Source organism: Tauraco erythrolophus, chromosome 24, assembly GCF_009769465.1.
Source record: "Tauraco erythrolophus isolate bTauEry1 chromosome 24, bTauEry1.pri, whole genome shotgun sequence".
Classification (NCBI taxonomy): domain Eukaryota; kingdom Metazoa; phylum Chordata; class Aves; order Musophagiformes; family Musophagidae; genus Tauraco; species Tauraco erythrolophus.
The window spans coordinates 3,462,965-3,565,617 of NC_141488.1; the positions used below are offsets into that span (position 1 = coordinate 3,462,965).

The following is a 102,653-nucleotide window of genomic DNA, read 5'->3' on the forward strand; positions in this document are numbered from 1 at the left end:
CCTGTCTCCATAGCAGAGGTGCTCCAGCCCTTGCATCATCTCCGTGGCCTCCTCTGGACCTGCTCCAACAGCTCCATATCCTCCTTATCTGTCTTTGCAATTCCATTGGAAATGCTTTCCAAGCTTTGCAAAATCTGTTCAGATTTTTGGGGTGGAGGAAGGCCAGAGAAAAAGCTCTCAAAAATATCTGGTTTCAACACCCAAATAGTGTTGTGTTATTCCCCTTTCGATGCTACTTCTTATTTTGATTGAAAAATATTTTGCAGTTTGACACAAACCTCACTCTTGCCTGAAAAGCCAATGTCAACATGAAGTTTCATGAGCTCCTCAAAGGGAAACGTTTGAAATTACAGAATGAAAAAAAAATAAAAAGCAGCAGCCTTCTCTTTTCCTAGCTTTACCTCCTCCTTCCCAGGGACTTTCACATTTTCACCATTTTATTTTGCTCTCTTTTTCCTGCAAAATGAAGTCACCTTCTGGGCTCTCAAGTTTCTTGCCACATCACTCACAGCTTAAGAAGAGCCCAGCTCCCAAGATGCAGAGCAATGCCCAAACCTGCTCTGCTCCCACTCCAGGACATCATCCCAGGGAGAAGACCCTGGCAGGCTTTTCTGTGCCAAATCATTTCTCCCGCAGCCAAGCCAAACACCTTCCCCTCTGGCCGGGCATGCAGAGGCCATCCAGGCTGTTGATAATTATTTAGTTAACACTGGGAAAACCTTGGATTAGGAGAAAAACCAACATTTTCCCACAGAAAAATGTAGCCCCCCAACCCCTTCCTTTAGTCAATTAAGGCAACGCAGCTAATTAGGCTTCCACCTACCCATCCCCCACCCTTTCCTTGGCCAGCAGTTTTCTGCCCACCCTCGTGGAGTCATTAGCCAGCCTTTCACTAAACAAAAAAGCCTGTGAAAGCCATGAAATTAGGGAAGGGCAGGCTTGCAAACAACTTCAGCTTCTGCATCTTGGCAACATGTTTAATTTCAGCCCGAGAAACTCAAACCAAGAGAGGCTTTGGCCAAACAGTCAATCTACAGGGCAGCACACACGTGGGTGCTTAAGGCGTTCGTGCCCTGCCTTTGCGTTTGCTCTTGCTGTAGCAGCGTGGAAGGGGAAAATCCATACGTGCACGTGCGTTTTTGGGTATCTGCACGTCTCCATATAGGTTTGCTAAAGCATCTGCCTGTGCGAGTGTGTGTCGGGCTTGGTGGGGGGTGTGAGGCTGTTTGTTTGTGTCTGTTTGTGTATCCGCGCTCTGGCTGTTTGTTGGTGCGGGCTGCGTTTCCCTCCGCATATGTTTCTGTGGCTACGTGCCTGATTGCGTAGGAGAGCTTCCCCGTGGCTTTTTGGTGCCATTCCCAGGCAGCTCCAACAGCAAAAGGCACAGTCTGGAATCGGAAATTATTAGACAACAAGGGAAGAAGAGGAGAAGCACTGAGAAATGGTTAATTTGCAGAGAAAAGCCAAGTGGGGAGACAAGGACCCTGGAGGGTCTCTTTGATGGCTTCTCCCAGACACGCAGAGCAGATGAGATGTTTGGGAGGGGATGCTGGGGTTGCACAAGAGACATCTGTGGCCAAGTAGGGTGAAAAGAAGAACCCACAGGGAGGGAAAACTACTGCAGGTGCCCCACCGGATGGTTTTCAACATGCATCTCATTCCTTCAGGGTTTTAAAAAGGGATGTTTCCCACTCACCCTTTTCTCGCAGCTAAACCAAGAAGCATCTGGAGCAGCAAACCTGTCTGCCAGCACCTGTATGGCTCGAAGGAGCACTATGGCTATGCCGCTGGTGTCCCAACAGAAGGGTCCTCCAATTCCTCCCACAGTGACTCCAAGCACAGCAGACTCCAAGATAACCAGGTGGAACAGCCAGCTCCACAGTCCAGACACTGAAACAAGACTAGGACACATCATACATTGAGCTGTGATGGCCCCAGGAGGCAAGTCCTTGGTTCATCTCCACTTCAGGAGCAGCTTTCTCCCAGTCTAACAACAGACACAGAACCACCATCCTGCAGGCATCTCACAACATCTCACCAGGCAATTCCTCAAGCACCTTAGGATGACAGCCACCAGGCTCCACCAAACTAAAAGCTCCTTACTTCCCAGGGGTACATGAATCCTCCCCTGGCCCTGGGGTCCTGCTCTCCTTCATTGCTATCACCTGTGAGACAGGCCTGCCCTCACTAACGAAGGTTAATGACTTAACAATTCATCCATCCTTCAGCCCCCTTAGGAGCGTCCCTCTCCCTGCACTGGCAGGCTGGGCAGATCTTCCCTGCTCTGATGGACCTACAAGAGGATTTCTGGTTGCTTTGGGTGCCTAATGCCAGTCTCATACGGGCCCTCCATGCTGTATTCTGGACTTGTCCACCACTCATGACCAAATTTCCCTTTCCTGGGTGCCTCATTGCACGCGAGTGTGCAAAGCATGCCCTCCTACCTGCCTGCTCACCCCACCAAAGGTAGTAGGAACCACTGACACCCCCCACGTGATGGCTCAGCCCCATAGCACAGAGCAGATTCCTCTTTCACGAAGGGATTTGGCCCTTCTGATCCCAGAAGGTGCTTAGTGGCCAGACTTTTACCTTCCAAATTCTTTACAAAGCTAGTGGGATAACAAAGAACAGCATTTGAGGACGCTGCCCTTGGAGGACCATGGGGTACAGGTGGAAATAAGCCCCCAGAGCAGTTCAGAGGGACTGAGAGATGTTGTCTCCCAGTGTCTTTCCCCAGCCAGACCCACATTTTAAGACCCATGGTGGACCACCCCAGCTCTGCCCCATTGATCTGCCTCCTTTGCATGGACACCAGCCCGTGGCACAGTGGGGGTGCTGGGCAGGGGCTGCTCCATCAGCACAGACCCCCCCAAACACCAGCTGTTCATCTTCTCTATTTCCAAATAGACATTTAGGTTCAAGCCTTCCTCAAACCGCATGAGGTTTCCCTCCCATCCACAGCACCAAGGAACCCACACAGGCCTCTACATAGAAGCATCGCTTGGGTTATCTCCATGACGAAGGTCTCTGGAGGGTCCCAACTATTACACTCGTATCAGCACCCCTCTTTGGTTCATTTCTTTAACAAATCTTCCCTGTGCATCTTGGTGGAAACAGCCCAGAGATAATAACAGCAGATATGCGTTGACCTATGGGATTCCTGGAGTGATCAAACTGTCAGATAACGGAATAAATCTTTCTCGTGGGCTGGGGATTAAATCAGAGAGTGTTAGCTGCTGCAGCTTCTTATTTATTTCTGTTCTCTTAAATTGCATTTCCCTTCCCCCCATGAAGAGCACTTGCTGCCTACAGCTGTAAATTACTGCAAACCTTTATGGTAAGTTTAGACACTGAGTCTCTTAACCTTGCAAACACCTCTTGTTTCTCTTAATGGTCTCTGAAAGCTCTCGGGAAAGGGAAAGCAGAAAAAAGGGGACTATGATTTGATGGTAAGCACATACCTTGGCATGGCACAGCGGCGTGACCCACTCTGAAGGTCACCTAAAGCGCACGGGCTCAGGGTGTAACTCTTGGCTGTTTCATTGACCAGTTCCATGACCTTGGATGCAGGATTTCATCTCTGCTTCGCCCAACCCTTCATCTGTCTCTGTTCTCTGCAGCTTTTTGGGGCTGAGGATGGGCTGCACCCCGCAAGCGGGGCTGCAGGGAACCAGGGTCACTGCTCTCGTACATAAGCACATATCCTTCCCTCAAAATGGAGAGTTTCCTCATTTTCTTTGGCAGGAGCTGCACCTGGATATCTGGGCATCAGGCAGCACCTCTGGGGTTTGGGTAGAAAACCACCATGACAGCTATAGAGCACAGGACTGCCGGGTTAGCTCCAAAAGAGTGGATGGAAAAATATTCAGAGGGGGAATATTTTTCTGGTGTCTATTCAGCAGAAACTTTTGACGTGGTGAAAGATGTTCTCCAAAAAGAAAAAGAAAAAGAAAAAGAAAAAGAAAAAGAAAAAGAAAAAGAAAAAGAAAAAAAGAAAAAGGAATCTAAAAAAAACCCAAAACCGCATAAGTGTGAAATTTGCTGTGAAATGATTATTCCTCTGAAAAAGTTTTTACATTTCAATGTTCAAGTCCCAGCTCCAGAGGAGGCTTCTGCCCAACCACCCAATGCTCCACCACCTCCCCAGGGTGAGCTGCTCCCGGGTCCCTATGAATTAGCAAACCAGCTGCCTGCAGCACGATGTGTCTGGATGCTGCCAAAGACACTGGATGGGAAGTACGGCTGTAGGACCCTGCTCTGCCTCCGGCAGGACCCGACCTCTCCTGCCCACCTTCCCACAGCCCATCAGCCTGGCTGCTGCTGGTGCCCACCCTGCTGGATGGGACTGGGAGCCAGGATCCTGAGAGCGCTGTGCAAGTCACACCAGACACCACAAATCTGACAAAACGAGTTCGATAGATGCTGCTACTCAGGTGCAAAAAGATTCGCAGTAATGCATGTCCTGCAAGGGGAAAAATCTCATCGGAGCTGACATGGCACAGCCTTCATGCCACCGCATCCCGCTGCAGCCTGCGCCAGGGCGCCGGACGCCAGACCCAGGCTCCACAGTCCGGGTTAGGCTGGCGGCCGTGTATCGGTGTTGAGATGGGCAGGCTGATATCACGTCCAAATGTGGCACATTAGCTCGAAAACACCTTTGCTCCGGGCTGGGGGAAAGCAATCAGAGGCGAGCGGCTCACGGCCCGCTCCTGCGACGCCGGCTCTCCTCTCCCTCCCCTCGGCAATTTTCACCCGAGGAAACTTTGTTTGCGTACGAAGCAACGTTTCTTGAGTCTCCTCCAATCCCCTTTGCACCGGCCGGCGGTGCCCAGGGGCAGCTCTTCTTCCTCCCTGCGCAAGACGCGCTCAAAGCCCGTGTCATGGTTTGAAGTGGGGGGGGAGGTCCGGGTGGCAGAAGCTGCCCATCACACCGGACTCCCATCCCCCTCGGGGCTTGAGCCAATCGGCGCCTCTGCGAATTGCCCTATTGACGTCGGACAAAGGAATCGGAAAGGTGCCTGTGCCCAGGGGCGAGGAGAAGGGAGGGGGGCACGGCCCCGCTCCCGGCTGGTGCCCGCTCCGTGCCGGTGCCCGCCCCGTCGAGGATGGCGGCGGCGGAGCCGCGTGGGGAACTCGGGGAGAGCCCCGCTGCCGGGGTGCCCACCGGGCCGAGTTCACCCAGAAAGGACCGAGATCTGAGAGAAACGGCCACACGGATCAGAGGTCAGTGAAGATGGGACGGAACAACGTGTGCCGCGGCTGAGTCCCCCTTGCCAGCAGCCCCTTGCAGCCAGCCCTCGGTGGGGCAAGCAGAGACCCACTCGCAGCCCGTGGAGGACCCACGTCGAGCAGAGATGCCAGAGCCTGGGCACGGTGCATCTCGAGTCCGTGGGATGCCCCCGCCGATGGGGAGGGGTTTGGTTAAAGGAGATGCCCGAGCCGGAGCCTGTTGTGACTCCCGGGCACAGGGCGAGGCCATTTGCGCATCTCAGTCCGTGCGGAGCCGTTTCAGGTCGCTGTGCCGCCCCACGCCGGAGGCATTTACAGTCTGTGTGATGGCCCACGGCAGGGCGAGTGGCCACAGCTCCTTAAAGGTCCAGGACTGGTAAAGCCTGCACTTGGGCAAATCCGATGGGGTAAGGATTTGCCCCCCAGCGGGCAGGATTCACGCTTTCGCCGTGAGTAGGGGACACACTGGAGCAAGGGACAATGGTGTAAGGACTCCTGCTCCTTTAAGGGAAGCGGCAGTAACAGCTTGGAATGAACTGACCTGCACCCCCCCATTCCCTGCCCCCTGCGCTGCTGGGGGGAGGAGGTAGAGCCGGGAAGAAGAGGCAAAAGGGGAGGGAGTGGTGTTGTTTTTAAGACCTGGCCTTGTTTTCTTGTTATCCTCTTAAGTAACCGTTTTTGTTTGCTTTTCTCTTTCTAGGTAGCTGTTAATAAATAGTTTTGCTTTAAGAAAACAGCCTCTTTTGCCCGGGACCGTGGTTGGTGGGTGCTCCTCTGTTCCTGTCTCGACCCTCAGCTCTTTTATTACATTTTTCTCCTCTCCATTTTACTGGGGTGGGAGAGCTGCGTGGGGTTTAGTTGCCGGATCGGCCTAACCCACCACAGCCCAACGCGACTGCATGAAAGAGGGGCAGAAAGGGAGAGGGAGGGAGGCAGGGACGGGCACATGGGTGGGTGACCGTACAGGTTTACGCAGACAAAAAGCTCCTGCGACTTTCTAATCCTTCCTTGGAACAAGAACTTTCTGAATCCCGCCTCATCCACGCACTCACCAGGACCTCAGTGCATTCCCAGGGACCTGAGGAGCCCCTGGCATCCTCGGGCCGAGCTCGGGGACAGTCATCCCCGTTCCACCCCTTCCCAGCCCATCCTGCAGCCACTCCAGCCTCCCTGCCGTGATCTAGACACTTCTTGCTGTAAAACTAGTCCTAGCAAAATAAAAAACAGGGCTATGAGACCCAGTCCTCAGCCAGACATTTGTAATGAATTTTGAATTTATAAAACCAAAAATCCCACAGATGCTGAGTCGACCGATCTGTCTTCAAACCGCATTAAGTGTCTCACAGAGCAGGGAGAGACAAGCTGCTCCATAGTCCCTTTTTTTAAAAAAAAAAAAAACAAAACACCATCCATTTAAGGATGGTGAAAGCTTGATCAACAGGCAGCACCAGCGTGGGCTGCCCGAGGTGCTCACGTGCTGTTTCATCAGAGGCTGATTGCTCCGCCACCACGAGCCCACGCTGCGACCCGCGGGGGACGAGCAGCCAAGTTCAAAGCCAGGACTCGGAACCCACCCGTGGCTGCGCCAGCGGGGCTCCAGCCGGGGCGGGGGGACGGGTTCGAGGTCTACGGAGCAAAGTACGTGGCCCATCAGGTGCCGGGGAGATGGAGCATCTTTTCATGTCCCAAATTAGAAAACAAAACAGCGCTGGCACCCCGGGGCAGCAGCGGGAAGTTTCCACCCGAGTGGCGGTGAAAAAGTTTCGGGGCTCAGCGAGTGGAAGAGGAAAATCCGTGCGAACGGCAGCTGAGCGGCAGGGGGATGGCAGCGGGGGGCTGGCACCGAGGTGGGGACGTGGGCTCGACTGGCTGATGGATGGGGTGTTATTCTGTGCCTCGCACCCCGCCACGGGGCAGAAACGTGCCTGAGCCCCCCCGGCACTCAGCCGAAATCCCGCTGCTGCAGGCAAAACCTCCGGAAAGTCACCTAAGTATGGAATTGCCACGGGCACCGCTCCTTCGCGCTGCATTCATTTCGGCTACAGCCCCCAGGCTCCCAGCAGGCCACTTCCTGGAGTCCCAGGGACGGATCCACCCAGCGCTGACCTGGCTGCAGCCCCCACGCATCCCTGCGGGGATGCTTCAGGCCCTCGTTATCCAACGTCCTCGGTAATTTTGGGTGCGTTCATCTCTGACTGCCCCCAAGAGAGGCTCGAAGCTCAGCCACAGCTGAGAGCCTCCTCTTTAGAAATCTGGCAGCTTTACCAACCAGCTGAGCCCTTTTTAATGGGCAGCAACAGCATCGCAGGCGCCCTGAGCCAGTCCTGCTCCGCTAAGCACTGTGCTGTCCTTGGCCAAGAGCTCTGTCAGAGCAGGGGAGGGCAGGAGCACAGCAGGATCCTTGTCCCAGGGTGACAGCGAGTGATGGGACATGCTCTGCTGGGTACAGGGGGCTGCCCTGAGCCCTTCCCCAGTGATGCCATGCACAGCGGAGCTGCCCATCGACTTAGATTAAATATAAGGAAGACATTCTTCCCTCTGAGGGTGCTGAGGCACTGGAGCAGGTTGCCCGGAGAAGTTGTGGCTGCCCCATCCCTGGAAGTGTTCAAGGCCAGGTTGGATGAGGCTTTGAGCAACCTGGTGTATTGGAAGGTGTCCCTGCCCATGGCAGGGGGGTTGGAACTAGGTGATTTTGAAGGTTCCTTCCAACCCAAACCATTCTAGGATTCTCTGACTCCAGCTCAGGCAAGGTCATCCCAGTTTTAGGAAGGGGAGATGAAACGCTGAGAGATCTTGTCCTGAAAGTCTCCCAACCAACCACCAACAAAACCAAGCAGCCAACCCAGATCCCCTCTTGCCTTACTCAAGGGACCACCATCCAGCCCACCAGCAAACGGGCAATTTTTCAATCCAAGGGCACCACCAATGCTGTCTCTTTGAGATCAAAAGTCCTTCTGTGACCTTCTTCACCTCCTGGAACTGGATAGAAAAATGTCACTTGGCCATTGACTCAGAAGCACAGAGGGTCTGGCACATGGAGATGTGGATCTAGCACATGGAGATGTGGGTCCAGCATTTGGAGATGTGCTTCCAGCAACCATTAACGTGGAAGGGCAGACTGAGCACCCATTGTTGGCCAGCAAAGATTTCCTGTTGACTCAAAGGGCTTCAGGCTGCTCAGGGAGGCGAAGATCAATTATCCGCTGCTGTTGATCTGCGGAGACTTCTAAGACCACAGGTAAATCAGAGATAAAAGCTGTTCTAATTCTTCCAGCAGGAACACCTTCCCTGTCCTGTAGACTTCAAAGACACAACACTAAGAGGAAAGTTAAATGATTAATTTGTTCTTCAAAACCACGTCCTGAGAAAAATATCAAATTTTCTAGCCGGAGGAAAATTCTTTTGGCAGCTCGAGCCCCCATAAGCTGTTTGAGAGTCCATTTTAGTTGACTGAGTGTGCTTACACATCTGCAATTAGACACTTACTCTACAGATTTTTTTGTTAACGTCCCTATTTGAAATTCTCCCCAAACTTCCCGAGCAGGATTTTCTTGTCCGACCATTTGTATTTTATATCCGCACTGAAATACTGCTTTATAAATAGCAGGAGCTTTATCTTGACTTTAACCAGCAACCTCAACTTAAAGCTAAATGCATAATTTACTGCAAATTAAACTTAATGGGACTGGAATAATTATGTTGACTTTTGGAAGTACTTAAGGATAAATACATGATTAGATATTTTGCACACCGTGAGGAAATATTTATTTCGAAATACAAATTCTTCCCATTGAGCCTTTTGATGGAACATTTAGAGGTGACACTATCAGCATTCAGATTACAGTACCATGAAGGCTACTTAAGTAGATTACTCCGCTGCATTTGCAGCACTGGAGAGATGGGAAGTCTCCGGCAAAGCGTGGTGTCTGTGCCGCCGGTTCGGCGCATGGGCATGGGGAGCTCGGCACAGCCCTGGACGGGGCTCTTCAGCCTCTGCTCCCCGTGCCCATCGTGGAAGAAGTGTCGTGGGCATCCCTGCAGAGCCGGGTTGTGCGTGGGAACAAGGTCATCCCACAAGGTAATCCCACTCAGGAACCCTCCAGACACTTCCTTCCCAAAAATGAACCAAGCAACATTGATACTAACTCGTATTTTCCTCCTCAAGGGATTTGGTTTTTATGGAGATGGCTCAATTTTAGAGCTGATTTTCTTTTTTTGAGCAGGAGGAGAATTTGCAAGATCCTTATCAGCAGCTCATGCTATAAAATCGGTCATGACCACAAACTGCTCCTGCTTTTTGTGTGTGCTTCAAAGAGGTGAGCAAAGCATCTCCAGCAAAGCACTTTTCCAATGGGAAATCCCAGCTCCCGGCTGTGCGGGGCTAAGGCAGCCCTAAGTTACCAACCAAAACAGCGGGTAGGGGAAAACATCACGGAAAAATGTCTCACCCTCCTCTTCCTCCTCCTCCTCCAGGCTCCGGTTCCCACAGCTGCTGCTCGGCAAAGACATAAATCTCCAGCCCGGACCAGGTTGCTGCCAGCACCGCACCCCGCTGGCACGAGACATCAGGCACCACCCTGGGCTCAAAACAGAAATTACAGGATCTGGGGCTCTTTTTGCTTTCAATGTTAGCGGAAGGGACCTTTCCATTCACTTTTGCCCTCATCCATGACCCAAGATGACTTTAAAATGCCATGTAAAAAGGAACAAACCAAAATCTGAGAGAGTGAACTGCCATGAGCTGCTGAAAGGGACAGGGGTGGGGAGCCCCAGGTAGGACCTCCATGCCGGGAAGGGACCCACTGCACCTGAAGCACTGGAGGAGAAGAGGGAAAAGGAAGCCCTTGCTCTGCCCACAATTCCTTTGGCTACTTTGGTTGTGTCCCTTGATAACGGGGTGGCTCCAGCTACTGAGATGGGTGGATGAGATCTGGGCACCATCTTGACAACACTTGCCGTGTCCTAAAAATGTCCCTGGGTTGAAGTCTCTCCAGGGGCTCTACTTCACGACCCAAAGATTCACCAATAGGATCTTAAGCTCATCTTTCCTGCAGTCTTCGACACATGGGTATGTGACACCAGTGGTGCCACCACCATCTTGAGCCCTGAGGACAGGAGCACTGGTGCAGCAAACAACCTCCCTGCACGACCCAGCACTTGCTGCCCCAGAGAGGAGGAAGGAGGTGGACTTGGGTTGCTCCTGCCCCAGGAAGACCAGAGCCTTTCTCCATCCCATGACTTTGTCAGACACCACATGCTCCAGCTGGGTCTTTGCACACAAGTAGCTGCTGTGGGAAACAGGGCCGTATCCAGAAATCCTGCACGGGGAACGCCAATGGGCACTGGTACATGGCGGGATGGTCTTGGTGGAGTTGTCAAGGACAGAGCTGAGCATCCACCAGCGCCTTCAGGCAGGACAGGGGTTGATGGGGACAGAGGTCCCCACATGCCACCTCTGCAGCTACTGCTGGACACTAGCCAGGGGCCGGAGCTGGACTCCCCCAGAACATCCATGGCTGTCAGCCTGGATTAGGGAACGAGCCCAGGAACGGAACAAGAATATCCAGGTCACCTCCAACAATACCATGACATTGGCTTCGGGAAATTATGACCAGCTCTACCAGGGCATGTGCGCTGCAGATAACAGCACAAAGGGGAGGCGTTGAGTTGGCCAATAATCCCCAAGGGCGGAGAGTTGGGCATTGGACGGCACATTTGGATCAGTTATTGAAATGCAAAGTGCTGCTTCTAAGTGGCTCCAGTCAATCCAGGCCTGGCAGAGCGGCAGCCAGACCCGGGTGCCTGCGGCCCTGCCAAGGCACTCCTGGCTCTGCAGACCAGGGAAAGGGAGTTTTGCTCCATCCCGTCCCCATCCCTGGGCTGCCCTCCAACACGTCACTCACCGGCACACGCTGATGAACCTGAACTGGGACAGAAAGGACACCTCCATGAGACATCTCCCCTGGGTGCCAGTTACCCGTTGGCTCTCCTGTGCTGTCCATAACTCTTCGAGATGTTGCAGGGATGAAGCAAGGAAGGAAAGTGATGCCACATACCTCCCCAAGCTTCCGGGGCCTCAGAGAGCCACCAAACCCGATGGCTACCAAACCCAATGGCTACCAAACCCGATGGCCACCACTCTTGTCCTCACAGAAACAGCTCCTTTTTTCACCTTAATGGGACATAGCAGAGAAGGAGCAATTCATCATCCCTGGTGGGAGATGGGCCCCAGGGAGCAGCTGCTGTTTCTCTCTTCATTACAGACCAGCCGATGGAATGATGGCTTTCATAAAACCAGGAGGAAAGGTTTTTTCATCATTAGCAGCCACTGACAGTGAGTGCCCAACGAGCTGTGGCTGAAATACAGCTTGGGAAGATCAAGACTCCAGCTCCGGCAGGGAGGGGACCACAGGGACGAGGGTGACCAGGCACCAAAGAACTCGAAAGCAGCTCTGGATGGATGGGTCACCAAGCTGATGGCCAGCCCAGCCGTGCACCCTGGGGCCGGGCTGTCTGCTGCAGCGGAGCCAGGGAAGCCGGGCACTGGGAGCCGCACAGGAATACCTTTGCAGAAGGCTATCTGTCCCTTATTTTTCAGAGACACAAATTCATCAATCAGATGCTTTCCAGGTCGGCTTGGTTTCAGGATTGTTTTTTTGGCACAAAGTCACTGCCATGGACAGCAAGTAGGAAGGGAAGGGGACAGGTGGCAGTGGGATATTGCTGATGGCTGGCGGGGGCTACAGCTTTCCTGGGAAGCTGCTCTGGTGTGGACCCCTCCCCAGGCAGGGGCCAATGTCCCCAAAGAGCCTCAAACCCCCCATACTCTTGCCCAGAGAAGTTGTGGCTGCCCCATCCCTGGAAGTGTTCAAGGCCAGGTTGGATGGGGCTTTGAGCAACCTGGTGTAGTGGAAGGTGTCCCTGCCCATGGCAGGGGAGTTGGAACTAGATCTTCTTGAAGGTCCCTTCCAACCCAAACCATTCTGTGATTCTATGATTCTATACCTGGGAACAGGGCACTGGGAGTTGAGGGGCTGCAGGGACCAGCCCAGTTCGTGTCCCCTGGCACCTGGGGTGCTGCTGCTGCTGGAGCCCACCCTGCCCTCCAGGAGAGCACCAAGGGCTTGAGGACAACATGCTCACCCCCAGGAGCACCCCTTCCCAAGTGCAGTTCTTGATTTTAATTTGCGTTATCCCCCTTTCTATTATTTATTGGTAAAATGTAATTACCGCATCCTTGACGAACCTTAATTAAAGATGAAAAACAGTCCTGACGAGTCAATTAATTTTTTTTTTTCCCCCTTGGTCTCTGTTAAATTAAGACTCAAGTGTTACTGGAAGCGTTTAATATCCCAACATATTAAACTGAAGGCTGCTTTGTAATAAACAAATCACTGAAGACAATGCAGGAACTTTCTTCTCCAGGCACCTTTTCTTACAATAGTTTTATTTTCCAGCTCGGAAACGCACTGAAAGTTTCTTCTTCCTCTGTACGCCTTTTCCAGCAATGGAAAAACTTCCAGCAGAAGCGTCGCATGAAGTCGTGGATGTCCAACCTCCACATGTTGCCTGGCAGGTCTTGCCCACTCCAAGGTCTCGCCGTGATGTTATTAGGAGGAAACTCACAGCAAAGCTCAAGGCAACCCCGTCTCTTCTGCATGGTGCTGGGCAAAGGCAGCTCCTCCGTGCCACGAAGGGTTTGCAGTCCCGGAATTCAGCCCTGCAAACGTGCTCCCCCCAAAATACCCTCGAAAAGCAAAACACGGCCGGTAACGGAGGTCTTTTCTACGAGCTGCCTGGTGGGTATCGCATCACGGCTCCCTACGTCACAGCTCCCAGCCCAGCGCCAGCGAAAGAAATCCAGAGGCCATCACAAATTTGGAACATTTATTTACGCAACTGATTTTCTTAAAAGGAAAGAAAGCCAAAAAATAATAATTAATAATAATAATAATAAAAAACCAGTTCACAACAGCTGGATGTGCGTGGTACAATCCACACCGACGTGCCCCTCCTTCGCCATCCCTCCCTCAGTCCCACCACACCATCCCCCTCCATGGAGCAGCCCCGTTATGGTACCAGTCCCTTTGGCAGCAGCTCTTGGATGCTGCCAGCTTTCGGGGTCACTTTTTTCTGCATGTAGACAAAATCGTTCCAATTTGGTGGTTTTTCTCGGGTTTATTTTTTTTTCTTTTTTTTTTGTGTGTTTTGGTTTTATTAAAAAGAAAAAAAAAGCACCACTCCAATCTGTAATACCAATAAACATTATCATCTTAAGAACAGTATTTATATTTTTATATATATATTTCTATATATATTTCTATGTACAGGACATCCTTGCCTCATGTTACATGAGCATCTCAGAAGGAGATCGGTTGGGTTTTGAAGCACTTTGATTTCAGTTCCTCAGAAGAGATGCCCTAAAAACCCAGAGACATCCAGCAAGGACATATCAAAAAAAAAAAAAAAAATCTCACTTTTAAAACATATATACAACTCCTCCAGTCTCTGTGGTCTCATTTGGACTAAATGGGGTTTCAATTTTCCTTTTTTTTTTTTTTCTTTCTGGTGAAACACTGGGGGATGCTCCCTCCCTCTGGACCAGAGTGGGGATGAAGGTGGCCCAGGCTCCTGGCAGGTCTGGGATGAAGCAGCATCATCCCTCCGGGCCCCAGACACTGGGGCTGAATGATGCCACTGACATCCCAACCCCTGGGAATTTCAGAGGTTCACCTCAAGTCATTTTCATCCAAAACCAAACCATTTCTGCACCCTGGGACCTCTGTGCACCCACCATGCAGCACCTTCCCTGCAGCACCCCAGGACAGCACGGCCACGTCTACAGAGAGATAGGGACTGGGAACAGGACACTCATTTATTCCCATGTGAGCACCGGTGTTCCCGGGTACTGGTGTAACTGGACTGTTTTGTAGGATCTGGTGGGGTTAAAAAGATTATTTGGTCATGAGACAGCACGGGCACACAGCAGGGATGGAAAGAAGGGGAATAACCTTGTATAGCCCTTGGAATAAGTTATTGTCAGGCTGTGCGAATTATTCGGCGAGCACGAGGGAGCGCCGAGTGTCCGGGCAAAACCTCGCGATGAAATCCCATCGCCACCCCCGGGTGTTCGCAAGGCAGCGGGTGGGACATCCTCCACGGTGGAGAGAGGGCAGAAGATTTATCTCGTTGCTCTCCTCCACCCTTGGAAGGTGGATGGAAATAGCTCCCGGGTTTGCTCAGCCAGAGCGCAGCCGTTCCGGCCCTGTGGCCTTCGTGCTGCAGGTCGGTCCGGAGAAACGGCATCTTCCAGAGCTGCGAGTCGTGGTACGGATCCGAGTGCAACTCCCCGGGCAGAGGGATCCCCAACCTCCAGGCAGGCAGGGAGGGGAAGCTTCCCCTGCCCTGGGGAGATGAGGCTGAAGGATGAGGGGGATGAAGGCTGGAGAGGGATAAAGGCTGGGGGGGATGAAGGGTGGGGGAGAATGAAGGATGGGGGAGAGCAAAGGATGGGGGAGAACGAAGGACGGGGGGGATGAAGGATGGGTTTGCCCACATGCAACCTCCAGTTTATGGAGGACTGTTTCTCATCTGTTCTGCTCCATCCCCCAAAACTACGACCGTGAAGGGTTCTACCTGGGCCTCAAGACAGAAGCAACCTCCTCTCGGTTCCTTGAGCCTCTGAGGCATATCCCAGATCTGCATCCCTCTGGTTGCACCTTCCTGAGGCCATTTGCAAGGAGAGCACAGCTCGATTACAACCAGGCTCTCCGCTGTAATTATCACAATATCAGACAGAAAAAGTGACGCCTGACACCTGCCTGCAGCAGGATGAAGACAAAAAAGCATCAGGTATCTTCAATCACCTGGCCCGTATGCTCGTCCCCAGGTGGCAGTGGGGACACGGGGACCTCCCTGTGCCCAGCCCCGAAGCACTGCCACGGCTCAGGGCTTCAGCACAGCCCACCCCACGCCAACGCCACCACCAAAACCGACCGTGCTGTTGTGCCAACCCCAGCGAAAGCCAAGCAGCATCGATGGGTGACTCATCCAGGAGGCATATGGGAAGGACCCGAATTTTGAGGATTTTGTTTCTGGGTGCCAAAGGTGTCTCACGTGCAGTGATTCCCAAAGGAAGGGTTAAAAACGGATCGGTGGGCTGGGGCCTTTGGGTCAGCGCAGGAGGAATTAATTGCTACGGATGGAGAAGACGGTGTGGAGATGCAGAGGAACTGTCGCTTGAAAAGCTTCACAAAGGTGCCAGGAGGGGTCCGGGTCGGTCCCTGCAGAGGGACATCACGTGCCCAGTGCCCTCCATGGCCCACCACAGTCCCACATCCCCACTCTGGCCAAGGCTGGATACACAAAGGGTCGCAACTCGCAGAACTGAAAAAAAGCGAAGATCAAACTCATGGTGCAAAGGGGCAGAAACTCAAGAGCTCCTCTCAGGGTCTTCGCTCTGGCTCAGAGCGTGTCCCCACCAAGGGCGAAATCCACCGGCGGCCGTCTGGGCTCCTCGGAAGAGCAGCTACGATTCCACGCACAACGGAAAAAAACAACGTCTCTCCTCCAAATATCCATCCTTCCCTGCTGGGGAACGGCCTCAGCTCCTTCTGTCCTCTTCCTCCCCTCTCTGGCCTCCTCCAGCTGCTTTAGAGATGCCCAGGCAGTGCCATGGGGCCGCATCCTGCACGCACCAACCCCACGACCGTGACTCAAAGCGACGCAGGGACGGGACGAGTCACGGTATCCGACCCGCGACCGCCCGGACGCGCTCAGGGCGAGAAGGGAAGACGGAGAGCGGAGGATGAAGATGGGAAGCAGCCGATACGACCCCACGACCTTTTGTTCTTCTTGATCTGATGGGTTTTTCCTCATTGGGTCTTCTGCTGTTTCCCTCCTCGCCTTCAGCTCTAATGCAACGTCCGAGCGTGAAACACACGGTTGGCACGACCTTTGTGCAAGCCCTTGCTGCCGCCCTCCTGGCAAGGTGCTATCTGGTCTCCAGAGACTCCAGATATTCCAGTGCTATGTCGTAGCAGAAATGATACTGCTCCTGTTCAGAGAGAGAAAAGGGGATGTTATGATCTCAAGTAAACTATTTCCCAAAGCTATCCCTTTTCAAGGCTAAAGAATCATAGAATTATAGAATCATAGAATGGTTGGGGTTGGAAGGGACCTTAAAGATCATCCAGTTCCAAACCCCCTGCCATGGGCAGGGACACCTTCCACTACACCAGGTTGCTCAAAGCCCCATCCAACCTGGCCTTGAACACTTTCAGGGATGGGCCAGCCACAACTTCTCTGGGCAACCTGTGCCAGTGCCTCACCACCCTCAGAGGGAAAAACTTCTTCCTTAGATCTAATCTAAATCTCCCCTCTTTCAGTTTAAATCCATTGCCCCTTGTCCTATCCCTCCATGCCCTTGTAAAAAGTCTCTCTCCAGCTTTCCTGTAGGTCTCCTTTAGGTACTGCAAGGCTGCTGGAAGGTCTCCCCACAGCCTTCTCTTCTCCAGGCTCAACAGCCCCAACTCTCCCAGCCTGTCTCCACAGCAGAGGTGCTCCAGCCCTCGGATCATCTTCGTGGCCTCCTCTGGACCCGCTCCAACAGCTCCATGTCCTTCTGATGTTGGGGACACCAGAGCTGAATGCAGCACTGCAGGGGAGGGGTCTCACGAGAGATTTCCTGCATTTCGGGGTTGACACGGCACCTTCGTCTCCCCCAAAGGATGGACAAGGACTGCAACGTCCCATTACTGCGAAAATATGGTTTATTCACTACCCCAGGGTACAAACCAGGCAGCACCAGTATGGGGCTCCACCAACCAGCCTCACCCCTGTCTGACACCCTCCCTCTCCCACCGCAGTGATTGACATGTGTCAATCAGATGGTAGTAGAGCCATGGGAACGATGGGGTCTGGGCCTAGAGGTGTCCAAAATAAATCATGGGCATGAAATCGAGGAGTGGTTTTAGTTTTGAGTCCAGCAGAGGCTGTGAACAAGGAGCGTGCCCAGGTGAGCATCCCTGGTCCAGGTGCGGGATTACCAGAGATGCCATGCCCCGGCTGCCAGGATGCTTCTCATCACAAATTCTCCTTCTGTGAATTACAAAAAAATGCCCTTTGTCCATCCCTGGCAGGGATTTGGTCTGGGCGTTTGCTTTGCGTGGGAGAAGAGGCGTGAAGAGAAGTCCCAGCAGCTTTCACTTCCCAAAATCCAAATTTTCCAAGGGAAATGCCAAAAACCAATGAGCGTTTTGGTGCTCAGGTCAAAGTTTGACCCACCTTGAGCCAAGGGGTGCGGGTGAGGATCTCCCTGAGCCTGCAGCAGGACCGGGCTCACCCTCCCATCCCTTCCCTTTCCCAACACAGCTACGGATGGTGTCAGCACCCTCCCACCCTTTGCTCCCCCACCCTGGCTGGCTCCCCAGCTGGATACCCGGTTGGCTCCTGGTTTTATGGCAAAAGTCACTGGAATTGGGCTCGCGAAGGCAATCTCATCCATCCTCGTTCCCCTTTACGTGACACATCCTTGCACTCTCCTGTCCTCGTACAACTCATGGCACAGAACGCTACTGGCGAGCTCAGCCCTTGGAAGCGCCCATCCCCTGGAGATGTTCCTCCTTCAAGCATCCAACAAGCAAAACCAGCCAGAGTGGGGAAAAAAAACCCAAATAAATAAAGTTTCTGATGCTGCTGTGAGGGCTGCGACACGGTGGGAGCGTTCCAGGTGGGATAGGAGGGAGGGAAAGGGAAAGCTCATCTCCCGAAATCCTCGGCAGCAGCACAGGGATCGCAGCTGGAGCACCAGTACGAAAATCCCGTTATCCCGCGGCACGGGCGGGCGGCTGCTCGGAGACGCCGGGTGGGAGCAGGCGGCAGGAGAGACGGGCTTCAAAGCGAGGAGGCTGCGACGGCGCCGATTAAAAGCACATCCTGCTCTTCGGATTAGGAAGAGGGATTGCTTCCATTTCTCAGCGGATAAAAATAAACCCCACGGGCAAACAGAGGGGGAAGACGCTCCGCGCCAGCTGCTCTCCACGGGGCTGCGGCTCTTTACGCCGGGCGAGGATCCCGCCTCCCAGTGACTCCAGTAGATTGGGTTTCCCAGAATAGACAGTTCAGGTTCTTCTGAGGCCGGAGGACGCTCGTGTCCTGATGTGAAACGTTGCCTCTTTTTAATACCTTTGCAATTCAGCCCGATGGGTCTGGTGGCTTCATTCCTGTCACATCATCTTTCCATCATCCACGTCCCTCCCTCTGGTCCCCGTCCCCTCCCTCACCTTCTCCTCCACTTCAATTCCTAATGCAAATCACATCCCCTCCTCGAAAAAACCATTTAATTTTGCAACTTAGGGATTTTACCATCTAAACAGGGTAAACATTTCCAGCTGACTCGCTTTTAAAACATCACGAAGCCCCTGGATTCCTCCACCGCGGGACGGACACGTGCCTGCTGCATCCCCTGTCCCGTTATCGAGGGTCTGGAATAGGGCATGGACTTTTCACCCTGACCCACTGCCACCTCCAGCCTCCTCGTCACAAAACATGGCTCCAGTACCCTCATCCACCAATTAATTTCACTCAAAACCACAGTTCCCTTTTTTATTTCCAACTGGAATTTCTCCTGACTCCACCTCGGAGCTGTTCCCGGTGTCACGAACCCTCCGAAGAGCTGCAATTATGTAATGAATGAATCAATGCAAACCTGCCTTATTGCTCCTGGGAAGGGTTTCCAACAAGTCCAACGCCGATGCCAAGGGCACGTTGGCACCGCGGGATGAAGGCTAACCCAAGGTGGCTTTCAAGAGCTGCCTCACCTCCCTGTCCGCCCCGGCCCATGGCCCAGCACTGGCACGCTCTCTGCATGAGGATGCCTGTAATGCTCATCAAGATTTGGGATGGAAAAGGAGGTTTTTTTGGAGGTGAGCATCTCCCAGCACCACTGCTCTCTGCCGGAGGGATGCCCAGGGACCAGCGGTCAGGCTGGATGCCGGCGGTGCCCGGTGCTTACCAAGGTCTCTACCATATTTGGCTTGTAGTTGCGGAGGGTCTTTGCAGCATAGAAAACATCTGCCATGTTGTGACACTTCAGCATCTCCAGGATCATGGTGGAGGCACAGAAGGTGCCACTCCGGCCACCTCCATTCCTGGTGGGAGAAAAACACGTGTTGGTGGTGAGAAGATGGCATCAGGGCATCTCCCCGCTCCCTTTAATTCCCCCCTTCCTCTATCCATCCCTGCATCCCAGGAGGTGTCCCAGAGCAAGGGGCTCATACCCCAAAGTTCTCCTGGACTGGGGGACCTGAACCAGACCCACATGGTGGCAGGAGCTGTGATCCTGCCCTCCAGTCCTCACAAGAGCCACAACAGAGCATAAAAACACCTTTTTGGATCATCAGAGCGCGATCTTGGACACCTGGGCTCAGTTTCCAGCCCTGCCATGGAGTGATTCCTCATGTGACCTTTGGGAAGCCACCGTGTCCCTCTACCACCCTCTGCCCATCCGTGGGGTGACCCTGGACTGGTGACCAGTTGGGTAGCACTGGTGGAGGAGCACAGATCGCTGGGTACCTCCCCCCATCCTGGGCTGAACCCACCCACACCACCGCGTTCGATCCCCAGCAGTGAAGAAGACCAGGCAGAGGAAGCAAGAACGCGATGCCAGTGGTTTATAAAGCATGTTCTCGAATTATCCTTTGGCTAATGAAGACGGACGAGGCTGTAATTAATTTTTGATTAAAGGCTCGCCTGCTGTCTCTACCAATCTGCGAAGGTGCTAGGTCCCATCCAAGGGTGTTTGTGTTAGTCCAACCCAGCTGGGAGGAGGGGGATGGAGAGCATGTCCACCTCGATGAGAAGTGAGTGGTGGGAGTTGCACAGCTCCTGCCACATCCCTTTGGAGCCTGTGACGCATTTGGGACATGGTGACAGGGCTGTGAGCTCTGCTGAGCCCTGCTGCAAGGCAGGGGACTGGTGTGAGCGGCAGGGTTGCTTCTAGCGGGTGTCACTCCCACTGAGCACCCATCTCACAGAGGAGGTTTGACATGGTGACCACGAGGTGCCTCACCCAAAACTTGTGTTGTGGGAGAGATAGCACCATCTGGGCACAAAGTCACGGAATCATGGAATGGGCTGGGTTGGAAGGGACCTTCAAGAAGATCTAGTCCCAACCCCCCTGCCATGGGCAGGGACACCTTCCACTACACCTGAGGTTGCTCAAAGCCTCATCCAACCTGGCCTTGAACACTTCCAGGGATGGGGCAGCCACAACTTCCCTGGGCAACCTGGTCCAGTGCCTCACTACCCTCTGTCACGCTTCGTGTTTCAGTCACGCCGGTGAGGGCTTTTTAGAGGATTTCCAGGTAGAACTGTGGACAGTTGACACTCACAGGCAGTGCACCACGGTCCTGCCATCGCCACTCTCCTTCTGCCACCTCTCCACTCGGGCCAGGAGGTGCAGAAAGGATTTCTTGGAATCTGGGGTGTCTCGATACGCCGACCACCGCAGGTACTGGAAATGTCGGACCATCAGGTGCCCTTCCTGCAACTAGAAGAGCAAAACTCATCAGCTTGAACTCATGAGCCACTCTCATTTGCCTCCACTGGAGGTCTGATGGAGGGCAAGTGGGGTTGGCCACGCATTAATAGTAGAGGAAGAGAGGGTAAACTCTTTACAGGTACTTTAAGAAGCGTGGTTCAGCTTTCTCCTCCACAGCTCACACTGACCCACTGGTCCCATCACCCCGTCCCACCCAAGGTAGCTCCACAGATACGGTTTATCTTAACTCCCAGCACCTTGGACTGTCTGTGTATCTCACAAAACCTGTTACCAGACCCCTGAGCCCCCCCGAGGCTTCTCCATCACGTCCTTGTTTTGCATGCAGAAGATCCCAGGGGATGCGTTTCGTTGTGCTCGCTGTAAACCAGGAGGCTACTGAGAAGCTGCCACCCGTGGAGGTGGGGACGGTGGCAGTGTGCCGTCACACCCCGGTAATCCGGTTAGTTTTGAAACCTAATCTGGTTAGCAGGCTCCAGGAGGAAGATTAGATCCACAAAGCCAAAGGGCACCAGGCTTTAGCCGGGCAGATGTGGGGCTCTTGCTCAGACGTCCTTGGCACATCAGGAGCCCCTGATGGGATGAAACCATGGCTCGCACGCTCCAGCCACATCTCGGGGCTCGGTGGCACACGTGTGGGGAGTATACATTGGGGGAGAAAGGGGGAGGTCAGATGCAGATGGAGATCCCCAGCTTTGGAGGGCTCCCTCCACCCGATTCCAGATGCCTGATGAGCGGGTTGAGCACCAGACCATCTCCAGCCAGTGGGACCGGGTGTTCCTACGGGTCTGCAGGGACCCCCCAGATGAGGGTGGGTGTTGAGGGCCTTCAGTGCCTGCCCCAACCAGCAAACCCAAACACACAGGGGCTCTTCTGAACCTTTTCGAGAGCTCTGATGTGGGTCGGTGACGTGGCTGGGACAGGCTGACCTCCTCAGGCTCCAGCTGTTGCTTCCAGTTGGAAACCAGGAAGGCAGAGGGCGAAGAAGAAACAAAGAAGTGGAGTTAAACCAGAAGAAAACTCCTCTGATGGCCCAGGAAGGAAAGCTTGGGGATCCCTCTTGAAGCTCTGTCTGGTTCTGGAGGACTTGTGACACCCCCAACGCCCGGCTCTCCAGCAGCTCCTACATTTGCCAGCGCTCCTCCAGCAACCTGCTCCCTGGGGAAATCTCTTCTTAGACCCAGAGATTTCAATCATGCTGCATTTTAATTATTATGGGGTATATTCTACCACCTGAAAGTGAAGCACATTCGGTGATGGATTTTGTGCTGACACCCAGGAAATGCCAGATGCTGCCACAGGAAGCACAAACGAAAACACTCTTTGTGTTAAGAGTTCAGATAATCAGGATTTATCTCCTTCGACCCAGCACCCACACCAAACCACGTTCCCAGCCTGGTCACCAGCCAAGCCACATGCTCTCTCCCAAGCTCCCTAATTCTCATCTGCCTGATGACCTCCACTGGAGCATTGGCCTCAGCCTTGGGAGATTTCAAGACCTCAGCGGTGCCACCTCTTCATGGTTGGCTTTTGTAGTTAAATCAGCTTTTTTTTCCCCACGTACGGTTCTGCACCCATGTGGGCTGTTCATCGCAGCCCCTGTCCCTTCCCAAGTTCACGGAGTTTCTCTTCATTTCAAGGCAAGCTGACCCAGCCAAATGTCAATGGAACAAGGACAACAGGTGAAAACCAGTGCAGGTCTTCTCACCCTGTGGGTCCCAGGGGAGCTGCCAGGCCCACACGGGGAGTCTCCATCCTGTGATAGACGTGTGGCAGGGCAGAGATGGACCTTCAGGTAGGATGAGAAAGGTCTTCTTACAGACTTATCTAAAATCTTGCAAGGAGCTATGAACTCCAGAAAGGTTGGATGGAGCCAATGGCACTTTGAGAGGTTCTTCTCTGCCAGAAGGATAGCTAGGTCTGCATCCTCTGGAGGAGCTGGACTAGGTTGAAGGAGGCACCAGCATCTACAGCAGCACTCAGTTTATACGGAGAATGACCTGGCCAGGCAATGCCAAGCTCTAGGGCTACACGGCCTCACTAGATACATCATCCTTCTGCTTTTTGAGGGAAGTCTTCGCTCATATAAAGAAGCTCTTGATGATGCCCCAGCCCTTCCCCAAGGCAGCAGCTAACAAAAGTGATCCAGCCCTTGTACACAAGCTCACCCAACCCAGACCCCTGCACTGGGAGATGCCTGGGGGCACGCAGGCATACCCACAGTGTGAAGCCCCCCGTGACCACCCTTCGCTGGCATGGAGCCAGAGGAGAGAGCCTCACCCGTGTGACGTTCTGGACTCGGAAAAGACGGGACACGATGTCCTCATCCGCCGCTCCGGAAACGTACTCCACCTCCATGGGGCCGTACTGCTGGAGCCCCGGCTCAGGCCAGTACTGCAAACAGGGCTGTGGAGAGAAGAAGTACCACTCACCATGACCAGGGACATGCACTGGGACACGGGGAAAGGGCATCGTGCATCACAGGCAATGTCGGGCGAATGAAGTGGTTGGCGCTGGTCAGGGGTGCCAGAGGGGCTGCTGGCACAGGGGGTGGCCCCAAGATGGACCCACGATGCTGTTACTCATGCAGGGCCCACAGCACATTGCTGGATGGAGGATCCCTCAGCTTGTTGAGAGATCAAAGCTGAAAGGTCAGGTCCACCCCTTGACATCCACATAGCCCTCTTCCCACTGCACGAATGCCAACAGCTGATGCTCCTGGAGGTGGACTTTGCTGGTCCAGGAGGATGCAGGATGGGCCCTACCTCCACCCAAGCAAGCACCAGCCTGATCCTGCCCAACGATGGAGCAGGGTTTGGCCGCTCCAAGTCTGCTCTCAGACCTCATCAGCTTTAGAAGCTGCTGTGCCATCAGCAGCAACAGCACCATGGGATGACAGTCCCCCTTGCCCCACGGCCAGCACATCCCACCAAGCCAAAGCGATCCCAGTTTGCAGCCCAGGAAAGGGCTGGGGAGCGACTCCTGCTCCCTCCCCACGTGTCCAGCATGGCACTGATGGATGACTCGGTCCAAGGGTCACGGATGTGAATGTTTTCCCACTGCGACAGCTGGGAAACCAGCATCGACACAAAATATACGATGTTTGTCACCGCGCTTCAACAGGGCATTTAGCATTTCAGGCCAGTTAACGGCTCGGGCCTGACTGCATGGCAAATGGGTTTGAGAAATAATTGGTTATTAATAGGGGCTATAAATCTCCAAGATCTCTAAGCCTTCTGGGCTCAGAGCTATAATTTGGATATTAAAACTTCCTTCGGCAAGACATAGTCCAAGTGAGGGATATACCCTCTAAGTCACCTTTCGGAGCTGCCTGCTGTAAAGGTTGATTTATTACCTGTTGGTCCTAAACTGGTAAACATTTAAGATCCAGCTAAATATTGTAACACCAGCATCTCTGAAGAACAGATGTCCAGAGAGAGAGGCAGGGCTGAATAATGAATAAAAATGACAGTCCCCGTTGGACGGTGCCAGGGGACGGGGACCTGGAGGAGGACAGCACAGGAGAGGGCAGCCCTGCAAGGCTGAAGGGTGTTTCTGGACTGTGGAATGAAAGAACAGGTTAAGAGAGAGAAATAAAATGGGTTTTGTTGAGGCACTCAGCAACACCCAGCTAAAGGCCAACCTGGGGCTACTCCAGGAGCTGCACCAGCACCCAGGGCCGCTCCAACCAAACCAACCCTCAGAGCTCTTGGGGCCTCCGTGCCCTTTCCTCCCCCAGCTCAGACCAGGGGCCAGGGGCAGCAGTTTGGGCTTCTCCTGCCCATCCTACAGCACATCTGGGGAGAACTACAGCCTGGCAGCTGCCAAAGCCAGAAATGTCTCCTACAGGAGTCACACATCGGACTTACTGGAGGAAAAACATCTCCCATCAGCATTTACTAAGGCTTCCTCTAGAGAAGGGGCTTTAGCCAAAGCATTTAAACGAGATGCTGCTTCACCATCCCCTTCCTTTCCACAGAAGAGGGAATTTCAGGTTTTGGTGGGAACAGACCTGTAACACCGGCTGTGGGGATGCCCCACACTGCACAGCCATTGACACAAAAAAATAGAGTACTCATGAGAAATTCCATCAGCGGTTCACAGGTTTGCAGCAAACACACAAGGCTACACAGCACAGTCCGATCGCGGAAGATTCCCCGGGCAGCCTGTTCCAAGGCTTGGCAACCCTTTTGGTGAAGACATTTTTCCTAATATCCAATCTAAACCTCCCCTGGTGCAACTCGAGCTGTTTCCTCTTGTCCATCCCTTGTTACTTGGGAGAAGAGACCGACCCCCACCTCGCTACAACCTCCTTTCAGGTAGTTGTAGAGAGCGAGAAGGTCTCCCCTCAGCCTCCTTTTCTCCAGGTTGAACAGCCCCAGTTCCCTCAGCTGCTCCTCACAGGACTTGTGCTCCCGACCCTTCACCATCTCCGTTGCTCTTCTTTGGACACGATTCAGCTCTGTAGAGCCTTTCTACCCTCGAGCAGATCAACATTCCCACCCAGCCTGGTGTTGTCTGCAAACTTACTGAGGGTGCACTTGATCTCCTCGTCCAGACCATTGATGGTCATCAGCCAGTTTTTTACTCGGCAAAGCATATGCCCTTCCAAGCCATGAGCAGCCAGTTTCTCCAGGAGAATGCTGTGGGAAATGGTGTCAAAGGCTTTACTAAAGTCCAGGTAAACAACATCCACAGCCTTTCCCTCATCCACTAAGTGGGTCACCTTGTCATACAAGGAGATAAGGTCAGTCAAGCAGGACTACACCTTTTGTAAATCCATGATGAGTGGGCTCAATCACCTGGTTGTCCTGCACTGTGTTTGCCCTCACATCCAATAAAGGATGGAGATTCTCTGTAGCCCTCCTTTCGTTGCTAAAGTATTTTTTACTGCAGCAGTGAGATTAAGTTCTAGTTGGGCTTTGGCCCTTCTAATTTTCTCCTCACATAACCTCATGACATTTTTGTAGTCCTCCTGAGTGTCCTGCCTCTTCTTCCAAAGGTCATAAACTCTCCTTTCTACCCTGAGTTCCACTCAAAGCTCTCTGTTCAACCAGGACGGTCTTCTTCCCCACCGGTTCATCTTTTGGCACACGGGAACAGCCTGCAACCGCGCCTTGAAGACTTCCTACTTGAAGAATGTCCAGTCTTTCTGGACTCCTTTTCCCTCCAGGACTGGCTCCCAAGGGACTCTGTCAACCAGGCACCTCAACAGGTCTAAGACTGACCTCCGGAAACCCATGGGAGCAATTCTGCTGAACCCCCTCCTTACTTCTGCAAGAATCAGAAACTCTGTCATTTCCTGATCGCTGTGCCCAAGATGGTCTCCAACCATCACATCACCCACAAGTCCTTCTCTGTTCGCAAACAACAGGGCCAGGAGGTCGCCTTCCCTAGTTGGCTCATTTACCAACGGCCTTTCCCTTGATTCTTATCCATAAATACTCGAATCTTTCACCGCCATGGTCAAGCTCTAGACAGCCAAACAGTCCATGGTCACACAAATCTGCTCATTTCAACGTGTCCATGGGCAGATTGTGTCGTTACACACGAACCTGATCTAAGAACAACTCCTCTGAGTGACGATACGAGCTGGGAAACTCTTTGGGGCCACCTCTGCCTCCTTGGCCAGCAAACCTCCACAAGACAAGAGGCCCTCCCAGGACATCCCTCTGCTTAACATCACTCCACACAAAGGTCCTTTGGAGCACGTGGCATTAGGACACAGCTCTGCATGTGTCCAGTACATTGATACATACAGAAATAAATACCAGTGTTATTTACACACCAGTCGGTACCGGTGCCACATCCATCTGCATCCTCCTGAGGAATGGTACAACTGTTGTTTTGGGTCATTTACATCGAGTAGCTGATCTCAACTCATAAAATAAGCCTGCAAATGAAGTCTGCTCCGGATAGCCATTAAGAGTAATGCTAATTTTATGTAAAAATCCAACAAGTTCCCTCATTGAATTAACATTACAGACCCGGAGCAGACTTTTACTGTCGGCTCCAGTGGTGGCAGAAGCACTCCAGGCATTCCCCCAGCGAGCACCAGGAAAGCAAAGCAAGACAAGGCTGAGCATGGCCCCGCTCCACAGCTTCTGTCCCCTCTGCCCCTAGGTGACAGAGGACACGTCCCCACTGGTTCGGCAGATCTGCACAACTTATCGCACCGTAAAACCCACAGGACAGTTGCTTTGCAGCAGGTTGATTTATAAAGCAGCGTTCACAAGCCACCAGTGCCCTTGGCAGATGAAAGCGGGAAATCCCCCGTGCCTCAGTTTCCCCTTTATAAAAGGAGGATAAAAATCAGTTCTTTATAACAACAAGGTCATACTTGTCTTTAACCTTGTATCTCCCTGGGGCATCCATGAAGATTATGGTACAGTAAAGCAACGCCAACGCAACGCCAACACAACGCCAACGCAACGCCAACGCAACGCCAACGCAACGCCAACGCAACGCCAACGCAACGCCAACTGTCTTGGTTTAACCCAGCCAGTAACTAAATACCACACAGCCACTCGCTCACCCTCCTCACCCCCTGGGAAACAGGAAAGAGAATTAAAGGGGAAAAGAGAAGGAGACTCATGGGTTGAGATAAGAACATTTTAACAATAATAATATAAAAATGAAGATAATGATGATATAATAATAACAACAATGACGACGAAGAATAATATATATACAATAATAACAATATATACAAACAAATGATGCACAGCATAATTGCTCACCACCCACTGACCAACACCTGTCCCATCCCGGTAAGCAATCCCAAAACAGTTAAGTCCTGACACCACAATCCTGGATGGGTGAGAGGCCCGAAAAGAGAGTGAGCGAGAGACAGAACTCCGAGAGATCAAGAGAGAGTCTTTGGAAGAGAATTCCAAACCTCCTCGTCAGCTCTCCTCTATATACTGGGCATGACGCTGCATGATATGGAATACTCCATTGGCCAATTTGGCCCTCAATCCTAAATCTACGTTCAAATCATAAGGAGAGTTGTGAACCCTTTGTCCTGGCCACGCTTCCCCCCAGCCTGTTGTGCTCCTGCACATCGGCAAAAACGTGGGAAGATGAAAAGTCTGTGAGGTCTCAGCACCAACTGTAAACATGAGTGCACTATCAACATTCTTCTCACGACAAATCCCAGACTAAACCCAAAAGGCAGAGCTCTTCCAGCTGCTAAAAAGAAAACCTTACCCTGTCCAAGACAAAACCAGTACACCAACACAACGCAAACGCGATGCCAATCCAACACCAACCCAACGCCAACCCAACGCCAACCCAACAAAGCCAGGCTGGTTTGCTGCTGAACACATCTTTGGCTCCAGCTGGCCAACCCTGTGCTTACAGGAGATGAACCCTGGGTGCTGCAGCCAGTCCTGTCTCTCCTTGCACAGGAGAAGGAGCTGAGTGAGCAAGGCTGGGGCTGCAGCACCACCAAGGCGGTGGGGATGGAGCAGGACGGGGCCACCATCCCCTGGACGGCAGCACTCACCCAGGCAGAGTTGGACTGGTTGAGCTGGTTGAGCATGACGATGGAGGTGCAGCCGTAGTCATACACCAACCGCCAGAAGTCGGTGGTGGTGTTCTGCAGCGGGTGCAGGGTGACGATGAAGGCAGCGCTCTTGGTGTAGCTCTGTGGAGAGGAAAGACAAGCACCATTAAGGACATGGTGGTAGCACCAGTCACTGACGTCACACCCCAAAAAAACAGCGCAACACGAAGATGAGTGGCACCAAAGCCATCTTCTCCATGCTCGAGCAGAGCTGGCCTCCCTGGCACGGCCTCGGTCTCCCCGTGCCCAGGTGATGTAAGAACAGGTCTAAGTGACCCCTGCCCTTGGTCAGGATGAAAGCACCCGCTTTCTGCTCTCGCAGGAAGGGGTGTTTTGCACAAATAACTAGGGAAAAGATGTCACCTTTGAGCCAAGAACAAGCAAAAGCCATGACTGCCAGATGGCACCTGCCCTCAGCTCTGCACCCTGGTCCTCAATGAAAGCGTCATCCATGGCATCACCCCCACCCACAGTGCCCCAACACTGCTGGGCACCGAGAGCAGCAAAGGGACAACCATTGACCTGGGCTCAACGGGGTTTTGTTGGAGAGGAAAGGAAACCCCCAAACAAAAGACCTCTAGAGACTGCAAGAAGGAAGGTGGGGAAAAACTTAAATTTACCGTAATTCTCGTGCTTCGAACGAGATTTGTCCCCTCGGTCATCCTGATGCTGGTTTGCCACAGGACTGCGAGTGTGCAGCCGAGCTCGATGCTGCACCAGACTTTTAAACTAACTGACTTTAGCTCAAGTCTCTTCAGATACAGGAATGGAGAAGAACATGTTCCATGCCCACGAATTAGCACAGCTCTCCACTAACGGGAAGTCCTCTGGCTGCTGCAAAACCTCCTCATTTAGCTGATGGAAATGCCTTTATTGAACCTTTCCTCCTGCCCTGTCCATGGGGCCACAGTGAGATCCCCATCTCTCAGTGAGAGCTTTCTGCCCTCGAGGAGGGCAAGGAGAGCAGCAGGGTGAGGGAAGTTTCATCAGGTGTTGACCAGGCTGGGCCTGACACCCACAGTCACAGAATCACGGAATGGTTTAGGTTGGAAGGGACCTTCAAGATCATTGAGTTCCAACCCCCCTGCCATGGGCAGGGACACCTTCCAGTGCACCAGGTTGCTCAAAGCCTCATCCAACCTGGCCTTGAACACTGCCAGGGATGGGGCAGCCACAGCTTCTCTGGGCAACCTGGTCCAGTGTCTCAGCACCCTCAGAGGGAAGAATTTCTTCCTTAGATCTCATCGAAATCTCCCCTCTTTCAGTTTAAAGCCATTGCCCTGTGTCCTGTCACGCCATGCCCTTGTCCAAAGTCCCTCTCCAGCTTTCTTGTAGCCCCTTCAGGTACTGGAAGGTGCTGGAAGGTCTCCCCGGAGCCTTCTCTTCTCCAGGCTCAACAACCCCAAGTCCTTTGGCACCAGCACAGCGCTCAGCACCAGTGATGGGCAGCGCAGACTGACCGAGCAAACCACTTCGGCACTTAAAGAAAACAAGACCTTTCCCCCCACCCTCCAAAAAGGGAAAAGGGTTTTATTCCTTCAGCGAGAATTTCATCCAAAGGGCTTTTTCTGTCTAGAAAAAAATATTCCATTCTCTGACCCTGCAGCAGAGATTAAGGGAGGCTCAGCGGTTTAGAAAAATAAACCGGATACGCAGACACCAACGAGGTGACACCAAAGCTCCCAGCCCAGCAGCCACCTCCGCTTTCCGAACCGCGTTTCGCTGCGAGGGCGGGTGTGGGGAGATGAGATGAGCACAAAGACGCGGCGTCAGACATCACCCACGGGGTGAAAACGGAGGGTTCAGCCCGGGGCCGGTGCCAGGAGGGTTCGGGGACGGTGCCCGGGGCTGCGGCAGGGCTCAGCGCTGCCCGTGCAAAGCACCCCGGCTCCATTTGAGGAGAGGAAAGAGGTTTTGGTAATAAATGACCCATCGCTCGGAGCCTGCAGTGGCCTCCCTGCTCCACTTCGCCGTCGGCTGCAGGTAGGAAACAGCTTTGCCATCATGGGCATCGGTTCTGGCCGCGCCGGGGTTGGTGCTTCCAACCCTTCCCGGAGCTTTCCCTTCCTCCCGTGCTCCGCTCTGCTACGAAATAAACGGGGACCCTTTGTGCACGGCGTGCAAGAGCCCCCAAAGAAGGGGTGAAGGACCCCGCTACGCCGATCCCAGTCCCTCCTCGCCCCACGTGCCTTCGTGCCCTCATGCCAAACGAGGCCATAAATTCCAACCGAGCGAGGTTTTGCCACGAAAAGCCACCCGAGACAACCCGAACCGGCGCCCCTCTCCCTCCCCGCCGCACGCTCACGTCGGTTAAGGCCGCGTTGATGTAGTTGTTGCTGTCTCCGTCCACGGAGATGAGGAAGGGAAGGCATCGGTCGGGCGGCAGGACGTCCATGCTGCGGTTCCTCTCCCGGTTGCGGGGCAGGAGGGCGATGCTGCACTCCTCCACGTCCAAGTGGGGAGTCACCGAGTTCAGGGTCTGTGGGTACATGTGTTCCCCTGAACTCTCCTTCCTGCCTGCACCGGGGCCAAAAGCCCTGCCCGGTGCTCAGCAGAGCTGCCTGGTCCCAGCCGCGGTGGGCACCGGGAGGGCGAGGAGTGACGGGGGTGTCGCAGGGGGGAAGACACGGAGGTTTTGGGGCCGCTCACCTGGAACTCCTCCCGGAGCTGCGAGGAGTTGCTCTGCGGCTCTATCCTCACCATCTCCTTGTAGGTGGGCTTGAACTCGCTGGCGGGGATGCTGGTCTCCCCGCACAAGCAGGCTTCCAGGATGGCATCGTGGATGAAGACGTACTGCTCCTTTTTTGGGGGGAGGAAAGAGGGGGAGAGGGCTGAGTCTTCCCACCTCGCTGGTGGAATCAGCCCCCGGCTCTCCCCGCTGCCTGCTCACCTCCGTCTGTATCATGTTGATCCTCCGCGAGCACAGGGTCTTCACGCAGTTGTAGATGTCCACGACGCCCTCGCACTCGGCCATGTCCAACATCACATCCAGGACGATGTAGCAGCCGGTTCTCCCTGTGCCGGCGCTGGGAGTGGAGGAGGAAAACACAGCGAACACGTTCCCAATCCACACGGCATCCACACGCAGCCCAGCACACCGACGGGCACAGACTGAGGTCTGGGTGGGTGAGGGCTCGACGTACGGTCCCTGCCCGTGGATGTGGGGGCAGTCGGGGTCCAGGCAGGGCTGCCAACCTCACACATCTCCATAACCACAGCCCAGGTTTGCTTTAAATCACCCTCCCCACCACCCAACCAAACACACCACTGCAGCCGTCTGGGGGCTGCATGATGGTCAGGAGGTGGGTAGGAGGGTGAGCATCCACAGCAAAGGTTCATTTCTACTTTAAGGCAGCTAAACACACACTTTTTGCAACAAAACGAGCAGATAAACCATCTGGGTGCCAACTGTCCTTTGGGATCTCATCCCAAAAGGGCTGAGGAGAATGCTCAGCACTGAGCCCTGAGAGCACATGGAGGTACCCCCAGTACAGAGAGGGGGCTGAATTCCCCCAGGAAGACTCTTGGGTCAAGGCTGAGCCCAGCAGGATGCCCGGAGCCAGATGACCCAGCAGCAGAGGTCTCCCAAATCCTGGCATGGTTGGACTCAGCCAAAGACCTACTGATCACAGAATCACAGAATGATTTGGGTTGCAAGGGACCTTCAAAACGATATATCTAGTTCCAACCCCCATGCCATGGGCAGGGACACTTTCCACTACACCAGGTTGCTCAAAGCCTCATCCAACCTGGCCTTGAACACTTCTAGGGATGGGGCAGCCACAACTTCTCTGGGAAACCTGTGCCAGTGCCTCACCACCCTCAGAGGGAAGAATTTCTTCCTCAGATCTCATCGAAATCTCCCCTCTTTCAGTTTAAAGCCATTGCCCCATGTCCTGTCACTCCACGCCCTTGTCCAAAGCCCCTCTCCAGCTTTCTTGTAGCCCCTTTAGGTACTGGAAGGCTGCTGGAAGGTCTCTCTGGAGCCTTCTCTTCTCCACGCTCAACAACCTCAACTCTCTCAGCCTATCTCCATAGCAGAGGTGCTCCAGCCCTCGCATCATCTCCGTGGCCTCCTCTGGACCCGCTCTGCTCCAGCAGCTCCATGTCCTTCTTGAGTTGAGGACCCCAGAGCTGAAGGCAGCACTGCAGGGGGGTCTCAGGAGAGCAGAGCAGAGGGGCAGAATCCCCTCCCTCAACCTGCTGCCCACGCTGCTTTGGATGCAGCCCAGGACACGGTTGCCTTTCTGGGCTGCCAGAGCACATTGCCAGCTCATGTTGAGCTTCTCATCAACCAACACCCCAAGTCCTTCTCCTCAGGGCTGCTCTCCATCCATTCTCTGCCCAGCCTGCACTTGTGCTTGGGATTGCCTCAACCCATGTGCAGGACCTTGCACTTGGCCTGGTAGAACTTGATGAGGTTCTCACAGTCCCACCTCTCCAGCCTGTCCCGGTCCCTCTGGATGGCATCTCTTCCCTCTAGCACATCAACCATGCTGATGCTGCAACCCAGCGTCCCCACCACCACGCATGAGGAACAGAACCACTCCCCCTGCTCCTTTCCTACAAAGCCTTTTCCAGTGAAATACTAATTTCTGGGGCTGATGAATCACTCGTCGTGATTATCAGTGATTACAGGCTACGGGCACTAATCACACTCGCTGTTGCCGGTGAATGAATACTGATGAGGCGATCAACAGGGAGAAACCAAATAAAAAAAAAAAAAAAACCTTAAAATGACTCTGGCTCATCAGCTCCTCCTTGTTTGCCCAGCGGAGGAAGAGCCATTAACCCATCGCGTGGGGATGCCTGCTCAGGGCACACGGAAAGCCACCGCTCCCGCTCAGACGTGCCACCCAGCCTTCCCTTGCTACCAACTTAATTTATATATTTTATGTTTCCCTGCTGAATATTTTAGCATCATCCAGAGCTTTCAGCATCATTCAGAGCCAGTGGCTGAGAACCCACCTAAGACACAGCCTGCTCCCCCCAGAGTCATCCATACCCCTCTAAACCCCGTCCCAGAGGGGAATATTCCCCACTCCCCAGAGCCAGCTCTGCCCCATGGCCACGCACATACCTGCAGTGGATGACGATGGGGCCGGCGTCGGGCGGCGTGGATGCCTTCACCCTGCGGATGAAGGCCAGCAGCCCTGTGGCATGGTAGGGGACACCGTGCTCGGGCCACGAGGTGAAGTGGAACTGCTTGACCTCGTGCCGGGCTGAGTAGCCTCGCTGCAAAGAAAGGTTGAGATGGGGTGAGGGTGTACAGGGAGGGCAAAGCCACCCAAAATATCTAATTTTCTTGGGAATCATGGAATCACAGAATAGTTTGGGTTGGAAGGGACCTTCAAGATCACCCAGTTCCAACCTCTCTGCCATGAGCAGGGACACCTTCCACTACACCAGGTTGCTCAAAGCCTCATCCAACCTGGCCTTGAACACTGCCAGGGATGGGGCAGCCACAGCTTCTCTGGGCAACCTGGTCCAGTGCCTCAGCACCCTCAGAGGGAAGAATTTCTTCCTTAGATCTCATTGAAATCTCCCCTCTTTCAGTTCAAAGCCATTGCCCCATGTCCTGTCACTCCACACCCTCATCCAAAGCCATGTTGCCAGGTCCTGTTGAGCTTCTCATCAACCAACACCCCCAAGTCCTTTTCCTCCAGGCTGCTCTCCATTCATTCTCCACCCAGCCTGTACTTGTGCTTGGGATTGCCCCAACTCAGGTGCAGGACCTTGCACTTGGCCTTGTTGAATTTCACAAGGTTCACATGGGGCCCAATCCATGATTTTACCAGCTCAGCACTCAGCCAGATGGACCATACAGCTTCAGCAGCCCTGCAACTCCCTCCTGTTTGGCTGCAAGAGGGTTAAAAACCAGCCGAGGGGGAAGAGGAGGAGGAGGCAGCAGCCACGGGTCTCATTCCATTAGCATCTTTGCTACCTGCCCTATAAGTAGGCGGTAATTTCTCAGTCCTGTAGACTAAGGGGTAAATCCCACCAGCTCCAGCCCCAGGTACCGCGCCGGAGAGTAATGGCCACATAACCCGCGCTCCATCCTTCACCCCCGTCATCCTTACACGGCACCCCCACGGAAATTAAACACTCCCTCACTGCCGAAATCAAAGTGGGGCTGAGCCGCTCGCCCCGTCCGAGGGCACGGAGCCAGGGAAAAGGCAAAGGGAGAAGCTACCAGCACCCCCAGGGCTCAGAGGCTGCACCTCAGCCGGGGTGGAACGGAGGGTAAATAAACAAAGTATTGGTTGATGCCCATCTGAACACGGTTAGAGATGCCCAAGGGCACGGCCGGGCAGGTCGTGGCTGGCAGGAGCAGGTCCGTACCCTCTCGAGAGCGAAGGTGCGGACGGCGTACTCGGCCAACGTCTCCGACTTCACCAGGGTGATCTTGATGTCCCCGTACATCTCGGAGTCATCCGGCCAGTATTTGGAGCACTTCACCTGCAAGGAGAGGACAGGACGGGGTTTCGGCTTCACACAGGAGGCTCCTGGTAGAGCTGGAGCCCGGAGAGATTGGGCTGGGATGAGGTCCTTACCCGGCCCACCTCCACCAGCTTGGTTATCATCACGATGCTGGAACAGTGCTCCTGCCACACCATGCGCCAGAAGTCGTAGACCATCTCCTGCTTGGGCCCTGCGGGATGGAGGAAAGGCCACCGGGGATGGACGGGCACCACCGGCTTCACCCAGTCACGGCAGCGCCGCGATGCCCATGTGTCTCTCCTCCTGCCTCTGCGGCACAAACAGCCTCGCAGCATTTTAAGCCAAAAAGAAAGGGGGCAGGAGGAGGAGGTGACTCACCTTGGGTGGCTATGAAGTGGTTGGACCTGTGGTAGCCCTGCAAGGGAAGAAGAGATGTCGGTCCCGAGCTGGGGGGGACACAGTGAGGCACAGCCCCGTAAAACATTTCCCAGTTACCCAACTGGTGGTGACTCTCACGGCCCACGGGGTGGTACACCGTGGTGGTCCTGGCTACCAGCACGGTGCCAACCACTGCTGGAGGAGGAGGAGGAGGAAGTTCAGCAGCCACCCTGTACCTGGTGCACCCCGTCCTGGGAGGGGACACGTCCCACATCCCACAAAAAGTTCATGTAACCCCCCAACCCTCATCCCTGCTCTGCACCAAAATTCCCGGCAGCACCTCATGGGCATCCCGGGGTCCAGCAGCTCGACCCCGGCTCCTGCTGCCACCGGCATCGTTGCCGAGTGCGGCGATTAATGATATCCCGTCCCACCACAGCCACATGACGCTGGGCGATGGCTCCACTCCCCTCCTCCATCCCAGCCGCTTACTGGGGCTGTTCCCAACTCTTCACAGGGATGCATCAGCCCAAAGAGCAGAGCACATCCCAGCAAGGCCACAGCCAAAGGGACCGAGGACCTGGTGTTCCGCCCCTTGGCCACGGGTCCAGCAGAGCTCAACTACGTCGCATGTGCAGAGGTGACGGCAGCTTCTTCATCCACCCTGGGTCCTTCCATGGGGGATTAACGTGACTTGAATCCGACCCCTCATCCAAGAGCATGGTCCCCATCACCCTGAGGACATGCCATGGAGACCTCACTTTCCCTTTCCCTGGACCATACCCAAGTTTATCCACGCATTTTCCCAGCCTGCCTCTCCCAGATGCTATTTAACACTACGCTGCCCGGTACGATGCCTGGGAGAAGACAGGAGCAGAGAGAAGGGAGGAGAGAGGAACCGTCTACTTACTTCTCGGTTAATCCGAATCTTAACGATCCCGTTGGGACACAGGTTTGAGAGAAAAAGATCAGAGACAAGAGACATTAGTGAGGCAAAGACCAAGAGACAGGTTAGAGCACCAGGCCTGGAGCTGGTCATGGAGAGCCACAGGGGAGAGAAGACACATGGGGACAGGGATGGGGATGCTGCTCAGGCACAGGGAACCCATCATGGTGGCACCAGGCCACCATTGCCAGATGACATCCTCTGGAAAGGAGGGAAGAGTGGGGCTTGCTGCTGCTTCCAGATGCTTGAGCCCTGAGCCCAACGGAGCCTTCCTGCACCTCCCGTGGTCTCAGCATCGCTGGAGGTGATGGAAGGACATCACTCCTGAGGGACACCAGGGCCAAGCTCTGCCCAGAATCACTGACCCTGTAACACGCACCCCCCCCCCCCACCCTTTGCATCCTCCACCCAGGGAGGACGGAGATCACTGGGGCAGGCAAGGGGAGGAGAGAGGATGGAAAAGGGGAGGAGAGAGGGAAGGAGAAAGGAGGGACAGAGCAGAGCAGAGGAGGGAGAGACACAGCTGCAGGGGACAGTGATGACAGAGCAAGGAGAAATTGCTAGTAAACATAAATAAACCAGGTGGGCTCTTCATGGCACATCCCAGGGACGCCCGGCTCAGCCCATCCTGGGCTGCCGCAGCTCCTCCAAACGCCACTGGTTTTTCGGGAACAGCTCCTGACAGTCCATAAAGTCCCCGGAAACTCCTGTTCCAGTCCAGACCTCCCCAGAGAGAGGCACCGTCCCCACTTACGTCGATGTAGTTGGCGTTGATGTAGTCCGAGTTGGGATCGCCCAGCAGCGGGTGCAGCTTCACTCGGTGACGGTCGTCTGGAGAGCAAGGGGAGAAGGGACCATCAGCACCCGGGGGGACGAGCACGGGGACGGCGTGGCGCCCCGCCAGGTCCCAGGGCTCCCAGACACCCTTTGCAATCGTTTGGCACCAGGAATCTTCAAACCGCAGGTGGGTGGGATGCATCCAGGAGCAATAAATAGAAGCTGGTGGAGGTCCTTCCAGAGATGGTGGCTTAGACGGAGGTCCATGGGGGAGCAGCTTTCAGCATGGTATCTCCCTGAGCTTTGCCTGGTCCTGTCAAAGCCACAGAGCACCCACCCTCCAGCACCCTGCTGCCCACTCCAGCACCAGAGCCCAGATGGGTGAGTGGAGAGCTCTCCCCAACCTCTGGTGTCCACCTGGGGCCCCGGACAGTGCTGGAGTGGAAGGGATGAAGCTGTGGATAAAGCTCCTCCATCTCCACATGGGAGGTGGAGAACCGCTAGAGGATCAGGTTTGGTGTCTCCATCCCTGCAGGAATATCACCAGAGATGTAGCAGTGAGCAAGTGACGAGCATCCTCTAAACGGTGGAGTCAAGCCTTTCCCCAATCTTCTGTCCTAAAACCTCATCATTTAACCCCTTTGTCTCACGCTGCACATCCACACCAGAAGGTCACTAGGACAAGGTTCCAGTTTCTCATAAGTCCACGCAAGAAAACATACTCCAGGTTATCTGGGGCTTTCCAGCACCACCCAGAAGACCATGGTGACCTTATCAATAATTTTCAAGCACCTCAAGATCTTCAAGAAAGAGTTCTCCAGCTCCAGAGGTCAACGCTTGGCCCAGCTCCATCCCTCCAACCTGCTCAAGTGGCCAATGCCCACAGGCTGGGACCCTCGCACTTTCCACTGCCTTTGACCACCCCAACCCCACCAGTTTATTCTTTGCCACAGACCATGCATCTACCAAAACAAAAAGTCCCAAAGCCCTTGAGAAGGTTTTTGAAGGTGTTCGGGGTGTCTAAGCCTTCGCTAAAGGCACTCACATGTCGACACATGATCCTGTCTCCCTTTGGTCTTGTCTTTCTTCTTCGAAGCATCCCAGCCTTCGAAGAAACTCTGTAAGGAAGGGACAGCTGTCACCACCCGAGGCCAGGACAGTGGGAGACCCCAGGGTGCGGGAGGCAGACACCCCACTGGTCCACCCACCCCACCCCGGCAGCCCCAGCTCCATCGCACGCTCTGCCAGCGACACGCTTCTGCTGCGTCCACAAAATGCCCCATTTTCCAGCAAATTATAGACCGTTGTTTGGGTTTTTTTTCCAAGGTTGGCTGTTTTTTTCTCTCTCTCCAAACCTCCCCAGTCCCTTTCTCTCCCCAGCACAGAACAGGTTTGCGTGTAATAACAGCAACATCCATAGATTGGCATAAAAGGAGGAAAGTGGAAGGAAATTACACGTTTTCTCCCCTCCCATAATATCTGAGTGCTTTCAAATGACTAGTTCCAAGAACACACGGCAGCTTTTCAAGGAGCACTAACGATTATGGCAAACCCCACTTTGGCCAATATGGAAAAGAGATGGGGGGAGAAGAGAAAAAAAAAAAAAGGCTCCTGCACTTGAAACAACTAAGCATTAAACAGTAATTTCACCAGGAAATTTCAATCGCCTGGACCTGAGGGACACCGAGGAGTTGGGAAATCAACCCTGTCGGGTGCACTGCGGCAGACACATGTGGTCCATTGAGGTGGGATGGGCACATCATGGCCAACGACCCATGGGGGTCCCCCCTCCCCTTGGGATCACCCTCTCTCAAGGGTCTCCACAGTCTTGGGAGGTGCTAGATTGTAGAGGATTTGCTCGTCCTTAGGCTATGGCCAAGCTCGCCACAGGACAAGCATGTTGGAGAGCAGAAGAACATGACGTCATGGTGCCCAGGAGGACCTGAGAAAGGGAGAAGCATCCCCAGCCCTTGCAGGAAAGATGGGATGATGCAGTGCAGGCAGGAGAGGTGTGGGCTGGCAGGGCTGCTTTGGCTCATCTCAGGGACCTTTTCAAGCTGACGATTAAATCCTGAGCTGCCAGGACCAGAGATTCAAGCCAGCCCCAAGGACACCCCACGTGCAGGCAATGCCTGCCCAGAGAGATGTGAGCTCTGGCTCCTGCTGTCCAGACCACCACAGCTCCAGGTCTGGAGTGTCTTCTCCTTGCACACGGGTCCTACCACCTTGTCCATCCTACCTCCCACCTTCCCAAAACACCAGCACAAGGTGCTCTCACCTCGTACTCCTGCTTGAAGCCGTAACCTTCTGCCGTCTTCATCTGGTTGATATGCTGGAGGAGATCGGCCACCCGCACAGCAGGATGGAGCTGCCCGGTGTGGTATGGGGACCCTTTGCGGCCGCACTGGCGGCGGGGGGAGCCCCCCAACAAGCTGCTGGACTCGTTGACCACACTGCTGCGCTGGTCACCTATAGAAGCGGAGAGAGAACCAGGGACTGTCACGGGAGCAAAGCTTTGGATGGTGTCCCCATCACCTTCTCATGCCCACAGAGGGACGAGAGGGCACCTGGAAACATCCCCAGAAGATGCTGGTACTGCAGCCAGTCTCGCTCTGGGGGCTGCAAGTGGTCCAGACCCCTCCATGCTCTCTGCAGCTATTCCTACACCACAAAGCTGAAAATACCCGTTACGGCTTCTTAGGACCACAGCAGATCTCTTAGAAATCAGTGGGCAAAACCTTAAGGGGGTTAATAAGCTTATTTCCCATCAATTGGAGCAATTCACTCCCATCCTGACCAGTCAGAGCTCCGTGCCCCGATATACACACAAAGTCCCGACTTGAAAAATCACGTTGCCAAAGTCTCCAGCCCAGCTCAACAGTTAATTTTGCTCACCGTTAGATACTGGCACCTTACTCCCAGCGCTGGCACGAATGGAGCTCACTGCTGGTTAACGGGGGACTTTACGCAGTGTTTACGCGCTCTGTGCCTCCGCCGTGTAATTACCAGCAGGATCAGACTAAGATCTCGCCTGGTTTTGTCAGGGCCAGGTCCCACACCGGGTCCCGAAACCTGGGTTTGCACAAAACCCGACGCTCTCCGCTGCTGCCAAGAGATGCGGCAGGCACGGATCCTGCAGCACCCAGCCTGGAACGTTGCCGGGAAGGAGCTTTGCAAGGCGGTGCATCCTGGACGTAGTTACTCCTAACAACACTTTAAAAAAAACGCCCTTGCTGGCTGGCTTGCAAAGCTCCCAGGCTTCTTTTCTTTCTTTCTTTCTTTCACTTGGGTCAGGGCAGTCCCAAGCACAAGTACAGGCTGGGTGAAGAATGGATGGAGAGCCTGGAGAAGAGAAGACTCTGGGGAGACCTTCCAGCAGCCTTCCAGTACCTAAAGGGGCTACAAGAAAGCTGGAGAGGGACTTTGGACAAGGGTGTGGAGTGACAGGACACGGGGCAATGGCTTTAAACTGAAAGAGGGGAGATTTCGATGAGATCTAAGGAAGAAATTCTTCACTCAGAGGGTGCTGAGACACTGGACCAGGTTTCCCAGAGAAGTTGTGGTTGCCCCATCCCTGAAGTGTTCAAGGTCAGGTTGGATGGGGCTTTGAGCAACCTGGTGTAGTGGAGGGTGGCCCTGCCCATGGCAGGGGGGTTGGAACTGGATTATCTTGAAGGTCCCTTCCAACTCAGACCATTCTGTGATTCTCTGGCCTGCTCAAACACAAGGGGCAGCCCCTCACCCCCTGCCTGCACCTCCTGGCTGCCCATGCAACACGCGTGCAGCAGAGGCACAGAGCACAGTCTCCACCAGGTATCTCAAGCCCCAAGTAGCCAATGCTCCAACCTTTACAACCAGAAAACATCTCCCTTCGAGGCTGCCAACACGTGACTGAACCAACAGGACAACCCAGGATGCCAAGCTGCGCCCCATGCCACAGCTGACGGGCACACCAGCCGCCAGGTTTAACGAGGAATTAATTGCAGGCGTTTGCGAGGTGCCGACAGCTCCGCACAGCCACACGTTGAAGACCCACTCAGCCTCCCATGAGAAGGATCAACAACTTTGTTTAAATTCGAGGGAAACTGAGGCACGGTGGGGAACAGCCCCAGCCGGTCACCGAGCAGCCCGTTCATTTATCTTTGTTAATCAATGATGCTTATAGGCAGGGGGTGGCCGCAGCAGATGTCCCCAGCTGCGGCAGAGACCCTGAACTCCCCATATCTCCTCCTCTACCCGAGCAGAGGGATGAGGAGTCGCCAGCAGCGGAGCGAGGGAGCGGGTGGGCGCAGGATCCGGCCCCACAGCCCTTTCCCTACGGAAACGGAGGACCAGCAGCCCCAGCTCAGCCCGCTCCCACACCCACCAGCCCATGAGCGTTTCGAGGACAGTAAGTGAAAAAATAATACATCGAGCGAGACGTATGAAGAGGAGGAAAAATTTGCCCTCTGGGCTTCTATTATCCGCGAGACAATGCCAGGGAGCGTAGGAATCCCGCAGCCGCGGAGAAGAGCCGTGGGTAAGCGGCATCGCGGCGTTCCTGTAACAGATGTTATTAGCATATGGTTGAAACTGGGGCATCCCACGAGTTATTTTACATGGAGATGCATACTCCGGTGGGTGTTAAATTATCAGGCTGCCTCGGATGGGACGCGGTGGCTCTTTAACCCTTCGAAGCCCAGGGCTGCGCAGAGCACGGGGGAGCAAAGGTGTGCCGGGTGAAGGTGGGTGCAAAGCTTTCAGCCTCGATGTAAGTCAAAAGTTGGGATTTCAGCGTTTGAACCCACAAAGAGCCTCAATCCTCCCGGCCACCAGCTCAGATCTCCAGAGGCCGAGATGCAGAGACTCAGCTCCAGCTGCCCACGAGTGGTTTTGCCTCCAGCAAAACCTGCCTGAGGATAAAAGTCACGACAGACACAGATCAGACCGATGCCCTCAGAAGTTTACGCGTGGAAAAGCCTGCAACGTGCCGCACAATGAGGCTAAAATAGATACGATACCCGCTGCGGAGCCCGGGATAAATATTTCAGCTGTTTCTGGGATATTTAGGGATTAGCAGGGACCTCCTTACCCCGGTTGCTGTAGTTGTGGGTGTCCATGAAGGAGAGCCCCAGGCGCTCGTCCTCCTGCAGCGTGCTCTGGTCGGTGAAGCTCCGGTCGATGGCACTCATCATGTGCGTCTTCTCGTGGCGGTAGTTGATGGTCGCTTTGGTCATGTTGACTGGTTTTCTGCAGCGGGATGCAAAGAGGAGGAGAAGGAGAGGGAAGAAGCACACGTAAGCAAGGTTGACCTAACGGTGCTGTAAGATCCCCCAAAGCTACCAAGCTTGGGTTATTTTGGGGAGCAGGATGGATTATTTCCCCCAGCAGTCACCACGTTTGGTTTTCTGGTGCCCCAAGTTGGTCACAGACCAAGGTGGGTCGTTCTCCATCAGCTGCAGCAACTCCAGCTGCTCATCTTAAATGTCCCCCCCCGAAAACACTCCATAGCTGGAGCACCTGGGAGCACACCTTGGGCAAGAGAAGGCTCTCCCTGGTCAGCTGGTGTTGCAGAGGGTGGCCCCAGCTCTCCCTTGGTCCCATCTCCCCAGGCATTACCCACCCATCACCCCACACCACCTCACTGCAACGGGGACAATCCAACGCGCCACATGCATCACTGTGCTGCACAGTGCAAAAAAACAGATGTGGAGCTGTTGGAGCGGGTCCAGAGGAGGGCACAAAAATGACAAGAGAGATGTAGCACCTCTGCTATGGAGACAGGCTGAGAGTTGGAGTTGTTGAGCCTGGAGAAGAGAAGGCTGCGGGGAGACCTTCCAGCAGCCTTCCAGTACCTAAAGGGGCTACAAGAAAGCTGGAGAGGGGCTTTGGACAAGGGTGTGCAGTGACAGGACACAGGGCAATGGCTTTAAACTGAAAGAGGGGAGATTTTGATGAGATCTAAGGAAGAAATTCTTCCCTCTGAGGGTGGTGAGGCACTGGAACAGGTTGCCCAGAGAAGTTGTGGCTGCCCCATCCCTGGAAGTGTTCAAGGCCAGGTTGGATGAGGCTTTGAGCAACCTGGTGTAGTGGAAGGTGTCCCTGCCCATGGCAGGGGGGTTGGAACTGGGTGATCTTGAAGGTCCCTTCCAACCCAAACCATTCTATGACATTAAAACCATTTGAGGGAGGTCAACCCATCCCATGGGACAGGCTGAACCCCTGGACCGCACATGCGCTCAGCACCCGCTGGGGACCCACTTTCCCCCTGTGCAAGGTCCCCATTAGGCACCTAATGAAGATGCTGGGAAAGACCAGAAGCTTTCGCTGGGACAGAACCTGACACTCCAAATTAGAGACGTTTAGGAAAAAGAAAAAAAAGACTGATTGAGTGTTTTTGAGAGGCACCATCAGGCTCCCAAGAAGCCAAAGCAGGGAGCAAACCAGGAGAAGGCTGAATAGGAGATCTGAGCCGAGATGGGACCGGGACACTGCAAAATGCTGCCAAAATCCAGAATTCAACCTGGAATCACTGACCCTTCCCCCTTCGGTCTCTAACGAGCTCAGCAGCATTATTTTCCTGGAGCTAAAGAGGCCCTTAAAATGTAGTCGGCAGAGAAAAGGACTTGTCGGAGGAGCAGGACAAGGGGGGTGGCCGGGAGGAAGGGCGAAGGAGAAAGAGAATGACAATTACTTACGGGTAATAGGAATAAGAATAGTAGTTCCTCCTGGCAAGCGTGCAAACAAAGAGAACAGCAGAAATTGCATAAGCAGCTTTTCTCCAGCATAGGGAAGTGGAGGGGGAGTATGGGGCAACTCGGCTGCCGGAAAATTAAATGCACCGTAAAGAAACGCGGCTCCATTTTTGCATCCGTAGGTGATTTACTCGGGGCAGGAGCCAGTATCCAGCAGCAGTGCCCAAGCACCAGCTCTCAGGGTGACCACAGTCCCCGGGTCAGCAGTGGGGTGTCCATGGCACCCTCATCCGAGGCTGAACAGCAAAATTGTTCAAAATGTTGGGTGTTCCCCAGGGAGCCGGTCAGGGGCCAGGAACTGCAGTGGGGAAAACAGGGTCGGACACCGCGTTTCCAGCGCACCGTTCATTAGAGGGGGCCATATTCTGGGGGTGTGTTCCCTTCCCACCACGTCAGTGTTTTTCCAGCAGTCAAATGCTCCGGAGGAGATTTGTGGGCTCATCCCAGCATCCCACCAGCCCCAAATTCAGGGCCCGCAGCACCGGCTCCGATTTGTGGCTCCGCTTTGTCCTTCGACAGGTTCACTCCAGGATGCTGAAGCAAAGCTGCTCCTCCTCCTCCTCCTCCCGCCCTGCAGTGCTGGCAATGGCACCCAGGTCGCTCCCCAAAACTCATTGGCACCTGAGTGATGGACCTAATGCCACACACACGGGCACCATCCCGGGCATCACCCCAGAGTTAACAGTGGACAGGGAGCCACGAGCCACTCCCGCTCCTCTCGCAGTGCTCAGGGATGCTACACATCTTTTCCAGCTGGTGTAAATCAGGAAGAATCCCTTACGGGCAAACGAAATCAGAAATAAATCTGCAGATTTAGGGGGGCTGAGGTTGTGCTCTGCTATTTTTCTCTCCCCGACGGCTGTTACCGTACTCTCCTCCCATCATGCTGAGCCCTGTGCGGGGAAGGCGCGTAATTGCTGCCCTTTCCCTCCCGCTTTCAGAGCCCCCCCGGCTCAGCGCACGGGAAAAAGCTGCTTTCCAGGACACTGCGCCTGAGCCAAAAGCAGCGGCCGCATCCCCGGCGCTCCCGGGGACGAGTGTCCCGAAAAGCCCTTCTCCTCCTCCCTCCCACCCCACCAAGTTTTCCCCCCACCCCGAGGCCACCGTGATGGCCACAGCAGCAAGCTGGAGAGCGTAGGGACCCCTCCCTGGGGTGGGAGAATGGGTTGGGGGTCCCCAGGGATCATCAGCCCTGGGAAAACCTCCCCTCCTGCGTGCACCCAAATTTTAACAACTCATTTAGAGCCCAGCTGGAGACTCACAGCCAGGGGTTGCTCACATTTCCCTGGAAGCTCAGTGGTTTCCCATTAAAACAAGCCCAGGAGGATGTGGGATGGTCCGAGCACCCCGGGGTGGGCAGCAGCGATCCCAGAGGAAGCGGAGGGAGATGCTGCTCCCTCCCAATGCTCTCCAGAAACTGGAGCCCAGGACAAGAGCCGGAGTCTGCCTGAGTATTTCAGCAGGACACACTGCTCCTGTTTTCAGGCAAGAGCCATGGATGGAGTTTTGTTTTCAGCCGTCACCCCAGAACCGAGCACCCCTGGGTGCTGGGAGGCAGTGGGTGCTCACCTGCCATCCCAGGGGGTGCTCGGCGAAGAGGTGATAGCGACAGTGTCTTCCCACCCTCCCTGACTCCAGGAACGCCAGCTGGATGCAAGGGAACCGTACGCAGCCCCATCTCCAACCCGTGCCGACAACAGGGCACCGGCACAGCCAGACCCCGACAGCCACGCTCACGTAGCCAGATCCAGCCCGGGGCTGGCCGAGGCAGTGGGGAAGCCCTGAGACAATATCTCAGTGTAGATTAAGCTGATTTTTGTAATTTGGGGCTGGAGGGGTGCAGGGCTGCACGTCCCGGGGTCCCCCAGCTGCTGTTAGCAGGGGGAGAGCCGGTGGCACGGGGACAGCCAGGCTCAGCACCAACCCAGTGCCCCTTTTGCCATCGATGCAGAATTGACAGAGCAGCATGAAGCCATGGAGGAGCAGAAAAAGAGGGAAAAGACTGAAAAATACAGGGAAGAGGGACGGTGAACAAAGCTGCAGAAGGAGAAGGGACATCCCTGGGACTTCACTCCTTGGTCCTCGGCGTCCCCAGAGCCTCCTGCTGTGCCCGGTGCCACAGAGCAAGGACAGCACAGTGCCCAGCGGGACACACAAGCGCACAGAACAGCAGTTAGAGGGAGGGTTTGGTGTCTGCCCGACGCACCAGTATCACCACCAGTAACTCCCAGTTAGCGCTGGGGTGGTGGAGAAGGGCTGGGCTGGGAGGAGGAGGATGGATGTTGGCACCAGTCACGACGCTGGGACTCCTTACCCTTTGCGAATGACGACGATGATGGCTCCCAGGAGGATAATCAGGACGATGAGCCCTCCGGCACAGATCCCCAGGATCAGGCCCATCTCCTCCGAGTGCTGCGACACCTCCAAGGGACGCTTGCTCTCTTTGCAGGCAGCTGCCAGGGGACAAGGACAGGCAGGAGGGGTCAACACTCAGCTCCGGCAGGAGTTTGGCAACATCAGATGGAAAAACCCTGGGATTCATCCCACGGGATGCACATTGCTCCTTGAACACATTTTATTCCACCGAGATGTTACGGTGCGCTGTAATGCCGCGCCGGCATCGTGGGCGAGTCCCTGCCTTGGTTCCCGTGGGGTGACATGGTCCCTTTGTGCCACCTTTCATCACGCCCAGCATTAAGCTTGTCCATCCCCAGATCCAGCACCACTCTGGCCTCCCACCGCCATAACGGCATCAAGAGGAAAAACCCAGCCAAGGTAAAAAACTCAGGCATCGAAGAAAGCAGGAAACAAAGAGCGTGAGATGGGACTGTAACAAACCACCACGCGGACACTGACTGGTGCTGGTAACGGCACCCACCAGCACGGCCCCGACCATGGGATCATGCTGGCTGGAAAAGGGAGTGCTCACCTTTGCGGGCAATCCGGACACAGTTCAGCCGTGTTTCCTACAGAGGAAAAAGAAAGGGGGGAATCAGCATCGGATGAGCACTTCGGCAGCTCCACTCCGAGCGAGGCTGGAGGACGCAAGGCTGGTCCCTTGGTGCTTTGACCCCCCCAAAGCGAGGGAGTTTGCGGGTGACTTGTGCTGCAGGACCCGGTGCTGAGCCAGTGGAGCTCCTGGGGGGACACACACTGCTCAACGATCCGTCCCCGGCGTCCCCTAAAGCAGCGTCCCCCCCTTGAGCTGAGGCCATCGCTCCCGGCACACCGGGGCTGGCACAGCTCAGGAGCATCGGAGGAGGGACCCGCAGACCCAGCCGAGCCGCAGCTCACCGGCATGGCACCGACTGCAGCTAAAACGCTCCCAGGTCATCGCTCCGGGTATTTTCATTTTCATCAGTCAAAGTTTTCAAGCCCCATCCCCGGCGCTCTGCGCACGCAGCCAACGCCGCCGCGAGGGCTTTCAGGTCAGGTCTCCCAACAGTTTTTTGCATTTGCATTTTTGAGGGATGGGTTCAGTTTAAAATATTCCATCTTTCCGTATATCCAACTTCTGTTGCAAAATAAAAAGCACCGTTTCGGCAGGACCATTGTCTTCCTCGTGCACCCTCCGGCCCCTCAGGACACCCGTGCTGGCAACGCAGCTCCATCCAGCCTCGCACCGAGACCGGCCCACGCAGCGTGTCCGGGGCAGGGCCGGCTCCAGCACAGCTCCCCGCAAGGTCACCAGCTCTTGCTTCTCTGCTTCTTGCTCCATCCAGCATGAAAACCACAAAAAAAAAAAATCCAAGCAGGGATCCAGCTTTTTCCACGACGTCTGATGGCAGCTGGGACAAATCCATTGCCTCCCAGCAGGAAAGATACAAACCAGCATCAGCCACTCGTTATTATCCAGCAGAGCCAGCGCCAGGATCCTCCTCGTCCATCTCAGCCCTAATTACAACCCAGCGAGGTGTAAATGATCCCAGAGTGGAGGACAAGATTAAAAAACCGGCATCTTTCCACAAGACCGGAGCTGTGTGGGATGAGGACGCTGCTGCGGTCATGCTGCTTCGCTTTCACAGCTCTTCCTGCTCCGGGGTGGGACGGGAGCTGCTGGAGCAGGTGACACCAAGAAGGGTCCCCACAGGGAATCTGACGGTGAGGGGATGAGGGCGCTGGTGCTGGAGAAGGAGCCGGAGCAGGCAGGGCCGAGGCCAGAAACTCGGCAGTTTCCCAGGAGCTCTCGCTGGCAGCAAGTCCCAGTAATGCATGCGCCGCTCTTGCTGCTCAAATGGTCCTTTTCCACCCCAGGATCAGCCCTGGGAAGGTGGCGTGTCCAGCACCGGCACTGGTTGGGGTCCCAGTTAGGACTGTAGTGGGTGGCAGAGGGTGGCCACCAGCACTGGGAGCAGGACAGGGACAGCCCCGGGGTGCTGGGAGGAAGGGGGACACCTATCTGTGATCCCACTGTGGTGCGAGGGTGGTCCGGAGCACCAGCTGCCCCTAGGCAGGACACTGGGGGTGAGCCCCGAGTGGGCATCCATGGGAGGGGGATCTAAACCAAGTCCCATTTTTCCTCACCACCCCTCCGCAGGATCCCAGACACTGGATGGAGAGGGAGGTCCCACAGCTACTCACCCCTTTGAGGTTGCTCATGGCTTGGAAGTAGATGAGATATGCCTTCTTGGGCTCCAGGGGTGGGTTCCAGTAGCCGCTGTAGGTCTGGTTGTCCCCCACGGTGAAGGGTTTGGCTTCAGTGAGGCTGCTGGCGGGCAGCTCGGCCCCGAAATAGTGTACGGAGCCACGAGACACGGCGTCATCGAAGGTGAGCGGCACCGGGAAGCATTCCTGCCCACCCAGCTCCCGCTTGAGCTTCTTGGGCCGCTCTTCTTCTACGATGACCTGGTAGGTGCTGGTGAGGACCAGGAGCACGTTAGTTACATGGAAAGGACCATCCTGCCCTTCCCCTCAGCACCTGATCCCGCCGTCCATGCCCCACCACCCCGTTCCATGGGGGGGTCTCGCCCTCGAGCAGCCCCAACCTACCTGATGGGAGCCCCCCGGCCCTGCGCCGGCCGCAGCAGCACCGTGATGGTGCTCTCCGACTCGCTCAGCGGTGACGGCATGTCCCCGTAGTCGAAGGTGGGAGCTGCGAAGGGAGCAGGGGAGAGCAGGCAGGGGTGAGTCCTGGTCCCCAGGAATGGGCTCAGGGCTGCTCCCACCACTCAAGGGGGAAACTGAGGCACAGGCAGCCTCACTGGTGGCGAGGCATTGCTGAATGATGTAATCGGAATTATTCCAAATAAAAAAAAACCCTGGAGGTCATGAACAAGGGTTACAGTTGGGAGAGGAGCCGCGGGCGTGCGCTGAGAAAGGAGACGGGAGCAGGATCCGACCTCGGCAGGACCCAAATGCTCCGGCCCCAAGATGCGCCCCAGGGACAGCACCGCTCCGAATCACCCGCACGAGCATCCCACCCAGGGCAGGAGCACGCCCAAGCCAGCCCAGCAGCACCCCCAGACCAAGGGGAAGGACCCCTCCTCCTGCCCAGCACAGCTCTGTGGCCTCCCAGCCATCACTCGCAGCCGCCGGGGTCCGGCTTGCGCCACTTTGCCATTTCTGTGCCCCGTTAGGGCTCATCTCAGCCCCGTTAACAGCGACGCCACGGCCAGAAGCAAACAGCCCTGAGTACTGTGAGGTTAATTAAAAAAGCTAAATTAATCCCTCGACTGTGCACTGACAGCTCAGACAGCACCGGTGTACCCGGCTCGCCAGAATCCCCAGCCGGAGACCCACAGGCAGCCCAGCTGATGGGCTCGGGGGGCTGCCGGGGGGCTCGCGGCACAGCTGCCACCACCAAAACCACCCTTCGATAGCAGCAGCCAGTCACCAAAACCTACCGGAGCACACCGGCCCAGAGGAGAAGCACCAGCACCAAGCACGGAGCCCAGGGGAACCTACCGGAGATGTTGGTGGTGATCTCGGTGAGCGCTGTCTGGCCAAAGCCTTTGCCGGTGCGGGCCCGGACCGAGAAGAGGTAAGTGGTGCCGGGGTGGAGGTTGGAGAAGACATGGTAGGTCTCGTTGCGGAGTTTGGAGACGGTGCGTCGCGGGCCGGGCACGTTGACCGCCGGGTCGGAAGACTCAATGCTTTGGTAGCTGATCTGCAGGGACAGGGCAGAGCATCAGCAGTGGCCACAAGAGAGGGGGAAGACCCCGGACCCAGGCAGAGAGACCCTGGATCCCAGCAGAGAGACCCTGGATCCTGGTGGAGAGGCCCCGGATCCTGGAGGAGAGGGGGTTAAAGGGATGGATTCAGAGGAGCGGACGGTCATAGGGGCAGCCTATGGAAGGCAGATGCTTTTTGGGGTCAATCCAAAGCAGAGGTTCATTGGAAAAACTGTTGCTGGATGATACTGGTGACCCTGCCAGCAGGACAGGGTGACAGCAGCTGCAGCCGCGCTCGGGGGAAGCAGTAATGCTGCAGCTGCCCTAATCCCCACGACCGAAAGCGGCAGCTGCCCCACATCTCCCCCACTGCACGCCCCCAACACCCTCCTGTGTCCCCAGGGGTCCCCCGTGGGTGCCGCCGCCGGCCGGGCTGTACCTCGTACTGCGTGATGAGGCCGTTGGGCTCCACCGGTTCCTCCCACTTCAGAAATATCATGTCCTCCAGCGGGGTGAAGGTGAGGGACTCCGAGGCAATGCCGCCGGGCACTGGGGAGGGAAACGGGACGTGCTCAGATGCAGCAAGAAACCGAGCTGGAAGGAGAAATCCTTTGGAAAACCCCTCCAGGCGACTGCCATAGCTCTTCTCCGCAAGCGAGCCACCCCATCCCCTCTGTCATGTCACCCCGCTCCGGCACGTGTCACCGGACGGGGCCGGTGGCTCCGCAGGGCGATGCTCCCCACGGCAATGATGCTCCTGCCGTGCTCCCGGGGCCGCTGGTGGCACTTCGCCATGGGGCGGGATGTCCCCACGCCACGGCACGAACCCCACGGGTACCGTTTCTGGCATGGCACCCTCAGTTTCCGACAGCGCAGGTCCCTACGTGCCGTCGCCGGCAGAGCTCATCCAAGTTCACCAGTGCGAGAAAACGCTCAAAAAAAATAATTCCCTTTTCCCATACAACCCAAATTCCCTCCCGGAGCCACCGGAATCCTCGGGAGATGTTGCTGGTGCTCCCCGCAGCGAGCAATAACATCCTCATCTGCGGACAGGCTTGACGCGCCCCGGCCTTCCCCTCTAATTAACGCCACCAATAATAATAACGGCAAACGACAACAGCGATCGACAGCGCCGGGATCAATATCCGCTTCTTTCCTCTGGATATTTCGACCCGACGGGGGGTCAGTGAGGAGGAGGAGGAGAGGTGACATCTCGGCAAAGACCACAAGTCACCAGCAGCATCCTCTGCTGCGGGTTTGGGCGCCCGGAACACGCACCTTCTCCTTGCGTCCCTCTGCTCTTCCCCTCGTTTTTCTTTCTTTTTTTATATTTTTTTTACAGCTTTTGTTCAGTTCTAATTACGAGGCCGACAGGCAGAGGCATCGCCGCCCTCCGCGCGCTTCCCGCCGCGCGAACACACCGTTTCCGCTCGATTTACAAGTTAATTTCATCAGAGGCGCCGTGTCCTACACGTGTACACACGGCGCTTAATAAATCCACAGAGAATTACGGAAGCCTTTAGGGCGAGAACGTGTGTACTCACATTTTTATACATACAGCCTAAATATTTTGATATCTATATGGGAATGGGCACTACGCGCTTGCGCGTGCACCAGGCTGAGACGGGCACAGGCACACAACGGCTTCCCAGGTGCGTGTATACCCCTCTGCCAGCCCCATATGCACATACATTTGTATTTCTTTATGGATTTATATATATTTATTCTGGCTAGTGCTGTCTGCAAGGCAGAGAACTGGCTCCCTGCACCTCTCCCAGCATCAACACGTCGCAGTATTTCCATAGGCACCTGGGACTGAATCTGAGCGTTTCATGCAGACATAGTCCAAATCACAGAATCACAGAATGGTTTGGCTTGGAAGGGACCTCAAAGATCATTTAGTTCCAACCCCCTGCCATGGGCAGAGACACCCTCCTCTACACCAGGTTGCTCAAAGCCTCATCCAACCTGGCCTTGAACACTTCCAGGGATGGGGCAGCCACAGCTTCTCTGTGGCCAACCTGCTCCAGTGCCTCACCACCCTCAATGCAAAAAATTTCTTCCTTAGATCTCATCGAAATCTCCCCTCTTTCAGTTTAACGCCATTGACCCGTGTCCTGTCACTCCATACCCTTGTCCAAAGCCCCTCTCCAGCTTTCTTGTAGCCCCTTTAGGTACTGGAAGGTCTCCCCACAGCCTTCTCTTCTCCAGGCTGAACAGCCCCAACTCTCTCAGCCTGTCTCCATAGCAGAGGTGCTCCAGCCCTCACATCATCTCCGTGGCCTCCTCTGGACCCACTCCAACAGCTCCATGTCCTTCTGATGTTGGGGACCCCAGAGCTGAACGCAGCACTGCAGGGGGGTCTCAGGAGAGCAGAGCAGAGGGGCAGAATCCCCTCCCTCAATCTGCTGCCCACGCTGCTTTGGATGCAGCCCAGGACACGGTTGGCTTTCTGGGCTGCCAGCGCACGGTGCCGGCTCATGTTAAGCTTCTCACCACTCAACACCCCCAAGACCTCCTCCAGGCTGCTCTCCATCCATTGTCTTTCAGCTTGTCACACCCTCTTTGCTGCCCCATCACCATCACCTCCTTGTGCTGTGACAACTCAGCTGCCTTTCAAAGACCACTGAGCAGCCTCCAAATGTTGCCACTCTGAAAGCTGGTCCTGTGGCCGGTGGGACAAGGGGGTCTCATCCTGCTCCGTGGAGGGCAGCAGTGGTTGGGGCTCGTGCAGGGTGCGAGAAGCCGCTGCACCCCGAGGTGGGTGCTGGGTGCTGAGTGTGGCATCCCCAGCTCTGGCAGTCACCCGCACTCACAGTTAAGCAAGAACATCATTAAACTCCGAAGCGCTTTTTAGCATCAAGAATCAGCAACTAAGGTGGAAGAACTGGTAATTATAAAGGATCCAGCCGCCTCCAGATCCCCTAGACACCGACCAAGGAAAAGCCTGTTGGGAAATCTGCCTGCGATGGACTCCCCGGATCTGGGACACCTTTTGTGCAACTGTCGCTCATCGCTCCCGTTTCCCAGCCCGGAAAGCGAAGCGGAGCTGGGCGGCTGCGGCAGCGCCACGAATCCGACCCACATCTCTGGATCCCACTTTCATCTCGAAAACCCAAATTCCACGCTTTTCTCTGTGCACCCGTCAGCGCTTTCTGTATCCCCAACCCGACCGGGGCACCCGCCTTCACGCTCCCGACGGTTTATTTTCCAGCTCTCGTTGCTTCAGCCGGTCTCGCTGTGCTGTGACTGCTCCAGCTGTTTCCTTATTGAATATTAATACAGGAGCTCCAGATGTTTTGTTTTTTTTTTTCTTTTTGCTATACTGTAATCGCTCCAGCTGCTTTCCCCTACGCCTCGATGAACCAGGGCTTGGGGCTTCTTCCCCCTTGGATTGAATTTGGGGCCATGTGGATGTTTGGTCCAGGGTGGGATCAAGCGATGGATATCCACCTACAGGGATACTGCAAATATTACACATGGATCTGGCCCAGCATCTCCCGCCCTGGGAGGGTGACGAGGATTCGAGCTCCCATAACTGGGTGATGAGCAGCCACCCACACAATTAAACGAGGGTCACAAAAGCTCATTAATAACAAGACCCTTGATTGTGGTTTATCTGGGCAGGAGGCCGGTGTCCATCACAGCATCTGCTGATGCAGCACCAGGGTGTGTCCAGGGAGCGAGGGGAGCCTGGGGTGGGCTGCACCCCCGTTCTGGGCAACAAACACTGGTTTGGGGCTGGAAAACCCAAATCAAAGGGCATTGTTCCCAGCATCCCCCTTGGGCCCTGGGTAAAGTCCTGCTGGCTCCTGGGTGCGTGAGCAGGGCACAGAGAAAGGAGAGTGCCCCATCCATAGGTTGCCCAGCTGGTGTTTCAGTGCTCCATATAGATCTGAGGATGCTCGAGAACGTGGGTGACCTGCGGCTGGAGACCCCCCCTGCAGTGCTGCGTCCAGATGTGTGGCCCCCAACATCAGGTGGACATGGACCCAAACCATTCTTGGTTGATTATTGGGAGCTGCCAGCCCCGCATGTGACCCATCGCTGACGGGTGGCACCAGAGACATGGAGCCAGCTCTGCCCTGCAACTCCTGCCACCTTCACCAGATCTCCAGCACCCAAATCGACCCGAGCACTTTGCTGACGGAGAACCACAGCTGCGGATCATGGGGCAGGATAAGGCCAGACACAGGAGACCTCTCCGGTGGGCCCAGCTCCAGGACATCCTCAGGGAAGGGGCAGGGGAGGAGCAAGAGATGTCAAACCCAGGAGTCCTGGAGCAACACTGGAGCCTCCAGCCAGGATGTCAGCCCTGCTCGGTGCCAGCAGCGGGGATCCAGCCCTGGGGCACGGCCAGGACACAGAGAAGGGAAACAGCTCGGCTGTTCAGGAGCAACATCACTGGAAATAACCAGGACCAGACACCCCTGACCACCCCCTGCTCACCCACAGAGCTCGTCTGAACAACCCAAACCCACCTGAGAGCAAACTTGACCGAGGAAGAGCTCTGCTTGAAGGACGAGGGCGGCGTTTCTGCAGTGACACCCCCACATCCAGGCCTCTCGTTCTCCCCCACGGTGCTCCCAGCATTTCCCCTCCCCCACCACAGCCATCACCCCTTTCTCTCACCTCCCCAGCAGCGTGATGGCTGCAGGAGATATTCCCATCATGCCCCTGGCTGGATGCACACCGTGCCCCAGGAAACACCCTGGCAGCTCACCAGCCACAGAATCCCATTTTTTGGGGGACAATGCACCTTCCTGAGCGGACTCACCATCCTCATCCGTTTGGAATATCACCTCCTTGCCCTCCTTGCGACCCTCAGGGTTGGAGAGGATGAGCTTGACGTGGATGTTCTTGTAGGGCAGGAGGTTTTTGATGGTGTAACGGTTGGCGTTACGCTCCATCTTCACGCATTCCCGGAAGGTTTGGTTGTGACCGGTACCCACGAAATAACGGTAGCAGAGAGAGACGGTGTAGGTGTGACAACGGGTCAGGTTGTAACCCAACGGCTCCCACTGCAACGTCAGCTGCCTGGACTGGATTTCGGAGAACGCCAGGCCTTTGGGGGCTCGCATGGGCTCTGCGGGGGGGAAGAGAGATGGGGAGAGATGAGCCACGAAGCAAAACACTCCGTGGGTTTATGTGTATTACCAGGAAAAGCCCTTTTACAGCACACGAACAGGAGCGGCGGGTGCGGATGGCAACGCTGACGCCAAAACTGGGACCAGCCCTGGCACAGGACGCTGGTGCCCAGCAGACACGGCTGGGGACAGCACTGGGTCACAATGCCACCAACGCCGTTGGAGCTGAGCCCCGGTACCAGTCCTGGTCTCCCAGCTGGAGCGGAGACCCGACGGGCACCAGGAGCATCCGTGCCACACGCAGCCCCAGATAACCGGGTAAAGGTGCCCGTGTGGTGGGAGCTTCAACCTGACACTACATCCAGCTCTGCCAAAACCCACCAAACCTTCAGTTTAAAGCCATTGCCCCATGTCCTGTCACTCCACGCCCTTGTCCAAAGCCCCTCTCCAGCTTTCCTGTAGCCCCTTTAGGTACTGGAAGGTGCTGGAAGGTCTCCCCGGAGCCTTCTCTTCTCCAGGGTCAACAGCCCCAACTCTCTCAGCCTGTCTCCAGAGCAGAGGTGCTCCAGCCCTCGCATCATCTCCGTGGCCTCCTCTGGACCCACTCCAACAGCTCCATGTCCTTCTGATGTTGGGGACCCCAGAGCTGAACACAGCACTGCAGGGGGGGTCTCAGGAGAGCAGAGCAGAGGGGCAGAATCCCCTCCCTCACCCTGCTGCCCACGCTGCTTTGGATGCAGCCCAGGACACAGTTGGCTTTCTGGGCTGCCAGCGCACGGTGCCGGCTCATGTTGAGCTTCTCATCAACCAACACCCCCAAGACCTTCTCCTCAGGGCTGCTCTCCATCCATTCTCTCCCAGTCTGTACTTATGCTTGGATGCCCTGAGCTGGATCTGGCCCTGAGCCCACAGTGGTGGAGGGGGAGCCGCCATCTCCTGTGGATGTCTGTGCAGCTCCAGGGACAGACACCAGCGGTGCGGCAGTTGGTAACTCTGCACGTCCCATCGTTCTGTTCTCCCGCACCGAGGTCTCACCCGGCTGCTGCTGACCAGCAAAACCCACTGTCCATCAGGGCGCTTTCAGGCTGTGCCGGATGTTCAGCCCCTCTGCACAGGCTGGTTGCATCGCTTCAGGATCCGGCATCGCCCACACCCCTGCTAACCCCCTGCCACCAGCACGACATGAGATTAATTAGCTGTCCCTCCCGAGACGCTGCGTCCGGTCACTAGAAAGTCAATTAAAGGCGGATCCATCGGAGGAGCGATGCTCGGAGCTCCTGGACCACAGCTGCAAATGCCCCCAGCACCCATCCAGCCCCTGCCGAGCACCCTGCCCAGGGCTTGGGGTGACAGAGGACCCTTGCCCAAGACCACCTGGCAAGGCAGAGGATCTTGCCCAAGACCACCCAGGGTGGCAAGGGACCTTGCCCAAAACCACCCAGCACAGCGGAGCTGCAGCGTGGGACCCACCTGCACACTTGGTGCGGCTGATGAGGGGTGGTCCCGGTTTGCCGGTGCCCCCCTCACCAGGCCGGGTGAGCAGGACGCTGATCTCGTATTCCGTGTCAGGATCCAGGTGCCAGAGCTTGTAGGTCTGCATGTTGACAGCGTGGACCTCCGACCAGGGCCCCGAGGTCATGCGGTACTCGATCTCCTTGCGCACGATGGGGCCATCCCCAATGATGGAGTTGGTGTTGAGCTGGATGATGAGGTAGGTGGAGCCAGCCCGGAGCAGCTGGGGGGGCGCGATGGGTGTGGGGGGCTCTGGAAGAGAGCGGAGAAGGGGGAGGTGGAGCATCCGCCTCCAGAAGCAGCTCCACAGCATCCCAAGCCCTGGGGCCAGGCCACCACTAGCACAACCACAGCTACCACCACTTTATTTTATTTTCCACTAGCTACAGTTGAGATGTTCACAATGGCTCTTCCCAAACAAACCCATCACCTTCGCGCCGCAGAGTACGGGATAAACTCGGATCCCTGCCCAGAGGTCATGGGGATGGACACCAAAGCACGGGACAGCACCTCCCAATCTTTAAACTCCAGCCTGTGCACATGCCTTCCATCACTTTCGTGAGGCTTTAGCAGCTGCAATAAGGTTTCATCTGATCAAACCCTCATTATCTTTATAAGATACACGGCCCAGCGTGGTGCTGCGCAGTTTCCCCATAATTAATTAATTCCCTCCTACTGCAATCAAAAATAAATGATCTAAGGCCACTGGGAAAGGTAGAACTGCTCACGCATAGCAACTCATTCACAGTCAGAAACGACAATCCCACCGCCCCGAGCGTCCCCACCTTCCTCTTCCTCTTCATACACCGGAGCAGAAACAGCCCATCCATGACCCAGAACATCAGTGGACAACAGCAAATCACTCACCTTTCACAATAAGCTCGGCAAAGTTGGAGACACCAGAGCCACGGCTGGACTGGGTGACGCAGCGGTACAGGTCCTGTTCCTCCTTGGCCACCTCGTCCAGCTGGAAGGTGGCCAGGAAGCGCCGGTGGCTGATGTGCTTCACAGAGGCGGCGGGCACCACCTCACCGCTCTGCCTCTGCCCCACGGGGAGAGACAAGATGTCACCGGGAGGCATGGGGTGACATCCGGAGCCACCGAACGCATCCCTGAACGACGTCTGCTTAAGAGGAGGGGATTGCCCTTCTCCCCACCACCACCCAATGGTGTCTTCTCCCAAAGGGGAGGCACAGAGGTGTTGCAGAGGTGTTGTTCTGGGGAGACCTTCCAGCACCTTCCAGTACCTAAAGGGGCTACAGGAAAGCTGGAGAAGGGCTTTGGACAAGGGTGTGGAGTGACAGGACATGGGGCAATGGCTTTAAACTGAAAAAGGAGAGATTTTGATGAGATCTAAGGAAGAAATTCTTCCCTCTGAGGGTGGTGAGGCACTGGAGCAGGTTGCCCACAGAAGTTGTGGCTGCCCCATCCCTGGAAGTGTTCAAGGCCAGGCTGGATGAGGCTTTGAGCAACCTGGTGTAGTGGAAGGTGTCCCTGCCCACGGCAGGGGATTGGAACTGGATGATCTTGAAGGTCCCTTCCAACCCAAACCATTCCATGGTTCTATATGGTTCTATGGAAGCGATGGGTGGGGTTGACGGTGGAGACACTGGTTTTGCCGCCACCGCTGCTCACCTGCATGAGGAACCGCTCGGCCTCGGCAGCTTTGCCGGCGGCCACGCACTGGAAGGTGGCATTCTGCCCTGCGTTGACCTCCACGTCGCCCAGGCGGGAGAAATGAGGCGCTTTGGCTGCCAAGGGACACAAGTGTTGGCACCACTGCAAAAAATCCCACCACGGCCCAAAAAACCTACCCAGGATGCGGGGTTGGAGCCGAGCTCTGGATGGGCTTGGTCCTCATCCTCACAGCCCAGCGAGCCCACAGGGAAGATCCTGGGCAGGATCCCGAGCCCAGAGTCAGGGATTTGTCCCTGTACACCCAGGCAGTGCCCTGGGGAGGGACACAGCCCTCCCGCTCCAGCATCCCCCAGTGCAGTTGCCAGCTGCAGTCTGTGGGGTTGGCAGAGGGAGGCAGATGTCCTAACCCCCTCTCTAAGCTTAGAAGAATCAGGGGATAACTCCAACAGCCAACGCATTGGGCCAGGCTGGGATTTTGGGTCTCCACCAGCCCGGCTCAGCGGGGACACTCAGACCGCGTGTTCGGTCTGCGCTTCTCCGAGGTTTTATAAAACCACAGGGATGGGGATGGAATGAGGAGCCCAGAGCTTCCCAGGAGACAATGCTCCACCAGCCCAGGTGCCAGCAGGACCCCCAGATGCCACCAGCCCACACCCCAGCATTACTCCATCAGCTCTCCCCAGGACCATCCCATCCAGCATCAGCTCCAAATTCCACTATTCGGCCCAGCCCAGCAGCACCCACCCCCTTACCCACCGCCCCGCCACCCTTCAGGGTCCCCCACCCTCGGGTCCCACCCCGTGACACTCACAGCATGGATAATTCAAGAGCAAAATGTCATCCAAGCCAAGGTAACCCCTGCGCTCGCTGGAGACCACCGCCTCGAAGAGGACCTGCGGCACCAAACAGAGGGGTCACCCATTGCCAGGGGGTCCAGGGCAGGCAAGGAGGGGTCCGGGTCAGGCAAGGGGCAAGGGGGCGTCTGCTGGGGCTCACCTGGTACTCACTGGGCCAGAACAAGCTGACGGCCAACTCCGCCTGGTGCCACTGGCGGCCGTGGGACCCGGAGGCGTTCCAGACGGCGCTGCCCACCGGACCCCCTGTCACCCGGACGTAGGCGTTGAGGGTGCCAGGGCTGTGGCCGTCCCGGCTGTACATGAAGTAACTGAACTGGAGGCAGTGGGTGTCATTCTCGCTCAGCGCCTGGAAAAGCAGGTGAGCTTTCTGGCCCGGGGCGTGCTGCGAGGAGTTCACCATCAGGTAGGAGCCTGAGGAGGGAAGGAGAAGGGAGGAGAGCGTAGAATAATCCCTCTATTCCGCACAATCTGAGCTTCACCGGCAGGGACAGAGCAGGTGGAGGATACAGGATTGCAAAGACGCGCATGACCCAGCAGCGATGCTCAGGTCCCACGGGGTATCAATCCGCATCGGCCTGTGGGGACGTGCAGGACAGGAGCAAGGGACCCGGGATGGAGCCGGTGTCAGAGGCCTGTTTGGGCAGCAGCAGGACACGGACATGGGACCCGGCTGCCTGACGAGGAGGGAAGGATCAGACCAGCATCCAGGACAAGCTGGTCCCCTCAGGACACCGGGGTCAGTACCGGCTCCGATGCCACCGGAGACCCTCCGCTGTCTTTCCTTTAATGCTCACAGCTTTGCCCTCCCTCACCATTTCACCCCCATCCCCATCACCTCAGACCATCTACCCCATGGCTGTCACTGAGTTTAAACCACGCTCAGCAGACGTTCGTGGTGGGGGAAGAAAGCACTGGTCCGCTTAATGAGCGGCAGCACCTGGACACCGACCCCAGACCCAGCTCCTGACCCACCCCATCACCAGCAGCCACTGGTACCCCCATCTCCCATCACTCCGAATCACCAGCAATAAGCCCAGCAGTCCTGGTGCTCATCCCAGTGCAACCCTGATGCCGTCCTAACAGGACAGTGAGAACCAAAATCCCAAAGGGGACCCCAAAGGCACTGTCCTTCCCTGCCCCATGCACTCCAGAGGATCCAGAGGCACAAGGGAGTACACAGGAATCCCAGCTCTTCACGGCAGCTCCCGGGGCCGTCTGGCACGGCCGCAGTGCCGGGACACAGGGTGATGGGACGCTGCCCCACCAAACCCTCCCCATCACCGAAGGCGAAGGGATTATTAATATCCTTCCACTTTAATAACGGCAGAAGCTGTAAGTAACACAGCTGGGCCATTTATTCAAGTCTACCGTTGTTCTCCTGACAGCAGGCGCTTAATTATTAATAGCTTTCAGCGCCGGTTAATTGAAACGAATTCACGCGCTTTCGCCCCGTCGGCTCCCAGCAAGGGGGCACCGAGACAAGCCCAAGGAAGGCAGCGGGGGATGGCAGGGGGCACCCATCCGGGTCCCCCCCAGGGTTTGGGAGCTGAGCCTGGGGTGACCCCAAAATGCCTGGGGGGGACCTCGAAACACCCAGGAGGTCCCAGCAGCAGGTGGGGGGGACGCGGCGCCGGGTACTGCACTGCAGCACATCTCCCATCCGGTGCTGGGAGCCATAGCAGGGGAAAGAAATCACCAAAAAGCAAAATTTTGCCCCCCCCAGCACCGATCCGCAGTGCTCCTGGCTCCTCTGGGCACATATTTAGGGTGAAATAAAATGATAATAATTTATTTTGTCCAAGTCCAGCTCAGTCATGTTTCATCAACAGAAGGGAAAGTGTCACGTCCACAGTCCTCTTTTTTTTTTTATTGTTTTATTTTTTCTCTCTAATTTTCACCAGTAAAATTATTTCGGCACTAAAGCCATCGGCTCCATTCGGTCCAGGCACCCAAATGCTGCCCTGCACCAGGAGACATCACCCAAAAGTCACCTCCGTCCGCTCCATCCACCAGGCCCTCCTGAACGAACACAGACCCTTTTTCCTTTAAAACCCAAAAAACAGAGGAGCAAAACAAAGAGACCGAGACTAAAATGAACATCCGTTATGGTCAGCTGGGACCACGAACGGGCAACAACCCACCACAGCATCACCCACCTGGTAGAGTTCCCCCCTGCCCCCTAATTTTCCAACAGCTCCATGTCCTTCTGATTTTGGAGACCCCAGACACAACACCGCAGGTATATTTTGATGTTTATTAAATAATCTCAACTTGTGTTTCAGCCCAGGAGCTCAAGCCATCAGCCTGGTTTCACCCCCCTGTCCCATCCCCAACTCCTCAAAGGGCTTTGGGATCCAGTTGAATCCCACGAGCCCTGTGGGTGCCCGGTCTGCGGCACCCGGCACTGCAAGGCACACACTGTCCCACCTCTCACCAAGCTTCAGAACAGCAGAACTTGTAGAAGACCAGATATTGCAAAGCTTGAAGGCAGCTGTGGACCAGCCTGGCACGCAGAGGCAATGCTTAGGTGGGGGCAGCAGGAGGAAGGTGCCCCCAAAGCTCCCCTGGTGACTTATTTTGGTGCATCCTCATACCTGACCCAGCTCCCTGCAACTGCCGCTTTAAAAACCAACAATAAAGAGCTGGGGGGGAAAGAAAAGAAAAGAAAAAAAAAAAACACTACACAATTGCAACATGGGAGAGACCCATCCGTCATCTTCAGATGGAAGAGAAACAAGTCAAGGTGGGAAGAGAAAGGAAAAAGAAAAAATAAATCCCCAAACCAAACAAGAAAGCAAAAAGAAAGAGGGATGGAAAGGTAGAGGTGGGTGGCCAGCAGCCAGCACCCGCTCCAATAAATCCTACGCTCCTTGAAACTGGCTGATCTCCAATAAAAACTCATTTTAATCCAAGACCACGAGACTCCTTTGGAAAGTGCTCCCTGGAGAGGTCTCAGTGCCTTGAAATACTCTTTATCCACCGAGCTGCTGGGGGGGGTGCACTGAGACGGGTGACAAAGCTGCAGGAGCCTCATGCAAAGGTCCCCAACGCTCACCAGGGTGAAACTACACGAAAACGGGGTCCCTGCACCCACTGGGTGCCCCAAGGCTGTGGGCAAACCTGGTGTTAGAGGAGCCTCCAGCTATGGGGATGAGCATCCCTGTGGGTGTCACCATCCATGGGCGGCGGGGACGGGTGCTCGGCCTCGTGGCACCCCACCGGGCACACCTGCACCTGCATCCTCATCAGCGCTGGAGTTGACTTCTCCATCTCTTTGCCTCCATTGCAGCCCCCATCTCTCACTCAGCCACCGTCACCTCCTCGAGCAGCCCCATTCCACCCCAGCCCTCCAGCCCCCTGCAAGCCCCCAGGCTTTAAACTCCACAGTTTCCTGCAGATTTGAAATTACGGCTGGAAAAACAAGCAGAAAACCCAATTAATTAGAGGTTTAAGAGCTTCCGTCATGAGCCATCTCCATCCCCAGCTCTGCTTCCTGCCCCAGGAACCCCCCCGAGGGAAACACGTAAATTAAGACAGTTCAGTTTAAAGCAATTATTTAGAAAATCGTCGAGGGAGGAGTGGGGATGTGGCAGGGTTGTGTTGTCCCTGCCCAGGACCTGCCAGCGGGGATGGGAAAGGAAGGAAAAGACAATGGGAAGAGGAGAAGGTGAAGGAAGAGGAGGGTCAACAGAGGGGAAGAGACAAATTAAGATCTGCCATGAGATAACCAGCTGGAGAGGGATTCACAGAATGGTTTGGGTTGGATGGGAAATTCAAGATCATCCAGTTCCAACCCCCCTGCCATGGGCAGGGACACCTTCCACTACACCAGGTTGCTCAAAGCCTCATCCAACCTGGCCTTGAACACTTCCAGGGATGGGGCAGCCACAACTTCTCTGGGCAACCTGTGCCAGTGCCTCACCACCCTCAGAGAGAAGAATTTCTTCCTTAGATCTCATCGAAATCTCCCCTCTTTCAGTTAAGAGCCATTGCCCCATGTACTGTCACTCCGCATCCTTGTCCAAAGCCCCTCTCCAGCTTTCCTGTAGCCCCTTCAGGTACTGGAAGGCTGCTGGAAGGTCTCCCCGGAGCCTTCTCTTCTCCAGGGTCAACAGCCCCAACTCTCTCAGCCTGTCTCCATAGCAGAGGTGCTCCAGCCCTCACATCATCTCCGTGGCCTCCTCTGGACCCGCTCCAACAGCTCCATGTCCTTCTGATGTTGGGGACCCCAGAGCTGAATGCAGCACTGCAGGGGGGTCTCATGAGAGCAGAAATTGACAGAGCAGTAAAGAGTTTCCTATAAAGCAGTTAATATTTTAATAAAAAATAAAAGGTCACTTTATCGAGCTCTAAAACCCAGCTTTCCCTCTCTTTCTGCCCAAATTTGGCACAGGACCCGACCCTCACACTGGGTAGGAGAAGCCAGAGCGCCGGGACAGGGGTGTGCTGTAAACGAGGAGCAGCTCGAGCTCCCAAATTCCACCCAGGCTCAGTGTCCACCCTGGCCCCGTGGGAGAGGGGCTGCTCCCCATGGCTCCCCCAGCCAGGCTATCGACCCAGAAAATAACAAAAACCAGTTTAAAAGCAAAGGGATTTTTAAAAAAAAAAAAATCCATTTGCATTTTTTTCCTTGCAGCTCCTGAGACTCCAGGGATGTCTCCGACTCACAGCCACGAGCTTCTCCCCACACTTGCAAAAGCCAGAACCGCATTTCCTCCCCCTTTTCCACATCTCCCAGAGACGAGAATTTCCCCCAAGACTCCAAACCTGCAACAGCAGCAGGAGCCGACGCACCAGCGAGGAGAGAGTCGGTGGCGGACGCAGATCCCGGACCGGGAGAGCGGCTCCAAAGATGCCCCTTTACAATGGGACCTGTGTGCCCAGCAGCAGCCACGGATGCCACACTTGATGCCAGATTCCATCTGGCATCACTGGAGACGCTGCCGAGACCCACAGGGAGTGGGGCTGGGGGCAGCAATCACAGCCGTGGTAGGGGTCACGTGGAGAAGGAGCAGAGCTGGAAATCTTGGCTTTCCACCCCAAAAATACACACCTGGACTACTTGTAGACCCCCCCTCAAGGCAGTGACATGGGGCTCAGAGGTCCCCACAGCCATCCCGTGTCCCCGCTGTGCTGTTAAAACCCCGGGCCACGCAGCATCCCGCCCCACCGCGCTGAGGACCGACACAGCTCATCACACCTTGCCGGCGAGCACACAAGAGGACAAATTGAGACTCCAGGAATTAACCCGTGGGATTCGGCTCGGGGGTAGAGGAGCGAGGGGTGGGTCAGGAGCAGAGATCCCAGGGATGGGGCGGGGGGCCGGGACTCACCGTGGGGCAGGTCGGCCGTCAGGTGTGGCATCATGTAGCTGCGGACGAGCTCCCACCCGAAGTCATCGTCCTCGCCCTGGCTGTACTCACACTGCGCCGGGTCGCCGTCCTCCTCGAAGGTGCAGCCGGCTGCGGACAGAGGGAGCTGTCAGTCCCCAAAAGCTGTGCCGGGACGGCAAGCTGCCCCCCCTGGAATGCGGGGGGATCCCAGCCATCCCCCCATGTGCACCCATGAGCAAGGGCATGGCCTTGGCTGCTGCTAATGCCCCATCTCTCCCATTCAGTTCCCCCCATCAGTGAAACGAGCCGGCAGGTCTCAGCCACAGCAGCAGGATGCAGCTCCCAGCTCTGCTTCCAGGGGGTTTCTCCCAAAAAAAAAAAAAAAAAAGGTGCTCGACCCCGAGGGCTCCTACAAAAAAATCCCTGCGCTGAGCTGCCCCATGTGGGTTTTGACCTTGAGCTCTTGGGGGTCTGCCTGTTGCCCAACACGACAGGTCTCAGCTGGGACTCCAACATCCCGCAGCAATCCCACTCCTACAAACCCCCCCCTACAGCAGCAGGCTGGCACTTCCGAGCCCTTTGCTTTACTTTTGTGGGGTTTGGGGTTGGTTTTTTATCCTTTGGAAAGAGCAAAAGGTGAAAGCCCCACACCACCCCCCTGCTCTGCGAGGTGCTCGGCTGAGCACGGAAAATCGGAATAAATGCCAAGAGGCCACTTGTCCCCCGTAAGTGACACGAAGACAGCACAGTGAGATGCTGATCAGCCCCTCCATCCCGCATCCATCCCAACCCACGAGCTCTGGGGCTGAGCTCTGCCCATGGGGCCGCTCCGAGCCGCTTCGTTAACACTGATTTATTGTTCCGTTAAACCCCCAGATTACACGGGGACCGGGGCACCGGCACTAATTAATAGAAACCCCTGGGCTGACGAGGGCTGGCCCGTGAAAAAAGCCCTGAGCAAGCAGAACGGACAAAGGCAAATATCCCCTAATGGGCCAGGGGATTATTTCTTCTGGGTTTTGTTTTGTTTTTTTCCTATTTTATCCCCAAATTACATCAGTCACCCCCCCGCCGCCCAGGGATTTGCCAGTTAATGGCCTCGCCGCTGTCAGCACGGGTTGTGCTTCCCTGCACTCGGACACATCGCTTGTGCAAACACAAGTCCAAACACTAAGGGAAAAAAACCAAACATATAAGATGTCTAAAAAATTATAACTCCCAATTATTTCACGTGTAAAAACGTATTTGGGGCTTTTCCCCCATTTTACACTCAGTCTTTAAAGCACAAGGGTGCACTCCAGCTCCATCACCAAGGTTGGGGTTGTTTTTTTTCCTCCCAAGAGGAAATTGCTCTTTTAAAAAAAAAAATCTAAAAGCAAATTCTCTCCTATTCATATATCTGGAGGCACCAGAACTTCACAGTTTTCTCCAAATCCTTCCCAAAACGGAGCGTCTGCCCAGCCCCCGTACGGATGCGCCCCCGCAGCGCTGAGCCTGGTGCTCAGCTCCTTCAGCTCTCGCCACGCGACGCGTCAGATTTTTGAGGAGTCTGAAAACTCAACTGCGCTTTCTAATTGAAGAAAAAGCACAAATCTGTCAAAATTTTCCAAGAAGGAAAGAAAAAAAAAATTTTTCAAAATAAAACGAAGTGGCAGAAACTAAGTGCCAAGTGATTTTTTTAAAAAAAAAAAAAAAGCCGCAGTGTTTCTTTCCAAGATCTGCTGAAATGGGATATTCTGAATGCAGAAATTTGTTCTTAGGGTTGGAAGTTGTTTTTTTTTTCTAGGGCTGAGAAACCAGAGCGAAGACAACAGCTTTTTGGGCTGCTGGAGCCCCATATCCCAGGGAAAAGTGATTCCCTCACTCCCAAAAAATTTTCCCTGGCTGTTAATGACATCGAGGGAGATGCAGCCTCCTCCTCCTGGGCTGCATCTCCACCACCCGCATCCCCAACGCAGCCACTGGCACCAACTGGTCCCCATGCCTCAGTTTCCCCACTGCTCCATCACCCCAAGGCTGGATCCTCGGCCACCTCCGAGATGGCGCCGAGGCTCCAGCAGCTTAAAACGCAATTACACGGAGCAGATATTTCGCTGGCGGAGGCACAGTTGGCCAAGTCGATCCGTCTCCCTCCTCGGACAGGTTTATTGTTACGGCTTTTCCCGGCGCGAGCCTTCCCTCCCGTCCACGGCAGCTCGACCGGCCGCTCCATCTCGCCGACAAATCTCTCCGTTATTTGTATATACGGAGAAAATAAAGAGGGTTTTGGAATGCCTTGGTTTTTGTGAGCTATGGGATGCTTCTGGCATCACCTCTCCCTCTCTGAGGGCTGGGGAGAAGCTCGACCTCCAGCCCCTTCTCCCTCCCCATCGCAAGATTAATAGAGGCAGAAAAATTAACGCCTGAGCAATTAAATGCCAACGTCTCAGCTCTCCACAGGAGGTGGCTGTGGATGCCCCAGCATTTCCCCACGGGCAAATCAGAAGAGGGTAAATCCAGAGCAGTTTTCAAAAAAAAAAAAATTAGGGTTTCATCTACATGTTTGCAAGGAGGGCACAGAGATTGCAACCCGAAATACCCATCTGCAGCAACGGGGATGGCTGTACCCAGCTGAAGGGCTGATGGCAACGCGACGTGGTCCACGGGAGCCGCCCGGGGCTGCTCTGGGTCCAGATGCTCCCTAAAAATCATCAGGAAGAAATAAGAAGCCCCCAATTCCCAGCCCCAGTGCTGGCTCAAGGCCAGTGGGATGAAGGCAGTGAGTGCAGGTGGTGCGATTCCAACACCGGAGCAGCTAAAAATATCTCCGAGGGGGTGACAGTTTGCTCCCCGTGGGCACGACCCACCCCAGGCCATGCCTGAACATCCCAAAATCACCTAAACTACCCCCCCAAAGCCAGAGTCTGCCCCAAAGCACAACAGGCACCCGTGCCAAGGACGAGGCGGACCCTGGTAACGCCCCACGGGGCAGCCCAGTGTGAAGCCCCTGCAGCACCACGACGTGCCTGGGCAGAGCGGAGAACAGGGGCAAGGAGTAACAGGGGGTTAAACACCAGACGGAGTAAAATTTGTTTAAAAAAGTAAGTAAAAAGAGGCGGCTTGAGGGATTTGCCAGGGAGATGGGTACCAGCACTGCTCAGCATCCCTCCTGGGTACCACTGCCACTGTCACGGCATGCCTGGGCAGAGGGGTGAGCGCTAATATGGGGGTTACACACCAGACAGACCAATTTTTAAAAAAAAAAAAAAACCACGAAAAAAAAGAGGTGGCTTAATGGATTCACTGCTCAGCATCCCCCTCGGGTACCACTGCCACCACGTGCCATGCCCAGGCAAAGGGATGAGCACTAATATGGGGGTTAAACACCAGATATACCATTTTTTTAAAAAAAAGAAAAGGAAAAAAATGAGGCAGCTTAATGGATTCACCATGGAGATGGGTACCAACGCTGCTCAGCACCCCTCCCGGTGCCACCCAGCATCCCTCCTGGGTACCCGGGCATGGAGACGAGGAAAGTCAGGAAGGGGGAGCGGAGGAACGAAGGGTTCAAGGAGAAGAAGGAGGAAAAGACAGACCAAACAATCCCGTACAATGGATGGCGGCTCATTAAACCCCCGTGGCCACCGAGGAACGTGGCCGCCTGCCCGCCCGGCGCTTTTTCATCTACCGACTCTACGCTGCTCACGCTTCAGAGTTAATTACACACTTAAAGCTTTTCTGTTTAACCTCTGCACCGCGGGACACGCTCCACGGGCTTCTCTTTTCTTTTCTCGAGCAGCCTTGAACAGGCTCCGGCACTAAAGGGCTGCCCAGCACCATCCGGGATGGGATCGCACGATCCCGTATCCCAACAGGGGATAATGACATCGCCCAGACCCTTTGGGACATCATCTGATGGGGATGCTACGCGAGTAATACACCTACAAGTGGGAAAGCTTTAACAAAAAAGGGGGTTATATCCAAATTTTAGCAAATGCGGGCTCTCCTGATCTATGGAATTCAGGGTGGGCTCCCAGTAGAGCCCCAGGATAAAACAGAGCCAACCAGTGGAAAAAGAAAAAGCCGATTTTCTTCCCATCTTGGCTTTGTTGGGACTGGATTAGCCCCACAGTCATCTCTGGAGTGCAGCATTGTGGGGGCACAAGCCCTGGCACCCCGTGCCACAGGCACCGGCTGGGGAAACCAATCCACGTGACCTTCTGGAGTCAGGATTTTTTTTTTTTTAATCCCTAGCCTTTTCCAGCAGCTCCTGCCCCCCATCCCGGGTAATTATCAGCAGGAAATCAGGAGGCTTCGGGTACCCGCAGTTCACACCATGCATCGCCCTGGCAGCAAAGCGGTTGCACGCCAACACCCCGCGCCGCGAAACAAGGCCACGACCCATTGTCATCGTCACTCGAACACACCGAGATGTGGTAGGGGGTGAGCAAAGCTCCTTCATCTCCCAAATCCAGAGGTTTTCCTGCTTCCCAGGTGCAGCGATGGAGCTGGAGGCTCCGCACAGTCGCACGCACTATCACACCCAAGACCAAACACATACGAGAAAGATGCTTTTTTCTGCACCAAAGGATCGAGCTCTTTACACAGGAGAAACGGTCAATGCCCCTGCTGCAAATGGGGAAACTGAGGCACGCAGGGGATTCAACAAAGTCCCAGACCACCAGCCGCCCAGTATCATCCCCTGGAGATGGTGGAAAGCCCAGAGAGCTGAGGTTTGCCGGGATGCAGAACCCGGCTCCAGGGGATGCCAGTGAGATGTCATCCCTTCCCCAGCACCCCCGCAGAGCCAAGTCAGCCGCCCACCTCCCAGCTGCTATTTAAAGGTGATTTCCTCCGCATGCTCCTATGGGAACATGCCCCAGGAAGGAAATGCCGGGAACCGCCTTCCTCCGGGCACCAGCAGACGCGGGGGATAGGGAACACGTACTGCAATTCATCTAAAATCAGATTCACTTCTGATCCAGCAAGACCGTGTACGTACCACACCGCAGGCTTCCGGTCGAGGTTATTGATGGATAAAGGATCGGAAACCCCGTTTCTATCCACGGGGGGCTCAGATTCCCGGGGGGATGATGCTGTACAGGGGCCTGGGGTCTTGCTTGGGGGATGACGCACTGAGGGATCCAGCTCTGAGCAAACCAAGTCGCAGAGTGGGTTCTGCGCTGCAGCATCTCATGTCAACGGAGACTCCTGGAAACCCCGACCATTGCATGGAGGGGGGTCCACAACCAGTCCCCCACCAAGCCCAAACACCCCAGGGTTTGGCGCTTGGTAGTGGGATCATCTCTTCTAGTCCAGGAAAGAAGTGGGCTAACGAGATCCTAGAATCATGGAATGGTCTGAGTTGGAAGGGACATTCAAGATCATCCAGTTCCAATCCCCCTGCCATAGGCAGGGACAACCTCCTCTACACCAGGTTGCTCAAAGCCCCATCCAACCTGGCCTTGAACACTGCCAGGGATGGGGCAGCCAGAACTTCTCTGGGCAACCTGTGCCAGTGCCTCAGTACCCTCAGAAGGAAGAATTTCTTCCTTAGATCTCGTCAAAAACTCCCCTCTTCCAGTTAAAAGCCATTGCCCCTTGTCCTGTCACTCCATACCCTTGTCCAAAGCCCCTCTCCAGCTTTCTTGTAGCCCCTTTAGGTACTGGAAGGTTGCTGGAACGTCTTCCTGGAGCCTTCCCCAGGCTGAACAGCCCCAACTCTCAGCCTGTCTCCAGAGCAGAGGTGCTCCAGTGCTCCCATCATCTTTGGGCCTCCTCTGGCCCCGCTCCAACAGCTCCATGTCCTTATGATGTTGGAGACCGCAGAGCTGAACGCAGCACTGCAGGGGGGTCTCAGGAGAGCAGAGCAGAGGGGCAGAATCCCCTCCCTCAACCTGCTGCCCACACTGCTTTGGATGCAGCCCAGGACACGGTTGGCTTTCTGGGCTGCCAGTGCACGGTGCCGGCTCATGTTGAGCTTCTCATCACCCAACACCCTCAAGTCCTTCTCCTCAGGGCTGCTCTCAATCCATCCTCCGCCCAGCCTGTACTTGTGCTGAGGATTGCCCCGACCCACATGCAGGGGCCTTGCACTTGGCCTTGTTGAGCTTCATGAGGTTCACCCAGTCCCACCTCTCCAGGTCCCTCTGGATGGCATCCCTTCCCTCCAGCGTGTCCACACCACCACACAGCTTGGTGTTGTCAGCAAACTTGCTGAGGGTGCACTCGATCCCACTGTCCATGTTGCCAACAAAGATGTCAAACAGCACTGGCCCCAGTGCTGACCCCTGAGGAACACCTCTCATCACTGGCCTCCACCTGGACATTGAGCCATTGACCGCAGCTCTGAGTGCGAACATCCAACCAGTTCCTTATCCACTGAGCGGTCCATCCGTCAAATCCATGTCTCTCCAATTTAGAAATCCCCCCTTCTCTGCACTTTGCACACTCAAAGGACCTGGAGCACAAGTCCAACAGGCACCTGCAAATGATTTTGTGCTTTACCCACAGAGATTGCCATGAACACCCTCCCTGCTCCCAAACAAAGATTTTTTTTTTTTAAAAAAACAAACCTTTCTAACCGATTTTTCGGTTTCCCGATAAAAGCTGATTAGAAGAATATGGAAAGCAGCTCCATTAAAATTCTCGCCAGTAGTTTGTTTTGCTTCTCCAAATCATTTTAAATATTGCATTTAATAGAAAAATAATTTGCTCAGCTGTAAGAAACATCAATTTGCAACTTGAAGCCTTGTATATTAGCCAAAGAAGCTAATGTGTAAACATTAGCAGCTCCAATAACGCGTGAGGTTCAGCCAATGCAGTCCCAGGGAGAGAGCAGCCAGATATTAAGACAGAGGATTTGCATAATAAGTCACTTACGCCTGATAACCTCGGTGTTTGGAAAGCGCAGGACTCGGAGAACAATATCTGTCTACCAGTGACTACACAAGACATAAATCTCTTTTTTTTTTGGCCTGTTAAAGACTCTTTATGGTTTTTTACCGGCAAGTTCCCATGGAGGCATTAAACCTCCCGCAGCGAGTGCCCAGCTCCAGTCCCAGGAGCCTCCGAGGGATCCTAGGAATGGGGACACGGTGGGGGGGGAATTGAGAGATGGGGATTTATTACAGACGTCCCCAAGCCTGGGGAGCAAATACAACTGGGAAAATCCAACCGGGACGGGTTTGCGATGCCACGGGGCCGGCTTGCACTCAGGCAAGGACTCCACGTGCCGAGCATCACCTTACGAAGATGCATTTAAAAGCAAAGGGGGAATAATTAATCCTGCCAGAGTCGTCACTTGGGGCACATCCAGCTGCAAAGTGCAGCCCCCTCCTTCCCCCCCACCCCCCAAAGCAGCTCCTGGGGTGAGGGGGGTAGGAAACCAGCACCGGCTGCCAGGGGAAGGACCAGCACTGCTCCTCTGTTATCTACAGGTCAGGAGAGGTCCCACAGCGCAGAAACATCCTCCAGGTCCCCGGGCAGGAGGCCACTAACCTGTGATGCAAGGGCTTTAATAATTAACCAGCGCTTAATTAACCTAGTTAGGGTTGCCTCTCTGACTCCAGGGAAAGAAAACCAAGGTAGGGCTTTGCAAACCTCCATCCCGCCGGGATCGATCGCTCACTGTGCAATTACAGCTCCTGGGCCATGGAGTCACCTGGCACCTTGAGGGGTGGGGGGGGAATACAAAAATTAACTGAAAAACAGCAGAAAAAAAGGGGGGGGAGGGGAAGCTTGTTCCACCCCCTGGCTCCTTTATTACCATCAGGTCCCCATGGCCTTGCTGAAGGTCACCAACCCCATCCACCCATGGACCCAGAGAGACCAGGACCACGAGCCCTAAGGGTGAAACACCGCATTTGGGGGCCCCCACCCCAGGACACGGAGCTGCTCCCTTGGCACAGGGTCAGGCAGGGAAAGCAGCTGCCCCAGGACAAGGCAGCAGCACCACCGCAGCCCCGGGGCAGCTCTGACACCAGAAATCATGGGAAAAAAACAAAGTTTTCCAAACCAACCTCATTTTACAGGGGATAAAGATGGGGAAAACCCTCAGTCTCCCCCCAGTCTCACCCTCCGGGTACCACCTCTGCGCCCGCAGCAATGGATGCAGGAAGGGCTGCGCACCAGTGGGCTAATCCTGCTGGGATGGAGCAGGTGCCAACGCCGGCGGGTTATTTATGGCTTTTCAAGGTGGAAAACAGAGCCACTTGCGCTGCCAAAGAGCCCTCCCACAGCAAAACCAGTCGGTGCCAGGGCTGCGCGGAGCCCACCATACCCAGCATCCGCCCCCAGCCCTGGGAGGAAATAAAAGGAGGAAGAAGAGTGGGGAGGAAGGGCAGGGCAGAGCAGGAGCACATCTCAGTGCGATGCAAAATCCAGGTCGACATCCTCCTCCTCCTCCTTCTATCGCACCAGGAGAGCCAGGAAAAGCAACGTGGGAAGGCTGACACCGAGGCTTAAAAGCAGCGATGCACCTGCGGGGGGCAAATCAATCCCCCCGTGGGCCCGGCTGCCGGCACAGGCTCAGCCAAACCCTTCGGAGGGGAACGGGATGAGCCGGGAGGTTAAAGGCACCAGCAGGAGCCCCCATGGCGGGGGGATAAAAAGCAGCTCTGTGCCCACAGGGTCTGTGTCCCAGCTCTGGGGAGGGGGCTGGACCAAGCTGGGCACCCTTCGGCCAGGCAAAGGTGGGGGTACAGTTAATCGAGCCCCCAAAAAAAAAAATCAGTAGACTGGTTTTACCAGTCCCCAAACTGGGCTCAACCATCCCTGGCTGGGCACCCACCCATCCACCCTCTGGGCTGGGGTCAAAACCAGCAGCTCCAGTAAACTCATTCACGCCACGCCACTCCCTTTATTTTTGTAGGACCTATATAAGCTCTGCAGAGACACAGGCACACGTCCACCCCCCACTCCCCTCCGGCTCCGAGGAAGAGGAGGCAGGAGCACAGCACTGGCACAGACACCGCGGCTGCCAAGACCCAGCACGCTCGGTGCACGGAACCGCCGGGTTTGAACCCACATCCCCAAAAGCAAAACGCTGAGTTTGGGAACACAAGATGGACTCACGGCCGACAGCCAGGATGCAGGATGGATTCACGGATGGCACTGGCAGGGCACATGGTGCCCAAGGCCCACCCCGACTCCTTCCTTCCCCCCTCCCCAACCCCACAGCAGCATCCCAAACCCCCACCCTGCTGGGGTGCGCCCCCATCCAGGCAGGGTAAGGCATCACCCTCCCTGCAAACCTAGAGATTGCCCCAGCCCAAGGTTGGACTTTTGGGAAGTTCCCAGGGTGCAGCACCTGCCAACACCCCATCCTCCCACGGGAAGGCTCAGGACCCCCTCACTCAGCTCCAGGGAAAGGGAAACCGCTGCCAGGCAGCGAGCAACACTGGGGGAGGCCTCACCCACAGCACTCCCTCCAGTCCCCCTACAAAATCACCCCCACCACTGCAGCTCTCATTGCAGAAGACCCCACTCCCCATTTCAGACACCCAAAGGCTCATTCCTGTTATTTCCTTCCCCAATTTTTTTTTTCTCCCCTTGTTCCTGCAGACCAGGATGCAATCGCTGCCTCACCTCCAGCCCAGCACAAGCATCTCCCACCACCCCCACACCCATGACAGGGTGTCCCACTCCTCCTCCCAGGCCTGGACACAAACCCATTGGAACCCTGCCTGTAACCTCAGAGCAAAGCACCATGCTCCCAACCCCGCCAGGTCCCAGAGCTGTCCCCATCCCCACGGCGGGGGCTGACCTGCAGCATCCACAGCCCACGCACTGAAAAATTCTAGGATTACACTAATTATGCATCAATAACTGAAAAAATTCAGCGGAGTCCATGGGTGGTCAGAGAACAGACCTTGCAGTGGTGCTGAAAGATCATGGGAGCACCTTGCACCCCCCTTCCCTGCACACATCCTGCCCCAGCCTGGTCCCAGCTCCCATCCCTGACCAGCTGCTGCCACCAAATTCAGACGGAGCAGGACAGTCCAGTCACCCCGATGGTCCCTTGAACTCAGAGATGCTGCTCAGCGCACGGCATGGTGAGCAGCAGGTACAGGCTGGGTGGAGAATGGATGGAGAGCAGCCTTGAGGAGGACAACCTCAGAGTGTTGCTTGATGAGAAGCTCAACATGAGCCAGCACCGTGCGCTGGCAGCCCAGAAAGCCAACCGTGTCCTGGGCTGCATCCAAAGCAGCGTGGGCAGCAGGTCGAGAGATGGGATTCTCTCCCTCTGCTCTCAGGAGACCCCCCCTGTAGTGCTGCGTTCAGCTCTGGGGTCCCCAACATCAGAAGAACATGGAGCTGTTGGAGCGGGTCCAGAGGAGGCCACAGAGATGATGATGCGAGGGCTGGAGCACCTCTGCTATGGAGACAGGCTGAGAGAGCTGGGGCTGTTCAGCCTGGAGAAGAGAAGGCTCCAGGGAGACCTTCCAGCACCTTCCAGTGCCTAAAGGGGCTGCAAGAAAACTGGAGAGGGGCTTTGGACAAGGATGCGGAGTGACAGGACAAGGGGCAATGGCTTTAAACTGAAAGAGGGGAGATTTCAATGAGTTCTAAGGAAGAAATTCTTCCCTCTGAGGGTGGTGAGGCACTGGACCAGGTTGCCCAGAGAAGCTGTGGCTGCCCCATCCCTGGCAGTGTTCAAGGCCAGGTTGGATGAGGCTTTGAGCAACCTGGTGTAGTGGAAGGTGTCCGTGCCCATGGCAGGGGGGTTGGAATTGGGTGATCTTGAAGGTCCCTTCCAACTCAGACCATTCCATGATTCTGTAATTTTATGAAATACCAAAGAAAAAGTTCAATTAATAAAAAGAGAAATAGCCCAACACAGCAATGCGCTGCTCCGGGTGGATATTGTTATAATCCAGGGGAAGCAGCTGATCACTGGCTGCAGAAAAAAAAAAAATCAATGGGACATTATCACTCAGCAGAAAGTTAAAAATACAGTTAAAAAATCAGCAAAAATAGGAAAGTCTTTGGGAAAAGACCCGGCTAGGCAGTGGCCAAACCTGCACCACATCCCCGTCTCCATGGGGAGAGGTCAGAGCCTCCCTTGATACTGGGGGGCTTCAAAAAGTCTCCCCCAAGTTGCTCCTTCCCCCAAAACACACTGGAAAGCTCCAGCATCCACCTCCATCGGGTGCAGAGGTGGGTGCCCCATCACCACCAAAACCACAGAACCAGACATCCCAGTGGGGCTGAGGTGGGGTGACCAGGGATCCCTCACCTCCGTTAATTCAGTTAGCCAAATGGCAGCACCTAGTGATTATATGAAGAGCATTTACTCGGCTAATTATGAAGGGGTTTAACGAGCCTCTGCAGACAGGCAGGGATGCACTGTCCCAGGCTTAGGAGCTTTGCAGGATCCTGGGACCTAGTGCTGTCTGCAACAAGGGTAGTGGGACTGCTCTGCCCTGTGATGGGTCCTTGAGCTCTGGAGAAGACATCATCCCTGGGTGGATCTGCCTGGACATGGCACCCAGCTTCTAACATCCCTGCTGTTGAACCCTCCACCACCACGGCTCGAGATTCAGGGGAAACTGAGGCACCAGGGCTGTGCAGCACAGGACAGCACCCCGAGGAACCCTGTAGAGAACTCCCAAAACCAGAGCTGTTCCACAGCCACCTCCAAACCTATCTGAGCAAGGAAGTGCCCTTTGTCCATACTCCATCCCTCCACCTCTGCAAGCGAGCACCCACCCGGCTCCAGCCTCGTCCCAGGAAAACTCATTTCCACCATCTCCTGCCAGACAGCGAGAGGACCCACAGGCAGCCCCCCCAAACCAGAGGAGCAGCTCCTCGCCTGGACCAACCACCGCCTGCCTCCCAGTGCCATCCGCAGGGCAAAAGCTGATGGACCAGAGCAGCGCTTGCTCCTCAGCTGGGCTAATTGGGCTGGAGGCCCCCGGCACACTGCCGCACACCAGGCTCAGCGCCCAGGGGTTGCCACAGTTCATCTCCACGCGCCATCATCCATGGGCACCGAGCGCAGCCACGGGGACAGTGGCCTCATTAAGACACATCAGGTCACCCACGTGCCCTGGTCCTGTCCCAGGAGAGCCCAGGGCACCCCAAGCCACCTGCCACCCCAGCCCTCGTTAACTTAACGATGTCGAGGAAGGTCTGATCCATATGGGGGGGGTCCAAGAAATCCAAGTGTTTTCATGACTTACGTAGAGCTCCCCAGGAGGGTCTCCAGACCTGGGGGGTCCCACTGCAGGGTGGGCAGGCAGAGGGGTCCCCAGGCAGCAAGGGGCACAGCACATCTCTGCTCTCCCAAGCTGGGACCACTGGACTCGGTGCAGGATGCTGGGGGGGGGGAGCAGGGTGCAGGAGAGGTGTCAGGCACCCACCAACCCTCACCCAGCTCCTGTTGTCCCAACACCTGGAGCACTTTGAGGGGCAGGAAGGTCAGGAAACAACAAATTTATGGCCAAAGACAGTCAGGAGGCTCCTTCCAGCTGTGAGTCTGCCAGGGATGGGAGGGGGGTGACACACCAGGACCTCCAAACTACAGGAGCATCACCCTCCCCACACTCCCACTGCAGCCCTGCCCTGGGGTCAGGGTGAGCAGCCGCTCTGGCACCCCTATAGCCAGGCACCCTCAGGAACAGCCCCCCAATTCCCCGCCCAGCAAGGAGGGAGCAGGGGGAGCTTTGCTGTCCCGCTCCCACCGAGAGCGGGGGCACACCAGGACAGCCCTGTCCCCCCTCACAGAGCCCACAGCTGCCCCCACCCACATCCAGCATCACCCTCCGGGTGGGAAAAACTGAGGTGCAAAGCCTGAACCCCTTAAAATCCGCAGGAAACCCAGGGACTACCCTGGGACATCTGCCCCTCCCCACCAGCACCTGGGCACAGGGGACAAATCTGGGCTGTGACACCCCGGGCAGGACACAGAGGAGTCACAGTAGGAGCTGCAGGGAATGGGAACCCAGGAGAGGGGACCAACACTCCTGATTCAAAACCAGAAAAAAAAAGGATCCAAAACCAGAAAAAAAAAGGATCCAAAACCAGAAAAAAAAAGGATCCAAAACCAGAAAAAAAAAGGATCCAAAACCAGAAAAAAAAAGGATCCAAAACCAGAAAAAAAAAGGATCCAAAACCAGAAAAAAAAAGGATCCAAAACCAGAAAAAAAAAGGATCCAAAACCAGAAAAAAAAAGGATCCAAAACCAGAAAAAAAAAGGATCCAAAACCAGAAAAAAAAAGGATCCAAAACCAGAAAAAAAAAGGATCCAAAACCAGAAAAAAAAAAGGATCCAAAACCAGAAAAAAAAAGGATCCAAAACCAGAAAAAAAAAGGATCCAAAACCAGAAAAAAAAAGGATCCAAAACCAGAAAAAAAAAGGATCCAAAACCAGAAAAAAAAAGGATCCAAAACCAGAAAAAAAAAGGATCCAAAACCAGAAAAAAAAAGGATCCAAAACCAGAAAAAAAAAGGATCCAAAACCAGAAAAAAAAAGGATCCAAAACCAGAAAAAAAAAGGATCCAAAACCAGAAAAAAAAAGGATCCAAAACCAGAAAAAAAAAGGATCCAAAACCAGAAAAAAAAAGGATCCAAAACCAGAAAAAAAAAGGATCCAAAACCAGAAAAAAAAAGGATCCAAAACCAGAAAAAAAAAGGATCCAAAACCAGAAAAAAAAAGGATCCAAAAACAGAAAAAAAAAGGATCCAAAAACAGAAAAAAAAAAGGATCCAAAAACAGAAAAAAAAAAAGGGTTGGCAATTAACTCCAGCGGACTAATTGCTGGGAATTCTCCTTATCCAGTGGGGAAAGCCTCAGTTTCCCCAAGTACAGAGGCCGGGGGTGGGGGGGGGGGTGCCTCCAGGCCGGAATAGGAGAGCAGGATCCAAGGAAAGCTGCCAAACAAATGCCGAGGAGCTGTCGGGGGAAAGACAAAGAGGTTTTGGGAATCGTGACATTCCACCGCGCGGCCCGGAAAGGTTCCCCGACGCCGCTAATCAGACAATTACGGTGCGCGTTAATAACAGCTTATTAAAACGCTTATTTCGGGAGCTGTAAGCAGGCAGATGGCAGCGCTGTGCCATGAGGTTCTCCAGAGCTCCCAGCACCCCGCAGGGATTTACCTGCCTCCTCAGCCTCTCCCGCATTTAACCCTTCCCCGACCGCCGACAGAAAAGCAGAAAATCCCTGGGATGGGGGTTGCAGCTAGAAAAGGATTTTATTATTCTATTATTTTTTTGGGGGTGCTCAGGGCTTTCAGCTCCTCTGCGGGTGATGGAAAAGCTCCGTCCTGGGTGCAGGGAGGGGGAAAAGCACCATGAACTGGGAGGTGGGAGGTTGTCCCTGCCAGGGTAGGGGGGTCAAAGCCACCACCAAGTATCTGTGTCTTCCAAGAGGTATCTTGGCTCCCCAGGGGTCCAGGATCCTGCTGGGCTTTGCTCCAGGGAAGCTGGAATGGGGTTGGTTTGTCTTTAGTTTGGATAAAAAAGGGAAAAATGTGCGGCGCTGGGCCAGGAGGTGACTCACCGGGATCCCTGTTCCCAAAGCAGGTCCAAGAACCCAGAGGAAAAACATGAAAGAGGAATTTTGGAGCAAGATGAGCAAATAAATAAAAAAGAATAATAAAAAAAAATAAGGAAATTGAACAAGTCTTGGAGGAAGGGGGCAAACAGGCATTGCCACCCTCCACCGGAGCTGCGGGTACAGAGCCAGAGGGACAGGTCCATCCAGGAGCATCGGCACCACTTGGAGCATCCCTAAATTCTGCGTCACCCCCATGGACGGTGAAGATCCACCACAATCCAGTGCACGGAGAGGGGACACTGAGGAGCAGGAAACCTCCACCCTGGGCACACTTGGGTACATCCAGGATTTTCCAGAGCATCCCGGCACAGGAGCCTGGGGGGTGTCTGCACTGTCTGGGGGTTCTGGGAAAAGCCACGGTGCTGCCAGGGAATTAAAAACACACACATAGGAGCAAGCGAGAGAAAGAGCTTCTTCCCCAGCACAGCAGAACAGGAAAGGGAAAAAAATAAAAATCCATGCCTGGAACAAGTTGACAAGGAAAACCAAACGCTCCCGCACATTTTATGTGCTTGGCAAAGGCAGGGTGGGGAGGGAAAACCAAAAAATGTCCTGGCACAGGAGAGGCCATGGGTGGAGAGAGGGAAGAACACCCGGCAAAGAGCTGGAGCGGGCACCCAGGCACCCCGAGAGCACGAACCACTGACCCCAGCACCCCGGGCTGGTGCAGGGGACCGGCAGCAGGATGTGTCCCTGCAGCACCCGGAGACAGCCCAACCCCCTCCCCAATCCACCCCGCAGCCCCAGTCCCTGCACTGGGATGCGCAGACACATTCCCTCTCCCCCCCTTCTCCAAGCATCCCCCCGTGGCCCCACTGATGAAGACGCTGCCGTTAACGGTCGGGATGGGGACAGGGGAGGGGGGAACACACCAGGCGGATTTGTTCCGCTCCCTGACCCCAATCCCAGCCCTGGGGACAGCGTCTGCTCGGCGCTTCCCATTCCCTTGGCCAGGACAACACGGGCACCATGGGGTTGGAGTCACTTGTGCCACCTCCTGCCACCCTCTAAGGGCTGTGCTGCAGTGGAGGGGGGGACACAAGACCTTCGGGTGGTCCCAGCTCTCCTGCGTGACCCCAGTAAGGAGCTCATCCACCACAACCAGCAACCACCTTCCCCCCAAAACCAGTCCTAGCGCCACTGGAGATGCCACCAACCCCCAGCCCAGGGCTCCCTGGTGGCACCAACCTACGAAGCGGAAGCTGCAAACCCAAATATTTTATTTGCTTAATTGCTGCTCACCCAGTCAGCACCAAGTGCAAACAGCTTCCGCATGATTACGGCGGGAGTGCCACCCGCGTGTCCCCAACCCACGTCCCTGCTGCCGAAAACAGCCCAGGAGCATGGAGGGGGGGGCACAGGCTGGGGGACACACAGAGAACAGACTATTGCTGAAGTTTTGGGGTGCGTGGGTGCAATACAGAGGGGAGCTGCCCCCTTTCCTAGCAACGGAAGGTAAAAGGAGGAGAAAAATTGCTGAGTGTGCAAAATCTGCTGCCCCGTGGCCCAGCCTGCGGCCCTGCCAGCCGGAGGCTTTTAGGAAGAGGAAAAGCTGGGGTTTACTGCAAAAAGCCCAGGGAGGGAAGAGGGGGCCGGGAAATCACACTGGTGGCAACTCACAGGTCCCCATCACAGGCACCTGACACCGTCAGAGCACAAGGGACCGCCGGGTTTGGAGGGTCAGGAAACACTTTTCAACCCATCCCATGATAAGCACAACACAGACAGGCACCGACAGCTTAGTCGCTCTGAAATCTTAAGGAATCAGAAAAGTTTGCACGCTCCAGGAAGGAGCAAAGAGCACTCCGAGCCGGCAGGGAAGCCGCAACCGCAGCACCCAGCTTCTCTCCCAGCTCAGCCAGTCACAGGTATGCCATGCCTCAGTTTCCCCACTTGTAGAGAGGATCACTCTATGTCCTTTCTTTGCAAAGGAGCAGCAAGAAAACCACCCATCTTCTGAACACCCACAGAGCCAAGCAGCCGTGACCATCTGCAGGGTCTCTGGTGACCCCAAAGCACACACAGATGGCTTAAATAATTATTTTATTTTATTTTTTTACCAGCCCCACCAGCCGTGCAGCCCCAGACCCCGCCGGGATGAGCCAGCCAAGGTCCCCACACCCAGTCAAGCTGTATCAGCAGGAGCAAATACCAGGATTCACATAAAAAACAGCCTGTGACAGAGCGGAGGGGCTGGAAGCAGACCCACCCCCCAGCTCCAGCTGCATCGGGGAGCTGAGCCTGCTCCCCATCTTCAGGGGGAAACGCTGGAGTAAACACACTCCTGATTTACACCTGATTTACCGGCTCAGTCCTGCTCTTCGCAAATGCCATCTTGCAGGGAAGGAAGCCCACGGAGTGGAAAGGGTTTGCTCGGGAGGGGGGAAGCCCCCCCACAAAGCTCCCCCAGCATCGCCCAGTCCCCACTACTGTCCCTCCAGCTCCTCGCAGGCTGCAGCAGCTCAGCGGTGACAGCCAGAGAAAGACACTGGCTGAGTGTCCAACACCCCCCCCTCTGACACCCGGAGAGGGTGTCGAGCCCCTTCCTCTGGCAGGAGACTCAGAGCCCCTGGCCAGCTGCCTGCCTCAGTTTCCCCACTGCCTCCTTACTCTGCCCTGAAGCACAGCAGTTGCTCCATGCACAAATCAGCATCTCCCCCCACCCCAGCACATGACTCCCCCCACCACCAGCTGCCCCAGCAAAAAATAAGCCCATTTCTTCCCATCTCCTTCACCCTCCATGAGCCATGGGGAGCCTCAGCTGCTCCATATTCCCCCTCCATCCATCGTCCCCCCCCCCCCCACAGCACAGGTCAGCCTTATCTTGCTTTTTCCTGATGGGTGTCACTATTTGTAATTTTTGGAGAGAGGCCACTATCCAAAAAAGAAAAAAATCAATGCACCAACACAGGGACTGCATACAGGTGAGTCGCTTTGCTTTGAAAGAAAAAAAAAAAAAAATCAGGCAAAAATACACCTCCACGCACAGAGAATCAGCCAAGAGCCGGAGGCTGCAGCGCTGGGTTCCCCTCACAGCCAGGCACCAGCTCCCTTCGCCCCCGTGCCTCAGTTTCCCCTTGCAGAAAAGCAGTCGCAGGCTCCGGTAGCACCTCGGGAGCCTCAAACTGACTCAGCCCGCAGCATCCAAGCTGCTAAAAAAAATAGTTTAAAAATAAAACAAATAAAAAATCGATCGTGCTTTGGGAAAACTCTAATTATATCCCGGTGAAACAGCGAGCCAGGAGACGCTGCAAGCGGAGAGCGGCCTCGGCCGCCACCTGTTCCTCCCGAAGGGTCCCCACATCCCCCGGGACCCCTCCCCGGGCCCAGCGGTGCTGGCAAATCCATCACCCGGCTCCCGCCGCCCCTCGCCCGGGGCTGCAGCGGCGCTTCCCCGCGCCGTGCCCCAGCCGGGCCCCCGACGGCGGCGAGCGGTGCCCGGTGCGCCCTCCCCGCCCGAGCCATGAAACCCGTCCGGGCTCCCCCCGCTGCAAACGGACCCCCGCTGCCGCCGGGGTGAAGTTTTCCTTCCCGGGGGTGCGGCGGGAGGGGAGAACGGAGCGGGGAAGTCGCCCCCGGTACCCGGGGAGCGAGCGGAGGCCGCCGGGCTCAGCTCCGGCCGTGCAGACGCGAGGTGCGAGGGTGTAACGGAGCCGCTCTGCCCGCCAGCGGGCTGGGTGCGCTCCGGTCACCGGTGTGCCGAACCCGACGGCCGCTCGCTCGCCCGGACGAAGCCCCGGTGGCGGGACGGGCAGGAGCCGCCTCGCACCGGGGCTGGCGGAGCCCCCCGCCCTGTCCCGGAGCGCACCCCGAGCTTGCAAGCGCCCACAGAGCAAGCAGCACCCCCTGCCCAAGCACACTCCCCCCCCCCCCCCCCCCGCCGGTGCTCCGTTCCTACCGGCGGGCGTTTCGGTGTCCAGCGCGCAGACCCGCAGGGCGAGGGCGAGCAGCAGCGCCCGGGCGCTTCGCATGGTGCGGCCGGGGCGGGAGAAGGGGGGGGGGGGGTGGGGGCGGGCGGGGCGGCGGGGCCGGGGCCGCCGCCGCCGCCTGCGGGCCCGCGGTTCCGGCGCGGCGGCGCAGCGGGGCACGCGCGCCCGCCCCGCGCCTCAAATAGCGGCGGCCGCGCGGCGGCGGCTCGCTCCGCCCTGACGTCAGCGCCGCGCGGGCCCCGCCGCCGCCGCCGCTACGGCGGGCGGGCCGGGGGCGCCCCCTGCCGGCCGCCGCGCGCACGCGCAGCCCCGACCCCGCCTCCCGCCCGCGGCGATTGGGGGGGGCGAGGGGGGGGGGAGGAGGGAGTCCCGGTGGTTGTTGGGGGGGGTGCACGGCTGCGGGAGGGGTTTCCCGGGGGGGAGGCTGCCCGGGAGCACCGGCTGCGAGGGGGGAGCGGCTGCGGAGTTGGCGCTGGGGGAACGGGGGGCGGGTTGCGGGGGGGGGGGGGCGGGTGACAAGTGGGGGGTCCCTGGGTGCAGGAGAGAGCGCGGCGGCGGAGGGAGAGCCCGGTTGCAGGGGGGTCCCCGGTGTCGGGGGGTTCTCCGGTTGTAGTGGGGTGTTTGGTGTCGGGGGGGGGACGGTTGCGGGGGGGGGGGGGAGGGGGCCCTGGGGCGCAAGGCTTTGGGGGGGGGTCTCTGGTCGCAGCTGGGTGCTTGGCTGCGGAAGGTTCCCCTCCAGCTACGGAGGGGGTGTCCCCAGGGGTCGCGGCTGCCGGGGGGGGGGGTCCCCGTCAAGCTGGAGCAGAGCCTCAGAGCCTGGGGGGTCCCCAGCTGCACGGGCAGTGCTGGGACGTTACTGGGGGGGCTCCTGCAACCCAGAGGAGGTGACATCCACCCCAGGATGGGCTCGGGGGGGGGGTCTCCAGCCCCCAGGGGCTGTGCACCCCAGAGTGTGGTCCCTGTGGGCTGGGCACAGGGGACGAAGGTCCTGCCGCTCTGTGGGGCCAGAGGCTCCTGCCCACCCCAGGGGGTCCTCAGACCCCAAAACCCGCCTCCCAGTCCTGTTGGGTGTCCCCAAGGGACAGGGACACGATGCTTTATCCCACGGGATGGTGACATGGAAACCTGGACAGGGCTGGATGGGGGTGGCAGCAGCACGTGGGACCCCGGTGACACCCAACAAAGCCACTGTCCCCTGGGGTGGGAAGGGGGATGGAGGACGTAACTCGGAGCAACCAGGAGGGATGAAAACCTAAAAGGGTGTAAAAGGAGGAAAATCTCCAACCCTTTTCCAGGCAGGGCCGCGGGGCGCAGGCGCAGGAGGTGGCACGAAGTGCTGGCAGCCCCCGAGTGCCCCTGCCAGCGGTGCCAGTGGGCATGAAAGGCGCCTTGTTCGCCGACATCCTCTCCAGCCTTATTTCTGCAGGAAAATGTTTTTCCAAAGGTTTGGAGCGAGAAGCCAGAGAGGAGGGGAGCTTTACATGAGCTTTCCGGCATGATCCACGCTCGGGTCACCCAGCCCTGGCTACGACTCCAGGCTGGGGAACTGCTTGGGCAGATGAAAACTTGGAAGGCAAAGGGAATGATACCGCAAAATATTGGGACTTTTTACCCCAAATCACAGAGGGATACGCCCCAGCATTAGCAGCACCTTGTGATGATGCATCCATGCCCGTCAGACCAGGCAGCACCCAGCGGGGTGGGGGATGGTACCCGGGTGTCACTGAGCCCCAATAACTCATCGCATCGATGATGAAATGCCGTCACTGCCGCGGTTTTAATCCCAGCCCCGGCCGTGTCGTTGCGATTTCGTTTTGAAGCCGAATTTTTCCTGCGAGCTGAAATTTTTTTGCCGGGTAAATGGTGGCGGGTGCTGCCCGGGACAGCAGGATGGCTTCAAACCCGGGGTGCACCCGCTGCACCGGAGCTAAACATAACAGCCTGTTTTGCAGGGCCTTCATCCTCACCAGGAGGAGGAGGAGGAGGAGGAGGAGGAGGAGGAGGAGTGGAGTAAGGCTACAGGGTGGGGGTTGCTGGGGTGTCTGTGTTCGGGTCAGCCTGGGACCATGGGCCTGCCCCAGGGATGGGGAATGGTCCTGTCCTCATGGGTCCACGTGTGGGGTGTCCCCTACCTGGAGCCCCAGCGTTGGTGGGATCGGAGCAAAGGAATCTGCTGGTGACAGGTGGCTCTGATGACAGCAGCTCCCCAGGTCACCCCAGAGCTGCCGGCCCCAAACGCTCCCCCTGGCAATGTCTCCACTGTCACCCCTGTACCACGGGGGTGTACAACACCCTCCCCCCAATCCCAGCTGCCCCCACTCCCCCCAGCAGCCCCTCAGCCAGGTCAGCACACCGTGATGGCAATCGCTCGCAGGGACATGTCCAGCCCAAGGGGTCTGGGGACAAATTGAGAGAGCTGAGGCTGGAGAGCTTGGCTTAACGGGGGGTTCTTCGGGGGGGGATGCTCGGTGTTGCATCTCGGTCGCCTTCCCATGGCCCAACAAGATGTCATTCAAGAAGATGATGCGAGGGCTGGAGCACCTCTGCTATGGAGACAGGCTGAGAGAGTTGGGGCTGTTCAGCCTGGAGAAGAGAAGGCTCCAGGGAGACCTTCCAGCAGCCTTCCAGTACCTAATGGGGCTACAAGAAAACTGGAGAGGGGCTTTGGACGAGGGGGTGGAGTGACAGGACAAGGGGCAATGGCTTTGAACTGAAAGAGGGGAGATTTCGATGGGATCTAAGGAAGAAATTCTTCCCTCTGAGGGTGGTGAGGCACTGGAGCAGGTTGCCCAGAGAAGTTGTGGCTGCCCCATCCCTGGCAGCGTTCAAGGCCAGGCTGGATGAGGCTTTGAGCAACCTGGTGTAGTGGAAGGTGTCCCTGCCCATGGCAGGGCAGTTGGAACTGGATGAAGGTCCCTTCCAACCCAAACCAGTCTGTGATTCTATGATGCTATAACCACACCAACCCTGAGCCGCACACGGATGCGGCCCCATCCCCAAACTACCAGCACAGCATTGCCCCACTCCGAGCACGGAGCGATCGTGACAAATCCTCTCCCAGCGCCGCTAAAAGCCTGTTAAAATAACGCCTGATAAAGGATTTAAGCCGCTTAGACACACGGCAGGGAAGGCAGGAGAGGGCTGGCACGGTGCTGCTCTGCAGGGTCCCCCCGCGTCCCCAGGGGTGTCACAGGATCCAGCCATTGCTCTCCTGTGTCCCATTCCAGCCCTAAGAGGTCGGGATGGGGGAGTCGGTGCTTTTTCATGCATGAAAGGGAAAAGCACCTTCCAAAATCCTGCTGGGAAGAGAACCTGGGTCATGCAGCACCCCAGGGACGGGCTGGGGAGGAATATGGGGTTTGGAGTTTTTCTAGCAGCTGAAATGAAACATCCCAGTTTGGGTGGAGGGGGAGCTGAGGCCAAGCAGAAGCAGGATATTTCCAGAATTTTAGGAGACCCAACCTGGAAACATGGAGCTTTTAAGCCACACAAGCCCGTCTGAGCAATGCACTGCACTTCCCACAGCCCTTTAAACCCCAAAATTGTGTTTCCAAACCAATCGCTTTGCAAACCAAAATAAAAAGGTTTTGGGAGTTTTTTTGCAGCCAGTACATTGCAACAAAATTGTCCCGAATTCCCCGGGGTGTCACCACCCTACTCCGTCACCCCACAGCCCAAACCACGGTGGGGGGAAAAATCCCAACCGCAACCTCCTTGGGTGAGCTCTGGGATTAATTTGAAAATATATCCGTGCTGCTTAACGAGGCTCATTAATGCACCCTGGACCCATCACCCATCGTGGGGACGCGGCCCAAATTTTGCATGAGAGATGCTGGAGGGAGATGTGGGCTCCACAAAGGTGCCTTGTTCCCGGTGAAGGGCTGGCGCTGGCCCAGGGCAGGGTGGCACGGGCGGCCGCCAGCTCCCTGCAGGCTCTTTCCCTGGGGAAGAGGCTTGGAGGAGCCCTCCGGGATGGAGGTGCTGCTGGATGCACAGAGGGGATCTATGTATTCATGGAAAGGATGCACAATGGGATATATCCCATATAGCATGGCCAGCAGGTGAGGGAGGGGATTCTGCCCCTCGGCTCTGCTCTCAGGAGACCCCCCTGCAGTGCTGCCTTCAGCTCTGGAGTCCCCAACAGCAGAAGGACATGGAGCTGTTGGAGTGGGTCCAGAAGAGGCCACGGAGATGATGTGAGGACTGGAGCACCTCTGCTATGGAGACAGGCTGAGAGAGTTGGGGCTGTTCATCTGGAGAAGAGAAGGCTCCGGGAGACCTTCCAGCACCTTCCAGTGCCTAAAGGGGCTACAAGAAAGCTGGAGAGGGGCTTTGGACAAGGGCGTGGAGTGACAGGACACGGGACAATGGCTTTAAACTGAAAGAGGGGAGATTTCGATGGATCTAAGGAAGAAATTCTTCCCTCTGAGGGTGGTGAGGCACTGGGGCAGGTTGCCCAGAGAAGCTGTGGCTGCCCCATCCCTGGAAGTGTTCAAGGCCAGGTTGGAGGAGGCTTTGAGCAACCTGGTGTAGTGGAGGGTGTCCCTGCCCATGGCAGCGGGGGTGGAACTAGATGGTCTTGAATGTCCCTTCCAACCCAAACCATTCCACGATTCTATGATATGCATGCACGGAGGGGGTGGATGGATGGGATATATGCATACATGGAAGGGATGTGTGGAGAGGAAACATGGAAGTGATGGAAGGCGATGATGTGTGCCAGCACGGAGGGGACACGTTCATATCACCAGTAGCTTTGAGGACAAGCAGGAATGACCCGCGGGGCTCTGGGTGAGGACAGTTCCCTGTCCAGCACATCCAGCTCAGATCCTGTTCGTGTAACAGGTCTGAAAACGAGGAAAATATGGCAAAGGGTCTGTCACCACCTCCCGGAGCTGGCAGGGGGACCTGCCTCGTGGTGGTGCTGGGGCTGGGCCGGAGGGTGCTGGCAGGGGCGCAGGGATGGTTTTGGGAGTAGCACAGCACAGCACAGTACCCATCCTGCATGGCACAGCACTAATCCTGCATGGCATAGCACCCATCCTGCATGGCACAGCACTAATCCTGCATGGCACAGCACCCATCCTGCATGGCACAGCACTGGTTCTGCATGGAAGGAAGGAAGGAGGGACAAAGGGAAGCAGGGAGGAGGGAAGGACAGACGGACAGACAGCACTGCTCAGGGATGGAGCCAGTGATGACCCATCAGGACCCAGCTCCATCCCATTCCTGGGGTGCAAATCCCATCCCTGATCCCTTCCTAAGCATCTCCTTCCACCCTGAGTGAGAGCAGAGGGGTCGGGAGGATACAGCGAGTGCTCAGCACCCCGCAGGATGAGCCCGCAGCCCCCCCCAGCCCTTCCCCTGCCCAGTCTCCCCGCTGCCATCAGCCCCCGAGCTCCTCGCAGGAGCAATCGAGTTAAAATGAAGTAATCACTCTTCAAGTATAGTCATTTGCAGGAAAAATTGAGGCCTCGCTGTGATTGCAAATGGTCTCGACTGGCACCGTCCCTCCCGTTCGAAGGATAAATGTTTTCAGGTCCAACGTGCTCGGTGACAGCAGCCTCAAACGCAGCCGTCGCAGCCACACCGCATGTCTTTGGTTCCCTCCAGGTTGGGGGTAAAACAATGGGGTTTGGGGCTTTGAATCTCTTTGGAGTCAACAGTCCTTTGGGAAGGATTTTTTTTCGCTCTCAATTATCTCCGTAAAAAGGCGGACGGAGGGAGAGGGACTGCCCTGAGCCCATCCCCCAGCACCCATGGCATGGAGCCACAGCACCCACCGACCTCACCCAGCCGGACGAGCATCTCCACACCAACCAGGACTTTCTATGCCAAAACCCTTTAATTTTTAATTTCTCTGTAGAAGATCACATTTTGCTGCCAGCACAAATTCTCCGTTTTTCCCCATTAAACCCACAGGGCGTGGGGCTGGCACCCCCGGGGCATCGGTCCCAGCGGTGCCTTCCCTGCACCAAACGGCTCTTGCAGAGCTGCAGGGACACGACCCCCCGCAGCCTGCGCTGAAATTTAAGCAATTTCACCCCTTAAATTTTCACTTTCTGCTTTTTTTCCCTCCTTTTCCCCTCACCCCAGTCTCCCTCCCTCTTCCTCCCGCATCCTTCTCTTTCTTTTCTATCCCTCCACCTATTACACCCCCACCCAGTTCTTTATCTCGAAGAAGTCTCTGCGATTTTCTCAAATCACCTGCCTTTTGCTAATGCCCCAAAATCCCTTTTTTTTTTTCTTTCTTAACAGACAAAATAGATTATCTCATCCCGTCACTCTCCTCCCTGTCCATCCAGCCCCCAGCGGTCAGACGCCCGACGCGGTGCCGTGGCCGGATGTAATGGGGCTATTAGATGAGTTATCACAGCCTGAAAGGATGAAATAACTCCTGCGTCTTCGTCCAGATAAACCTCCTTCTTCCTGTTCAATGCAACGAGTGAACATGAGTTCCCGGAGAAAATAGCCAGGAAAACGTTAGAAGATGTTCGAAGACGGTATTGAAGACCCGACCCTTTGCCAACCCGCCTCCTGCTTCGTGCTCGAAGCTGGGTGATACCCCGCGGGCATCGCTCCTCAGTTCAGCATCAACCCCCCCCATGGAACACTGGTCCTGCCCCGGGCTGGAACGATGCCCCAAACACGATGATTTTTGCAGGAATCACCACTGAGAGTCCAAGGATGAACTGATTCCAAATAGGAACAACGTGGGAAAAAACAGTGATGGAAAAAGCAAAAGCAAGGACGAAGCCAGGACGATGGCCCATGGGCAGCAGCACAGCTGGATCCTCTCGGCATCTCCCTCTTCTCCCCTTATTTACGGCTCAAGACGAAACCTCCTTATACATCTCCTTGCCAGGGCATCAGAACTCCTCGATTCTCCATTTGCCACCCAATGTTGCGCTTCTTTCTATATTTTATTTTTCTTTTAATTACCTGCCAATTTAAAAGGGATAAAAAAAATCAGAGGGGCAAGAAGGTGGCATCAACGCACTTAAAAAAAATTAAATCTTCCTTGGGCATCCACTGCCTGGAGCCAGGAGCATCGAGGTGAAGGATTCAATAGAGTTTATGGGATTGTCCAGCACCGTCTGAGGTGTTAAATGAGGGATTCAGGGATAAGCTGAGGATTATGTAAAGTGGGTCTTTAAGCACAATGTATTTTTTATTCAGAGATTCAGGCCTGTCTAATAAAAAGGTGATCGCTGTCAGAGCGATGAGGCTCCACCAGAGCGATGGGGCTCCACCAGCATTGCTGGGTTTGGGGTAAATTTGGCTTGAAATGGAAAAATAACAGCTGAGCCGTTCCTAAGCCTTATAAAAACCAAGTGGTGGGGTGGGGTCTGGCCCCAGAACCCTATGATGGCCACAAGAGGAGGACGGGACGGTGGCTGCGGTGACCAGGTGAAGAGGGAGAAGTGGCTGGTGGCAATGGAGCTCTGCGCTCGGTGGGACGGTGCAGCCCATCGACCTCCTTCCCCCATGGGACGTTTCTGAGCACCCTTTTCACTGCCTGAAAAAGGGAATAATTTCACACATTGTTTTACAAACCTTGTCCTCTTGGTGCATCCCAGCCCTGGGATCCCAGTCCAGCATCCTGACCCAAAACACCTGCAAGGAGGTTGGGTGCCTGGGAGGTCCAGCAGAGCTTAGAATCATAGAATGGTTTGGGTTGGAAGGGACCTTCAAGATCACCCAGTTCCAACCCCTTTGCCGTGGGCAGGGACACCTTCCACTACACCAGGTTGCCCAAAGCCTCCTCCAACCTGGCCTTGAACACTTCCAGGGATGGGGCAGCCACAACTTCTCTGGGCAACTTGTGCCAGGGCCTCACCACTCTCAGAGGGAAGAATTTCTTCCTTAGATCTCATCGAAATCTCCCCTCTTTCAGTTCAAAGCCATTGCCCCATGTCCTGTCACTCCACGCCCTTGTCCAAAGCCCCTCTCCAGTTTTCTTGTAGCCCCTTTAGGCACTGGAAGGTCTCCCTGGAGCCTTCTCTTCTCCAGGCTGAACAGCCCCAACTCTCTCAGCCTGTCTCCATAGCAGAGGTGCTATGTTCGCATCATCTTCTTGAACCACATCTTGTTGGGCCATGGGAAGGCGACCGAGATGCAACACCGAGCATCCCCCCGGGAAGAGCATCCCCGTTCAGGCAAGCTCTCCACCCTCAGCTCTCTCAATTATTCCTAAGCGAAGCAGACACACCTTCAATTTCACCACCGAAAAGGGAAAAGGCAATAGATGATTATTCTCCTTAATTAAAAAGCATGTGGATCTTGTAAGCAGTTAATTAATAATTCCACATGAACTCGATTAAGGGCCAGCTGGAGGCAGGGCAGCGCACACAAGGTTCCCGGGTCGGGCTTAACCAGCCTTGTAAACCAGCGGATAAAGTCAGCCCTCGCCATCCTCAACAAATTTTAGGGACAAAGTCACTGTAAATGCCACCCTGGTATCACCTCGGCGTCACCCATCCCCGCATCCCCCCCGGCTCCGGGAGGTCCCTGCATCTGTGAGAATAAACCCACCTCGTTGGCAGCACTTTTACTTTCCAGCCCTGCACAAGTATGAACGAGTCAAATTAATTGATGGCTGCGATAAATCATAGCTCATTAATAATAACAGGTTTGAGGCTGAGGGGAGTGGAGAGCAGTGCTCCTTCCCCCCCCCTGCCAGAGCACCCACTGCGGCGCCGGGTGCTCAGGAACCGTCTCCCCTTCCTCCTCTTCCCCATCCACTCCTAAACCCTCAATTGCAAAGTTGATTTTCATGCATTTCTCCTAAAAAAAAAAAATGAAAATGCAATTTCAGGAGACGAAGTCATCATTAATCACCCGGAAATTGTGCTTGTTACAGGAGAAACATTAACAAAATAATCATAAATTGTCTGCCAGCCCCAATTTGTGAACGCGTACGTTTCAAAGGATATGGAAAAGTGTCTCATTCGGCTGGTGTAATTAGTTACACATGGTGCGGAGCTCGGGCACCCACGTCTCCCAGTGTGTGGGCTCACTGGCATCACCAGCATCACTGGCATCCCCAGCATCCCCAGCATGCCCCCCGCCATGCCTGTAGCTGCTCCAGCAGCCGCCCCGCCACAAAAAATCTGAAGCACCCTCGGAAAGCTCCAGTTTTCAAGGCTATTAAAATCCTATTATTTTATTGCTGTGATTAGATTAAAACCCTGATCTAAAGCGGTCAGCGATGGCGGAGACGGCTGACACCCCCCTCAGCCTCCCGAGGACCGTTCCTCCCCAGCAATAAAGATGCTTCCAAGGCACAGATGAGCTCAGGATCCCACCAAACTGATGAGATGGGAAAAGCCTATTTTTCCCTCTGCGGCTCTGCTGGTGCTCGACGGCTTCTCTCGGTGCTGTCACCAGTGACTGGGCGAACTGGATTTATGGGTGATGCCGATGGTCATCGCAACCCAACTGCCACAGGGGAGGGACGGGAGCCTGAACCCCCCAACCTGCAGAGAGCAAAGGCTCCGGGTGCAGGATCCAGCCACCCGCTCCCATCAGGGCTCCCAAACCACCCACGCTGCACCCCCTGACACTGTGGTCCACAGGCAGCCCAGCAAACCCTCCAGTTTGGCAAAGGGGAGGGATGGTGCTAATGAAGGAATCTGCTAATTGCAGGGTGATGAGCAAACCAGGATTTATTGAGCTGCTCCCACCGGTCGGAGAAGTCCGATCTCTCCGTGAAAGAAGAAATGATTTTTACAAACCCACGGTTTGTTCGGCCGTAAGGCACAGTCTCGCTTCCTTTTTTTTTCCCCCTCCGATCTAATCAGCTTTAATTGGGAGAATAAACGAGACCTTTCCTTCCAGATAATTATACAAAACATTGAATTAAATTACTATCGGGAATTTTTTTTTCCAGTCGCTCGTGTCAGGCATCCCTTGTTTTAAATAACCAGATGATTAACATTTGCCGCGCAGCTTTCCCCGCCTACAGCGAGCACATTCGTCCCTCCCGGGGTGTCCGGAAGCCACCGGTTAATAAATCAAGAGAAAAAGGGCTGTTCTCCCCAAAATCTCTTATCACATGCACCAAGATCCAGGGACCCCGTTGCTGGGCTCTATAGGACGCTTCCGTGCCCATCACCGAGGCCTCTGGGCTGCCACGGCTCAGCGCAGGAGAGGCCGAGCCGCCTTAAGGCGCGCGGGGGGCGGGGCCGACCCGCGGGGGGCGGGGCTGCCCTCGTGACGCTGCTGGTGGCCGCGCCGGGCTCAACCGAGCCGTGCCGAGCCGAGACGAGCCGGGCCGGGCCGAGCCGAGCCGAGCGGGGCCGAACCGAGCCGAGCCGAGCCGAGCCGAGCCGAGCCGAGCCGAGCCGAGCCGAGCCGAGCCGAGCCGGGCCGGGCCGCTCCGCTCCGAGCCGAGGCGAACCGAACCGAACGGGACCGAGCCGAGCCGCGCTAAGCCGCGCCGGGATGCAGCGGGCGGCAGTGCGGGTGCTGCGCGGGGCGCGGACCCCCCCAGTGCGGGCGCGCTCGGCCCCGGCGCGGGCCCCCCCCGCGGGGGCTGGTCTATGAGCGGCACGGGGAGCCCCCCGCCGTCGTGCAGTAAGGGGGGGGGCGAGGCTGGGGGGGCGCAGGTGTAGGGTGGGGGGCACGTTGGGGGTGCAGGTGGGGGGGCTCTTGTTAGGGTGCGTTGCAGTAGGGGTGCAGGAATGGGGTGGGGGTGAAGCTGGGGGTGCGCTGCTAGGGGGTGCAGGTTTTAGGGGGCTGTGCTGGGGTGCATTGCAGTAGGGGGTACAGGTATAGGGTGGGAGCAGAAATAGGGGTGCATTGCAGGGGGTGCAGGTATGGGGTGGGGGGCTGTTCTGGGGGTGCAGTGCAGTAGGGGGTGCAGGGAAGAGGTGAGGGTGGGGGTGCATCGCGGGGGGGTGCAGGTGTAGGGGCAAGGCTGGGGTTGGGGTGCACTCTGGCGGGGGCATTGGTATGGGGTGGGGGCTAGCAGAGGGGTGCAGTGTGGGGTGAGGGTCTAGGCGTGCTGGTAGGCTGCTTTGGGGGTGCATTGTAGGGGGGTTGGGGTTGCCCACCCCAGCGGCAGGGGGATGGGGTGCAGCTCCCTGCAGGACCCCCCCCCGGGCAGTGCCAAGGGTGCTCAGAGGCTCCCGAGCACGCAGAGGGACCCTGGGGTGCCCCCATATCCTGCAGTGTGCCAAGGTCTCACAGTGGATGCCGGAGAGGATGAAGGGGGTCTTCCCGACCCCCCACCCACCTGCCGCTGTCTCCTTCAATTTGCCTTAAAACCACATATTTTTCCCAGGAAGACAGTTCTTACTTATTTAGGGGTACAATGGGGAGAGTCCGAGCCCCCAGCATCACTGCGCCCCGGCTTCACCCTGGGTGGCGTCACACCAATGATCTTTCTCTTTGAGGTCCCAGTTACGGGACCAAGCTGGCATCGCACCCGTCGGCATCACGAGTGGTTTTTGGGGACAGCGGCTGGCGCTCGGTGGCGATGCCGGGTTTTCTTTCTAAAACAGCCAAAAAGCCTTGCAAGGGGAAAATCCCATTTTGGTGGATTTTGTGCCTGTTTTTTTTCAAGGGAGGAAACCTCGAAGACTCCTTGTCCCGCTTGAGCCTGCTCTGTTCACCCCTAGAAATGCGGAAGGTGCCGATAAGGTTATCCGGGTGCATCCAGACACGGAACCTCGGGGTTTTTGGGAGATGGATGATTGCTTTTCCTTATAATCATTGAATTGTGCAATGGTGCTCATCACCACTGACAGCTCCTGAGACTTACTGCCCTCGCCCCATCACTTGCGCAAGGCCGGTCTTATGCTTCGTGACTTCTCTTTTTCGCAGATTTCTGAAAATATCCAGATTTCCGTAATGCTAAAGCGGGGCAGGACGAGCTGGAAAATCCCCGGCCAGATGAAACAGCGGATTTTTTACGCAGCACGCTGAAATTTGTTAAGATTAATGTGCGTTACTTTGCTTGGTGATGCGGGATTTTGTTGGGTGGTTGGCTTTTAGCAGCCTCCGTCAACAATCTGTCCGTCTATCTAATATAAATCTGATATTTTTTTTTAATGGGATGGAAATCTGAGCAGTGAGTTCATGCCCAAGGTGCTGGCACAGGGCTGATGCTGTGCAGAGGTGCTGCGTGGTATTAACTTTAATCTCAATATTTAACCTTATTTAAGAAGAAAAGAAGGGATTTCAATCCGTCGGACATGCAGAGGGTGGCAAAACCCAAAATGGTTTAATTTGCTGCCTAACAAGGCAGAAAAATACATACAGTGTGGAGATGGCATTGCTGGGACCTGTGGAGCTGGAGACATGGGTGCCCATCAGCAGCGATGCCTCCGAATGGGTCCCTGCATCTTGTAATGCTGATTTTTAGTTTATTTTTCGTTTGTTTTAAACCTTAAACAGGAGAGAGACACTGTTTTCCTGCCGAAGCCTCGCAGTTCAGTTTGAAGCGAGTTTGCAAGGAATTTAACTTCATCCTGCTAATTCAGGCAGGTGGTTTGCACAGCACCCGCTGCTGCCTCCTGCCTGGGTGCTAGACCCGCGCCTGGCTTCATAATCCATAACCTTGCCAAAAAACGCGTGGTTTTGAGCAAAATCCACCCAAGTCAGGACTCTCAGTTGTACCCTGCAACAGCAGGGCCATATCCTGTGCCCCACTGATGCCAAACTCTGCAAATGAGGTTTTTGGACCCTCCTGGGAGCCTCCTTCAAGTCTCATCATCCTACTTGCTAATTAGGAGAGGAAAATACTTGCAAAACCCAGAGACCTGTTGCTGAGATGGGGGTGCGGGGATGGGACAGCCGGGGTGATGGCACGGGGTGGGATTTGCATGATGCAGACAGAAGATTTCTGTGCTTGGGGATGCACCCGTGTAGCAAGGGTGCTCAGCAGGGATGCTCAGCAGGAATGCTCAGCAAGGGTTTGGGCTGAGAGCTCTTGTTTGGGTGGCTGCTGCTGAAAGCAAGAGCTGGAGCCTGATGCCCTCGCCTGAAAAACCAGTACTGGAGCGTGTGTAGGACCTATAGCCGGAGCTGCAGCCAGCGGTGCAAATTCCCGTGTGCTAAAAGCCTTCTGACACACCCACGGTGCTATTTAATTCCAACCTTGAAGTCATCCCCAAATCAGCCGCGCAGCTTGGAGGAAGAAAGGAGGAAACCCCTTGATCAGCACCGGGCCAAGCACGACAAATTCATCATGTTGTTCCTAATGACACGTACTTAGCAGCGTGTAATTGCACCGAATTACTGTTCCTAAAATAGGGAGCTTTTGCAGAGCCCCCAGCTCGGTTAAGTGTGGTTAAAATTGGCCTCATCTTGCAAACAGGCACAGCTGGATGGGTTTGCTTTGGCCAGGAGGTAGGTCAGGCAGTCATCGAGCCCCTGGTTCCTCTTTCTCCTTCATCTGTGAAATGCTGCTGGGTTTTTTGATGCAGCTTTTCCCTCCTCTTGCAAGACCCAAGGTATCCCAAAAGTTTTATACCGCAGTTCCCCTGGGGCTGTGCATGCCGGAGGGTGCGTTTGTGGGAGGGAGATGAGCTAAATTACCCAGCCCCTCTCTTCCCTTGGCGTAAGAGCATCTCCATAACATTCAAAATGGTCTTGTGTCAGAGGGGTTGGCATCATCTTCCCTTTTGGAGGGGCTTTTTTGCTGTGCAAGGACTGTTCAGGGTTTGTTGCTACCCCTGGCTAAGGGTGTGAGGTTTAGGGGTGGATGGGGCATTGCTGCCTGGGGACAGGAGTCTTGATGGAGTCAGTTAAGTTGGGTGTTGGGTTTTTTCACTGGAGGAGACCAGGCTGCAGCAATACAGATGAGGTGGGGAATACAGTGCTGTTTATTTTAAGTCTTAATGTGTCACGTAGGTGATGCAGGTGTCTCTCTTCAGCTTAAACCAAGGTGCAGAAGACAACAGCCAAGCATGTATTAATGCGTTTTTCCTTTATGTCTCCCTGATCAGACTAAAGGACCTTGAGGTGGCCAAGCTGGGGGACTCCGATGTCCATGTCAAGATGTTGGCAGCCCCCATCAATCCTGCCGACATCAATATGATCCAAGGTGACGCGCCAGCTGCATCTTTTCTGCATATTAATTCTTGCATGATGCTCCCAGCGGGAGGTCTCGGAGGGGTTGGAGGTGGCTCCTGGGATGGGGAGGTCGGGGATATGGTGGGCTCCACAGCTCACCTCCAGCTTCCTGGCAGGCACCTACGCCATCCTCTCCCCGCTGCCGGCCGTGGCAGGGAACGAAGGCGTCGGGGAAGTGCTGGAGGTTGGGCGGCGTGTGACGGCTCTGAAACCTGGAGACTGGGTCATCCCGGCGGGCACTGGACTTGGTGAGTGCGTACCTGGGCATCCGCTGTGCCAGAAGCCATGGCTCCGCTGGATCCTCACTTACCAGCAAGGTCCTCTGCATCCCCCCACCTGCAAAGCATCTTCTCTGGGGATTTTTGAGGATGCTCGAGCCTGCCAGGAGCTGCCCAAGTCTGCACGGAGAGCAGACCCATGGTCATACCTCTGTTTGAACCCATGTTTCAGGAGCTGGCACAGGGATTTTGGGGGTCTCGGAGCAAAACCGCTTCATGTGCCCCTCCTGCTTACAGCAATTAAATCTAATTGAATGTGACTTAAAATGAAAAAAAAAAAAAGCTCCATTAGAGAATGTTCCGGGCGAGAGAAGCAGCAGTTGGAACCCATTTAGTGCCATATTAGCCTAATCATAAATATAATGGGCTGGATTGTCTCAGACAAGAAGCATCGGGATAACCGCTGGAGCTGCGCAAAGGCATCTTCATTTCTTACCTGTTCACATCTTGGTTTACGTTTTATTCTTTCTGCCACGTATTTTTAATGTTTTCTTTTAAAGTGTGCTCGGTCCCTGATCCCCAGCCACAGCGAGTGATGCTGCTCATCCTCTGCAGATGCAGAGGGAAGGGTGGGGGTCCCCGAGGAAGGAAGGAGACACATGGGATGCAAAAACCCGGAGCACTTTTGCAAGGGGAGCGGTAGCGATGCCATGGCTTACGCTAACCTTGAATTTAGAAATAATCCACTTTCCCGTGGCGTAGACCCTTTGTGGGGCTTCTGCATCTACTTAAAGCTTCTTTAAGGACCCAGGATAAAGCATTTAACCTGGGCAAGGTCGTGGTTATGTCTCGTTACAGCTTTCTCCATAACAGCGCTCTGATGGGAGAGCACGGGGATTTATTTTCCAACAAATGTCTCTTGTGCTCCTCCAAAATGCCAATGGCCAGAAAAATTGTCGGTTCTGGTTTAGCGTAACAGCTTGTTCTTTGCTTATTTCTTCTTAAAAGGCTTTTTCACTTAATGGGAGAAGGAAAGCTATCTAGTTAAGATCCAAATGTGATATTTTTTTTTTTAAAAAAAAAAAAAGGAAATGGATGTTCGGGGGTTAAATCTGGTATAAATATAGAGGGAGTAAATCTAACTAAATTGGCTTTGAATATATGGGCTCATCCATAGAATGGGGAGTATTTCCATTAGCTCTGCATACTCCCTGCACCCAGGAAGCTCTGGTCCCATTATCCCTCTGGGAAATGATTAGACTTTGCTGGGTGATAAATCTCAGCGGGCAACGAGGAATCCATCCCCTGCCTCTTGCAATATTTTCACCGTACCCATACGGGAAAATGGTTCACCATTCACTCTCCGGGATTTAGACGGTGCACGGCACGGCACTGCTGCCACGACCGGCGTTAAGGCTCCGGAGTGAGTTGAGGTCTCCTAACGTTTCCTTTCCTTGCCCGCCTTTCTGCCCGCGCTGCTGCCGGTACCCCAGGGACGTGGCGGACGCAGGGGGTGTTCCCCGCGGAGACGCTGCTGAAGGTGCCCAGCGACATCCCGCTGCTGTGCGCCGCTACCTTGAGCGTCAACCCCTGCACGGCGTACCGCATGTTGGCCGACTTCGAGACCCTGGCACCAGGTATGGCTTTGCCAGCTGGGAAGAAATCTGGGTGGATTTTCTGGTCGCTGCTGCAACGAAAATCTCGATTTATTTATATGCAGGTGACTCTGTCATCCAAAACGCTGCCAACAGTGGTGTGGGCCAGGCTGTTATCCAGATCGCCAAAGCCTCCGGCATCAAGACCATCAATGTGGTGAGGGACAGGTGAGTCCCCTGGGAGGGGAGAAGGTCTTCTGCGGGGCAGGAGCTGCCCTTGGCATAGGCTGGAGGTTGGCAGGTCAGGCAAGATTGGGAGCTCGATCTGGTCATCCTGCCCATCCAACCTAGGATTTTCTTCTGTTTGCTCCTCCAAGGTGTCCTCCAGCCTCCGCCCTGTTGTCCCCAAGCTACGTCTGAGCAGGAGGGAGGAGAAGGTGACACTGCTTTCTGGCTTATCAGGTCCTTTTTTTTTCCCCCTCCCCTAGACCTGATCTCCCAAAGCTGGTGGAGAGGCTGATGGCCCTGGGCGCAGACCACGTCATCACCGAGGAGATGCTGAGAAAGCCAGAGATGAAAGATATATTTAAGGTACCTCAATGCTGATCCCACTGGAGAGACTGTCCAGGGCTGTCCCTGTGGTTCAGCACTGCGGGGAAGGGTGCAGGGGTGGTGGGAGAGAGAAATCTCTCTCCAGATCAGGATTTAGCCCCAGAAGCTGAGGGCTTTTGCTGCTGCCGCAAGGGCCAGGTCATAGATTTTAGCTCTAGGACGCTTTGCTGCTCCCAGGTAAATGTTGAGGTTAAGGCAGTCGCTCCCTCAAGAACTGCGGTCCCATCCTCAAAGGGAGCTCTAAAATTTGGGAACCTCCTTTATTAACTCTTGCAGAGCATCCCGAAGCCCCGGCTCGCCCTGAACTGCGTCGGAGGCAAAAGCACTACGGAGATGCTGCGGCACCTGCAGTAAGTTTGGCTGGATGGTGGCTCAGGTGCAGAGTCAACGGCTGGTACCGTGGGGGTCCTGCTCCAGAGCCCCCCAAGCACAAGAGGTGGCCGGACATGTTGTTAGCTGATGTTGGTCGACATTTAAATTTTGGAGAAGGGAGATGAGTGGAGAAGAAGTGGGTTTGGAAAATAGCAGCGACTTAAAGTTAACCCATCATCACCGCCATGTCTCAAACACTGCTGGTGGCTGGAGGCAGCTGAGGTCCAGTTATGAAGGTCCACCAGACCTGGCCAGTTATAACTGATGCATTTAGCTGCAAATTCAGCTCATGGTGAATGGAAGTGAAGGGGGAGCACTGGAAAGCAGAGTCTGAGGGGTAACTGGGGGAACTTTGGTGATGTGGTGGTGGATTTGGATACGGCAGAGGTTGTAAAGTCAAGGCTGCACGTTGGGGACCGGTATCCAAATACCCCCTTCCTCTTCCAGGCCCAAAGGGACCATGGTCAACTACGGGGGGATGGCAAAGCAGCCTGTGATGGTACCTGTGGTGAGTACTGGAGACTCTTGATCTCCCTCAGGGCAAGTCTCCTGTGCTCCACTGCGGATGTCCCCGACCTCTCGGCTCCCTCTTGGCACCACGGGAGCTCAGCTCTCCCTTGCCTCAAATTCAAGAGCCTCCAACCTTCTTTTTATTTAACTGATGAGGTCCATTATGGGATGAGCTGCTTTGCATCCTAGCACAGGTCTCTTGGCTTTATTTACGGAGGATTTGAGCTGCTGTGAAATCCCAGCGGGGATTCAGCTCTGGGATCCCCAACGTAAGAAGTACATGAAGCTGTTGGAGCGGTTCCAGAGGAGGCCACGGAGACGATGCGAGGGCTGGAGCACCTCTGCTATGGAGACAGGCTGAGAGAGTTGGGGTTGTTCAGCCTGGAGAAGGCTCCAGGAAGACCTTCCAGCAGCCTTCCAGTACCTAAAGGGGCTACAAGAAAGCTGGAGAGGGGCTTTGGACAAGGGTGTGCAGTGACAGGACACGGGGCAATGGCTTTAAACTGAAAGAGGGGAGATTTCGATGGGATCTAAGGAAGAAATTCTTCCCTCTGAGGGTGGTGAGGCACTGGCGCAGGTTGCCCAGAGAAGTTGTGGCTGCCCCATCCCTGGAAGTGTTCAAGGCCAGGTTGGACGAGGCTTTGGGCAACCTGGTGTAGTGGAGGGTGTCCCTGTCCATGGCAGGGGGTTGGAACTAGGTGATCTTGAAGGTCCCATCCAACCCAAACCATTCTGTGATTCTATAAAATGGCCCCGCACACACCGAGCATCAAACCCACCCTGACTCCACACCTCGGAGTCACATCTCTGCATCCCACTGTGCCCTGACTCACAAATGAGAGCGCTAACGAAGGAGCGAGGAGCCTCATTGTCACCTTCCACCGCTGTCCCGCTGGGGGCACGCGGGTCTCACCTGGACACGCGTCTCCCTCCCTCTGCAGAGCGCCTTCATCTTCCGAGACGTGCGGCTTCGCGGCTTCTGGATGACCCAGTGGAAGAAGGACCATGCACAGGGTGAGACGAATGGGTGCTGAGGGATGGCAATGGTGTGGCGGGTCGGCACGGATCACTGACCTACCGTGCCAGTGCCATCCTCTTTGCCCTTACTTGTGTCACGAGTGTTGATAGTCCTCAGGACAGCAAAAATGCAGGTGCTGGGCAGTGTGGCTTGGGCAGGGACCACAGCATGCCACCATGCCAGGGACTCTTGTCCCATCCCACATGCCTGAGCTGGGCGCACATCGCACCCCAGTGTCCCCAGGACACTGTATGGCTTCATACGGTGTTTGCCCAGTGACAGTTGGTGGCTCTGGCACGACTCTGGCACGAGATGTGCCGCGGTGAGAGCTCCCTCCTTCCCTTGCAGACCAGGAGAGCCTGACCAGCATGATGGATGCCTTGTGCCAGCTCATTCGGAAGGGGCAGCTCACCGCGCCGGCCTGCACCGAGGTCCCGCTCCAGGATTACAAGACAGCGCTGGAGGCCACCATGAAGCCCTTCACATCCTCGAAGCAGATCCTTCTCCTCTGAGTGCCCAAGACCTCGGCTGGTGGGCGGCAGCGGGCTGATCCCGGTGCTGCTCCATCACAGCCCAGCTTTCCCTTGCTGCCTTGTTCACAGACGAGATGCTTAGGGAAAAAAACTGCAGATTCATTGATTTTTTGGGGTTTATTTTAACTTTTGGTTGCCCACTTCACGATTTAAAAGCCTCAGCAGCTTTGCACGGACGGCAGCGTGCGTGATCGCTCTGTAGGGAGGCTGCAGTCTCACTTTAGCTGGGGTGGGGTTGGGTGCCAGTTAAAGCTCAGGGAGCGCGGGGGCTCGCGCGACTCAGGGTGCCAAAGGAGCAGCAGTGCCCCCCTTATGTGTTTTTGGGGCTGGGGGGTGCTCTGCCACTGCCTCCTGCCTGCCTTAGCAGCTGGCAGTGTCCTTCTGCTGTTTGCACTGTCCCTCCGGGTGAATTTTGGCTGCTTTTGGGTGACTTTGCAGGGCAGCACTGGTCGCTGCCCGGCTCCCACCCGCCACGGCCCCCCCTGTGCTGCTGCAGCTTCTGAGCCACCTCCGTGTTCCCCCTCCAAGTTCAGCCAAGTGCCTCCAGGCTGGCGGAACTCCCCACATTGAATCACAGAGTAAAACCAATTTTTTAAATTTTCAGGTTGTTTGGGGTTGGTTTTTTTTTTATTTTCCCTGCCCAGCCATGCAGTGCTGGCAGGACGGGGGCAGGGGGCATCCGTGGAGGCTGGAGGACGGTGCACAAAGGGGTTTTCCAGCCCCGGACATCACTTCATCTCAAAAAAAAAGAGCTCAAAAGGCAGAAAAGGAAAAAGAAAAAAGGGGAATGCTGCAGCGGTGGGAGCTGCGAGGTGCCGTCGTCCCCTCGGGAGCAGCCCTGAGGAGGGGGCGTTGGAGGTGCTGGAGAGGGGGGGCTTTTTGCTGTACTTGGACTTGAATTCGGTTTTGCTGCTGTTGCCGCTGCCACTGCTGATCGTGAGGAGAACCTGTTGGAGATGGCGATCTAATACACGGCTCTTTTTTATTAAGATGCTGCCAGTAAATGTTTGTGTGCTCAGTCGGGCGCAGGGGCGGGCAGGGGGTTGCGTTGGGTTTACCGGGGGGGTGTTGGC

At 55.5% G+C, this 102,653-nt stretch overlaps 2 protein-coding genes across 2 annotated transcripts; one reads left to right on the plus strand and one right to left on the minus strand.

Annotated features, from left to right (window-relative positions):
• Window positions 1–16,222: 16,222 nt before the first annotated feature.
• Window positions 16,223–82,682, minus strand: PTPRU (protein tyrosine phosphatase receptor type U). Its single transcript, XM_086626274.1, has 30 exons — window positions 82,610–82,682; window positions 64,169–64,297; window positions 58,975–59,246; window positions 58,790–58,871; window positions 57,976–58,091; window positions 57,208–57,382; window positions 56,299–56,592; window positions 54,519–54,827; window positions 50,181–50,290; window positions 49,536–49,737; window positions 48,621–48,723; window positions 48,213–48,486; window positions 46,561–46,597; window positions 45,946–46,084; window positions 41,969–42,126; window positions 39,176–39,366; window positions 37,943–38,015; window positions 36,875–36,951; window positions 35,175–35,211; window positions 34,910–35,007; window positions 34,698–34,814; window positions 33,436–33,590; window positions 31,246–31,381; window positions 31,005–31,154; window positions 30,661–30,834; window positions 28,296–28,436; window positions 23,069–23,194; window positions 20,622–20,779; window positions 19,244–19,379; window positions 16,223–16,285 (listed from the first exon to the last, which is right to left on the minus strand). The coding sequence occupies exons 1-30, from the start codon at window positions 82,680–82,682 to the stop codon at window positions 16,223–16,225; spliced, it is 4,305 nt and encodes a 1,434-aa protein (XP_086482400.1).
• Window positions 82,683–93,181: 10,499 nt separating this feature from the next.
• Window positions 93,182–101,671, plus strand: MECR (mitochondrial trans-2-enoyl-CoA reductase). The gene is made up of 10 exons (XM_086626108.1): window positions 93,182–93,218; window positions 96,596–96,693; window positions 96,839–96,970; window positions 98,434–98,577; window positions 98,661–98,763; window positions 99,024–99,126; window positions 99,424–99,497; window positions 99,967–100,027; window positions 100,971–101,043; window positions 101,396–101,671. The coding sequence occupies exons 2-10, from the start codon at window positions 96,648–96,650 to the stop codon at window positions 101,557–101,559; spliced, it is 900 nt and encodes a 299-aa protein (XP_086482234.1). The 5' UTR covers window positions 93,182–93,218; window positions 96,596–96,647; the 3' UTR covers window positions 101,560–101,671.
• Window positions 101,672–102,653: the final 982 nt, after the last annotated feature.

Coding starts and splice junctions, on each gene's coding strand:
- PTPRU (XM_086626274.1), bottom strand. CDS start 82,682: ATGCGAAGCGCCCGGGCGCTGCTGCTCGCCCTCGCCCTGCGGGTCTGC. Junction 54,828..56,298: donor CAGCCGCACCAAGTGTGCAG/GTGGGTCCCACG, acceptor TCCCCCCCGCAG/AGCCCATGCGAGCCCCCAAA. Junction 46,598..48,212: donor CCATGAGCAACCTCAAAGGG/GTGAGTAGCTGT, acceptor TTTCCTCTGTAG/GAAACACGGCTGAACTGTGT.
- MECR (XM_086626108.1), top strand. CDS start 96,648: ATGTTGGCAGCCCCCATCAATCCTGCCGACATCAATATGATCCAAG. Junction 99,498..99,966: donor GAGATGCTGCGGCACCTGCA/GTAAGTTTGGCT, acceptor TTCCTCTTCCAG/GCCCAAAGGGACCATGGTCA. Junction 101,044..101,395: donor GAAGAAGGACCATGCACAGG/GTGAGACGAATG, acceptor CTTCCCTTGCAG/ACCAGGAGAGCCTGACCAGC.